We start from the raw sequence: 137,249 nt of genomic DNA, 5'->3' as shown, positions 1-137,249 counted from the left end.
CCAGAGAGTGGCAATCTGGTCCTGGTCTGTGTCCTTACTCATAATCCCAAAAGTTCATGGGGTTTGAGACAGAGGAATGTTTCCTGCCCACACCTCCAGCAAAACATGTCTCCTGCTCATGCATAAGCTCCTGCCCGAGCTGTGGCTGGCACAGCAGAGGCACCAGTGCCACATGCCTTCTCCTGTGCCATCCTCCCTGTCCCCACAGGATATTCCCGGTACAGGCTGTTTTCCTCACGGCTCTAGGGGAGAACAATAGGGGCCCTGGGCTGTGCAGAGATGTTGTGGGTTTTTTCTGGAAAGCTGTTAGCTGAGGCCTGTGAGGGAACATGGCGAGGTAATTGGGGAAGATGAGCCTAATCTCATTTTTTTGTTGTGAAAAGGGTGTGAAGAAGAGAAAAGGAGATGTACTGGTAAATTACTATCAGGGCTGCTATAGTAACACGGCTTTAAAGATTGCCTCGTTGGCCTCCTTGGGGCTATAGAAAGCTCTTCAGATTGTTGTTCTGTAGTTTTCCACTCTCTCCTGGTGCAGGCTGGCCAGGGCTGCCTCGTGCCTGCCAACCATACCAGCCCACGGTGCATCCACCGCCACCACCATCATCCCAGCCGTGCATGGAAGGCTTAGGGGAAGGAAAGGACTCAGTCCCAGATAAGTTGGTTAAATTTCTCCCTTCAGGCTCCCAGAGAGTTTCAGGGAAGTACCTTTACTCACTTATTACCTTTTTTTTTTTCTCTCCCATTCATTACCCTGACTCATTTCCCTGTAGGGAGACAGAGAGAGGCCCCAGACAAGGCAGCTGGTGCATCACAGGCTCCCAGACAGCACCAGACGTGGGAGGATGGAAGCAGAGTCCAAGGGGATGTGCAGCCAGAGCCTCCCTTGGCCAGCACAATGCCCTGACCTGGAACTGACCCCTGTCGTGAACCCTGACCTGAGTCCTGTCCTGAGCCCTGACCTGAGCCTTGATCTGACCCTGACAGAAGCCTGGACTTGAGCCCTGCGCTGGGCCCTGTCCTGAGCCTGTCTGCCCCCTCTGGCCCTGCACAGTCCCCATAAAGGGCTGAGCAAGCACAGAGCCATGTGAGACTTGAGTCAAGGGGAGCATCATCACTTGCCATAACTGTGCAGTTCCCTAAGAGTCACTTCCCACCCCTGAAGGGAACAGTCTCCCTCCTCTTCTTAAAGGACAGCCCCAACTGTCTGTGCAGCAGTGCAGTGGCTGCAGTCTGAAGTGCTATCAGATGCCTCAGCTGTGACCATGGGAAAGTTTTTTTCTCCAATCTCACATCCAGCTGCTGGAGTTTGCCCCTTTACACATGGAGCATTTATATTTCTGAGCAGTTCCCCAGCCCTCATCCCTGCAGAGCTGCTGCTTCCCTCTGCATCCTTGACAGCTGCCCTTGTTTCTAGCACAGTCAGGGTCTGGGTCAGATGTGTTGCTTCAGAGTATTTGCTGGACAAATAGGATTTAAAAGGACTTTTGGCTCCTGGAACTACTCATGAAGTCCTGTCCTCTCCTTCCACTCATAAATACATTTCATTTCTCTTCAACACCAGCTGAACATTTGTGGAGGCGTTTGTGTTTTATGCCTTTGTTTCTCTAGAATTCACGGGGATGAAGAAATGCTAATGGATCACTTCTGCAGGAGGGAGAATGTGTTAACAGCGAACCCCTCAAAGGACCCCAGATTAATTTAGTAAAATCAAAGAGCTGTGTGAATTCAGTGAATTCTGCCATGAGGAATGGGAACTCAATAGATGTGCTGGTCTGTTGCTTCACACATTGAAGAGTTTTCAGTAATTTCACTGCAGATTCATAGATATAATTGCTCTTATTCTTTATTAAAATAGCACCTAGGGTGAAATTTAATTTCAGATAAGATGTGTCCCTGTTCTGAAGAACTCGGGGTCTTCCAGATATGTTGCAATATATTGAAAACAAATACAAGTGAATTAAGATTTGACTCCCAGCACATGGGGCCGTACAGTCCGTCAGAAGCAGGAAGCACCAACATTTATTGTCTCCTGGGCACACAGAGGTACCCCCAGCAAGGAGAGGAAAGCTCCTGCCTTCTGCAGGTGTCAATCTCAGCTGCACGCAGCCCTGGACTGTCAGACACACGTGTTCCCCCAGGGGATAACACCACCCCTCTGGGAGGCAGCCAGTGCCCTCAGACTTGTGTGCTGCAACTGGAGAAATTCCTGTTTGCCACAGAGTCGACCTGGCCCCGGTGCAGGAGGAGGGAGCAGCTCTCCCAGGCTGCCACTCCTCAGAGTGCAGAGCATGAGCAGCCAGACTGTGGAAGGAGGACGTTCCTAGTCTTACTAAGAAAACACTATTTTTTTTTCTTCATGTTTTAATGAAAGAGTGCCCAGAAGGTTCTTCTGTTTCTGTTATGAATTTTTTCGGAGCTTACCAGGATGTGGCTGTTATTCATCTGTTTTCAGGCTTGTGAGCCGAAGGGTAAAGTTTTATTAACATCTTCTCAGAGGAAAGGACTCAGCCTTGGGGTTCCATGCATATTTACATTCAATGCTAAACATTGCAGGCATATTCCTCTTGATATTTCCCTTGGTTTATTGCTGAGAACAGGAACCTTCCCATCCTCTTGTTTAAGCATTGTGCAACAACCAGATGGAAAACAGCCCTCAGCTATGAGAGAGATCGGAAGATCTGACATGGAAGTTTCGCTCTCTAAGAAACTCTGCTGCTGATTGCTAGCAGCTGATATTGGGTGCAATTTCTCCATGATGATAAGGCAGTAAATGTAAGGAACTTTCCAGTTGGAGACGAAAGATGTGTTTAAGGCAGATGCTTTGCCTTTAGAAGTGGACATCTGGAACTGGTTCCCATTTTTGCTGTAGATCCAAACTTAACCAAAGCCTTTGCTTTTCATCTTGACATCTCCTGCTCAAGCTCTGAGCACCAGGCCAGGGACTGCAGTGCCTTGTGTCAGAAGATGATGATTTAAAAGACAGCCCTTGGATTCTGTGATAAGGTCTGGTGATGATTCATCCTAAATGGAAGCCCTCCCTGTTTGGCAGCTGGCACAGCTGCTGCCCTTTGAAATGCACCTCTCCAACCTGTGCTCTCAAGGGAGACAGGACTGACACTGAGGAAGCTTTTGTGGCACAACCCTCACTTGCAATTTGTAAAGCTTTTCAATTGGCTGGGAAAGGCTGAAGATAGCTCTCTAAAAGCTTCCCATTGCTCCTGTCTCACTCTTCCCTATTACGTAAGAGCAGGTGAATGTTTCTCACCTGCTGGGTCCCCTAAACTTCAGAGAAGTTCAGTATCAGGAGACTGTTAATCTGTGGGTCCTAACTTTTCCTGAAGTCTGGGAGAGTTGAAGACAGCTCCATCTGGGAGAGAGGAGGGATGGGGCTGCACACACACCTCTCTTCAGTATAGTCTTGTAGCAGTTCAGCCCATCCTGCTGCTCTGGAGGCTGCCTTCCTCCATGAAGCTCCAGCCTTACATCCAAATTAACCCACTTAATGTCCAATTCTTCACCCGTAGAGACAAACAGCTCTAAATGTGGAATAGAGTGTAAATAGATCCATCAGTGTCTGTCTCCAGGCTGCACAGTTAATGTGCCTCAGGGTGCCTGGCTAGGCAGAGCAAATGCAGATGCTGGGACAAGTGACTGACCCAAGTGCCCATCTGTTTATCCAAGCCTCTGCTGATCAAAGCATGGAAGGAAGGCGAGGTGTGTGAGCTGGGAATGGCTGCTTTACCCTCTCAAATGGCGCCCGAGGAAACTGGAGTTGTGTCTAAAAAATATTATAGTATAAGCCCACTGCACATCACAGGAACTGTTTGTTGTATGTTATTCGTCTTCATCTCGATGCCCACCTTGTCAGTATTTGTTTTTTATTTGTCACTTTTTCTTGACAAGAAGATGTCAAGTTGGTATTTAATGCACCCTTGAGAATGCTTATTGCATTATTGGGCCATCACTTTAATGTTCATGAAGTGCTGGGCTGCAGAGCAGTGCTATCAACCAGGGATGAGAGCGAACCCCAGCAGCAGAGGCACAAACTGCAGCTTTTTGCCAGATGTTTCTCACCACAAACTGCTTTGTGGTGGTAGCAAACTCAGGCTGGCCAGGCAGCATGGCACCCATAAGGAATCCCTCCCAAAACACAGACTATATCGAGTTCTCCAGGGAGTGCCCACGGCCCTGCCCCAGCCCAGGTCACAGGCGTTGGTGCTGGAACTGGAGTTTCCAGCTGGATGGCTCAGGTGAATGCTTTTACCGGGGTTCTAACACTTGCCTGAATTGGTGCCTACCTCTGGCAGATATTAAGCTGAAACAGCACAAATTTTTGCCCAAGATTGAATGAGAGATTCTCTAGGGGGGATCAGAGAACTGCACTGGCAGTGCTCCGGCCCCAACACAGGATGACCATGCCTCTGCTGGCAGAGGCCGTGCCCAGGGCTGTCCTCCTGCTGATGGAACTGAACAGAGAGGAGGCTCAGCCTGCCCACAGTCATGCAGAGTTCTCTTGGTACATTCCCAGGAGGAGCCTGTTAATCCCATTGACCTGGCTTGATTTCAATCAACACAGGAACACTCTGCCTACGCAGGTTGTTCTGATACTGTTACTTGGCTGCAGCAGGGGTTCCCATCTTTTTTGATATTTTATATGTGCTTTGTAAATGCAGTGTCACAGACGCCTTCTGCCTTGGCAGCCCTACACGCCTTGTTTCCAGTGTCCATCCCTGGCATTTCCCTGGCTTTTTTCTTCAATAACAGAATTTTTTAGTCTTAAAGATTTTGGGTATCTGACTCTCTCTGTAGCCTTGAAGCCCTTGATGAAGACACAACACCTTCCAGCCGGATGTCAGTAAAATGTCCCCAAGGTGACTTTGTGCAAAGAGAAATTGCTAGCCATCAGCCTTGTGGTGGTGCATGCACAGGTGCACTCAAAGGATGATGGTGGGCCCATACCTCAGCAATAAGTGTGCAGTTTTGGATACTAAAATAGAAGAAAGATATAAAGCAGTTGGAGAGCATCCAGGGCAGGGCTATGAAGATGGTGAAGGGCCTCAAGCAGAAGCCATCTGAGGACTGGCTGGGGCACTTGGTCTGTTCAGCTGGAGAAGACTGAGGGGAGACCTCCTTGCAGCCCACAACTTCCTCATGAGGGGAAGAGGAAGGGCAGGCACTCATCTCTTCTCCTTGCCAGTGACCAGTAACAGAACCTGAGGGAATGACCTGAAGTTGTGTCAAGGGAGATTTAGGTTAGGTATTAGAAAAGGGTTCCTTCCCTATAGGGTGGTTGGGCACTGAACTGGCATCCTAGGGGAACTGGTCACAACACACAGCCTGACAGAGATCAAGGAGTGTCTGCACAACACTGCATGCATTTGGCTGCCAGAAGGCAGCAGCCCTTGCCTGGGCCCTGGGGATGGCCCCTTTGGCCGTCTCTTGCAGCCCCCCAGGGATGCTCCTGCCCCTTCGCTGCTGCCCCGGGGCCTGCAAGAGACTCCTGGAGACACCTAGACACCTCCTTGGACTTTTTTGGGGGGTGATCAAATAAAAGCTTCTATGGAAGATGGAGGCAAGAGAATATTGCCCACCCTCTGACTTCCAGCTGGCCTCAATACCCTTTCAAATCCTGCTGGGACACTCAGGTTCAACCTTCCTGGGGCTCTGAAGCCCTTGTGCAAAACCACCCATCACCGTGTCCCCCCAACTCATAGGTAAGAGCAAGCAAACACAGCAATGCACAAAAAACAGGAACTTTATTGAACTAGACAACTCTTCCCAGCTTCAGATAGCGTGTGAGAACATCACTGGGAAGACTGCCTAAAAAACTTAAACTTCAAAACTTGGAAAAACTTTAACTGGAAGTGGGAAAAACTTGTGGGAATCCTACTTTCCTAATAACAAAGGGATTCTTAACACCTATGGGCGGGAACATCCCAGTGCCCGGACTCGGCCCTGGGCATACCTTCCCTGCCGTGTCTGGCAAGGCCGGACTGAGCTGGGGCCACAGAGCCAGGGAAGAGGGGCGAGAAGCGGTGTCTCCTGCTCTGCCGAGGGCCAGGCCGGCTTCCCTCTTCCGTCTGAGCACCGGCCTCCGCCGGCAGCTCTGGCGCAGGCAGCGCCTCAGCAGGGCCCAGCACCAGCTGCAGCAGCTCCTCGCAGCAGCCGTGGCCCCGGCAGCACGGCCGTGCGGAGGCCAGGGCGCTCCGGCTCTTCTCCTGCAACACAGGGCGCAGGGCGCCCCGTGGCAGGGGCACAGGGGCCTCAGGGGGCCGAGCCCTCCGCCGCTGCCTTCGGCCCCTCCTGCACGCAGAGCCCGGCCCGGCGCGGCGGCCGCGGAGGCGCAGCGCCCTCGGGGCCCGCCCGGCTCTGCTGCCCCGCGGGGCTCTCGGCCCTGGCCCCACAGCCTCCTGCCCCAAGGCCGTGGCGGCTCCCGGCCCACCTGCCCCCGGCCCTGCCTCACCTCTCCCCGGCGCCTCCTGAGCCATTTGGCCAGCAGCCTGCACAGCCGAAGGCCCCTGAGGAGCAGGGTCACGGCCGTCCAGATCCATGACAGCACCTCCAGGACCAGCATGGCCCCCCTCAGCGTCATCATCTCCTGCTCCTCCGGGGCCTCGGGAAGCGCGTCCCCGATCCCCGCGTCCACGGCAGCGGGGCTGGGAGGATCCACTGACTCCATCAGGAGCAGCAGCGTCAGGGGCAGCAGCATCCAGACCTTCTCCCACAGCATGGTGCTGCTGAAGGCCAAACTGCCGCCGCTCAACAGCCTCGGCACGTCCTTCGCAGCCGCCTTGTGCCTGGGCTCTGACCGCAACCACGGGCTGGGGACACTCAGCAGCCACCGCGCTGGCCCCAAAGGCTGTGATGTCACAGAACCATGGAATCCATTCAGCTGGAAGAGCCCTGCGAGACTACGGTGTCCAACCTGTGACCATGTCAATCAGGCCAGAGCCATGAATGCCATGCCCAGGTTTTTCTTTAACATCTCCTTTCACAGGCACTCCACTATCCACCTGGGCAGCCCATTACAATATCTGGTCACCTTTTTCTGGGAAGGAAGTTTTCCTTATGTTGAACCCAAATGCCCCTTGGCAAAGCTTAGAACCCTTTTTTGCAACTGCTCTCTTGTCCCTGTGCATCTCTGAGAAGTCTGGCATTGATTTGTCAGTCACTTCCCGGTAGGCAGGAGAAGAGGCTGTGCCAATGAGTGCTGCTCAGCCGTTAGGCCATTGAAGGATTCTGCTTTCCTTATTATTTCTATATTTACATTAAAGAAGAAAGCATCAGTTCAGGAAAGAACTACATCATGTAACAGACAACGTGTATAATAATAATGTCAATAAATATACCAGGAGAAAAATTGAGGCTAGGAAATAGAATATCATTTGTGACTGTCCTAAGTACAGGGTTCTGGAAGAGCTTTTCAGTAAGCAGACTCAAGTTTTAAGATGGATTTGGAGTAGCACATTCAAGGCAGTTCTGTGATGTTATTAAATCTGTTCTCTTCACCCCATGAAGGCATCCTAAGGCTCTGTTAGTCTTCTTCCACACAGGTCCTGCAATCTTCCAACACGCTGCTTAGCACTATCCCAACCTCTGTCCTAATTCTATGCATTCAAATGATCTTTCCTATCAGTTGTGAGCTCTGGAAATACAAGTTTGCTCTGCAATCAAAACAGTTCTTCTTTTCTACTGGGTTTGCATGGCAATAAGGGAGAAAATTTGGAGAGAAGTTGAGCCCAGGAAGAAGGTGGGGGGTGGGAGGCAGGGAAAGGTTTTAAGATTTAGTTTTATTTCTCATTATCCATTATTTGATTTGTAATAAATTAAACTAATTTGAAAAGTTGAGTCTGTTTTGCCTGTGACAATAATTGCTGGGTGATCTCTCCCTGCCCTTATCTCAACCCACCAGCCTGTCGTTATATTTCCTCTCCCCTGTCCATCTGAGGAGGGGACTGATGGCTTTGTAGGCACCTGGCTCCCAGTCAGGGCCAGCTCACCTCACCTCTGGGACTGCACGATTTGAGCAAAGCAAGTGCTGAAGTGCAAGACAGCAGCAACATCATTGAGCCTGTCTGAGGTCAGATAAGGCAGAAGGAAAGCAGGTGCCTGCTGCCTTCTGGAACAGCTGTGCTGTGCATCTAAAGGTGCAGAGTGGTATAGAGCGCCTGGAAATACCAAAATCTGATGGTTCTCCTCATGCAAACACACACACAAACACGTTGTGCTCTGATGCAGAGAGGAGCTGTAGAAATCCAAGGAGTTGTTGCTCATGCTAAACATGTTCCTGGAAAGGAGGAGATAAAATCTGTTATGCACAAATGCAGGAGCGGACAATCTTCTTGACACTGGATAAAAAATTGGTACTCAAAAGAATTCTAATTAAAGCAATTACTATCTTCTCTGCATACACACGCCCTGCATGTTTCATAAAAGCTAATGGTGTGCAGTGCTGGGCCTTGGTGGATAATCACAAGGGACTGGATAACTTCCTCACCCAATCTTCATCTAATGACTTGAACACATTTTTTGAACTCAGTTTGTACTGGCTGTGGTTATGGAGAGACTATTCAGTGAAGGAAAGCTGGTTCACAAAGTTACTGCTCCCTGTGAGTACTCAAACCAGACTCTGAAGCACTGGATGAGATTTGGTTGTTTGGGTCTGTGTCATGCTCAAGGGAAGGCTCATGGGACACTGATGACTTCTGGGTCCTCTCACGGCCTGCGGTGGGGTCACTTGTGGCTCCCCAGCACAGCCCAGAGCACTGAAAGAGGCCATAGCTTCTTCACCCAACTTGTCCACTGGCAAACCAAAGTTTCCAGAAATTTATTCTCTGGTTTTTCCTCCAAGCCTAGACCTAAGACTGCCCTGAAAAGCCATATTTAGTTTGTAAGTACAGGCCAGGAGTACTACTGCCACAGCCTCACGGGGGTCCTGCCAGTCCAGTGCTCACTCCAGAGCATTTGAAGCTTTTCTTCTTAACTTTTTATTCTTCCACTGTTTCTCTTTTTTTCCCCTGCAATTTTCTTCTTGAAAATGGCTTCAGGTGGACATCTTGAAACCCTATCAGGAAAGCTTTATCCCTTGGAAACCTTCTCTGAGATCACCTGGATTCCTGGCAACTTTGCTCTTATCTCACTTTGGAAAAGTCCAAGTCAAGCTAACTAACCATCATCAGAATTGAAGAGCAGAAAATCAAGCCATCAATCATCCACAAAGAGCATACAGCAGCATGAAGAAGCCCATTAGAGGCAAAGTGGACCTGTCAGAGACTCAGCGTGACGTGCCTCTTTGGCAGGAGAAACTCCCACGCTTTAATGCTGCCTCTTTAGAGACAACTTAGTGTCATTTTCTACAGGCAACTCATAAAACAATTAAAATAAATGTCTTCAGAATACAGTTTTCTTTTCTCTCTGGGAATGTTCCAGCTCACTCAGTTACAGCATCACCACAAAGAAAATGAAATTTTGTAATTATTGAGGACAGATACCAGCAGAGGGAAATAGTTTAGGACCTGCTGGAGTGTTGGGGCAATGCCAGGAAGGCACATTCAGAGGTCTTGGCCTGACTCTTCACCTTCCTGGTGCCACCAGGAAAGATTCAGGATCACAGAGATGTGCTGCTGTGCCAGCTGGGAGCAGTACAAAGCTCTCCTAGTGTGCCACATCCAGGGTGGGCTGATGCTTGTAGGCCTCGGCACAGTGGTACGTACCCCGGTCCACAATGACTAGTATTAAAAATTGAGTTTGAGCTTATTTTCCTTCCCGTTGTCTATTCCTGTCTCCTCTTGCTGCCCTGCAGGCTGCCTCTTCTCCATCCTGTGCCCTCTTGTCCAGTCACTCCCTGTTTTCCAGTCTTTCACCAACCTTTTTGCTTCTGCAACTGTGTTTATTGCTCTTCTTTTCCTTCCTGTGCAGACACACTCCTCTTCCTCCTTGCTGATGTCCCAGATCCGAGGTTGCCGGTGTTGGGTTGCAGATTCCTGGGACAGAGCCTGGCCCTTGCACCATGCTTGGTGTATTCCTGGCCAGCTGTCAGTGACATTATGCAGGCTGAGCCCACAGCAGCTCTTTGAACACATTCCCATGCTGGTCTCTTCCGATCTGCTTGTTCAAGCTTCTTCTGTTACATACACCCTTAGCCCACTTACAGAAATCACCGGTAATTTTGTAGCTCATAAAGCCAGAAATGCAATTACAAGCATATCAGTAACTTCCTTTTCTCACACCAAGGCTCCCTTGCAAATGTTTTATTTCACAGGATGTTAAAAAATGTCTTGAATTATAGCAGAAACTGGAAAATGTCATCTTCAAACTTGGTGTCTGTGACTACCTGGACACAATTTTTTTTCATTTATCACATTGCCATGCAGTGCCAAGCGAGCACACACTTCTGGCAGGAACCAATTCACAGTGCTTGTGCAGAGCCTGAAACATGAGAGGCTTCACACACAGCAACAACCACTCAGGATTACTGTAATGCCAAAAACAGAAATACAGCAGGGGTGTGATATTGCAGGAGCAAAAATTTAACTTAAATTTAACTTACACCAGAGCAAGAGGAAAGGCAGTTCCACAGCTGAATTACCAGCCTTTGGTTGCCTGCTGCAGATCTTATGTCCAACAGCAAGGATGTCCCTTTTGCCTGAATTCACCCCACCTTATGCATTTTGAGCCTAAACAATAGGGTCTGTCTTGGTGATACACCCACACAGTGTGTGATCCACATGCCATAGAAGCCCTGGCTCTGGCCCTTCACTGCTGGCTCCACCAGGACCAGTGGGCACCAAGACTCAGGTGATTTAATTAAGGTCTGAATGTAGGCTGGATGAGTGTTAGCTCTTCATTCTCATCACTGTCATCATAGAACAAAGTGAAAATTTCACTCACCTATTCAGTGGGGATTTGGGAGGTGGAAATTTGCCTCCTTTTGAGCCTTTGTGGCAAACAACAGGTGAGACTTGGCATGGCTTGATCTGCTGGAGGGAGAATGAGGATCAGTCAGGTAGGTTCCTCAGTGTGATGGGACAGATGCACAGAAGATACACCCAAAGCCTACTTTCCTGAGTACAAACAAACAGGATGACAGATTTCTTGCTTAGAAATCCACATCTTGCAGTGGAAGTACCTGACCCATAGGCAGTCTCCTGCAGGGCTCAGGCAATCTATGCAGTCAGTGCCCACCTTCCCCCTTGCTGTGCCCCTTCCCCAGCTTTGTGGGGCTGTGCAGGGAAAAATGCACCTTTACAATGCACTTTTTTTGGTTTTCAAAACCAAAAAACCAGGGAGTTTGGGGACTTCTGCTCAGCCCTCTGTTCACTGTGTGTGCCTTCTGTGGTGCTTAGTTTGTGGCAGAAAGGAGATGCAATGGCTCCTGCCATTTAACTTGAGCATCTTTACCCCCTCATGGGATTTTGTCAGGTTTGTGAGTGACGCCTCAGCTGCACAGCTGAGTGGCTCAGGTACTACACCACCAGAACCATGAGCCAATCCCGTGACCAAGAATGGGCTGGAAAACTCAAAGCTGACCTGGGTGACTGACAAGCATCAATCCGTTCTGCTGGCTGTGTTTTCCTTCACAGATGAGTGTTCATCCACTCCTAAAGATCACAGTTGTTGGAGAAAGAATTGCTAAGAAGTTTTTCCTCCTTGGAGCTCTGCCTTTCTACCTGTCCATGCTGGGAGTGAAAAAGGCTGGTTCTCCAAGAGGTGTCACTGGAAGCCAGAGCTCATGGAAGCCCCCAGCACACCTCCACCAGCCCAGCGGCTACTCATGTTTCAGAGAGGATGTGCCAGGCAGGAGGTCCCACATGGTCTCTGCTCCTGGCTAAGGTATGCTCTGCTGCATCTATTCAGGCAGGGCAAATCCAGAGCTTCCTCTGATGGAATGTAGGAGATGTCATTACAGCATGCAGGTCAGCTGTTTAAAAGCTAAAAAGCCTCAAAGGCAGAAGAACATCACCCTGCACCCATCCCCTCACTTCGTGGGGTTCCCCATCCTCACCAAAAGCTCCCTAGGTGTACACACCTTGTGTTTTGAATCTACGTGTGGGAAGCTCTACACTGATCCATTAGAGAAGACTAAGAAATATCCATTGAATACAGAACCAATTCTTCTGTTCTATCCTAGATTCCAGCCACAGCTAAAGCCAGTGCAGAGTCAGTTGTGCCTCTCAATGCAGGACACAGACATTTCGCTTGTACCTACTCATAGACAATTTAGAAGAAGCAAACTGGAAAAAAAAAAGGCAATTGGGATGAAGAGAGAAATGTTTTGAATTAATTCCAGCTTTTTATGTTGTAATTAACCAAAAGCAAAGGAACTGACAGTGTCCCACAGTGGCACAGACTTTTTCCTGCCTTATGGAATACAGGGGGAGTTGCAATTTCTCCCCCTGCTTACAGCTGTGTCTGAAAATTATTATATTCAAAAGAACAAACCAGATAATTGTCCCAAATTGAAAAAAAGACGAACAAAACAAAACCCAAGCAATCGAAGATAATTTTGTCAGAGCTTGCCCAATTAGATTTTGCTTCGCAATCGTTAACTTTCCATTGCAAAAGAATTCATATGGGAAACTTTTTCCAGCCTAATTCTTGAACCTTGCCCTTCTAATTAATCAGATGATGGTCTTACAGCTTAATTCTGTTTTCTGTTCTAGTTAAACTGTTTAGAAATGTGCTAATGATTCATTCTCATGCAATTAGATTCAGCAGCCAGAGTCTTTACTACAGTTCTGCAAAGTTGGCTGTGTAGAGGAGCACAGTACAAAGAAACCAGTCATGGATCCATAAAGAAAATCGATGGCATTTGGGAAAATACATTTGAGGATCTGGACCTGTATTTAATGCATGTCATTAGCTATTTGCAAGAGACAAATGACATGAGGGAAAGCAGCTTCTTTCAGTCTGCAGAGAGCTTAAAAGATATTCTTCAGCCTTTCATATTCCATTTCTCTTTCGTAGTAAGAATCCAGGTCTCTAAAGATCTACCTCGTAAAATTGCCACTGAACTGTAACAGGAGACACCGTGAAATTCTGGCACTGCAAAACTCAGGGAAATGAATTTCCATCGTGGCTCTGCATAAATTTGTTCTTTGCTGAAGCTGAGCCTGGGAAGTGACTGACGTTTTCGTGCCATGTGTGCACAGGGCTTTGAGGCTTAGATTTCACAAGAAGTGCAGATGCACCACTGGGAGCTCCTTGGAAGCTGCCTTGTTTACAGGGCTCAGCCTGGCGGGGCTGTATTTAATCCAAATCAGGTCACAGGAGATTGTGCTCCAGCCTTCTCATCACGGTCCAGACTCCATGTTGATATATGCTACTGCAGAGAAAACCTTGCGTGTTGGGGAAAGGAGAGCACAGCATCTCTTCTTGCAGTAGGACTTGGCCCAAGGTCAAGCCAAGATGTCCATCAGAGGCCAGGGACCAAACCAGAGAGACACACTGGTGTGTGGCCATGGCTGAGATGTGGCTCATGCAGTGGCCCTGAGGACAGGAGCCTGAGCTTAAAGGCAGCTCTGGAGACCCCACAAGGCTTCTCACTGCCCTGTTCTCACAGCACCCCAATCCCAGATTTGGCATATGCACACCCACTCCCGAGCTGGCCTTGGATCCAGGCAGGTAAGCCCTGAGGAAGGGAGGCAGCTCTGTTCGGAGACCCACACCCTGGAAAATGATCCATGTGTTATGAAAGCCATGGGTGCAGGCCAGGAGGGAAGGCACCATGGGCTCCAGAGATCTGTGCACTTCAGGCATAGGCCGCTCAGGCTTGGAGGGCCATGGGGGTCACTGAGGGGTCATGGGGTCCCCAGGGCTGGGAGTCTGCTGGCTGGAAATGCCACATTTCCTAATGTGTGGTATTTGGTCTTTATTAAATGGTTGTTCTACGACAACAAAGCTTTTCTGTGACTGCAGCCAGCTAGTGTTTGTAGGGCAGACCCGGGAGTTTCTGTCACCCATTTGTTGCCTGTCCTTTGATGAGGGGCCTGTTGGTAGCCAGGAGGAAGGAAACACTCAAGAACATTTGCAGCTCTGGGTCTAAGGCTGGCAGAGATGGGTTTGTTGTGATAAATGAATACCAGTTCTGCTACTGAGCAGTCTGTGCTGGGACACAGGCAAGAAGAGAAACCTCTGGTGTAAGGGTAGCCACAGGCAGGGCTTTAAAGGGATTTTGTGCGTTGCAGGAAAGAGATTTAATGTTGCGGGAGCAAGCAGTAACCCCAAACAATTTCTCCTTCAGAGGCCTTGTTTCAGGTTGAGTGGAGGGAGGCTCACGCAGATATTACAACACCGAGTCATGGCTGGAGAGGCTGGAATAGTAATGCTCCAACAGCTCATTCTTTTCCTCTGTTTTCAAACAGGAGCTTAGTTCTGTGGGAGGTCAGAGATGACAAGAGAGGGAACACTGACAAAGTTGCCCAGTACTTCTACTACCCCACAGTTCATCTCACATCCTTCACATGCTGAATGCGTGTTTCCAAAGGCTTACTCCTTGCAGCGCCTTGTAAGCTCTGCTTCTACCTAAGCAACAACACACTTGCCAAGCGTCTTCATCATTGCAGCCTCCTTCCCACCTGAAACCTCTCAGGCCCCAGCTCTTGTGTCTGGCTTTTGCAGAGACACAACCTCATGATGCTCAGCCCCACATAAATGCTTTTTCCATTCCAGATTAAGGACTTCACCTGCATGGATTCCACCTGTGTCTCCCCCACCTGCACCTCCTTTCACTTCCCAAGCCCTTGAGATGCCTCTAACTTCACAAAATCTGCAAAATGTTTTACAGCTTTCTTCACTCAGCGTTAGCCCTCCAGAATTGCCAACATTTACCTCACTGCATCATCAACTCTCCACCCATTTCAAATTCAATTGAAAGCACATTTTTCCCTTGCCTGTGGTTCCTAAATTATATACCCAGCTCGTTTCAAAATATCAATTCTGAAACTTGGAAAGGTAATTATTAATAACACCTCTGTTCTTCTCTGGGGGAGAAATAATACTAGAAACATGTGAAATGTGTACACAATTGTCATTCTCACTCTCCTCTTTTGCCAAACATTCTGTTCTTAACAGGAAATAAAAACAACTCTACTCCCAGTATTAAGTAGCTGAGGCAGTGTAATTAGCATGGAACCATGGAATTAGGACAGTATTCCTTGACATGTCTCCCAAGACTTGGCATGACAGAGATGCCACTGTCTGCCATGAATTAGTGTTTGGCTGTAAAGGGTCAGCAGCACAGGGGGACTGAGCTTGAGGAGAGGTGCACAGCGAGAGCTGGACCTCAGTGGTTCCTAAAATCACTTGTGTGGAGCTCATCATGGTAAACTGCTTCAGCTGTAATGATGTTGTTCATTATTTGATTCCAAGATTTCACATGGGCTTCCCAAGGATCCAGAGCTGTTGTGAAGCACTGAGCTGTGGTGTTTTCTGCAAGCACCAGGCATAGAATCATGGAATGGTTTGGGTTGGAAGGGACCTTAAAGTTCATCCCATCCCACCCCCTTGCAATGGACAGAAATACATTCCACTATCCCAGGTTAGTCCAAGCCCCATCCAACCTGGCCTTGGACACTTCCAGGGATCCAAGGGATGCCACAGCTTCTCTAGGCAACCTGTGCCAGGGCCTCAGCACCCTCACAGCCAGGAATTCTTTCCCAATATCCCATCTAACCTTGCCCTCTGGCAGTGGGAAGCCATTTCCCCTTGTCCTGTCCATTCATGCCCTCATCAAAAGTCCCTCTCCAGCTCTCTTGTAAGCCCCCTGTGCATACTGGAGTTAAGTATGTGGGTTTTTTCTTTCTAAGTTTTCATTTTCTACCTGTACCTATAAAACACACAGTAATGTCCTGAAGACTTTTTCATTGCCCATAGTGCCACAGGATGTGCAGTGAAGAAGCTCCAGGGTCTCTCCTGAAGCAAACCTAGTATAGGGGTGCAGTGTACTTTGGGAACTGAGCTCAGTGACCCAGGTGTCCCCCTTATCTCACGTTCCCACACCATCCTAGCAGGAACCAGGGTTGTGCTTCCCTAACTCTGGGGAAAGAAGACAGAAAGAAAAGAAGTCCCTTGGAGGATGAGGGGAAAATAGAAAGATGGGGTGCCTCTAACTCCTGTGGTGAAGGGACAAAGTGAGGGGTTCCCAAGGAAGGGAGACAGTAAGAAGTCCTAAAGGGATGGGTTTATGCAAGAAGGGAAGGTGTGCTTTCAGCCTTACAAGATAAGGAAGACCCAGCTCACAATCACTTTGTTTTGAGAGGAGGATAGCATTCAAAAATGCTACAGAGGTATCAAGGGGCTGTTAATTCTGGAGACTTGTCCTCAAGTCGTGAGGTGGATCCTCTTTAGTGGCATTTAAGGACCTGTAGGAAAGAATTTCTCACACGGACAAGAGCCAACTAACTGCTCACCTCACCCAGTAGTGTCAGTGGCTTTGGCTATCATGGGCCAAGCAGCTCCTTCCTGGCACCTCAGTCTCTAGGGTGCTGAGGATCTGCCTCAAGTAAACATGGCACAAAAAGATAAATAAATTTTTTAAAAAAAGTTATAAATTGAATGTCTCGTATCAGCAACAGCTTGGGAGGAGAAAGTCTGGTGATAGTGAGAGCCTTTGGCTCTGTGCTATGACAGCCAGTGCTTGTCTGGCAGATATATCCCTGCTTCCTTTCTCTGCCTCCTGGAATCTTGTCTCCCAATTACAGCTCCCTGACTCTGCTCCAGGCACCTCACTCCCATAGAAGTGTGGGTTATTTAAGAAGTAGTACTTGTCAAGTGTTTAAAATGAAAGGGTTTAAAGATAATGAGATATTGTTTAGAAATTGGCCAAATTTCATGTTCTCTAGCTGGGGGGGGAGCGGGGATAAGCTTCCACTTGAATGGAATGCAAGTAAAAGCTGCCCTGCTGAGAAACCCCCAAAGTGAAGACATGGAACCAGCTAAGGGATGGGAAAGGCCTGGGCTGACAGTGAAATCACTGAATCTCCAGAACCTCCTTCAAAACCTTTGGAATTCACCTCAGAATCTCTGGAATTCAGTCACTGCTCCGCAGCCTTTCCTGGGGCTGCCCAAGCTGTGTCTGGCCATCACAGCTGGTGTGGGTTGGCACTGGACCTCAGCTGAGCCAAGGCACTGGTTTCACCCACACCACCACAGCCACAAAGCTGTCAGGTCCTACGGGCCATTAGCATTACTCCTTATGCTCCCTTTTCCATGGGTTTCCTGCAGCACCACTGCACTTTTCCCACCCCCAGTCCCCCCTTGCTGCTCATGGCTGAGTGTGCATTGTGCAGTGTGACCCTGGGTCCTGCAGTATCCCCAGGAGTCCTCCTGGGTGATCCATCACCTCCCACAAGGCTAGGGCTCAACCCCGTCAAACGCCCTGCCAGGACAAGGACTTCACACGGGTCAGGCACATTTCTGTGAGCTGGCTGCGAGCTCAGGGTGCCACGTGCTGATTTCACCTTCTGGGCTGAGCCTTCAGAGGCAGGTGGCAGAGAGCACCAGCAGAACTCACAGCCCTCTTTTTGGGAAAAAAGAAACTTGCTGCATGAGACTTCTGCTAAATCATTTGTTCCTAAAATCCATGTTCAGCCTGCCTCTTCCTTGGGTGGGGCCAGCCCTGGATTTTGGAAAGCACTGCATAAACCTACTTCATGCAGCTTGCCTGATCCCTGTTCGTGTACCACCATGGAGTACTACTGGTTGAAGGCAGTCAAATTACACACAGCAGCAGTAAGCATGAAGAAGACTCGTGAAACTAGAGCTTTTCTAAAATATCACTGCAGCCCTTTTGGATTAGGAGTCCTGCCCTGAGATGTCCCACAACTTGAAAAATGCCACGAAACTGAAAGTTCAGTGTCACAACACATGGGTTTGATGCCACCTCGTGGTAGTTCTTTGTCCTCATTTGCAAGGCAGATCTCACTCTGGATGTTTCCCAAGCAGGTTCCTTCTGAGAAAGTTTGGAAAAAGGATGAAGATAGACAGAATTCTAGCTCTTCACTGCTGATTTGCAGCTCCACAGCACTGTTAATAAATGTTAGTATGAGTGTAAAACAGGGATTGCACATTATTCTGTAAGGTAATGTGGAAATACCTTCAAGATATGGATGTGGCCATCACAGAATATGCTGAGATGTCCTGACATTTAGCCATACTTGCCTCATCATCCTGGGACCAAACAGTTCTACTGAATTCACTGTTAGATTTTCAAATTTGGAGAATTCTTTCCTCCTTTGAAGAGCAACTTCCCTCTCCAGCCCAGTTGTCATTATATTGTGCTAAGGGTGTAATAAAGAGCTGAATTATCTCACCCTTTAAAAAGGGGAACAGAAAATACTAGGACTGGTGCAAATATTTCAACTGAGAATTGGCTCTTTCAAAAGAAAATTGTTCCTCCTCCCCTTTCACCACTGTAGCAGAGAGCGATTTGCCAGGTGCATTCATGGAGCTTTTGAGCCTTTCATGCAGCAAATGCTCTTGTTTGCCCTCTGAACTGCAGGAAGGACACCACTTTACAACTGCCAGAATGCATTCTTGGGCTATTTTAATACAAAACTCTCATGTTCATTGATTGAATAATCACAGACCCTGTATAAATCGCAGTGAAATGACTCCATGTTCCTGCTTTTTCCCTGAGCCTCAGGCACTGTCATATCCATGACAGCATCATGTCAGGCCCTGCAGAAGTGCTGGGTCCTGAAGGCAGCAGAGCTGGGTCGGTGCTGCAGTTGAGCTAATTACTCTTAGGTTTCAGCTTGGCTGATTAACTTTTATGTAGCCCTGTAATATCACAGGCATTCTGTTTTCAATTCTGGAACTATCTGGGACAGTGTTAATCTGGGGGAAAAACCTCTGCAAATCAAGCAGCTCTGCTGTGCAATGAGACAGATGTCATTTCACTGTTTGTATAAATGAAATTACTTTTGCAATGGTGTGTAATGCAATCTCCAGTGTTCAGATGCTTGTTTGCAACTTTTTCGCCAGACTGAACACTCCAAATGTCTAAATACAGCTGTTTATTAAGCTGTTCACTATCTGAGAGTTTAGAGGGAGTGTTACATTAATCTTTCTTTATATCACTCTCAGAAACCTATTTGACTGATAAGAAATTCTTCATCTTTGCTCTTTCCTTAAAATCTGCACATTTGAATCTGATCACAATATACAAATAGAGTGGAAAAAATAGGAGCGATTTTCACACATGCCCATCTGAAGAAGCTTTAAAGGCTGAAGTGGTGGAGGCAGTAAGTGAGCAGCAATCTGTGTAGCAATGAACCTCTTTCTCTTTCTCTCACACATGGACTTGTGAAAGTGGGAGCTGATATTTCCTGGCTAAGAGATATTTTCAGCGAATTTTCAGTTTTCCTAGGAGAATGTTGCTGTTGGATGTCTTGCTTAGATGCCATGGTCTCAGGCCCTCGGATCTCTTCAGAAGAGGGATCAACACCTTGAGTGAAACCGGAGATGGTAAAAACAACTCTTGCCCGAAGAGAATCTCAGGTTTGGCATAACAGTAAGTGTTACACCTGTGTTGAGTTTTGCTTAAATCACAGCAATCAAGGCAAACAAAATGCCTTTGTTGTATTTACCTTCATTTTCAGAGTCAGCAGAAGAGAAGAAAACAAGGAGCCATTTGGATTGAGGAGAAACACAACCCTCTGCGGGCTCTTTAGTGGAGGTAAAGGCATATAAGGGAAATCACAGAATCCCAGAATGGATTGGGTTGAAAGGACCTTAAAGCTCGTCCCATTCCATGGGCAGGAACACCTTCCACTATCCCAGGTGCCTCCAAGCTCTCTCCAACATGGCTTTGGATGGAATGGGCACCCACAGCTGCTCTGGGCAACCTGTGCCAGGGCCTGAGCACCCTCACAGGGAACGATGTGATAGGACAGTGCTATCACACAGGGATAAGGCTTAAGAATGGCTTAAGGCCATTCCCTGTTGTGAAAAGTGCCTCTCTAAACTGATCTGAAATCCAGCTCAAGACTTGGCAATACAGATTAAAACATGCACAAATCTGGCTTCTCCTCTGTAGTGACTGACTCTTCGCTGTGTAACGGCTTCCCGGTTGGTGCAGGTGTGTTTAGGATGGCGTATCCCACTCAGCATCTGGCTGCCTCTTGGTGAAGGTGCAGGTCCCACTCCTGTCCTGCCTGCCACCTCTGGGTAGGGGTTACGAACCCCAGGCTTAGCAAAGTCAGATGGATGTGTTTGGGTAACACAAGTCCCACGTCACACAGGTCAGCCTCTGCTCTGGTTTATCTATCAGTGATAAAACCATCTGGATGTCCTGCCATCCTATTTTGGAGAGAACAAACCAGGCCTTCTGGAGACAACAAACTAGGCCAAGGTGTACTGCTGCTGAGAATCTCACCTCCCATCTCCCAGTGCCCACCCAGGTTTTGGTTATACCTGTCCCTCAAATATAACCCTCTCCTGCTCTGCTGTTGCCATGTTTGGCAAGAATGGGATCTACCTGAGGGAACTCTGCACTGCAGATCACCCAAGGAGCATCTCTTGCTGGGATCTGAGCTCTCTGTAGGCAGCTGATTATTCATGTTTTGTTTGCTGCTTCAATTTATTTTTAGTTGATAGAAACAGCTGTGAGGGGGAGAAGAAATGAGGAACAGAAGCTGACAGCATGATTAACTTTTTAACTCAAATTGCTTCTCAATTAAAAGAAGCTAAATACTCCCTGTGCTCCTGGTGCCACTTTTCCATGTTGGCAGCTGCCGTGCTCTCAGGAGTATAACACAGTTTTGCAGATGGAGGCGGAGGTGGCGGAGAAAGGCTGTCCACAGCTGCTCCTCTCTCTGGGGTCACCTCACGGGACTGGGGGACAATGCACAAGGTGCCAGGCCCAGCACGGCCAGCGCTGTGGGGTGGGCTCAGAGAAGCCAGCAGGCTACCCGAGTTCAGCCTCTCCAACCATAAAATGAGATCTCTAGTGAGATTTCAAAGCTATTCCAACCCCTTGCGGGGAGGAAGGGTGTGGGTGCAAAGAAGCATCCAGAAGTTCATGTTCTAACAATGAAAAGCACTTGTAAAATCCTCAGACAAATCTCATACATGCTACCAGGAAGAAACCTCAGCTCTGCTGGGATGGATGATGTTTATTCAAGGCACAACACTGGGAAAGTTTCCAGCCACCACTAACTGGGGTGCAGTCATTTCATGTCCTACAAAACAAGAGCTCCTCTTCTCACTGCTTTTAACTGAGTCTTAAGACTCACAAAAGTCTTCAGCTGGGCAAACTAAGTATCTGCTTTTCCCTACATTGCTTTGTTTGCCTGCCAGCCTTTTCAATGCACCTCCTTATTCCGCTCTGCCCTTTGCCTTGTGAGGATCAGGGCTTTCCTCTAAATCCTGTACTCAGGTTCAAACTTTGACTCCCAATTGTCTGCCTAATTCCCCCTCTCCCCCACACAAGGGCAGGAAGGGGCAGGAACAGGGGTGTGCTGGGGAGGGATGGCGCAAGGTTGCAACTCAGGACATCAGAAACTCTGTCCAGGCAGCCCCTGCCTCCTTTGCCAAGCAAGAATCACAGAATGGTTCAGGCCAGAAAAGCCCACAGTGGATCAAATGGTCCCACCTTCCTGCTCTAGCAGGGTCACATGACACAGGATTTTTCCAGGTGGGTTTTGAATATCTCCACTGAGGGAGAGTCCATGCCCTCTCTGGGCAGCCTCCTTAGTGCTCAGTCACGTGCACAGGAAAGTTCTTCCTCGTGTTCAGATGGAATATCCTCTGTTTTACTTTTTGCCCATTGCCTCTTGTGCTGAGCCCCATAGAGCAGATCCTAGTCTTATGCTCTGACCTCTCCCTGCAGACACTGACAGATATGGAGGAGGGCCATTCTCAGCTGTGTCCTCTTGAGACTGAATAGCCCCATCTCCCTCAGCTTTTCCTCATCAGGGAGATGCTCCAGTCCCTTCATCACCTTCCCTCTGTGGACCTGCTCCAGCAGGTCCAGAGGAAGCAATGGAGATGCTGCAAAAGCAGGAACCCCTTGCTCTGGAGCCAGGCTGGGGGTGTTCAGCCTCGAGAAGAGAAGGCTCCAGGGAGATCTGAAGAGCCCTTTACAGTGCTTAAAGAGCCTTCAAGAGAACTGGAGAGGGGCTTGGGACATGGGCCTTGAGAGAGAGGACAAGAAGGGATGGCTTCACACTGATAGGGTTAGCTTATTAGGAAGGAATTCTTGGCTGTCAGGGAGGTGAGCCCTGGCACAGGTTGCCCAGAGAAGCTGTGGCCACTCCATCTCTGAAATGTTCAAGGCCAGGTTGGTCAGGGGTTGGAACAACCTGAGATAGTGGAAGGTATCCCTGCCCATGGCAGGGAGTGGAAGCAGATGGTCCTTCAAGTCCCTTTCATTCTATGATTCTATACCCACTCCAGGAGCTTCATGTCCCTCCTGTCCTGAGGAGCCCAGAACTGGACACAGCATTCCAGATGTGCCTCACCAGAACTGAATAGAGGGGCAGGACCCCCTCCTTGACGTGCTGGCAATGCCCTTGCCACCCCAGGATCCTCACCTTGGCCCCAGGACACAGGGCTGGTCCAGGACAGTTGTGATCCCTGGGCCTTCTCTGCAGAGCTGTTGTCCGGCAGGTCACCCCTAGCCCAGGCTGGGACACGCAAGGACTTCCCTAATGCTTGAGCTCCAGCACGGACACCCTTAGGCGCTGGACGTTCAAGGCAGAAATCATCAGGCAGCAATAACTCCCACCACTCCCCTCAACAGCTCCCTTAGCCAGGCAGCCTCGGCTGAGCATATATGACTGTGAGCGACACAGCACCGGCAGGGACGGCTGGGGCTGAGAGAGAAGGGACTCCTGGCCCCCGGAGGAGCCGGGCCCGGCCCTGTGCCCAAAACCCGCCGCCGGCCCGGGGTAACGGGAACATGGCGGCCGCACCGTGAGGCAAAGCCCTGCGCCCGCACTTCACTGTACCGCCCCGCACGGCAGGGGGCGCCCTACAGCCCACGCATGCGCCGCTGCACCAGAGGCTCGAACCGCCAACCGCCCCAATTCGAATTCGCATCCTCGTCGACCAATCACAGCGCGCGGGGCGGTACGGCCCCGCCCCGTCAGCCTCCTGGCCAATGACAGAGTCTGCTGTGTTTAAAACGAGTGCGCGCGGGCGGTGGGCGGGGCGGGGGCGCGGCGGGCGGAGCTGGCGGGCGGGGCTCCCGCCGCTCCCGGCGCCCACTGGGCGCGCCCGCGCCGCGAGCGGGGCGTGTCTGCCCCGCCGTCCCCGCCCGCCCCCGGCGCTCCGGACCCTCCTCCGACCGTGCCGCTCTTTTGGAGCCGGGCAGGGCGCTGTGTCCGGCCGCTCGGTCCCCGCGGACGTACCGCGATGAAGGCGGGCGGTGAGTGCGGATCTGCCCGCGGGCGCTGCTGTTTCCCGGGTCCTCCTGGGCTGAGGGGCGGCTCCAGCGCGGCTTCTGCCCGCTGGGCGCTCTCTGAGGAGGTCTGGGGGCGGGGGCTAACGGGACACACCGAGCCCGGCTGAGGGACCGCCGGGACCGGCAGCGGGTGGGGGGCCGGGCCGGCGGCTGCGCGCCCAAATTCAAACACACGGGGGAGGGAGAAGGGGCGGCCCGGTCCGGCGGGGGCGCGGGACCGGGACCGGGACCGGGACCGGCTGTGGCCGTGCAGTGCGCCCCGCCGGGGCCGTGCCTCGGCCCTTCCGTGACCACGGGGGCCGTGGCTGTGGCTGGCGGCTGTGCCTGAGTGCTCCTGGCCTCAAAGCCAAGGGGTCGAGATGTGTATTGTGAGTGGGATAACATCTCGGGCGTTTGTGAGTTTGCAGGGTGCACAGGAATGTGCAGGAAACCCTCCGTTCAAAAGTAAGAGAAAGTGTTTTTTACTGTAAGGGTGGCTGAACGATGGTACTTGATTCCCCAAAGTGGTTGTGGGATCCACATCCTTGGAGATGTTCAAACCCACCTGGATGTGGTCCTGCCCCACTTGGCAGGACGGTTGAACTAGGTGACCCCCGGAGTTCTCTTCCAGCGTAAACCACTCTGGTTTCATGAAGCAACACATTGGAAATGAACCTGTGCCACTTCCTGTCTGTAGAAATGGAGTTTTCACTGAGTTGCTCTTGTAACCCCTGGTCCCTATTTGGGTGCTCTTATAGGCTGAAATGGCATCCCAGTTTGGGTGTCCATTTCATGTTCATGGCAATAATACTGCTGAGAATAATATCTTTTTTGTATATATATCTGTGGGTGTGTGTACATATATAAAATATGGCATTGAAATAATACTCCAGAAGATATAATCGATGGATCTTCCATTAGCACCCCTGGCAGCAACTGTTTGGAAAGATAGGCTTGAATAGGTTTGGTGGTCTTCCTAATAGCTCTGGTTGTGGTCCAGGGACTGCTGTCACTTGAGAAGGAAAAGTTGGGGCATGGGGAGGTAAATGAAGTGAAAGCAGTGACTGCTAAACTATCTGTTACTGCTGAACAGGGACAGCTGAACGGTTTGTCACTAGTAAACGTGATCACAGGAGTCAGGGCTCAGAGGGGCTCTGGGTGAAGAGCATTTGAGCCACCCCTTCTGAGTCTCTTGGCTTCATTAACCAATTTGAACAAGCCCTTTCTGCTCTGTGGCTTTCTTGTGGCATTATGAGGCATGAGCTATATTTCCCTGGTTAATGTGTTTGCAGTGTCCTGGGCTGCAAGAGGAAGAGATACTCAAGTGAACACCCGTGTGCATGTGTAATACTATGTAGTACCTTTTTTCCTTGTGCTGTTCTATCACTAACTGAGGTGTCCTGTGTTTTTGTTTTCCAGTGGTTCACTGTAGATGTTCCAGGTGTTTTTCTTTCCCCTCAAAGCGAAGGATAATAAAACGGCCTCGAGTCCTGACATTCTTGAACCTCCCCGAAGATGTTCTGCTTCACATTCTGAAGGGCCTCCCTGCTGCAGACATCCTCTCAGTCAGAGCTGTAAGTGCTGCAGCTTCCCCTCTGCCAGGCACCGGTGCTCAGCTCTGCCTTCAGGAGTCTGGACTGCGCACAGAACAGGCTTCTCATGTCACAGAGCCTGAAGAAACCCAAAGAGTGCCTGCAGGGTTGAGATTTTTGCTATCCCAGGGACAGTTTTGTTTCTCACTGTTCAAGTTAAGAGTACCAGCAGTATTTGACTGCTTTTTGTACCTTTTCTGTGGCAATTGTCTTGCCAGATTACTGTGGCTGAACAAATTGGTTTGGTTTGGCATCTCTTGCCTTACTAGTTATCAGGCAGGCAACAAATTAAACATACCTTGTGATTAATTATTACGTCCCTAAAATAAGATTGCAAAGACCTGTTTTCTGTTGGTCCTCTTATTTTGGTAATCGTTATTTTGTGTTCTCTCTGTGCAGGTGCACTCACATCTTAAATACCTTGTGGATAATCATTCCAGTGTTTGGGCACATGCAAGTTTCCAAGACCTGTGGCCATCTCCAAACTATCTGAGTATGTTTGAAAGGTAAGTTTTAAACATCAGATTTCTCTGGCCTTTTAGAAGAGGATGTTTGAAGGAAGATTAACTGTTCTAATCAGTCCTCAGTGTAATTGGGGGATCTGAGTTGTACAAAGAGGAGAAAAGGTTGCTTTGGAAATGAAAAAATGGTTAATTTCAGGTCTAAGCTGCAGCTGGTCGCTGCTGTCTCTTTAACCAGAGCAGGGCCTATTGCATATACCAAAGTTATTTCTCTTCACAGGCATTAATATTCCAGATTGGAACGTAACATACTCCCTAAAACCTCTTTCTGGTGCTCCCATGTGAATGAACAAGTGAGGTCAGGGGCTCCAGAGAACAATCCTGTTTCTGAGTTGGCTTGGTCACTTCTTGTGCAAACCAGTGTGTTGAAAAACAGGTGAATTTCAGTACAAAGTTTGAAAGGATAATAATAAATCTGCTTTAAAAAGATAGAGGACATCTTTTTATCCATCTGGTTTGTAGGGGTTCCATTGGTGTCAGCGATTTCTGTAACAGGTTTAAATGCCACAATAATAGTTTTGCTTCTGACTGTCTCTTCTTTCTGAGGCAAACCACTATGTGCACATCAGTTTGGGAGGGAGGAACACAAGTGCTTGATGTTTTGATGCATGTCCTTGCGGGCACAAGGTCCAAACTATGGATTCTGGTGCTAGGAAGGATTTCAACCTCAAGTGCCTTCTCTGTTTTGCCCTTCAGGGCTGCTGAAAGTGGTAACTTCGAAGCTGCTGTGAAGCTGAGCTTGGCGTACCTGTACAACGAAGGCTGTGAGTGTGGGAGCTTGTCCTGGGGCTTTGGTGAACGTGGCATAGCACAAGGAAGTTTTACATTGCTCTGCTTAGACACTGGCCACGAAGCTGCCAGGTGTTCAGTGATGGGGCAGGATAGAGCCTTGGAGTTCAGGGTTAGGAGTTTCCCTCTGCAAACTTGTGATCAAACTCAGCTACTTTGGGAGTGGGTTAAATGTATCAAAAGGGCCCCACAAGTGACAGGAGGAGCCTCCTCACACAGGGTCCTGGCAAGGCAGTTGGCATTTGCAGAATGAACCCTGCAACTTAGGTTATGTGTTCCTAAAGCCTAACTGTAGTAAGATTTTTTTCTTCTTTAGCAATCTCCACGATTTCTAAGGCTCTAAGTAACAGAGATAGTTCAACCTTTTCCTGATGGTTTCCTCTTCCTTGGCCTGACTGAATGCCAAGCAGGCACTGTGAACAAACACTACTTGATTCCTGGCTTTCTCTCCGGTTCAGTGTCCATCACGGGTCACGGGCGTGCAGAAGTGAACGGAATAAAGGCATCTCACTTCTTCAGCTTGGCAGAGCACCTGAATGTGTGTGCTGTCCCCTTTATCTGGCTGTTCATCCGTCCTCCCTGGTCCTTCTCTGGAAGCTGCTGTAAAGCTGTGGTCTATGAGAGTCTCAAGGCAGAGTGTCAGCTTGACAAGGTCAGGTTTCTTTCTGCCCTTGGCTTTGCCCTATGTCAGTAACTGCGTCTCGTTTTTTTGGAAAAATACTTTTGTTTCCCCAAGGAGCCTCCTGTGCTCTTGTTGCTTCAATGACTGTGGCTCAGTCATTTTATTGAATTTATTGCCAAACTGCACATGATGGATCATGAGTGCTGGAGGCCTGTACTGTCTCTTCAAAGAGGTTCAGTGCCATCTCAGGGATAACAAAACATAAAGAAAAGGAATGACTGAAAGATAAATCAAAACTGTAGTCTGAAATTACTTGCAAGAATTGCTGTGGTTTAACAATGCTTTATTTTGATGCTTTCTTCAGGCTCAGAAAGGATCTATTCTCCACAGCTTGGCTAAGGTTTTGAATTTCTTTGAGGTGAGCAGCATTTCTGATGTGCTGTGTTTGGATTTGGGTATTTTTCTGGTGGTGCTAATGCTGTTTACCTTGATTAAAAACATAAATCAGCCAGATGTTCTTTTACTCCCCAAGTGGCCCAGGAGTTTCTGTCCTCATGAGTTTAATTTACTGGTTGTTTAAAGGAACATTATCAACTTACTTCATTGAATTGAACAAACAGTGAAATTAATTTTGGCTTAATCATGGGCTTGCAGTAGGTCCAGGTCTCAAAGGAAGACTTCCAGTTGTAATGCCTAGCAAAACAAAAAATAAAATAAAAAGCCTTCAGTGGGAAACAAGCCAAAAATAATTTGTCTGGCTGAGGAAAAGCACTAACTAAAGCCTGCGTCTGCAAATGGCAGAACTGAGTGGATGTGGGGGCATTCCTCAGAGGGTGAAGGGCATTCCCAAGGGATGGATTCTGCTCTGTAGCTTTAGTATAGTGTTCTCTAGCTTCTGAAGTGTTGAGGCATCCACTTGTCTGGACAGAAATAATACCGATATATGCCTTTTGTTTTTAGGATGAAGGAAAAAAGAAGGAATCCCTTGAAATGCTTGAAGAATCATCAAAACAGGGTTGTTTAATCAGCTCCTACCTCCTTTGGGAAAACAACAGAAAAGCTGCTGTAAGTAGTCATTTTTTTATCTCCAAACAACTTTTACACTAACTTCTGGATCTCTGTTATGTGCAAGGAATGTCCTCAAAAAGGAATTGCTGTTCCTCAGAGCTTACCTTCTTCATAAACAAGGAGGGTGGTAAGAAGTCTCTGAAATGAGCTCTGGTGTCTGCCTGGGTGTTTGAAGTGTGGCTACAAGCAGTTGTAGCCAAGGTGCCACAGAGGTTGCTTTACTCCAACTCTGCTGAAGGCCTGGGCACTGCTGGCCAGTGATCCCAGGGCTCTGGGGAACAGGAGGGGGAGGCTCCTGCCTTGTCATTAATAAATCTGCCAAAGCTGTCTCCTTGGAATCCTGAGTGACTGCTCTCATTTCCTGTGAGACCTTGGGCAAGAACTGAAAAAAGGTTCTTTAAAACAGTGGTGTCAAGATGAAAAACAGATTTGTTGCTGAAATAATAGATGTACCTCCAGGCAGTGTTTTTTCTCTGGATGTTGGCGCTACAGTTCTTCTGTTTGTTGTGTAAAGGCCATGAGTTTTTACATCTGTTTGTGTTCCTCTCTGTAGATGTCAGATCCTGGCAGATACCTCCAAAGTCTCAGGAAGCTACGAGACTATGCAGCCAAGGGCTGCTGGGAAGCACAGGTAAGACTGAGATTTCCTAGAAAAACAGTCTTTCTGTGCTGCCATTATAGGTTTAGATTTCTCTTCTTAGAAGCAGGACCAGCATTGCTGAGTAATGTCTTTACAAGCACATCTGTATCTACTCTGCAGATTCGCTCCTTTGGAAATTACTGCACACCTCTGGCAGAATGGAGTAAAGATGCATCTTTTGATGTACTTAAAAGACTGGCCCCAAATAATCTTTGTGCTCAATATTTAAACCAAACTTAGAGCTACTGGTTCAAGTAGTTTGCCGTGTTCCCTGTTTTCAGGAAGAAAAATAGAGGACCATCCTCTACTGCCTTAGTTTACATTTCGTAAAATAAGCATACTTTATTTTGTGTTCTCTCTACTACAGATAGCTTTAGCCAAAGCTTGTGGAAATGGAAACCAGCTAGGAATAGAAGCAAAGTCTTCCAGGGAAATGGTTTCTCAAATCTTTCAAGCTTCCCTTCCTATCAGCAAGCAAAGCATCTTCACTGTGCAGAAAGGAATGAATGAAATAATGAGGTAGGAACTTTGATCCAGGAGTGAGACCCCACAGCAGAAACCATTCCCTATTTCCCTCTGCATCTCTACAGTCCCTCTACAATTTCTCTGGGCAACCTGTGCCAAGGCCTCACAGCCCTCACAGGGAAGAATTTCTTCCCAATATCCCATCTAGTCCTGCCATCTGTCAGTGTGAATCCATTCTCCCTTGTCATGTCACTTCAGGCCTTGTCCAAAGTCCCTATTGACTCCCCTTTTCTGAATAAACACCCCCAGCAGTGTCACCTGTGTTAGTCTGCCCCTTAATCCATATAGATAAGTTCCTCATCCTTCCCTAGGCAGACCTTGATACATTCCAGTTGCAGTTGCTCTCTCATGTGTAGGGCAGCTCCACTACTTCCTCTTGCCGGTGTTGCTTTCCTGAAAAAGTACATTACCATCCATGGCAGCATTCCAGCCACATGGGTGTCCCACCATGGCTCTGTAATGGCAGTGGATCATACATTGCCCTGTGACCACACACCTATCTCCAACTCCTCCTGTTTATTCCCCACACAGTGTGTGTTGGTGCGCAGGGAGGGGATGGAGCAGGTAAGTCTTCCAGGAGGACTGCCAGAGGATCCACCGCAGCCACAACCCCAATTGAGGGGGTTGGTTCTTCTCTTGGGAGGCATCTCAGGAACACTAGTCACTGCTCTGCTTGGCCTGGTTCATTCCCCAGTTCGATGTCATGGTGTGGGACACCACTTCCCAAGTTCTTCCTTAAGTCTCTCTTCCTTTTCTAGGTATATCCTGGTGGATTGGCTGGTGGAAGTGGCTACCATGAAGGACTTTTCTAGCCTCTGCCTTCACATGACAGTGGGATGTGTGGACCGTTACTTGAAGCTGAGACCTGTACCTCGTGCTCGGCTCCAGCTTTTGGGAATAGCCTGCATGGTCATTTGCACACGGTGAGGGTTCTGCTGGTGAGCAGAGGTGGTCATTGTGATCATCCAAATTCTTTCCTACAGCTCAAACTTCTCCCCTAACCCCATCCCTTGCTTGTAACACTGGAAAGGCTCTTTGACTTCCCCCTACGTCGATTGCAATTTAATTGTGTTTACATGCAAACACAGACTCTGTAAATGAGGCAAAAAAAGTTCCTTGCAGCTTTTTCTCTTATTTAAACACATGGTCATAGTTGTGGATTGCTCTAAATGCATTCCATCAGCAACTGGAGTCTTTGACACCATATTGGCTTGAGAAATCTGGAAAAGAGTAACAGCAGCAGTGTTCCATAGTTGAGCCTGTTTACACTCAGATGAACTGCACGGTGTGGTGGAAGATTATCCTTCTGTGTTAATTTCTTCAATATCTTGTATCTTAACCTAGGAGAGGCTTCACAGATGAAGAATTAGGATCAGAGAATCAGACTGGATTAGGTTAGAAGGGACCTTAAAGATCATGTCATTTTCCCCCCCTGTCATGGGCAGGGACACCTTCCACTATCCCAGGCTGCTCCAAGCCCTGTCGAGTCTGGCCTTGGACACTTCCAGGGATTTAGGGACAACCACAGCTTCTCTGGGCACCCTGTGCCAGGGCCTCCCCACCCTCACAGCCAAGAATTTCTTCTGTATTAGGAAGAACATTCCAAATTAGGATTCTTTCTTTGCTGGTCTGCCTGGGAAAAGTTCTTTGTGAAGTTGTTTAACTCTGGTCATTGTGGGTGCAGTCAGCTGCCCTAAGTGCATAAATCCCCTTTCTGCTGGGGCTGACTCATTATTTAACATTACAGTTTCATCAGCAAAGAGATGCTGACGATTCGGGAAGCTGTGTGGCTGACAGACAACTCCTACAAATATGAAGAGTTGGTCAGAATGATGGGCGAGATCATTTCTGCCTTAGAAGGAAAGATAAGGGTGAGTTTGGAAAGTGGATGGAATATTTTCTCCCTTTGGGCTGCTGTTCAAGTCAGGCTGTAGCAGTTCTTATCTAACAAGTTGGGGGTTGAGGTCAGTGTACTCAATCAACTGTGGAGCCTGTGCATGTCTCAGAGCATGCAGATACAAAACCCTCTGCCTTCTGTAGAGATAATATCAATGTAGTAGTTAAACAAAAAAGCCCCAAACAAGCAAAACCCAGCACCTGGAAACAGCTGTTCTAAATACTGTGCTGGTATTGTATTTCCAACCTCTGTTCTCCTTTTTGCACTAGATACCCACCATTTTGGACTACAAAGAAGTTCTGTCAAGCATCATCTCGCTGGAGAGAAGAACTCTCCACCTTTACAGCTTCATCTGTGAGCTGTCCCTCCTGAACACGAGCCTCAGTGTGTATTCCCCAGCCCGGCTGGCTGCTGCTGCACTGCTGCTGGCCAAGATCCTGCATGGGCAAGGTAACCAATCTTCCCTCAAGTAGAGCTGCGGCACAGAGTGCCAGTCTGCCTTCTCTTTCTAGGGAGATTTTCTGAGGGTTTTTGGGTGTTAGTTTTTCTTTAGGCAAGATGTCCCAGTCCCTTGGCTGGGGGAGGTGAGAGAAGGGGGGAGAAGAGGGGGACAGGTATAAGAATTCAGAATGAAGAGCTGAGTTCAGCCTGTTTGGCTATATTGGGCAACCCAGATGATTAGAGGGCTGCAACAGCTCTGCTATGGGGAAAGGCTGGGAGAATTTGGATTGTTCAGCCTGGAGAAGAAAAGCTTCAGGGTGACCTAATTGTGGCCTTCCAGTACCTGAATGGAGCTGACAGGAGACATGGGCAGAGTCTATTTACAATGGCCTAGAGGGACAGGACAAGGGGGAATGGGCTTCCCACTGCCAGAGTGCAGGGTTAGATGGGATATTGGGAAGGAATTGTTCCCTGGGAGGGAGGGGAGGCCCTGGCACAGGGTGCCCAGAGAAGCTGTGGCTGCCCCTGGATCCCTGGAAGTGTCCAAGGCCAGGCTGGACGGGGCTTGGAGCAACCTGGGATGGTGGGAGGTGTTCCTGCCTATGGCAGGGAGTGGAATGAGATGGGCTTTGAGGTCCCTTCCAACCCAAACCATTCCATGATTCTCTGATTCTATTTTACCTCTTAATAGCAGTGATGAACTAGAGCATTAGCATCAGACTGTGCAAGCTTTGTGTTTAATTGAGAGTGAAGATTTCTGTCGTTAGGTTTATCTGCTAAACCGATGTTATACCCATTCCTGAAGACCGTTGTGAACTTGAATAAACTATGGACAAATATATGCTTGCAAATATCATGATCCTTATCCTATTAAAAAAAAAAGCTGACTCACTACAGAGCCACTATACTTTATGAATATTTAATCAATACATGAACATGTACTCTCTTCTCCAGCACACCCCTGGACCAGCCAGCTGTCTGAGTGCACTGGTTTCTCTCAAGAAGACCTCTTGCCCTGTGTGCTGAGCCTCCACCAAAAGTGGTAATGGTTTTGGGACTCTTTGCGGGGGGGCACATGAGTACTTGGATTGCAGCTCTTGCAAATGTGCTGCACCTGTACAGTCAGCCCTTCCCAGTGAAGGAGGGCCCTTTGGTTACCTGCCTTGCTCCCCGGCCACAAGGCACTAAGGTCCACTTCAGGGACCTTAGTTCTATTTCTGCCAGCTGGTCTGGCCCTGGGTCACATAAAACAGGGACAGATAATGGAATTAGATGTTCACATACTCAGAAGCCAGCAGGTATCCTGATGAAGCTGCTGAAACACCAGCTCCCTTAGCACAGCACTGAGGGACAGAGGGAAATTCCCTAACTTGGCAGGTTTTCTTAATATTGTTTCATAGAATTCATTCTAAAATAGGGGGTTTGATCTTTCTTTCCAGCTTCCATGATGATGTCCCAAAGGATTATAGGCAGGTGTCCCTAATGGCAGTGAAACAGCGATTTGAAGATGAGCGCTATGAAGAAATAGGCAAAGAACAGGTGAGCGAGCTACGGCTGTATCTGCTGCTGACTGACACCCAGAGCAGAGCTGCTGCCCCGGGGCAGGCTGTGTGAATAAAGTGGGAGTTAAAAACTGAGTTGCAGGGACTCAACTGATGTCTGAGTGCCTGTGGGAAGAACTCGCTGGGATAGATTTCTCCTAGAAAATAAATAGTGTCCTTGTGGCTATTTAGTTCTTGTAAGAATCTCATGGTCTAATTCTTACAGGTGCTTTTTTAAAATCTACTTATTTAATATTTTAGGTTATGAGTTACAGCCAGCTCTGCTCATTGTTGGGTGTGAAACAGGAGGACCCAGAGCCCAGTCCCTTGCACAGGAACGTAGTGGAAATTCAGACTTTTCTCAGCTCTCCCTCTGGAAAGAGAGCTAAAAGGTGAGTATAGTTTATAGCTGTCTGCAGCTCTAAAGATCAGCCAGAGCCTTTCCTCCTCTCTGGTACCCCAGGGTTTCATTCCTAAATACAATCAATTTTCCTGTCACCATCTTGACATACCTATTATAAGAGCTGGAAAAGACTTGGCTTTTAACATGTGATTTCTGGGGTGTTTTGCTACAGGAGGAGGGAAGACAGCATTCAGGATGACAGAGGCAGCTTTGTGACTACACCCACAGCAGAGCTGTCCTCCCAGGAGGAAAGTCTGCTGGACAACTTCCTTGACTGGAGTTTAGATTCCTGCTCTGGTTATGAAGGTGATCAGGAAAGTGAAGGCGAGCGAGAAGGAGATGGTGAGCAGTTTATTCTTATAAAAAGTAGCCAAGAGGATTAAACCTGTCTTTTCATTTTTGCTTGAAACTGTTTCTCAGCTGCACTTTCAGCTGAAGACCAGTTGGAGAAACTCTTTCCCTTCCCCTGTGGTTATAATTGTTAAACTCTTTGAGGCATTCATCTGTTTTTTCTCTGCACTACTGCAGAACATGATGAGGGGTTTTGTATTTGCTTTGCATTTCTAAGTCAGGCTGTTTGTAGTGCACCAAATGTGATGAATGAGCCACTGTCTTAGAAACACTAATTAGCTGTTGGGCCTGGCTGCTCATTTTCTAACAGCTTAGAACCTGTTCAGATAGTCTGAGGGAAGAAAAGATGCTGTGTGAATACAGGGTGAACTTAGTTCTGCCCTTCAGGTGTGAGCAGACAGAAGGTTGACTCTTTCTTGGCTTTTTTCTCCTTAACTGTGTGCTGAGTGCCTGCTTGGTTCTGGATTGGGACAAACAAAGGTTTCTCTTCTCTCATCCTGCAGTGACCAGCCCCAGTGGGATCCTGGATGTGACAGTGCTGTACCTGGACCCTGCAGAGCACTGTGCCCAGGACTCCAGTGATGAGGACAGCCTGCCTGGGGAGTGGGCTGGCTCCGGGGCCCCCCACAGGCTCCCAGGGGCATATCTCACGCCAAGGAATCCCAACCCAGAGGGGAGCTCGGGCTACTCTTCTGTCAACACTGCCAGTCCTACATCTTCCGTTGAAGGCAGCCCTGGAGCTCCTCCCAAACCTACCTCAGCACTGCCCCATGGCAATTCCATGAAAAGGGAGCCGTGCCAGTCCCATTACCTGCACAGGAGGCAAGTAAAGAGAAAAAACATGGCAGAACACACTGAAGAAAAGCTGAACTTGGGCTTCTTAAGCCTCTGATTTCTTCATGCTTTTAACTTTTCCAGGATTCCTGGAAACTTGGATTCTGTTGCAGCCATACAGGGATGATAGTGAAAAATTGTAAATACCTCCAGAATACTTTCCCTTCAGCCTTGTCTATCTTGTACATCTGGGCTATTTCCTCCGCTTACAGCTGCCTTTTTACATATCCCCTATTGTCTGATCCTCTGCTAAGGTTCTGCTCTCTCTATGAAATTCATAGCCCAGTTTTATCATCCCTCTTTAGTGATAGAACTGTCCTGTCCCTTGCTTCCTCTGAGGCCTGGCACTATGAATGGAATGAATTGACATTGGTTCTCAAGTTTCTGAATGTAACACTATGCTTGAATTCTTCCACTTGAAAGACCTATTTTGAGGTTGTGCTGCCTTTTTACTCTGTCCAGGTCTCCCTCAGCCCCCCCTCTTCTTGTCTATGGCATTTGCTGCACTGATACAAGGTTTTTATTGAAAAACCCCAGAGGTAAATGAAGGCTCACTGCAGGTCTGAGCTGCTCTCTCACCTACCTCTCACATGGTTTAAATTCCATTTGCCTCTTCTCTTGTTGCCATGTTTTCCTCACCTGAAAAATCCTTCAGTGCCTTAACACATAGGAATTGGAATACCAAGGTACAAGACTTCAAAAAGATGTCACTGAAGTTAACACTGGAACTGGACTCCAGGACTCTTTAGAAGTTACTGTGGCATTGGCAACAGTTCAGATACACACAGTGTAGTGAGTGTTTATTGACTGTTTTTTTTTATAAAATTGTTTTATTAGTAGAGATGGGTCGCGGTCTTTCTTCCCCTCATTCCTTGACCTGAGGCTTGGATAACTGCTGGGATGAGGTCAAGTTTTAGCTCTGAGCTGAGTTCTGATGGTTAAGTTGCAGTGGCACTGCCTGAAGGCTATTTACACAAATCTCACAAGGAGCACAGGGCTCAAATCACACTCACAACTCTACAGCAGTTCCAGAAAGGCCTTGAATTTGCCAAATAACCAACAGCAGCCTTGGGTACTTGTCCACAAAGTTTATTACAAAACCATGTACTGCCACTCTTGTTCAGAAGAGAAAATCCCTGATTTAGTTTCCTGGCTCACAGTGGCTCCACTGCAGTTCTCCAGCTACTGCTTCCCCTGACCTGCCATGCAGCAAGGTCTTCACATTAACTTGGTACAGCAGCTGCTCAAACTTCAGCATTGGATCACAGTAACATGGGAAGAAAACCCTTATAAAAAACCTCTCTCATTCTAAAACTGGTAAAAGTGAAAATATATCACTTTTAGTAAAAGTGAAATGTATCACAGGGCAAGGCGGCCTCACTGTAGAAAGCTCTGAACTCTTCCTTGATCTGGAAAAATAAAAGCAGAGAAGGGGAAGATTAATCAGTTTAATTCCTTCACAGGAAGAGGAAATTAGGTGAAGAGCTGGCTCTGTTCCTGCTGCTGGATGCAGAGTCTTGGCTGATGCAGCACTGCACTAAAACTAGATCTGGCTCTGTATCAAGCCTCACTCTTGGAGGTACCTCATGGCTAAAATAGCACCTGGACTTGAGAGCCAGTGCCTCAGCACTGAGGCACTAAAACCAGAACTACAGGCTGCTTTCTGAGAGAGAAAAGCAAAAAGTACAGTCCCAAGCTTCAGATTTAAAAAAAGAAAAAATTACCAGATGGCCTGAGTCTGCATTTTGTTATCACCTCCACAGCCCTGCAGCCCCTTCAGCCTTTGCTTTATTAAACCTTGTTGTATTCCTTCATGGGTAAGTATTTTGAGAAAAATTTTGAGGAACCGCAGGCTAAGCCTGGCTTTGTGTAGCACTGGACTGGTTTCAATGACATGGAATGACATGTCAAGAGGAGCAGGTTGGTCTCACCTGGAGAGATGCCACAGCCCAGCCTGCTCTGTCCTCACCTGCCTGTGGCAGCACAGGGCACATGCAGCAGGTACCAGCACTTACCTCAGGGCACCACGCGGACATCCACGGAGTCATAAGCTGAAGCTTTCATCTTTTCCAGTGGCTTCCCAAAGAGCTGCCGCAGGGCCACGTAGTCAGGCTTCTCCTCGTACTCCAGTGCCATCACCTGCTCGAGGTAGCTCTCCAGGGCATCTGCAAAGAAAGGGACTCACACTGAAGCAGCACAGAAACTCCAGCTGCCAAATGGCCATTTCAGGCTGCTTGTCCTGCAGCCAGGTCACCCATCCCCCAGGCAGCTGCATGGAGGAAAATCAAACCAAGGCTAATACAAAGCTCAAAGAATCACAGAATTTATACAATAAAATAGAATCCCCAATTGGTTTGGGTTGGAAGGGACCTTGAAGCCCATCTCCTTCCACCCCCTGCCATGGGCAGGGACACCTTCCACTATCCTAGGTTGCTCCAAGCCTACCCAACCTGACCTTGAAAACTTTTCAGGCACGGGACAGCCACAGCTTCTCTGAGCAAAAAAATGGGATGGGGAAGTGACTTCTAGCCCCAGATATTTCATTTCTAAAGCCACCAGCACAGCTGACCCTTCTGCAAGGTTCATGAGAGCAGATCATGGAAAGCAGCCCTTGTTCTTCTGTACAGAAAACAAGGGATTTGTTCCTAGCCTGCCAGACAGTTCATGCAATGCTTGGTCACCATCACCATTGGAAGCCATTCTGGACCAGCAGAGAGAAAGTTCTGGCTTCAGGTACTTCAGACAATCCTCCATCCCTGAGTCCCATTGCCATTGAGAGCAAGCCCATACCTGGAATGGACCTCTGCCTGAAGCACAGTTGGAGAAGGCATCTCACATCCTTTCTGTACCTGGAATAGTCAGCACAGAGTCCTGTCAGGTGAGAAGCAATGGGGCAGGAACCTGGCTTTGACAACAGGAACAAAAAAATCCCCAAAAGGCTGAATTCAGCTGGCCATGTTCTGGATGAAGCAGAACTTGGGATTCACCAAACACCCTGGGGCCAGGCTCAGCCTTGGCTGTGGGATTTACCACATCCCAACAGTGTATTGTGACCTGGGGACTTCAGTCACAAACCCCCCTCACTGCTTTCTCCTGAGCATTTCCCAGAAGAATAGATGATTTCTCCTACCTTTCTTTCTGTTCCATCACAGCTTTTACTTTGGCCAGCTCATCAGACCATGGCAAAATGCCACAGAGCCATTTCAGAAGACAGTAGCCCAGAGATTCCAAGTCACTCCGTCGAGATGGTCCTAACGGGAAGTGTGAGACATTCACATGTCACTCATGAAGAGGCAGAAGTAAAGAAATTCAAGAGGTTCATGAGGATGTGCTCTGGGATATCAATACTCCTGGGAGCCTACTAACTCATAGTTCAGGAATCACCACCCAGTCTCTGGAGGAAGATTTCCTAAACACTGCCAAAGAGCAGTCACATCCCAACCAGGAGAAGAACGGGATTTGGCACAGGCTGCCCAGGACAGCATGAACTCCCCAGACCCGGAAACTTGGGTTAGCGGTGACTTTGGCAGTGCTGGGTTTACAGCTGGACTCAATGATCATAAAGGTCTTTTCCAACCAAAGTGATTCTAATGATTTAAATGCCTTTCCAGCTCTCATTGCTTCAAGGTCAGAGCAGAGCCTGCTGCAAATCTGTTTTGGGCAGGGATCCAGTATGGCTTGAAACAGATCCCTGCTAAGCCAGCACGAAAGGACCTGTTTTCTATTCCCCACAAGCCTGCAGCAGCCAAGGCTCCAGATGGAGCAGGAACATCCCTGCTGCACTGAATGACCTGGGAAGTCCCAACACAGCAGCCATCAAGAGGCAGGACTGAACAGCCCAAATAGGAACCTGGTTCCTGGTGCATGTGAATGCCTGGAAAGCACCAGTGCCAGCAATGCCAGGAGGGAGCCCCAGCTCCAGGGAGCACCACCACAGGAGCAGCTTCAGCATGTGTCACAAACGCAGACCCACCTGTGCCCTTGTGGCTGTCCAGGCTGATGAACTCCACCGTGCCCTCGTGAGGGGTCCTGCTGCCCTCGCGCCAAGCCACGTGCTTCCCCCCAGGGCAGTACCGGAATGCGAAGCCATAGCCAGCAAGGGTCACCTGCAGGGCAGCACAGAGCACCCACCTGAGTGCAGAGCAGCCTCCAGTGCTGCCCCACAGCCTCTGCTTGAGCACTGCCCAGCCTGCTCCGCTGCCCTGCCCAAGCCAGGGACCTGGAGGCTGCCTTATCCCATGTCACAATCCCACTTCCAGTGCCCCTTCCTGGCAGCACTGCTCCTGCTCCCTACCTGTGTGAGGTCGGCTGGGTTCAAATAGATGTTCTCAGCAGTGATGTCCCCATGCACATACTCATTCTCATGAATGTACTCCAGACAGTCTAGCTGGGAATAAACGGGGGAACATATCAGATCCATGCAGGCTCCTGCAGGACCCTGGCTATCACTGAGCTGGACCTTCCCCAGCTCCCTGCAGCCATGTGGAGGAGCACTAAAAACACCACGTCTCACAGCCTTCAAGTTTCCTCATTTTTCTTATCCCAAATTTCTTCCAGATGACAGTGTTCAAAAGATGCTACTGAAGTTTACAGTAGGCTTGAAAGATGCTACTCAAGAGACCCCACCCAAGCCCCTGGAGCAGCTTTAGAAAACCTCTGGGAGATCCAGAAGGAAGTTAGAAGTCTTTTCTGAAAAAGTCCCTTGGGAAGGATTGGTGCTCCACATACCACACGAATTGCAATCTGAAAAGCCGCCTTCTCCCTCAACAGGTGCAGGCCATCGCTCAGGACCAACTGAAGAGATCGCCCCAAGTCAGAGAACACCAAAAACCTACAGGAGAAAAAGGCTTTGCACATGGCAGTACCTACCTGGTTTGGAGACCCTGCAACAGACACTTGTCAAGTGATCCACTGGACCCCACTTCAACTCCAAGCTGACCTGGGCAAACACTTCCTTGACTTTTGATAAGAGACAACTTCTTATAAAGGAGACAGGTGTGGTTGTCATGTGTTGCAGACACACAGCCCGAGTCTCCCCTTTGTGTTAAGTATCAAGGACCAAAATAAGGTGTCCCCTGGCCTGAAGGGCAGCAGCAGCAAAAGCAGTTAACTTCACCAGAAACATAAGGACTGAAGGAAACAAAGTCATGAGAGGCAAAGCATTCAATAAATGATAGCTGTAGTGTATAAGGTCAGAAGCCCAGGGGACAATGACAAAAGGACTAGCAAACAGCAAGTGGAGGAGAGGGAAAGCCAGAGATGCTCGGACAGCCCAAGAGCTCAGTCACCTCACCTGTAGCTGTCTGCATGCAGTCCAAAGCCAACGCAGTTGGGGATGCCCAGCAGCGGCACGGAATGCCACTTCTTCCACTTCTCCACTACAAGAGAAGAGGACAGTGCAGCAGATGAGCTCCAGGAGGAAGGAGTTAGGGATGCTCCTCCTCTGAAGGTCTTCTCTGCCCTGGACAGCTGACAGTGGCCTCTCATCCTGACTCTGTCCCCAGAATTCCAGTCTGATGTATGCATTGGCATGTCAATGCATATAGCACTGCAGAGCAAGAACGGAACAGGGAAGATTCTGGGAATACCAGAGCAGGCTGTGACATGGGATTGCTTACAGGGCTGGGGAAAACAAGGAGAGGGGGGAGAGTGCGAGGGAGGGGGAAGGACAAACAGATTTTTACACTTCTCCCAGAAGTGTAGATTTTACATAAATTCCTTTATCCCCCCTGCCTACGTTTTCTGGGCAGCTTTGTTCTTGCTCAAGTTTTGGGATCAATGGAGTTGATACCAGAGAGCAGCTGACAGAACCACCCATGGGAGAGGGACAGGAGAGCGAGCCAAGGTGAGTCAGGCTTCAGGGCTGGACAGCTCCCAGACACATCAAGACAGAGTGAGGAGCCCAAGAAAGCTGTGCTCATACTGCACTGTCCTACAGCACAAAGACTGCTGGGAGAACTGGCACTGACTGAACTCCTCAACACTCTGGCACTAACCAAGCAGGGGATTAATTTATCCTAGCCTGGTCTTCCAAGAGATTCACATAACTGATGAGAGAGGAATGCCAGTTATCCTCAGTCCTTGCCCTCCCAAAAAGCACCAACCTGTGCCTGCCTTTGCAGCTCGCTGAAAGAAATTCTGTTCATTGTAGATCCTCCCATCTTTGGCATCCTAAAGGGAACAGGAAGGAGCGTTATTTCAGCCACACACATCCTGCTGGAAAGGGAAACTCGGGAAAGATTGCTATAAGACCTTCACTGCTCATTTTAAAGAAAGATCAACTAACAGAGCTGAGAGCAGAGCTCAGGTGTCTTGGTTCCCTATTTAATGCTGCCCCTAACAACCACATAAACTCTAAGCATCAGCACAGAACAGGAGAGGGGTCATCTTAGGTTGGGCCTTTCCAGCAGTCCATTTACAGCTGCCTAAGGGTTAACAACAGCCAGGCAGTGCAGCCCAGGCACAGCATGGAGAGAGCTCTGGCCCCACAGCTGTTACATTAAAGGGAGCCAGAGGTGACCTTGTTAGCCACAGCAGAGATGAGGGCATTTCTACAAACACACAAGTCTCAACAGAGAGCTGTAACACTTATTCAAGCTGTCAGAAAATGAGACAAGAAAGTCTGTATTAGTAACATTTGAGGTACTGCTGTCATCGAGTGACCTCAACTGCACATAGTTCACACTCAGTATGTCTGTGTTTGCCTACACACACTTATCTATTCAACACTAACTCAGGACAGCTGCTATCATGTGTGGGAGAAAGCAGCAGCGTTATATTCTACCTGGTTTGATACAAAACTGGCATCAAAGATAGCTGGAGGAACAGCAGGCTGCAGGCAACACAGACCATGTCCCTCACTCTGCATCTTGCCTGTGAGCCCACCTGGGCCATCAAACTCCAAAACCAAAATGTTCTCATGTGCCATATCACACTCCATAGTGCTCAGCAGATCACCAGGCAGCCAAAATGTGCAAAACAGAGAAGTTGGGAGTGCTGCCTACAGAAGCGATTACAGTTTCCCACCTACTGGTTCTAGTTTTGTGGCACTTGGCAGATTTTTGTCATCCACACTGTATTCCTTCTCCATCCTCTTACTGGTCTCCTCTGACAAAAGGCAGAGGGATTATCCAAGTGCCTGCAAGAGCTCCAAAGAGCCATCAGTCAGCACTGGCCCTCCTACAGACCAGCAAACCCCAAGAGCCACAGTAGACATGAAAACAGTCTTTCAGCTCTGGTTTGTGAGCTACTGAAAATCAATAGACTGAATTTCCACCACAGGAACAGCTGTTACTGGAAATAACACATTTCTGGAGAACCCAAGGTTCTGACAAGTACCTCGAAAGCTGGCTTGGAACTCCAACTATAATTCCTATTTGATTTCAAAGTATGCTCTGGCTTTACACAGTGTCTCCATGCTGGCTCTCACAGTCTCAGCACAGCACCAAATTCCAACCTCTCCAGTTTCCCCAGACTTCAGCAGGGGGTGCGCATTCCTGAATCAAGATCTCCACGTCACACCACCAAGTTCAGTTCTGCAGGTTTCTGAGCCTGGTCAATCAAAACAGCAGCCTTCTGTGATTATGGCTTCAGGGTTTTTTTAAACCTCATATGCATTTGCTTCACACTTTTAGCAGAAAAGCCATCCAAAATTCCAGCACCACACCCTCAGGAGGTTAGATCCATCTCCTTAGCAGGGGCCTCTCTGACCACTCTCTCCAAATTCCTCAGATACTCTCAGCCAAACAGGTCAGGACACAGTACTCTATGCACTATTCCTTACCCAAACAGATCAAAACTCACAAGTTTGAGGGAGTAGCTTTGCTTTTGAGGACAGGTTCCAGATGCTGACTGTGCTGTGGAAGGATGGAACAGATGTGGTTACAGGAACACGGAAAAGAGGTTGCGCATCATTAAATGCAGCCTGCGCGGCTCGATTAACTCATCCTCTGCTTCTTTCCCTTGAGCTTTGCAAAGCAACCTCTGTGACAGCACCTTCCCAGATCACTACAAAATAATTCTTACCTTGCTCCAGGAACTCAGCCCCCTGACATGCTGCAAGTGCAGTTCCATTTAAGGCACAGAAGCATCTGGGCATGGCTACACTGGGGGGGGGGGAGCTTTGAGGGGTATGTAAAGAATAGATCATTAGCAGAATCTCAAAGGCATCCTCAAATTCATTTGCTGAGCACTCCCTCCAGCTCACTCCATGGTTTGACAAGTCTTTAAGGGATGCCAAGTTCCTCTGCTCTGTATGGATGTTAGAGTTGTATGTGGCTTTCATTCTCCAAAAGGATTTGCACCCGTGACTTAGCCTCAGTGCAGTTCCTCTTCTCTTGCTCTTAGACCAAGTGCTATCCACAGATAACCTGCTGCTCATCACCTAAACCTATTTCTATAAAAGCACCCTCTGCTATTGATTTTCCTTTTTATCACATTTTTTAAAAAATATAGATGGATGCTCAGACTTTGTTATGCAACAGCTTGAATAATGAACAAGAAAGTAAAGCCAAGTATCAGGCAAAACTTGATAATGGGAAAATTCCTCCTGGACAGTTTCCAAATTAAAAAGAGAGAAGATCAAGAACTCCCCTTTGGAAGTTTACAACTAGACTGAAAAGATCGGCTCTTACTAAATGGCTGAGATGCAGCCTATGTGGTGTAGTTGTTTTCTCTGGCCCCAAAACAGGATGAGAACTGACATTTAGTGGGTACTAACACCACTTACAGCACAGGAACTCCTGTACAGTGCCAGCAAATAGTTTTTGGACCTGAAAGGACAGAAAGAGGAAGTGTGGCCCCAACAACGGACACTTCATAATAACAGAGCAGCCTGGCCTCGGCTTGATATTATTCTGGTGGCAGAGTGGCTGACAGGCAGAGGCCCAGTGAGGAACGGCTGAAGCTGTGCCAGGGGAGGTTTAGGTTGGATATTAGGAAAAGGTTCTTCCTCCAGAGGGTGCAGGCACTGCCCAGGCTCCCCAGGGAATGGGCACGGCCCCGAGGCTGCCAGAGCTCCAGGAGCGTTTGGACAGCGCTGCCAGGGATGCCCAGGGTGGGATTGTTGGTGTGTCTGCGCAGGGCCAGGGGTTGGACTCCAGGGTACTTGTGGGTCCCTTCCAGCTCAGAATATTTTACGTATGATCCTGCAAGCCTGTGGGTCGCTGCCAGCCCGGCGGACACGGCAGTGTCACCCACTCCACGGCCTCTGGGGGTTTCGGGATGTCCCGACGGCTGTCGCCGAACCCGGAGCCGAGGACCCCCCGCCCCTCGCCTCCCGGGCCCCCTCCGCCGGCCCCGGGCCCCGCAGCACCTTCGTACACCAGCCCGCAGCCGCCCTGTTCCAGCAGCCGCACCAGCCTCCACCGCCGCCCTGCCTGGTCCGTCAGCACCGCGTCCGCCGGGAGCGGCGCGGCCGGGCCCGGCCGGTGCTTGCGGGGCGAGCAGGGCCCCTGCCGGGCCGCGGCCGTCCGCGGGGAGGGGGCGGCGGCGGGGCCGGGGGCCGGCGGCGGGCTCGGGGCCGGCGCCGCGGGCTCGGTGTGCTCCTCGGGCGGCGCGGGCAGCCTCTCGCCGCAGGCCGGGCAGAAGCGGAACGCGGGCTCCACGGCGAGCCCGCACTGCGGGCAGAACCGGCCGGGCCTGCGGGACACGGACAGCGTCAGAGCCCGTCCGCCGCCCCGCTCCCGCCGCCCCGCTCCCGCCGCCCCCAGCACCTTGGGGCGCCGCCGGACACCTCCGCCCGCCGCCGCTCCGGGGTCGGTGTCCCGGCCCTCGCCCCGCGCCGCCCGCGCGCCCGCCGGCCCGACATGGCCCGGCCCCAGCGGCGCGGACCGCCCGCCGCGCCGCCACCGCGCATGCGCCCGCCCGCCCGCGCCTCGTCCTGGCGGGACAGCGGAATTGCCGATTGGGGTCTGGGGCCTGGGGCGGTGCGGGGGCGGCGAGGGGACAGCGGCCCCTGAGGGGACACGGGGGCTTCTGGGCGAGCACCGCGCCTCCGACCGAGTCCCGGGGTTGTGAGGGGTCACCGCGGCTGACGACGGTCCCGCGGCCCGTGGGCTCCCCGTGGCCTGGCCGGGCAGGGACACGGGTGTCAGACCTCCCCGGTGGGGGCCGGCGGAGCCTCGGGATCCCCTCAGGCTGTGCTTCCAGCGCTGGCTTCTGGGGCCGAGTGTTCTCACATTACTTCATAAAAGACACCAGAATACTACTCAGAACGGACTCTGGGTGTGGGACTGCGGAACAGGTGCTCGCAGGTTAATGAGTGCAGGAGTTAATGTGTGGCACAGGGCTGTGTGTTCAGCATATGGCGCCTATGTATCCCATCCCTTGTGTACATTCTACACCCCAAGCAGGCACCGTTTCCATAAGGTGGACTTAAACCTTTCCCATCGGTTGGGCTGAGGCCAGGGTTTGCCTGGGGAAAGTGCCTGGCCCCTGAGCCCCCACAGCAACGGGTGTCAGAGGCAGGCGAGGTGGGGACAGTAGGGACCTGGTTCTTGTCCCACAGAACATGTAAAGATGTTTTTCAAAGTCCACCCCAGTGAGCCATGGAACACTCACTGGGCGCAAGCAGGAGCAAAGCAGATCTGGAAGGCGACTGTCCGTTGCATGAAGAACTGAGTGGAGCAGCTGCTCCCACCAAAGCTTAATGTGAAGCAGGAGTCAGCTCCGTGTTCCCATGGTGGAAGATGGAGCAGTGGTGGAAGGCAGCATGAAATAACATCCAGGGTATGAACCCCCTGACTGAGCCCACCGTGGGGCTGCAGGGCTAGGAAGAAGCATTTCCAGACACGGTGTGCTGCACAGACCTCGTCCTGCAACGGGCTGGTCGCTACTTCTCAATCACTCCAAACACCAGAGTGTGTTCCTAACATTCACTAAGCACACAAAAAGTCCCAGCAAAGCCAGAACTCTGCCAAATGACTCTGGGAAGCTTGGCATATGTTTGAATCGGTTTCTGCAGCCTGTTGCTGTGATTTTTTTCAAACCACCTGGACACTGTCAGGAGCGACAGGGCAGGCTGGAGGGAGTCTTCCATTCCTGCTCACCTCGGCCATCAGGACACTGCACTCCACAATCACTCTGTTATTTCCCCTGGCATTGCAGGCAGGCATTGAATTGCTTCACCTCCACTGCCAGCCCCTGCACAACCACTTCAGTTCCAGCTTTTCCCACATCCCATACAGGTACAGCCTCAATTCCTTTGTTAACCGAAGCATCCCCTCAGAATTTTGACAGAAAAGAAGCAGCCCTTTATCAGTTTTGTTTGAATTTACCTTAACAGGCTGGTGGGTGGTATTTTGTTTCCCCTAGTTCCTGAATCAAGATCATTGTCCCCAAGCCCTCCTCAGTGACCAGTGACTTAGCTGGGAATGCCTTAGTTCAGCAGATTTATGAAGTCTTCCAATTACAATTTTAACTTTTAAACTTCCTTAAGCTGTTAATTCTTGATCATAGCTCTAGAATTTCGTTGGTGATTGCCTAGTGAACAGTGACCATGACCTGATTACACCTAATTTGGGGAGAGAAGAATCCATGCCGTAAACGGAAATACGGAGTCCTTTAAAAAGTCAGACCCCATAAACACAAGAAAAACTGAAAAAACAGAGTGATAGGGGAAGGCAGACAGAAAATAGTGGGTAAAGGTGATTTTTTAAGATTTGTTTGTTTAAGAAATATTAAGACCTACCAAGCCAGCATCAGAGAAGAGAAACATCCATCCATACTTAGTGCAGTATTGAAAGTAATATTTAGCAATAAAAAAGAAACCCATAATACATAGATGAAAAGGGGAATAATTAACAAAATTCTCAATTTCATAACTGGTAATTTGCATCAGCAGGCCAATGTGGGTGCCTACAGTTACTCCACTAGGGATTGTGTCTGCAGCACTGCACCTTTTGCCTGGTCTCAGTAGGAATTTGCTCCCTCTTTCCTACCTCGAGCATTGAAAACCAGTCTGGATTTTGGGCTGCAGAGGGCTCTGGCTCCTGGAGAGCCTCTGGAGAGCATGACAGAGAAGATCTCAAGGTCAAGCTTTGGTTCTTTGAACCTTTCAGCTCTCGAGTCCTCGGGTGAGGTACCAGGGCTTCATCACTCTCCCAGGGAAGGATTTACCCCTGGATAATTCCCTGTTGCACTGCTCACCCATCTCACCCATTAGCCATCATTTAAAACCCCTCACAGGGTTTCATTTCAAGGGTTTGCACCCCAGTTTTGTTTTCCTTTAGGCAGAGCTCATCTCTCCTGGAGATGTTCCCTCTGTCCCCCAAGTTTCTCTGGTTTATCTGTAAGCTGAAATTCCACCCCCATAGGCAGCAACCTGCAGCACTGCCTGCCCTGTTCCAGCCTCCTCTAAAGCAGTGGGTTAGGTGAATTTTTAACTCTCCCTTGCTCTCAGAAGAGGGAAAAGTATCAATTTTTAGGACAAGACCTGTCTTCCTGTGGCCTTTGCATGTTGAGGATGGTCTGACAGAGTCACAGAATATCCTGAGTTGGAAGGGACCCACAAGGATCCTTGAATCCACCTCCAAGTCTGTGCTGCTGTGCCCTCTGGGAAAGTGCAGACAGCTGGGGTGGCAACAGAAAGATCCATGTCTCCCCCCCGCAGGAGTTTCCTTGGTGCTATCTCAGTTATGTCTCCCTTATCTCACCCCTGGCTTCCCAGCACATTGCCAGCAGCCCAAACACGTGACTTATCGGATTTAGGTGCTGGCAGAGATCTTTGAGCTTGACAGAATGCCCAAAGCTGCCAGTTCTTCAACCTCTTAATGAAATGAGGCTGTTCCTTTTTATTTACACACCTCTTGGATCCTGAAGTGATGCCTCTTGAGAAGCCATGCTAGAGTCCTGGGAGAGGCCTTGGAACCCTTTCAGCTCCAGATTGCCAGCTCCAGTCCAGCAGCCATAAGAGATACTGGCTATTGGCACGCCCGTGGGAAGTGGCCCTGGGGACACCAGCTGCCTCTCTGGGCTGAAGGGACAACCAGGCTGCCTGCGGGCAGTGCCGGCAGAGCCTGCCCATGTGTCCCAGGCCATGCTGCAGGAGGCTCACCCAGGCACAGAGGAGCAATGGTAGCTGAAATTCCCAGCCGCATCTCCTCCATGCTGGTGATGCACCAGGGTCTGTCAAGGGCCTGGAGCACTGTAATCCCCAGGAGGGACACAGGGACAGAGCAGGGACACCCTGGGGACACTTTGCTGAAGGCTGGTGTGGGCAGAAACTGTGCCAGCTCCCTGCAGAGCACTGCCAGGGAAATGACACTTGAGGAGAGCAGGGATTAGGAAGAGCAGCAGGTATTCTGGAAAGCTTCCTCCCATGTCATCCTTCGCAGCCCATGGAGATTTTCCTGTGTCTGAGCACTCCAAGGGGAGTCTGTTTCACTGTGCATCTTCCCAGCACTTAAAGGGCAAAGTGATACACCAGGAGACTGCAACCTGGCAGCCAAGACTGGAGGGCTGCAGGCTGGGATGCCTTGGGGTAAAAGGGAATAGGGAATCCACCCTGGGGAAAAGAAGCCCAAGAGATCTGGTCCTTGACAAGTCTCGGGGAGCAAGAGAAGGTGTTGGATCCACTCACCCATATTAGTCCTGGAATTTTACTCCTGGACAATGGCACTTCAGGGTAAAAATTGCCAGTCCCAGGGCTGCACCGCAGCACTGCAGCAAAGTTAAGGATGGGAAGAAATGAAGACAAGATGGAAAATGCTCTCAACAGAAGTTGGTGTGTCTGTCCCGGCACCACAGCTCCCAGGATGTGTCCAAGGAAGCCCTCGCTGCATGGCCCTGAGCCACCAGCTGCTCTGGAGGAAGGTGCCACTGGGCATCATGGGGTGTATGCCCTGCTCATGTTCCTTCCTCCCTTGCAGGGAGCATCAGGAGGCTGGGATGGAGGACAAGGAGCAATGCAGATGTGGTCACACAAGGACAGTGGTAGTGAATCCCAGCCAAAATCCTTGCCTGGATACTGCCCAGGGTGGCAGGGCCGTGGGGAGAACAGAGGAACTGAAGGAAGAATTACTTAACCAAGTTCCTCTTCCCAATGCCTGCATTTGGCTGCTGACTGAGAGATGAGGGGCCAGAGCACCCTGTGCCAGGCCCACACTGGCATAGCTGGCCTGGGGACTTGGCCTGGGGACTCACTGGCACACCCCTCCCGCCCAGCACCCCTGCCAACCTCTCCTGTGTTTTGGATGTTGTTTGGATGGGGAAGGCGAGGTCCTTGATGTCCTTGATGGACAGAGATAAGATGGTTTCATGAGCCAGCCAGCACCTTTAACAAAGGTTAAACCCTGAAACCACGTATGGGGTGAGCAGGGCTGGGGTCTCTGAACCCAGATGGTCTGAAGCAGCAGGATGGTTGACCCCACTGCCGCTGACAGGTTGGCCCCTGTTGCTGCCCCTTGGGAATAACCCCATGGGAGACGGGGGTGACAACAACCAACAAGTAAAGGTGGTGGAGAACAGCTTGAGCCATGATCTCAGGGACACAGATGCCAGCAGCAGGCAGAAGGAGCAGGGTTGACAAGTTTGGCACAGGGGGTGATGTGAGAGGTTAGAGAGGGACATCCCCAGGCAACTGCTTCCTCACTACCTAATCCCTGATGTCCCTCCTGCCTCCTCTTTGCCTGATCCCCACTGCTTGATTCCTCACTGCCTGATCCTGCCTTTTTCTGGATTTCTCCCGTGTTCCTGCTGAGTCTCCTGCACAATCCCAGCCTTGGGTGTGAGCTGAGTCACTGCAATGCCACTGCACCTCATTGCAACATCTCCTGTCTTCTGTTCTAGGCACCATGAAGAGCCTGTAAATACTTTCTTTGGCAAGATTTTTGTTTTGATCTAATGGCTAAGCTTCCTTCAAAGGCAGGCATGGAGAGGCGCTGTGTGAGGCAACAGGGAAGGTCACAGGGAGAACTGAGGCAGCTGTAATTGGGGAGGATTAAACCCAGGCTTGAGCAGGGGTGTGGACAGGTGGCTCAGCCTGGGCTGGCATGAGCTGCCAGCGTGTCACCACAGGCAATGACTGTCCCAGATACTCCCGAGGCCCACAGTTACCTGTGACTACTCAGCTGGCTGCTGGCATCACCTGAGACAGGGCCAGGGGCCCTGTGATGATGCAGACGCTGAGCAAGACCACACCATTCCCGAGGTGGCCACAGCAGGACGCCATGCAGAAGGGTGACACATGATGGGGGAAGGCAGACAGGGAGAGGATGAGCCCTCAGCCAGGCCATGCTTGGAGGGAAGGCACGTGCCATCCCCACGCCTGGCCAACCTGCATCATCTGCATCTCAAAACGCTCATGTGGCTCTGCTGAGGGATAACACCTCTGAGCCAGGCAGCTCTTTCCTGCCTCTGAGCACTGTAATGAGCTGTGCTGTGTGCTGCTAAGGACATGAGTGTGAGAAGGGAAGCTTTGCTGTGGTCTGGGGCTGCTCAGTCACCCATGGGAGACAGCTTCAGTTCCTCTGGTGTCTGTGGAACCAGCCAGGGGAGGACACGAACAGGGCTCCCCGCTGCAGCTCTGGGTCCAGGCCTCTCCCAGTGCAGCCCAGTGGGAGATGGGATCTGGGCAGAGACCAGACAGTCAGAACTTCAACTGCAAGCACCCCATCCTGGGCCAGACCCACAGCTGTGACTTGCTCCAGGTGCTCCAGGGAGCCAAAATTTAGCTTTGGCCATCACCAGGATCAAAGGCACCAAGGTGGAGAGTGGGGTCCTGGCAGTGCAGTCACGAGTGTCACTCTCTGTTTGTCCAGGCCTCATCTTAACACCAATGCTGCTGATTCCTGCTCCCATACCCAGACACCTTTATCCTTGCCCTGGTTCTCAGCTTATTTCCTCCTCTCCCAGGGCCAGCCAGGGTCCAGCAAGCAGCTACAAAAATCCCCAAGATCAGAGAGGAGCACAGTTTCCAAAGCAATCATACTCAAAGCCATCACTGTGGCATTCAGCTACACGGAGACCCCAAAAATTATAGAATCGTAGGATTATAGAATCATTTAGGTTGAAAAAGCTCTCTAAGATCAAGTCCAGCTGTTCCTCCAGCACTACCAAAGCCACCACTAAAACATGTCCCCAGGTGCCACATCTACATGATTTTTGAACACTTCCAGGGACTCCACACTTCTCTCAGCAGCCTGTTCTGATGCCTGAATTCCTTCTCTTTATCATGTGGAAGAAGGCAGTGGCTGTGGCTGGGAGCTGCCCTGCTTCCTGCCTGTCATGGCCTGGGGCAGGCTGGGATCACTGGGGCACCCCACATCCCCCCAGCACCAGACAGCTGTCCAAGGGTTACCCCATGTCCCTTGTTCAGTAGAGCTGCCTCGAGCCATGGCTGTCCTTGTCCCCATTGCAGTCCCCTTTCCTCACCCTTCTCTTCCTCCTCCCTCTCCCCACACTGTGCAAACTTTCTCCACTTTGGTGTTCTCAGCACCAGCAGCACTTCCCCTGCCAGCTTGGCAGCCAGCAGGCAGGGCAGGCAGGGCAGCCAGACTGTGCACAGTCTCACAGCAACTGTGGCCCCAATTCCACCGCCAGCACTTTCATCCTTATCTGGAAATTCCACCTGACCCCTGGAGTGGCCCGGGAGTGCTGCATTCCAACACACAGGGGCTGGTACCTGCTTCTAAAAACCAGGGCACCAGGGCAGGGCCCGGTGTGGAGTGCTGCTGTTCGGGAGTGGGGTGGACGGACAAACGGACATGGCAGCACTGACTTTGCACCGGGAATCACCAGGGCTGCTCATAGCCAGTGCCCCCAACAGTGCGTGTGAGCTCCTGTCACATACACACGCCACAGCCCCTACACACACGCACAGAGCCCTACACACCCTCGGGTGTCCAAGTGGGCACGTGTGAATGTGTGTGTCCCACACCTGGCACACGTGCAATGCCCAGTGCATGCGCACACAGCTGTGCAACACCCAGGTGTGCACTCACACAGTGGCACGGGTGCACATTTACACCTGGCACGCGCAATGCCTGAGGCACACACAGGTGCACAGTGCCCTATGCACACACACACCGGTGCATGCAATGCCCAGGGGGGTGCGTGCACACACTGAGAATTCACACCCAGAGGGATGTGTACACACACACACACACCTCACAGACAGGTTCACAGTAAAACACACATGTCATGCACACACGGGCACGCACACACTGACACACATATATATGAACGCCCACAGCGGCACAGAGGCGTGCACACGTGTGTACGTACAGACACACACGCAGATGCACACACGCATTCTCTCACCCTCCCACGGTCCCGCCCCGGTCCCGCCCCCTCCGGGCGCGTGCGCGGTGCCGCGCTCCCGCGGCGGGCGCGGGCGGGGCCGGACGGAGCCGGAGCCGGAGCCGCAGCCGGAGCCGCCCGGCCCGGTGAGTGAGCGGGGGGCGGTGGGCGCCGGAACCGGCTCCAGCGCCAGCACCAGCACGGGGGGGTGATGGGCGCTGGGGGGTGATGAGCGCCGGGGGATGACGGCAGCAGGAGCGGGGGCGTCGGGCGGGGCAGGGGATGCGCGGGGCCGCGGCCTCTCGGCCGGTCGGCGGGGCGGCCCCGCCCGCAGCTGCGGCAGCGCCGCGGCCCTTGGCCGGCTCCTTCAGCTGCCGCCTCCGCGCTCCGGCGCGGCTCGGGCTCGCTGCCGGCGGTGGCTCCCGCGCGGGCCCGCGCGGGTCGCGTCCCCCGCAGGCTGCGGCGGATGGAGGCGCGGGATGGAGGCGGCGCCGCGCGGGCTCCGCCGGGGATGCTCGGCCGCGTTCCGGCAGTCGCGGGGGGCTGCGCCCGGCTGGGACCTGCCGGCGTCCCGGGGGACCTCGGGCCACCCCTCCCTGCCGGGAAAGGGACACGGGGCTGCGGGGACCGAGGGGGCATCTGCCGACCCCTCTGCCTCCGGTGCCCTGGCTCGGTATGAGAAAGTCTCTTATGCCAAGACAGACCTTGATGGGCTGGAGCGTGTCCAGGGAAGGGAACGGAGCTGGGGAAGGGTCTGGAGCACAACTCTAATGAGGAGCAGCTGAGGGAGCTGGGGAAGCTCAGCCTGGAGGAAAGGAGGCTCAGGAGGGACCTTCTCAGTCCACAACTCCCTGACAGGAGGGTGTAGCCAGGTGGGGCTCGGACTCTGCTCCGTGGGAACAAGTAGTGGAACAAGAGAAAAAGAGCTTCACGTTGTTCCAGGGCAGGTTTAGGTTGGATATTGGGAAAATTTGTTCATGGAAAGGGTGATCAGACACTGGAACAGGCTGCCCAGGACAGTGGTGGAGTCCCCATCCCTAGAAGTGTTCCAGCAGAAGCAGAAGGGATATCCCTGTCCTCTGCTTACAGCTGCCCGGGTGGCCTGTCCTGCCCAGTCACTGAGCAACTGCAGGGCAGGAGCAGGGTTGTACAAGGGTTAATGAAAAATCCGCGTGTTGAGCTCCTGACCTTTTTCTTGCTAGATTCATGAGACCAGTGAATTTGCAGAGCCTCCCGTTTTATGGGCAACTGCAAACTCGCTGGGCAAACCAGTGATGTTGTTTTCAAGGCAAAGGCGTTGGCCAGCTCTTGCAGCAGCTTTGTTCCTCCTCTCCTGCTGCTGCCCCAGCACAAAGGCAGTTACAGACACACCCATGGAGCCCACCAGGCTTCCTATGCCCACGAACTCCTGCCACTGCAGAGCAGCAGCTGGGCACAAGCCAACCCCTCATTCTGCAAACAGGATCCAGCCCCAGCTCTCTTCTCTATGTCAAGGCCTGAAGTTCCTGTCTGGGTCAAACCCAGACTCACGGATCTGTCAGGCACTGGGTGTTGGGTTTGTAGAGGGCTGCAAGGTCACTGGTCCCTGCAGCACCCAGCACCCCATCAGCCTTACAGCCTCTTAGAAAGTTTTATTACTGTTTGCACAACCAAGGTGAAGTTTTTATGATCTGGCTGTATCATGACTCCCAGATCTCTCTGAACACTGAGAAGGTGAAAACACCCTAGCAGTGGGAGCTGTGTGTCACTGAATACTCATGGCTGGTCTGGTGGCTGCTGGCCCTGGTTGCTCTTTGCAGGACCTGGTACTTTCTGGACACACTTGCCTTGGAAATCACTCGCTCTTCCTGAAAACAGTGGCCATCAAAAGTCCTTGCCCTGCTATGGCTGTTTAATTTCCAACACAGACACTGTGAGGAGCAGAGAGGAATTTCCTGCTTCAGTGAGAGTGTGGAAAGTACCCAGGGACTGACCTCACCAGATGTATGGTGCCACCACCCCAGGCACCATGTGCTCCTCGGCATGGCTGTGGAGGTGCAGGCACCTGGCAGCTCATCTTGTAGGGGTGACACGGTGTCTCTGTCAACCAGCAGGAGAAAACGCCGGGTTTATATTAAAAAGGCAACGTCTGCCGTTTCCAGGGCTGGTTTCTATGGGAACGGGACATCAGAAGAGCAGAAATGCGGGGTGTGCTCTAAAATAACTGCCAGCTCCCGGGAGCATGTGGCCTTTGCTCGGCCCTTTCTGCTGAGGCGGCAGCCGGGCACAGCCACTTCTCGGCGATGAGGCGGTGTGGAAGTGGGTCAGGAGGTGGGATGCTGTGGCCTCGATCCCTGCCCATCCTCAGCCTGTCCTCATCTAAATCCACTGGCGGAACAGCTCTGGTCCAGGCTGGCAGCTGGTGCCACCACGTTATCCGGCGCAGCTTGGTACTGTGACAGAGTCTGGTGAGGACCAGGTGGGGAGGATAACTCTCGTATCCACTCATGCAGGCTGTGGGTAGGCAAGAGTGTCTCCTTCCTCACTGACCTCCCTGGGGGTGGCCAGGATGTGTCCACATATTCAGGAGACCCTTCCTCCTTCTGTGGTCACATGCAGAGAGCGAGGAGAAGGAACTGGGTTGTTCTCCCAGAAGCTGGTAGTAGTTGCCTCTCTCTTCTCCCAGATCTTTGGCCCTGCCTCTTGGTGGGAAGTTCAGTTTTGTCTTGTAGTGCTTGAGGTCAGGCAGAAGCATCTCCGGCGGGGATAATCCAATGTGCTGCCCCCCCGTCCTCCTGTGAGGCACCTTGGTGCCTCCGAGGTCATCATCAGCCTGTGGTACTCAGTCCTCCCTTCCTGCCAAAGATGGGCCCAGACATGGACCCTGGGCCCTGCCTGAGCTGCCTCTGGTCATGGACATCTCAGGGCTGATCAAGGCAGCACCTCCCAAAACAAGTTTTCTCTTTTGGGTTGGACAAAAAAAATCATGTTTTGGATGCCAGAGCCTGGAGAACCATTTTTGCTCTCCAATCTAGTAAGAACTTTTGTAACTTAGCTTCTTCTTTCTCTCATCCTCCAGCAAGTGAAAGGTCCAGAACGAGTTTTCTTGGAACACTTAAAAACTTGCAAAATATTTATTGGCAATAATGGAGTTTTCAGCCTTTGCATAGTGTTTGTGTTACCCAAGAGCTGCTTGACATTTTCCCAGCAGCAACCGTAAGACCCGTGGGGGTGGTCAGGGGGACAGTTTGAGTTTGAGGGTGTGGCGGGGCGAGCAGGATTTGGGATCTCTGCAAGGGCTACAGCCTGCTCCTGCCTGACCTGCAGCATTTGTACTCCTTAAAGTGAGCCACAACTTTGATTCCCGTGGTTTGCTCTGGATTTTTTCAAGGGGGTGCATGACAAAGGTTTCTGCTTGGGGGTGGGGGGGCTTATTTGGGGGGCATTTCAGATGCTGCCATGTGGGGTATGTGTGTGTGGGCCTGTGGGACCTGCTAAGGGATCTTGTGGCACAGCATGGAGTGTTGTGCTTGGCCACATGTGGAGCAGAGGTCAGCTGGAGACATGGCACTTTGTGAGGTGGCTGAAGTCCCCATTGCTGCTATTCCTTTGCTGCTTGCTCTGGGTGGGGATTGTGATGGACTTTTTGGGGCTGAAGCATAAGATCTCTTCTGCTTTTTCCTGACTGGAGAAAGATCCTCGAACACAGATGTCCCTGCTGTCGTGGAATCTGTCTTCTGTGCACGGAGTGGCAGAGACAGTGGGGTTTTTGTGCTCTGAGAACACATCTCGGTTTAGCATTGGGGCTGGGAAGGTGCTTGGAAAGCCAGGAGAAGGCTCCTGGCCTTAGGGCTGAGCCTGGGAATGTGTGTGCCTGGGCAGAAGGCAGCTCCTGGGTTTAGGGTTGGGGCTGGAAGGTGTGTGCCAAGGCTGGAGAAGGCTCCTGGACAGCTCAAGGAGCTGGTGGCAGAGAGCAGGTGAGGCAGGTGGGCGTTGCTGTGCCTGCAGCTCACCTGTGTGAGTCTCAGGTTGCTCTTGCTGCAGCTCTGTCGCCACCGGAGCTGTGCTCGCTGTGTGCGTTCACCAGCACCGGCCCGGGAGTCAGGGTTGGCAGGCTGGGTCAGCAACCTCCCCTCCTCTTGCTGTGGCACCCTGAAACCCCTGCTGGGGTTGCTGGGTGCCAGCTGCATCCAAGGAGCTGCTGCCATCCCAGGCAGGGCTGGAGAACGTGCTGTGGAGCATCTGCCAGGGCGTTGTTCGTGGATTATGTGCTTGTCCCCGTCCCTGTGGCAGCTTTCAGTGCTGCCAGGCTTTGGAGCACCGGCTCGGAGCTGACCCCGGCAGCTGCCCGCTGTGATCCCGTCGGGATTTGCCGTGCTCAGAGGCTGGCAGTGCTCGGTGGGGGCTGCCGAGAGTCTGGCAGCGTGGCCAGGAGGCTCTGCTTGTGTCAGGGCTGCCCTTCGTTCTCCATGCCGCTCTGCAAGCTCAAAATCCCAGCCAGTCTTCTGGTGGGACAGCAGTGCTCTATCAGGAAATGCCACTGCAAACGGAGACACAAACAACTTGAAGGGATGGCGGATACTTCCTGAGAGGGGGAGGAGGTGGCGGGGGATCGTCGTCAAGCACCGACCTTCCCTTGCGCTTCCCTGCCCTTTTCTCATCCTTGCCTCTCCGAGCAGAGTTTCTGCTGGGAAAGCACCGGCAGTGGTGCAGAACCAGCCCTTCACACGGCAGGAGGTGGAGGCACAACTTGGAATCTCCACCCATCCCGAAATAATGGGCTGCCAGAGGTTTGACGGCCTTCCTGGGGGTGGTGTTTGCGCTTCTGTAACCCTGTGCTCCTGCAGCTCGAGGAAAGCTGTTCCTGTCTGCTGCTGGGAGGGACCCAGGTTGGGTATTCAAGCAGCAGCTTCCGTCTCTGGGAACAGCCATGCCAGCAACCAGGGGCTCTTACTCTTAGGAGAGGGAACACAATGGTTATTTTGCCCTGTTTGGGGTTAAGCCAGCTGCTGTGGCACCAGGCTGGAAGCAGAGCTGCCCTGGGCTGGATGTGGGTGGGATCTTGCTGCCCTCCTACTGCCCAGCTCCGCCAGCACCTGGCACTCACAGCTCTGTCCTCTCCTCCAGGGTCCTGTGGAGCAGTGGTGGCAGCGCTGGACCCCTTCTGATGGGAGGATGGTTGTGCTCAGGCAGTTCAGGCTGCTGCTCTGGAAGAACTACATCCTACAGGTAGGCTAGCACTCTGGCCAGGGGCTGCTTCTGACACTGCTAGATGGGGGTGTATATCAGAGCTTGCCCAGCCTCTGGCTCCTCCAAGAAACCTCCCTCGTGGACACAGGGCTGGAGAGGAGGAAAGGAGGAAAGCTGGGTTATTTGTGCACGTGGTGTCTTCCGTGCTGGGCTGTGTGACCTTATGGGCTGTGCTATGTACTCAGTTTCCTTGTCCCCAGCATCCCCCGCCTGCCCTCTGGCAATGAGCTCAGCTCCCGTTCTCCTGGGACAGGGTGACCCACTCCCCACCCACGTGACAGTGGGGTTTTTTGAGCTTCTCATTGCACAGCTTCCTCTGAAAGTGCTGGTGCCTCCAAAACCCACTGGGGTTTTTTTCCTCTATTGCTTTCTTTCAGGAGCAGCTTTTAGGGGTCTTAAAGATATTAAACTACTGGCACCCACTACCACCCACCGTGGCAGCTGGGTGGTGCTAAGGGATTTGGGGACCTCAGGGCCAGCAGGTCCCAGCTGGTGCTGGCCAAGGCTGCAGCCCCTTTAAGCAGCGTGTGGGTGTTCCTGGGCGGATGCTGTGGCTCCTCTGGGACCCAGAGCCAGTCTTGGCAGAGTGCGGGGGAAGAGGAGGGAGCAGGGGTGGCTGCAGCCTGGCTTTATGCTTTCAATTACCCGTCTGTCGTTCAGCACAGCGTTGCTGTAAAAATAAACCAAAGGAAGAGGGAAGTGCCGGCTGCACCCGGCCTTCCGGCAGGCGCAGAACAGGGAGCAGGGCCCACAGGGGATGAAAGGGACTGGCAGCAGGGCTCATTTGCAGCCAGGAGCATCCCCCATCCCCTCTGCAGGGGGAAAGCATTGTTTTCTGGGTGTGCTCCAGGGTGGGGGCACATCTCAGCGTGTTTTCCAAGGCCACGAGCTGACTCTGGTCTAGTGTGCGGGAATGCAGCTAAAAGTCCTGTTCCTGATAAAGACACAGAGCTCCCACGTCACCCCCACCCCACTGTGAGGATGGATGCTGGCACACGTGGCTCTCCAGAGCTGCTCCGGCCTGGCGACGGTGGTGATTCTGGATGAGTATCCCTGTCACCTCTGGAATACAGCGCTTGAATGATTTCTGCCTCAAGGCTGGTGAATGTGTGTGAGTCTGCAAGTTGAGGGAGGCAGAGAGCTGTTCTGGAGGCAGCCCAGGAGACAGGGAGAGCTTAGGTGCAATAGTAAATCAGCGGGAGGCAGCTGGGCTGCCAGGGCTGCATTATAAACCCATCAGACATCTGCAGCGTTCGCTTTTATGAATGTGGCTTTGGGAAAGCTCCTTTTTCTCTGCCTGACCAAAGCTGCTGCCTCCTACCTATGCTGCCAGGGCTGGCTATGGCTAGAGCAAACTGTTCCTCCCAAGGGAAGCCCCAAGAGGTGTTTTGGGCTTTGGCTGTGGGTGCTGAGAGCCAGGGTAATGGTAGGCCCTGTATCATCTCCTGACAAACTGTCCAAGATGCCATTCAACCTGGCTCCTGCAGGGCTGTCTCCCTTCCCAGGACATCCAGGCTGTGTTCAGGGCTCCCTACCTGCCCCACTGGAGACTCTGCCCACCTGAGCCTGCCCACTGGCTGCTGGATAAAATCCAGTTGCTGAGACGGCAAAGTTTTGAGACTAAAGCTCTTGGTGCTCCTCCTTCCCAGTGGTGCGTCTCTTCTCAGCTTTGCAAAGGAGAGATGGCAAATCCCCATGTCTTGTGAAGGCCGCATTAGCCAGAGGCCTTAGAAAAGGTTAATAATGCTGCTGCTGCTCCAGGCACGTGCTCTGACTGAGCAGCCATGAACCCCTGTGGCCAGGGATATCTCTGAGCTGTCACTGCTGTGGCTGAGGCTGAGTGTGCTGTGCTGCTCTTGAGCCTGGCCTGGGGTGAAGACAGCTCGGTTTGCAGGAGGAAATCACAGAATCCCAGAATGGTTTGGATTGGAAGGGACTATCCATCCACTGCCCTGCCGTGGGTGGGACACTTTCCACTAGACCAGGTTGCTCAGATGACCACAGCTCCCCTGGGACACCAGTTTGAAATGCTAATTGACCTGGGTTGGATGCTAATAAACCTGTGTTGGTGGGGGGTGTTACTAGGTAGGGGGCTTGTGCAGGAGAGGTAGAGTGCAGGGCTTGTATTCATTCTCCAATTGTTTGATCCTCAATTAAAAATATGAGCCACTGTGTGATGTGCAACGGTGGCTTGGGTATGCCCGTGGATGTGCTTGCTGTGCTGTAGCCATCCTGTAGCCAGAGGCTCTGCTGGGCCCCATCCTGGGATACAGATCCCATGTCCAGCTGCCTGGAGCAACTCAGCTCCAGCAGGAAAAGTTGCACTGTTTCCAGCAGTGTTGCTGCACGTGGCAGAGCCCCAGGGCACAGGGAAGAAGCAAAGGACCAGCCTTGGTCATTCAACCCAGCAGCGTGGTGAGGAAGGCTGTGATGGAGGCTGGTTTGAGCTGGAGTAATGCTTAGGGTAGGGGACACCTGGGCTGGAGAGTCCTCAAGGATGTGGGAACCAGCACAGTGTCATTCCTGGCCTCTGGAAAAACCCAGGTTGTGAAATCTTGTGGAATGTAAGAATGCTATTGCTTCTTGGTGTTCTCATGCCCTGAACCTCGTGACTGTGCTCATCTACATTGCGTTTGCATCTTCTTTTTTATCTCTTGAGACAGAGAGTGTGCTGTATATGGATAGGTGTCTGTGTATAGATACATACCTATGGTAGATATCTAGATGTCTGTGTATATATAGATACATAATATATTTTATATCCTTACGCCCGTATTTGTATCTTTCCCCTGCCCTGCAGAAGCGGCAGATCCTGGTGACGGTGATCGAGGTGTGCCTGCCGCTGCTCTTCGCTGCCATCCTGATTGCGCTGCGGCACCGCGTGCACTCCGTCAGCCACCCCAACGCCACCCTCTATCCCACCGAGTCTGTGGATGACCTGCCCAGCTTCTTCTCCTCCCAGCATGCCAGCAACCCCTGGGAGCTGGCCTATGTCCCCTCCAACAGCAGCGCCGTCCGGAGCATCGCCGAGGCGGTGGAGAGAGCTCTGCCCATCAACATCAGAGGTGAGCAGGGCTGGGACTGCCCCTTCCACCCTAGAAATTGGTGTGAATCTTTACTCTGGGCAGCCTGGCCCAGTGGAAGGTGTCCCTGCCCATGGCAGGGTCTTAGAGCTGGATGGTCTTCCATGTCCCTTCCAGCCCAAACCATTCTGTGACTGATTCTAAATCCTCATGCTCCTGGAACACCATTTTTTTTCTGAATTTCAAGGCTACAGTTCGATTTTTTTTTTTTCCCACTAAAATGACCAGATTTTGGGTTGCTTTTTAGTCTCATTTTATTGCAGTTTCCATCTAGAAAAATATCACCCTAAAACAGTTAAAGAAGGTGGCACTGCTTCCCTGTGAAAGAGTATTTTTGGAAATCTTTTGGCACAGAAAATTTTAGCGCTTGGTGTTCCAAACTGTTAGGATTTTCTGTGGGAAAGCTGACTCCTACTCTCAAGGAGGAAGAATGTCTGCATGCATACACAGGGCAGGATCCTGTGCAACTCCCCCGTGTCTGACAGCAGGCACGGCACATCCCTCCTCTCATGGACCCAACGATGCTCCTGGTGATGGCTGAGCACCAATGCATGCTGCATTGCTGTGCTCCATCCCTTCATCTTCCTGTTTTCCCCTCCACAGCTCAGGGCTTCCCCTCGGAGCGGGACTTCGAGGAGTACGTCAGGCTGGACAACCGCTCGGGCAGCGTCCTGGCTGCCGTCGTGTTCCGGCACCACTTCCCGCACAGCTCGGCCCCGCTGCCCCTCCAGGTGAGCGAGGGGAAGGTGGGGACAGCATCCCCCACCCAGCTGTCATCCAGGTGTCACTGCTGTCTGTCCCACCCACCCCCGACCCTCCGTGTGCTCCTTGCAGGTGGAGTATGAGCTGCGCTTCAAGTACAGCCCGAGGAATGCCCCGCGGAGCGAGCAGACGGGGCTGAACCCCAACCTGGACCGGGACTGGCACACCAGTTACCTCTTCCCGCTCTTCCAGCTGCCCGGGCCCCGCGAGGCCAAGTTTGCTGATGGGGGGACACCAGGTGAGCACGGTGGAGGACATGGGGTCACCTTCCTACAGCACTTGGCAGGCTCCAAGCTTTTAAATAAATAGGTTCATTTAAAAGAAATAATTAAATTCAGTTAATTGTCATGAAGCATTGATTTATATTTACACCAGCATTAAATTTATATCTGTAGAAAGGCAAACAATTAAATATTTGTTTGTTATAAGCGTATATTTATTTTATATAAATACAGGCAAGTGATTAAATATTTATATAGATATTAAAAATTGTAAATTTACATATAAATCTTTATGAAGACAGAAATAGTTAAATGGTTATGTGTTGGTATATATGTTTATACTCAGTTCTATGCATATATAAACAATTTATCAAATAATAGCACAATTTTAATTTTATATTGAAATATTAATTGATTATTAGCTATAGACCTTAATATTTATGTATATATTAAATCATATGTCTTTATTTTGTTGAACTATTATTTATTCCTGAGATATAACTGGACCATATTTACAATTTTGTTATATTCCTTATAGCTATCCTTTATTTAAATTTTATCCTGTGACTTCATGGGCACTCCTTGGCCTCTGGGCACCTCTGCTGAGCAGAGTTGGATAAGAATAAATTTTAATGTGCATGAATAATTTTAAAATTTAATTTTTTTCCCATTTCAATTTTTAATGGAAATTTTATTTCACTATCCAAACTGCCCAGTGTTTAGTGTACTGCTTAAGTACTTAAAAAGTAAATAGAGCAGTTCTGTGGTTTGAGGTATTTAAGGGCAGCCAAACCACTGGCAGAGCAGGAGCCAGCAGGGACATTGTTGGAGCTGGTGCTGGCTTAGGACTGGATTTTTGGGAACTTCTGTGGTGGCAAAGGGAATATTTCCTTCCGTGGGATTTCTCCCTCTGTGTTCGATTGCAGTGTCCAGGGAGAATGAGGGCGAGGAAGTTGGTGAACGGGTTTTGCTCACAGTGTGCAAATAAAGCAGAGCCCCAGAGTGTTTGCTCAGTACTTGAGTTAATATCAAACAAAGTTCCCAATCTCATAATTCCACTTTTATCTTCTCTCTCTGTGGGTCATTTTAGCCCACTGACGTTCAAAATGTTCGTTTGGGGTTTTGTAAGAGAACTTAAGTTCCTGTTCAGGTAACACTTGGCACAATTCCACTTAAAAACAAACTATTTTAAGTTTATTTTGTTATCTAAAGTTGTGTCAAGAGAGGTTTAGATTGGATATATGGAGAAGTCCTTCCCCAGAGGGTGCTGGGGCACTGCCCAGGCTCCCCAGGGAATGGGCACAGCCCCAAGGCTGCCAGAGCTTCAAAAGCTTTTGGACAACACTCTCGGGGATGCACAGGGTGGAATTGTTGGGGTGTCTGTGCAGGGCCAGGGGTTGGACTCATGATCCTTGTGGGTCCCTTCCCACGTGGGAGATGCTGTTGGGAAATTAAAATATTTTCAGTGTTTTCTAATGCACAAAAATTTAAGCAACGTGTGTGAGTCACAGGATATACCTTTTCTCACTGCAACCAGTATGGTATTATTTATTCATTTGGTTTACAAAGAAAAAGGGGTGAAACACAAGCCCAGTGACTTGGGTGGTTTATGGTGGCAGAGAATCTCCCCATTACGAAGTCACAGCCATGCTGCAGGACAGCAACCATGAACAGTTTTGCTGGCAGCTCCTTCTAAGTCGTGGTTATGCAAGATACTGGTTTGGTCTAGTGGAAGGTGGCCCTGCCCATGGCAGGATGTGGAACAAGGTAAACTTTAGGTCCCTTCCAACCCAAACCAGCGATTCCGTGAATTTGCTGTGGTTATCAATCCTTCCCTAGTCCCCTGTGTCACAGTGATGCTTATATTGCTTTTCCTCTGCACTCCAGTTTTAGTCCCTGTTCTTCTTCCCATGCAATCCTTCCCACAAAGACTGTTTGTCCCTCCAAAGCCCAGACCTGTCTCTATTCCCAGTGGTTCTTGCCATGCAGGTTATCTCCGGGAGGGATTCCTGGCAGTGCAGCACGCAGTGGACAGGGCCATCATGCAATACCACGCCAGTGCCAGCTCTGCCAGCCTGCTGGAGAACATCACTGTGGTGGTGCAGCGCTTCCCCTTCCCAGCCTATGTCAATGACCTCTTCCTGCTGGCCATCCAGAACCAGCTGCCGCTGCTGCTCATGCTCAGCTTCACCTACACCTCGCTCAACATCGTCCGTGCCGTCGTCCACGAGAAGGAGAAGAAGCTGAAGGTGAGCGCTGGGATGTGCTCCTCTCCCTCTGCTGCCTTTCCCAATGGATGATGTCTTTAGATTAGGAACAAAATCCTTGCTGGATGTGTGAGCAGGGGCCCGTGAGCATGAGGTAAGGATGGCAGTGGATTAGTGAGCCCCAGGGAAGAATCTTGCTAATCCTGCTGCCGTGAGGAGGCTGGGCTCTCCTGGCAGTCCAACCTGGAGGTGCGGGACCACAGGGATGGTGTTTCTCCTGGGCTGGGAGAGAGGGCAACATGTGTGGGTTCCTGAGTTCGTGGATTCAAGAGTTCAGCCTGTTGGAAGGAAGATTTTTGCCTGTGCGTTGTGCATGTGCTGTGGGAGCGCCTGGAGCTCGGCTGCATGGTTGCCACAGCTTGTTTTGTCTTTCCCCAGATGTTGGGTGTCTTGCCCTGTGCTGGGTGGCCCCGGTGGCACCACTGGCACTCTCTGGGTTTGGGTTCAGCTCAGCTCTCTGGGGATTCCTGCAGTGGTGGCAGCCCTTGTCTGGGGAGGTGGGGGACACCATGCCATGCTCGTGGCTGTGCAGGATCACTCTGGTGGTCCCTGAGGCTGCCACCTCTTTGCTTGTGCCACAAGGCAAAGCCACCTCTGCCTTGCCCCAGTCGTGCCTGGGGAGTGTAGGTGCAGCCCTAGTTGACACTGTGACCTCCCACAGGAGTACATGCACATGATGGGCCTCAGCAACTGGTTGCACTGGAGTGCCTGGTTCCTCATGTTCTTCCTCTTCCTCCTGGTGTCCGTGTTCTTCGTCACTGTGCTCTTCTGTGTCAAGGTGAGCGTCTGTCCCAAGGTGAGCGTCTGTCCCCAGGCCATGAGCTGTGGGGCAAGGCACAGGGATGACAGGGCCACTCTACCATGGGACTGTCCTGGTGTCCCAGGGCTCCTCCAGAGACTGGAGTTTGGGTTTCCCAGACTGAGATGGGCAGTGCTGCCCCACAGTTGCATTCATGGCAGGGGTGACTCCCCAGGGAAGGAGGTGGGGATTGGAGCCCCAGGGACTCTGCATGCAGAGCAGGACCACCCCGCTCCCACAGCCTCTGGAGGGCCTCGAGCTCTCCCCTCTGGATGTGCCCACACCAGGGGAAGCAGGAGGGGGCTGTCTGGGTGCTGGCTGGGGTGTTCCCTGCTCCTTAGACCCTGCATCACACAAGGGCAATCCTCCCTCTGAAGTGGTCTGGGAGTTTCTGGGTGTTCTCACCCATCTCAATTTGTCTCCAGCACTTGGAGAACATCAGGTCTGTGCTGCTAAAGCCACAGATGGCTCCAGCAGCTCTGGGCTTCACAAGATTTTCTTGGCAGGTGAGCGAACAGGGAGCGGTGCTCACCAACAGTGACCCCACCCTGGTGTTCACCTTTCTTGCCATCTTCTCCATCTCCTCCATCTCCTTCAACTTCATGGTGAGCACCTTCTTCTCACGAGGTGAGTCCCCCCCCACTGCCTTCTTTTGTTATTGACCACTTAGACTTGGGCATTTCTTCCCAGTTTTGGCTGCATTTTCTGCAGAGTGTGTAGAAAGGAATGTGGATGCTGTTGCTTCCCAAACCAGAGCAGGTCCAAGGGCTGGAACTCCTCTACTCTGGATTTAGGCTGGGAGAGCTGGGGGTGTTCACCTGGAGAAGAGGAGGCTCCAGGGACACCTCAGAGCCCCTTCCAAGGCCTAAAGGGGCTCCAGGAGAGCTGGAGAAGGACTTGAGACGAAGGCTGTGTAGGGGTTTCAGGTTCGACAATTTCTATATCTGAGTCACGGCACCAATTAATGTAGTGGTTTGAGTGCCCACTAGAATTATTTACTCTTTTCCTGCTGTGAGATAGAATTAGGAGAAAAAGCAAAGCAGGCTCAAACTTTAAAGGGTGTGAAGAAAGGGCCTGGAGGACAGGACAAGGGGAAATGGCTTTCCACTACCAGAGGGCAAGGCAGGGATAGGTGGGATATGGGAAGGAATTCTTGGCTGTTAGGGTGGTGGGGCCCTGGCACAGGGTGCCCAGAGAAGCTGTGACTGCCTCATCCCTGGCAATGCTCAAGACCAGGCTGGATGGGGTATGGAGCAGTGTGGTCTAGTGGAAAGTGTCCTTCCCATGGCGGGGTGGGGACAGGGTGGTCTTTAGTGTCCCTTCCAACCCAGACCATTCCCTGGTACTATGACCCGCTCCTGTCTTAGGGCCTCATCCGGCTGGCTTGGCCCCAGACTCTGCTCTGGGATGCGCAGGGGGCTCCTGCAGCTGCCCACCATGGGGTTGGGGTTGGTGTCAGGCTCCTGCCTTGCTGTGGGATGTTGGTGTGTCCTGCCCCCACATAACCATGCTTTGTGCACAAATCTAGAATGTCCCTGGATGGGAAGCTGGTGAGGAGTGCTGGGTGCCATCACCCTGACATTTTCCCTTCTGCTTTTCCCCTTGCTGGCAGCAAACGTTGCAGCTGCAGCTGGTGGCTTCCTCTACTTCTTCTCCTACATCCCCTACTTCTTCATCTCGCCCCGCTACGACCTGATGTCCCACAGCCAGAAGCTGGCATCCTGCCTCATCTCCAACGTGGCCATGGCCATGGGGGCACAGCTCATCGGCATGTTTGAAGGGAAAGGTGAGCAGGGCCCTCTGTTCCTGGGAGAGGAGTATCCCCTTCCTGTCAGCCTGATTTTGTGGTGGGGTGGGACTGTCTTGGTGGAAAGACATCGGGGAGAAGAAGCACTTTCCTTCTTCTTACTAGAGCTGACTGCTCCCATACCAGGGCTCTCCCAGCTTGTGCCTGTGCCCCTGGTCTGTGCAAAATGCCATCCTCCCTTTCATTACCAAAGGAATTCTGTTCTAATGGATGGGAACCGTTGCATTTCCTCCTTCACAATATATATCTTTAATTTAAAAGAGTCTGCTGTTGGTTCCAGCAGAGCCACGCATTTACTAAGTGTGGCAGTAGCTCGGTGGCTGTAGTGATGGAGGGATGGTGCTGGAGAAGGGATCATTTCTTCCCAGGCAGTGGCAGAGAATGGCATGGAAGGAGCATGGTGAGGTGGGGAGCCTCGAGGTGTCAATGCCTCTTTTCCCTCCATCTGCAGAGGATCATAGAACTGTGCAGGTGCTCCTGGTTATGGAGCAGTGAACTGGCAGAGGGGCTGCTCTCTGCCAGTCCTGGAGAAGATGGATCCCTCCTGGGGATGCAGAGGTAGCAGTGTTCCGTGTGCCTCGCAGGGACTGGCATCCAGTGGAGGGACCTCATGAAGCCTGTCAGCGTGGATGACAACTTCACCTTGGCCCAGGTGCTGGGGATGCTACTCCTGGACTCAGTGCTCTATGGCGTGGTGGCCTGGTATGTGGAGGCCGTGTTCCCTGGGGAGTACGGTGTGCCACAGCCCTGGTATTTCTTCCTCACGGTGAGCACTGTTCACACCCCTTCCCTGAGATTGAGGGGAGTCACCTGGGACAGTCACCATTTCTGTGCTGTGCAGCAGGCCAGTTTGATGGGCTAGGGTGGCACCATCTGGCCACCAAAATCACAGAGTCTGCAGCATGTCCTCACTAAAGGCGGATGCAGCTGTAGGTTTATACTGTGGATGAAGGTCGTCTTGGATTTAAATCTCTCTCCAGCACTTCCTGGCATGCAGGGTGTTCTTAAATGTCTCCGGGCCCAAACAAAGGCATTGGAGAGAAACCTCAGGTGGGAGCAACCAGATCCAGCTATTTGACACCCCCGAGTGCTGCCGTGCAGGCGGGCATGGTGACCTGTGTCCCACTGCCAGCCGCCACATGCCAGGGGTGGGTGACAACTGTCACCCCATCAGCTGAGCTGCCCTCGCTCTGCCAAGCCAAGCACTTGGCATCACCCTCAGCAGCTGCAGCTGCAGTGGGCACTGTGGCTCCATGGCTGCAGAGAGGATATGTTCTGCTTGGATAGCGGAGATGGATCCTTTGTTATTTGATAGAGAGGCTTTTCCAAATTCTCATCCCAGAGTGGCTTCACTTCAGCATCTCACTCCCTCTTGCAGTCAGACCAGGGAAACAGAGATGCAGCCATTGACAAAAGCTGATTTTGCGTCCAGGAGTTACTGAATTGTTATTCCCACTGGTATTTAAGGTCCCAAACATTTAGTGTCATTCCTAGAGAGCCAGGTCAAAAAAAGGGGCTGTAACTGCAGCAGTTGGACCCCAGGCTGTATTAAGAGTTTCTCAGGGGTTTTGGAGGGGGTGGTCATCCACAGGCTCTCCTGGGCGGGATGATTCTGCCTGAATGATTTTGCTTCTCAGTGGAGTTTTTTCCACGGAGATGAAGATGGGGATAAGCTGCTGTGTAATCACAGGCTGTCCTGCTGTAAGGGAGAGGTGGGGGAAGGCCGGAGGGCAGGAAGAGGTGTTCCATCATGTCAGCCCTGCCTGCTGAAGATGTTCTGGTTGGTAATTCCCAGGCCAAGGAGAGCAGGCTGGGTGATACTTGGGAGGTGTCTGTGGGAGGAGGAGGGTGGCCTAGGCTGGGAAGAAGAGATGGGCTCTGCCTGTGCCTCATTTCTGCCTCTCCCCTCCTCCATCAGCCCTCATACTGGTGTGGGCGGCCCAGGACTGTTGTGGGGAAAGAGAAAGAAGAGGAGGAGGACCCCGAGAAAGCCCTGAAGAGTCAGTACATTGAGGAGGAACCAGCTGACCTCGTGTCAGGCATCAAAATAAAGCACCTGTCCAAGGTACTGACTGCCCAGCAGGGCACAAACATGCCATAATGTTGGTTTTGTAAAATCTGTTGCCTGCAGACAGCTTCTGTATCCTTGTGCTGCCCTAGGGCTGGGCATGGCTCTTCCCCAGAGCTGGCTGCATTTTGTGGTGGGATGAAGTGCCGGGTACTTAGTGGTGCAGTGACATTTGTATTTAATTTGTTGACATCTGATTTTAACCTGCATTAGAGCCATTGTCTTACTGCCAACACCCTGTGAGCATCCCGGGCTTTGCCTGCTGGGTGGAGCTGAGGCACTTGCCTGAAGTGCAGCACCAACTCATGGATGTGATCTCCACAGGTCTTTAAAGTGGGAAACAAGACGAAAGAGGCAGTGAAGGACCTGACGGTGAACATGTACGAAGGGCAGATCACCGTGCTGTTGGGACACAATGGTGCTGGGAAGACCACCACTCTGTCCATGCTCACAGGTAGGAGCATCCTGCTGCAGGAATTGATGGCTTGACCCTCAAAGGAGAGCCAGACCCTGTCTCTGAGGGCATGGAGGGGTTTTTGATCTCCCTCGGAGCACCTTCAGTTTGCTGAGCTAGTGGCCAGGAGTGCCAGGGTGGTGAGAGGGAGATGGAAGGAGCATGGGGGGATCCCTGCTCAGCCCTCCACAAGAGTGGGGTCAGCCAGTGGGTGAAATGACAGCCACGGTTTGTGCTGGAGAGCCGTAAGAAAAGACTGGACCTGCTGTAGGATTGCCCTCTGTAGGCTTTGCCATGATAAGGCAGATAAGGTGGAACTGGTGTTTGTCATTCTTGAGCTGCTAGGCTCCAGGATACCTTTTTTGGCACGATGGACACAGTGACCTTTGATGGTCCTTTTCTGTTCTCTATTGCTCTGAGCTGCCCTTGGCAACTCAGGGGGCTCATGGGACCTTCCTGGAGCTCTGCCCTGGCCTTGCCTGGCTCTCTGCATGGCTCAGAACCATGTTTGATCTGCCTGTTCCTCTCCTTTCTGCACTGGCGGGCTCAGTTCTGACTTGTGGGTGCCCTGCAGGCAGGAGGAAGCTGTTGTACTCCAGCCTGAGCACAAGACAGACTTGCTCTGTTTTATGGCAGAAAGCTGGTGGCAGGGGGGGATGCTCATCAGGACCCTCCACATTTCCACTGGCTCTTTGCCACTGGAGTCACCCTGAGCTGCTGTGTCCTGCTCCCCACAGGTCTGCACTCCCCGACGAGCGGGCAGGCCTACATCAATGGCTATGAGATCTCCCAGGACATGGTCCTGATCCGCCGGAGCCTGGGGCTGTGTCCCCAGCACGACGTCCTCTTCGACAACATGACAGTGGAAGAGCACCTACACTTCTATGCAGGGGTGAGCTTGGCACTGAGCAGGGGGGCAGCCCCGGGGGAGGCACCTGGAGGTGAGGAAGTGTGGTGAGATCTATCAAGTCGGTCCAAAAATGATCAGAGGGTGGAACATCTCTGCTCTGGAGCCAGGCTGGGAGAGCAGGGGATGTTCACCTGGAGAATAGGAGGCTCCAGGGTGACCTTGAAGCCCCTTGCAATGACCACAGGGGTTCCAAGAGAGGGATTTTGGACAAGGGCCTGGAATGACTAGACAAGGGGGAATGGTTTCACACTGAGAGAGGGCAGGGTTAAATGGGATATACAGAAGAAATTCTTCCCTGTGAGGGTGATGAGGCCCTGGCACAGGGTGCCCAGACAAGCTGTAGCTGCCTCATCCCTGGAGGTGTTCAAGGCTAGGTTGGATGGGGTTTGGAGCAACCTGGTCTAGTGGAAGGTGTCCCTGCCCACGACAGAGCAATTGGCCTAGATGATCTTAAAGGACCCTTCCAACCCAAGCCATTCTGTGATTCCATGGAACAGCCCTTCCATCCTCTTCCCACCTCATCTGCAGACGGGTGAAGGAGTGGAGGGTCTCAGACAGCACAACTCCATGAAACCACCCCTGCCAGCTGTGCCAGCTCCTGCAGGGGTGGGCAGGAGTTCACCTTTGCTTTCCTGCCTGTGTGTGAAGGAGGGAGTGTGGTGGGGTTTGGCAGCCCTGCAGGTGGGCTCATCCCTCCCTTCCCCTGTCTGGCAGCTGAAGGGATACCCACCCTCCAAGTGTCCTGAGGAGATCAGCCACATCCTGAGGATCCTCAATCTGGAGGACAAGCGCCGCTCCCTGACCAAGGCTCTCTCCGGGGGCATGAAGCGCAAGCTGTCCATCGGCATCGCCCTCATCGGGGACTCCAAGGCAGGTGGCTTTGGTGGGCTCCCCTCGCACCTGGGGCCAGTGCAGGTCCTTGGGGTGGCTCTGAGGCTGTTCCTCATCTATGGTGAGCTAGTGGGAGAGGCAAGGACAGTGGGAAATGGACAGGAGCACCCGCACTCTGAGGGCCATACCCTGAGGCTCTGCTGTCTGGTAGCTGCTCCCCAAGATCAACGCCAAGGCTCCTCCTGGGACCTGAGGTTGTCCCCTCCTGTGCTGCTGGGCCTCTCCTAGCCCTTTCTGACCTGCACCCGTCTTCTGTGTGCAGGTGGTGATGCTGGATGAGCCGACATCGGGGATGGACCCAGCCTCTCGCAGAGCCACGTGGGATCTCCTGCAGCAGCAGAGGAGCAACAGAACCATCCTGCTGACCACTCACTTCATGGACGAGGCAGACCTGCTGGGGGACCGCATAGCCATCATGGCCAAGGGCGAGCTGCAGTGCTGCGGCTCCTCGCTCTTCCTCAAGCGCAAATACGGTACGGCAGCAGCAGCAGGCAGTGCTCTGTGTCTTCTGCTGGCCAGGGAGGAGCAGCAGGGGGATAGAGGACACGGAGGGGATCCACTGCTCCTTGCTTGATGGCTGGCTGCTCCCCATCCCCATGTTCAGCCTCTCCTGAGACCTATCTCCACATTTGCTCTTGCATCGTGTTTGTGTCCGGTGCAAAGTGGTGCCTGTGCATCCCTCTCTCTTCCAGCCCCCAGGCCGGGCTGGGCTGGGATTGACTCTCCTCTCCCTTCTCTCGTGGCTCCCCCCAGGGGCAGGATATCACATGGTGATGGTGAAGGAGCCTTACTGCAACCTAGGGGAGATCTCCCGCCTCATCTGCCAGTACGTGCCCAATGCCACCATGGAGAGTAATGCTGGGGCAGAGCTGTCCTTCATCCTGCCCAAGGAGAGCACACACAGGTAATGGCATTGTCCTCTGCTGCTCCTCCCTGAGGGGATCCCCTTGTCTTCACACACTGTCTCATGGGCTTGCTGGACAGGGGAGCTGCTTCCTGCATCAGTGCTGATCATGGAAAATGGGATTCAGTTGCTCCAGTAGTGCTGAGAGTGGCCAAGATGAGGCAGGATGTTCTGGCTCTGAAATCAGATCTATGGACTCAGGAGGTCGGGGGAGCTGATTGTCTCCATCTGCTCTGTTCTCATCAGACCCTGCCTGGGGTGCTCCCTCCTGGTCTGGAGGCACCGGCAGGAGGACGTGGAGCTCCTGGAACAAGTCCAGGGAGAGCACAGAGATGCTCCAAGGACTGGAGCCTCTCTCTTCTGGAGCCAGGCTGGGAGAGCTGGGGATGTTCACCTGGAGAAGGCTCCAGGGAGAGCTCAGAGCCCCTTCCAGGGCCTAAAGGGGCTCCAGGAGAGCTGGAGAGGGACTGGGGACAAGGACCTGGAGTGACAGGATGAGGGGGAATGACCTCCCATGGCCAGAGGGCAGGGTTAGATGGGATATTGGGAAGGAATTGTGCCCTGTCAGGGAGGGGAGGGGGCACAGGGTGCCCAGAGAAGCTGTGGCTACCCCTGGATCCCTGGAAGTGTTCAAGGCCAGGTTGGACGCTGGGGCTTGGAGCAGTCTGGTCTAGTGGAAGGCATCTCTTCCCGTGGCAGGGAGTGGGATGAGATGGTCAGTGAGGTCCATTTCAACTCAAGCCATTTTGTGTTACCATGATTCTGTGATAGCTGAGGCAAGAACAAACAGCCAGTGGGGCCCAAAATATGCCCTTGGGGACAGGGGTGTGCTCAATGCCACAGGTTGTCCTGGGGTTGGATGCAGGACTCCAGTGAGCTGCAGGACAGATGCCCAGAGGGTCTTTACCCCTGAGTGCCCCCTCCCATGAGCATTGGTGTCTGACATCTCCCTTCTCTGCCCAGGTTTGAAGCCTTGTTCACGGAGCTGGAGCAGAGGCGGGAGGAGCTGGGCATTGCCAGCTACGGCGCCTCAGTCACCACCATGGAGGAGGTGTTCCTCAGGTAGGTGGAGGATTGACCAGTGCCTGTGTGCTTTGGTGATGTCCAGCACAGCTCTCTGAGGCACTTGTTGGCTTTGGTCTCTTGGCTTTGGCTTCCCCAGCTCAGAACAGCTGTATTCTGCCTGGAGCTCTGTTTCATCACCCGCTTTCCCTCCTGGCACAGGGTGGGGAAGCTCGTGGACTCCAGCATGGATATCCAGGCCATCCAGCTGCCTGCTCTGCAGTACCAGCATGAGCGACGCTCCAACGACTGGGCCATGGATGACTCCAGCAGCCTGAGTGGCATGACAGACATGACGGATGACAGCGGGGCGCTCATAACTGAGGACTGCTCCAGCATCAAGCTCAACACCGGGGTGAGTGCTTGCAGCACAAACAGGGAGGGGATGTGTGAAGGGGGAGGTTTGAAGTAGGGTTACCAGGTGGAGCCTCCCCCACAGCTGCTCTTGTTGCTTGTGGTTTGAAGCGTCCAATTCAAAGATCAAGTTGGAATCTGCAAATGATTTTTAGGGTTGGTAGGGTTGATCACTTATACCCTCTTCATGTTAATCTTGAGGTCTGAGTTGCTCTTGAGGGTGATCTAATGTGGTTTTCCACCTGCTGTTGTTCCATCATTGGGGTTTTTCAGAAGGAAAATGAGAAAATCCATCTTCCTTCCCTCGCTGGCTCGTGTTCCGGTTCCCTGGCAGCCCTTCATGGCTCGCTGCCTCAGCACCTGTGATCAATAACCCTTGTCTTCTCAAGGGCATGTCTCAAAGGCAGAGGGGGAGAAGGATGTTGCTGGGTTTGAAAAGCACAGAAGGTGTTTGCAGGGGCTGGGCTGGGCTGTGCACCCGCAAGTGTCTCACCCAGTCGCTCTGGCCGACAGCTGCCCCTCCCTCCTGTTTGGGAGCCTCAGCTGCTGGGAGGTGGAGGAAGCTAAAGGTCATGGCTAAAGCTGCTTTTAACACCTGAGGTCTCAAAGTGACTGTGACTCGTTCAGAAGCCATGGAGCTGGATGTGCTGGAGCTGGGCGGCTGCCCTGCTAATCCCTTTATAGGCTTAGCTGGAGAGCAGACTCTGCTGTGGGCTGGCAGACGCACACAGGGTGGGGGTGGTTTGGGGCCATCTTCCCCATCAGCTGCATGGGGTGGTGTGTCCACAGCTGGCAGGGCTCACCATGACCCGGCCTCTCCCCTTGCAGTTCTGCCTGTGCTGCCAGCAGTTCTATGCCATGTTCATGAAGCGGGCCATGTACAGCTGGCGCAACTGGAAGATGGTGGCGGCGCAGTTCCTCGTGCCTCTGATCTTCACTGCCTTTGCCCTCATCGTGGCCAAGACCTTCCCGGGCCCACGGGACTCATCCCTGCTGCGGCTGACCCTGGAGCCCTACGGCCAGACCATCGTGCCTTTCTCGGTGTCGGGCACCGCGGGGCTGCCACAGAGGCTGGCAGAGCAGTATGTGGAGCTGCTGGATGCTCAGCGTCAGTCACCACTGGAGGTGCTGGGTGAGGGCTCAGGGAACACCCCTGGAGCCTGGTGGGGTGTCCAGGGGCCACTGGTGTGGGTGGTTTAGGTCCCAGCTGCAGCATATCTGATGCTTTTCTTCCCTGTGTGGGAGTGTCGCATCACTGGCAGGACCTCTCCTCACCTGAGCAGAGCTGTCTTCTCCGTAACCCCATGTTTGTGGCCACTGGAACAGACTCCCCAGGGAATGGTCACAGCCCCAATGCTCCCAGAGCTCAAAGAGCTTTGGGCAGTGCTCTCAGGCACAGGGTGGGATTGTTGGGGTGTCCTCTGCAGGGCCAGGAGTTGGACTTGTGCGTCCTTTCCAACTCAAGAGATTCTATGGATCTGTGTTTCTGTGATCAGGACTAGGGTGGGCCACCAGGGCTGAGTCCACTTGGCCACTTTTCCAGTTGTCCTCAGTTAGCTCTGGTGTGATGGAGCCTGCCCGTAACCGTGGTGGTGTTTGGCAGGTGGGCTGGAGGAGTACCTCATCTCCCGAGCCTCTGAGGAAGGAGGAGCCTTCAACGAGCACTACATTGCAGCTGCCTCCTTTGAGGGCGCGGGGAACCGCACGCTGGTCACGGCACTCTTCAACAACCAGGCCTACCACTCCCCGGCCACCGCCCTCATGCTGGCTGACAGCGCCATCCTCAGGGTGCTGGCGGGCCCCAACGCCTCCATCACCGTCACCAACTACCCCCAGCCCCGCAACATCACCGAGAAGGCCAAGGACCAGCTCATGGAGTATGTGTGATGATGGCACAGGGCTCGCTTTCCTGCTAGGGCTCAGGGCTCCCATGGGTGCAGGTTGCCTTGGTTGTACTGGGGTCAGTGGAGAAGCCAGGCTGGAGTTTCTCGGACCCAAATGTAGCTGGGATTGCACTCAGGAGGTCAGGGGAGCAAAGCTGTGGAGATAACTTCCCTGCTGAGCCTGGCAGCCACATCACCCCATGAACATCTCAGAGGTTGGCTGTTCCCCTCAAGATAATGGCTGGGATTAGTTTTTCCTGGGTGCTTATAGCAGGGAAGGCCATGTGGCTGTGCTCTTCACAGAACCCCACATCCAGGGCCTCTGAACCTCACCTAGGTGAGAGGGGCCATGTCTGGGACCTCACCAAGACAGGGTGGAGGTTTGTGGTGTGCAGGATGGGCTGTGCCTGGAGGATTATTGTCTCACTTGAGTGTTTCTTCAGCATGTTGGCAGAGTGCAGCCTCTTCAAGTAACCCCGTGTGGGTGTGCTGGCCACAGCTTCCTCAAGAGGGGCAGCAGAGGGGCATGTGCTGATCTCTGCTCTCTGTGACCAGGGACAGGACCTGAAGGAACAGCTGAAGCTGTGTCAGGGGAGGTTTAGGCTGAAAATCAAGAAAAGGTTCTTCCCCCAGAGGGTGCTGGGCACTGCCCAGGCTCCCCAGGGAATGGGCACAGTCTCAAGGCTGCCAGAGCTCCAGGAGTGTTTGCACAACATTCTCAGGGATGCACAGGGTGGGATTGTTGGGGTGTCTGTACAGGGACAGGGCTTGGACTCGATGATCCCTGTGGGTCCCATCTAACTGGGACTATTCTAGGATTCTGTGCTGTCCATGTGTAGCCGCAGCATTGGTTTGCTGAGGTGTCCCTGCCCTAAGGTGTCCCTCTGTCCCTACAGAGGCCAGACTGGGTTTGCCATTGCCATCAACCTGCTGTATGGGATGGCCTCACTCGCCAGCACCTTCGCGCTGCTGCTGGTCAGCGAACGCGCCATCAAGGCCAAGCACGTCCAGTTCGTCAGCGGTGTTTACGTGGTCAACTTCTGGGTTTCTGCCCTGCTGTGGGACATCATCAACTTCCTCATCCCTTGTGCTCTGATGTTGGTGAGTCACCCGTGGCACCCCAATGCCCTCCCTGTTGGTGGGAGCGCTGGGTGCTGCTCCTCTGGGATGAAGAAGGACAAGGCCGCTGGCATTGTCTCTGTAGAAAGGACCAGCAAGAAAGCTGTCCCTTGGTCCTGCTGGGAGCTGGACCATGGCCATCTAGTTGAGACAGTTACGTCTGGCAGCTGAACACTTTGCTGTTGGGACTAGAAAATGTTAAATCCATGGGATCTTGGAGAGAAATTCCCCAGATCTGCCCTTCTGCATCCCAGTCTGCAGAAAGGGCCTCCCGTGGGGACAGCCATGGGAGGGAATGGACTGTGGGACATGGACCATGGGTAGGACCCATGCATGAGGGGTTGTCTGGGTCAGTGCAGTGCTGATATTACTCTGGGCCACTGGGACAAGGAGACATAGCCTGAGGTCAAGCCAAATGTGCCTTCTCCCCACATTGCTGTGCCCCAGGTGATATTCCAAGCCTTCAACGTGCAAGCCTTCACCCAAGACAGCCACCTTGTTGATGTGATGCTGATCTTCCTCCTTTATGGCTGGGCCATCATCCCCCTCATGTACCTCCTCAGCTTCTTCTTCTCAGTGGCAGCCACAGCTTACACCCGTCTCACCATCTTCAACATCCTCTCCGGCACTGCCACCTTCCTCGCCGTCACCATCATGAGCATCCCAGGTGGGTCACTGCCCTCTGTACCTGCCCAGCCATCACCAACAAGGTCCAGCCCCCAAGGGGGCTCTCTCACCCAGGGCTGTTCCCACAATAGCCATAAAATCCTACCACGGTCCATTCCCACCCATCAAATGTGACAAAATATGTTTGGGTTTCCCTCTAAACTTGGCTGCATTAGGGTTTTTTCTCCCAAACCAGCCGTCTCTAATCCACTGATCCACCTGTTCTCTTTCAGAGCTGGGCTTGGTGGACCTCTCCAAAACCCTAGATAAAGTTTTTCTTGTCCTACCCAATTACTGCTTGGGCCAGTGCATCAGTGACTTCTACCAGAACTATGAGTTCATTCAGTTCTGCACCTCCTCTGTTGAAGCCATCTTCATCTGCAAGGCCTTCAGTGAGTCTCTACGTCCTTACCTGGCCAAGCCCCACAGCATCACTGGGGGATTGTTGTGGGGTGGATGGTGGAACTGGGCAGTGTCATGGGGCCTCTGCCTGGGCAGTAGCTGCAGGTACCATTTTAGAGCAAAACCTGGGCAGCATATTATGACATACATAGTGAAAACATTCCTCAACTGGATCACCTTACTCATGATTTGGAGGAAAATGTGGGCATGGGGAAGTTTCACAGATGAGTAAAGAAATCCTAATACCAAGATTGGTGTCCTCTGCCTGCTTCCACTGGGCATCTTCTGCCAGATCCCCTCCAGACCCAAATCCTCTTGTGGGAAGCATTGGAAAGAGCTGTGGGCAGGGAGCCTGTTATGGGATGGAGATGAACCTGGCAAAGCTTTGGGCTCACAGCTTCCTCTGGAGTTTATCTTCCCCTCCCCAGAATGTGGATTGATCCAGGAGTTGATTTTGTTCCATCTTCCCTCAGATATCAGTTATCAGATGAACTACTTTTCCTGGGAGACCCCTGGGATCGGGCGGTACCTGACCTCCTTGGCCGTCCAAGGTTTCTCCTTCCTCTTCCTCCTCTTCCTCATTGAGACAAACCTTCTCTGGAGACTGAGAACTCTGGTCTGTGGCATCTGCAGGCGGCGGAAATGGGTGAGTGAAGCACGTGGGAGGGAGCTGTGCTCTTTAAGCCCAGCCCAGGAGTCCCTGTGAGCTGGAGACAGGCCCTCATCACCTAAATCAACTTCCCAGGGAGCATCCCCAGAGCTCGGGGGAGCCAGTCCTGTTAAGTGTATGGATTGGCAATGGGAGTGAGGCTTCCCCAAAGGTGGCTGATGGAAGGGATGGGTCCTGCCAGGGTTGGGGACAATGGAGGAACCCATTCATCCCCCAGCAGCCAGATGACACAGAGTGTATCTTCCCCCTGTGTTCAGGTGGCCCTGCTGAACAGGGTGTCTGTGCTGCCAGAGGACAGGGACGTGGCAGATGAGAGGAAGAAGGTTTTGGAGTCACCACCAGAACTGCTGTCATCTCTCAGCAGCCCTCTGGTCATCAAGGAGCTCACCAAGGTGAGGCGAGATGACCTGAGCGTGCTGCTGCCATCTGAGCCGTGTCCTCTCGGGGCTGGCAAAGCCACTGCCTGCCTTGCTGTGCCATCAGGCAGTGACACGTGGCTCACGTGTGGTCTCCTCCAGGTCTACGACAGCCGGGAGTCTCTGCTGGCAGTGGACAGGATCTCACTGGCCGTCAGCAAAGGGGAATGCTTTGGTCTCCTTGGCTTCAATGGAGCAGGCAAAACCACCACCTTCAAGATGCTGACGGGTGACGAGAGCATCACATCGGGGGACGCCTTTGTGGATGGCCACAGCATTCTGGCCAACATCAAGAAGGTACCCAAGGCTGTAGGGGTCGGGGTGGTGTTGCAGACTGTCCTGTGTTTGGCTGGGCTGGGCACCTTGCGTGTGCCTCCAGAAGGACGTGGTTGCAGTTCCACAGGCGGAGACAATATCATGGGGACATTGTGTCCTTGGCTGGCTCAGCTCTCCATTATCTGGCCATGTGGAAGCAGTCTCCTCTCCACTGGGATCACAGATGTGATACAAATGAAGGCCAAACCTGGTGAGGGCAGCAAACCCTTCATCAAAGGGTTTACCTCCATAGTTGGAAATACAGAGAATATTGGAGGATGGTCTCTGAAATGAGTGTGTCAAACCTGTCCAGACCTCTGCTGGGGGTCTCCTTGCTGGGAATTGCCCACTCCCTTTGGAAGAGGAAGAGATGAGCAGGGGTTAGGCTTTCAGTCCAGTCCCTCCGCTACCACTGTCCCAGATTTCACAGAATATTCTAATTTGGAAGGGACCCACAAGGACCATCAAGTCCAACTCTTAAGTGAATGGGGATCCCAGACAAGGTAAGACATGAAGAACATTCCTTGAGAGCATGCCCCAGATTGCTTCCTTCCCTTAAATTGCCTTCTCTCACGCTCTTGTTCCTGGAAGTGACCAGGACAGGGGGGAGGTCCCAGCCCTCCAGCACTTTCCTTCACCTAGGAGCCTGGGCACCCCAAAATGGTCCCTCACAGTGAGGAACCAGCTTGGCAGAGGCATTGTAAGCCTACCCAGTTGCTGTCCAGAAACAAATCTGTCCATCCCTGTCAGCCCAGCTGCTCCAGGGGGCATTTCCTTCTTGTTCCACCCACGGTTTCAGAGCTGCGGCTCAGTTCCATCACTCTGAGCAAAGCCTCAGAGAGGAGCAGCAAAGTCTGTGGGTGCCCAGGCACCTCCAGCTTGGAGACCAGCCCATGAGCTGATTGCCGTGTGCTCCTCTCGGCCCAAGGTGCAGCAGCGGATCGGGTACTGCCCGCAGTTCGACGCGCTCCTGGAGCACATGACGGGCCGCGAGACGCTGAGCATGTACGCGCGGCTGCGCGGCATCCCCGAGCGCTACATCGGCAGCTGCGTGGAGAACATGCTGCGGGGGCTGCTCCTGGAGCCGCACGCCGACAAGCTTGTCAGGACCTACAGGTGAGAGCAGGCGAGGACTAACTGCTGTCCCTCCTCTAGCGTGACGCTCCCTGTGCCCATATTGGGTGCCTGTCCCCATTCCTGGCTGCCGTTTTCAGTTGAAGGTTGGGCTTGATGATCTCAGTGGTCGTTTCCAACCTTAATGGTTCTGTGATTCCTCTGCAGCGGTGGGAACAAGCGGAAGCTGAGTACTGGCATTGCCCTCATTGGTGGCCCTCCCGTGATCTTCCTGGATGAACCCTCCACTGGCATGGACCCCGTGGCCCGGCGCTTGCTCTGGGATGCAGTGACACGGACACGGGAGTGTGGCAAATCCATCATCTTCACCTCCCACAGGTGATACTTGGCTGAGCGGGGTTTGGCATGAGAGATCAGGGAGAGTGGTGGGATCCAAGGGATGGGACACACCTCCAGGGCCTGGTGGGTGGGCATACACTGCCTGCAGCCAGTGCCTGGCTTTACCAAATCCCCCTCCTCGAAGAGTCCAGAGAGAAGGGATTACACCTCCAGCCCCTTCTCAGAAGCTTCTGCTTGTGTCCTGGTGCTTCCATGTGCAGAGAAGCTGTGCCTGCCCCATCCCTGGAAACATTCAAGGGCGTGCTTGACTGGGCTTGGAGCAGCCTGTTCTAGTGGAAGGTGTCCCTGCCCAGGAGGTGGAACAAGATGATCTTTAGAGGTTCCTTCCAACCCAAACCATCCTGGGATTCTCTGAACAATTCCTTTTCTTCCTGCAGCATGGAGGAGTGCGAGGCGCTGTGTACACGACTGGCCATCATGGTGAACGGGCAGTTCAAGTGCCTGGGTAGCCCCCAGCACCTCAAAAGCAAGTTTGGTAGTGGATACACCTTGCTGGCCAAAACCCAGGGTGAGGAGGAGGGTGAGCTGCAGGCCTTCAAGGCCTTCGTGGAGAAGGCTTTCCCAGGTACCGTGAGCTGCTGGAGCGGCTGCTGCCGGGGCAGGGTGCTGGGTGTGAACTTCAGCACATTCCCTAACACAGAGCCTCTCCTTGCTCAATTCCCCAGGCAGTGTCCTGAAGCATGAGCACCAGGGCATGGTGCATTACCACTTGACCAACAAGAACCTCAGCTGGGCACAGGTAAGGGGGCACTGGGCACCTTTCTCCTGCCCCTTCCCGCGTTCTTGGTGCCTTGCTTTCGGTGCTGCATCCTCCTCACGCTGCATTCCGCTGCGGGAACGTGGCACAGGTGGGCATGGCTCCCCTGTGCTGGCACCTCCCTGCTCCTACCCGTCGGCCCCAGGAACCCCCTGGCAGTGGCTTCAGATGGTCCCACCGGGGCTGTGGGCAGTGGCTTTCCCCAGCCACTGATCCTAAGTGGTCCCAGCCCAGGGACACTGATAAAACCCCACAGTACAGATACGGTATGTAACCCTCTGCATACAGTATACAGAGTTATATATAGAGTATACATAGTATATCTCTGTATATACTGTTGACATGTACATTATCTATATATAAATACATGTATATTATACAGAGATATTCATAGTGTACAGATAGTTTTCATATGCAGTATCTAAGTGTACATGTATATATTTATATATCTGTGTATTATATACACTGAATGTAGTGTATATAATACACTGTATATTGTATATATACAACATATACTCTATAGGGTATATGGTAATACTCTATACAGATTATGTACTCTGGAGTACATATTCTATATCAAGTATGTAGTATAGAATATATATAGTGAGAGTCCACAGTATACAGATTATATAAAAACTAGAAAGAGTGAGTTTATAAATATGTATATTATATACATATTCTGTATATAATGTGTCAGCAGAAACTTTGGGCAGGGATTTAAACCCCGATATGTGTGTGTATATATATAAAAATACATATATACCCACATATATATGTATGGTTTTGTATATATGTAATATGTATGCATTTATCACATATAAATGTGTAAAACAATCATACCCACAGCATATATTTTTAAATTATGTCAGATACTGCTGGCTTCCCCCTACGCTCCTGCCAGGGAAGGTGTCATTTTCCTGGGTCTTCCTGGAGAAAAAAAGCTTTCTCTGCTTTCCCTGCCACAGCCTGGAGGCTCCCTATCATAGTGTGGTGTTCCCTATCACAGCCTGGGGGTTCCTCTGTCACAGCTTGGGGTTCCCCCTGGGGTCCTGGAAGTCCCCGCACACCAAGTCATGCTGCCCTCCCGTGCAGGTCTTTGGGGCCCTGGAGAAAGCCAAAGAGAAGTATCGCTTGGAAGACTACTCGGTGAGCCAGATCTCCCTGGAGCAGGTCTTCATGAGCTTCACTCGCTTCCAGCACTACACAGAGGACAGAGGGAAATGAGTCCTCCCAGTGCCCTTCGTCACGGACTGGCCCTCAGCCTATACATAGTATATATAGAGACAGTAATTTATATATCGGCGTGTCTTAAATACTGTATAAATGTAAAACTTTTCACCGGGGAGGGGTGAGAGGACGGCAACGCTCCTGCTGCTGTCAACGGCTCTGGGCGAGCGTGGGTGTGCATGTGTGATCACATGTGACATTGCCACTCTCCAGTCTTCATCCATCCATCCAGCAAAAAAAATCTGCCCAAAAAGCCAGGAGGAGCCTGGATGGGTGGAGTGGGGTGTTGGACTTGGGCTGGTAGAGGAGGAGTGGGATCCCCTCTGCTCCCCTCTTCCCTGCCTGTCGCTCACACCCAGCGTGACACTGCCCCGTGGTCCTCACCCCCATGTCCACGTGTTGTTAGGTAGTTGCTCATGGTTTAGCAGGAGGCTGTCACAGAGCTCACATCCAAACCGTCCCTGGGGTCAGCAGGATGCGCTGGGATTGCCCCTGGGAGCACTTTGTGTCCAGCTGGAGAGGATGGCCCAGCTCCTGTTTGGCAGCTGTCTGGCATGGGAAAGAGGAGGCTCTGTCTCCTTTAAGTGCTTGGGAAAACTCTCTCCTCCTGCCTGCTTGCCAAGCCTGGCCCGAGGAGCTGGCACTGGGCCCCAGCCGTGCAGGGGGAGCTGTGTGGTGCTAGCACTGGGTGAGAGGTAGCGTGGTGCTGGAGCAATGCCCGGAGCTTGGCTCCAGGAGCAGCACGTGATGGGCACGGCTGGGGAGCCAGAGCTGGAGGCAGCAGGGGGTGCCCAGGGACGCTGCTGGGATGGGTGAGGGGTGCCACAAGGTCCCTTGGGCTGCTGCGGGGTTGAGTGAGAGGTGCTGCAGGGTCTTGGCTGTGCTCTGTAGGACGGGTGTGAAGTGTCACAGGATGCCCAGGGATGCTGCTGGCCTCAGAGTTGTGCCCATGCAGGGGTTCTGCCAGCAACACTGCCCCACACTGTGCGGTGCAGCCACGGGACCCAGTTTGAAGCCAGTGATGCCCTTGCTGTGCCCAAGTCCTGCTGAGCTCACCCCTTACACCCCACACAGCTCCAACCAAACCGTATCTGTCCTGCATCCCCCTCCTCATCCCCATCCCTTCTGCCCCTCACCAGGCTGTGCTGGCAGCAGGCAGGGAGCAAAGGCCCTGTCCTGCCCCTGCCTGGCTCCAGGATGCTGCTGGGCACCAGCATTGCCCAGTCCTGCCTGGGCCCAGTTGGAGGGGGCAACTTCTTTTTGGAGTTTCCCAGTGACTGGGTTGGGGTTTTTTTGTTTGTTTGTTGGAAACTATGTTGATTCTTGTCTGTCCTTAACTAGTCCCTGTGTCACCTGGGGCAGCCCTTTGGGTGCTGCCCCATGATCAATGCAGAGCTATTTGCACTATAGTACTACACACAATTGCACATAACTAATTAATATTTATGGCAAGGGGGGGGGCTGATTCCCTCCCAGTGATTGCATTGTCAGGGGTTGGGTCATATTTTTGGGTTGGGTTTTCATTTTTTCCCTTGTGACTGACTCATTTTTCCTGTTCCATTTCTTCCCTTTGCCTAATGTTGTTGTTCAGAATGATGGTGCATCATGTTACTAAGAATTTCCCCGGATCTTAAAGATGTGTGTTTTTATTAGTCAGCAGCCACAAGGTGAATGGCCTCCCTAGACACCTTGGAGCCCTGTGGAGCTGCTGGCCAGGAGGGATTGCACCCCGGGAGCATCCTGGTGGACAGCAGAGCCAGCCACTGCCAAGGCACCATGCAGGGGGGAATCCCAGCACCAGTGACTTTCCCAGGGAGGGAAGAAAAAGGGGGGGGATGCTTTTTGCTGGGAGGGTGGCTGAAGTACTGAAACTCCCAGTAACTGTTTTCTGGAAAGGGAAGTACAGCAGGATGGAGTACAGCCTCCCAGGCTTTGCCTGGGATGGGAAATAGTGGGAATGTGGAGGTTTCAGGGGGTGAGATGCAAAATTGCCACAGGCTGGCTGTGCCCTGAGCACAGCAGCAATAGTCCATGTCCTGTTGGCTCTGGTGCCCCCTGCAAGGCTTGGTGCTGGGGTGGGGACAGAGAGGCAGCGTAACCCCCACACTGCCCGTGGTGCCATGGCAGAGCTGGTGGGAGAGTCCATGGCAAGGATGACATCCCCTGGCCCAGCCCTCCATCGCTCTGGGACCACCCTGGCCTAAATGAAGCAAGTGTTGTGGAAGCAGCACTTCCCTGTCCTGGGGGGCTGTAACACCGTGCCTGTCAGCGAGGCAGGCACTGCAGGCTGTGCATGGTGCTGCTCCTGATTTCAGTCACAGCCACAGTGCCAGGCGTGCCAGCCCAGGGCAGGGAGCAGCAGCAGGAGTGCTCCATGGGCAGGTGCTGCCAGGGGCACAGCTGCTGCTGGACCTGCTCTGGCCTGCCAGGTGGGTGAAGCAACACAGCTCCTGGGCAGCTTCTGCTCCCCACTGGCTGCAGTGTGGTTGTTATTCCCATCATAGGAATAATAAAGGTAATTTTTTTTTTCCAGTGGGTGTTTCCTGGCCTCCTTTGGAATGAGACTCTATTCAGGCTGTGCTGGCCTCCTGCTCTCTGCTTGAGGAGAAGGACACAGGGGTCGAGGGGTTTCCTATAAAACCAAAACTGGAAAGGCTCGATCTGGCTTGGAAAAGCCCAGCAGCTGAGGAGATTTTTTGTAGAAGCAGAAGTTGGGGTCCCCATCCTTTCTACCTCAGGTAGCCACAGCTATCCTCTCTCAGCTCCCCCAGCCAACCACAGGTGAGGGGCGTACCTCAAGCCTGGTGCTCAAAATGCCTTTTGGCCTCCATGGCAGTGGGCAGCTGGCCCTGGCACTCCCATTTCTGCAGCTTTGCCCAGCTACATTCTGCAGCCCAGCTCTGGAGCACACCCAGGGTGCTCAGCCCCCCTGCAGATGCCCATATGCCACCCCCCTCAATCCCAAACATCACCTAAGACAGCACCAGCCCCTGGCCGAGCCCCGGAAGATGAGGCAGCATTGGGGCAAGGATGAGGAGCTCTAACCCCTTGAATGCACAGAAGCCAGATTCCCACTGAGCCACAGGTCAGCTGGAAGCATCCTCTCTCCAGGGCATGATGCTGCAGCCCTGCTTCCCCCTCCTCCCCACCCCACAAGCATGTCTCTACAGGCAGTTTCAGCGCTTTATTGTCTGGCGGTCCTGCTACAGCACCCCACTGTGCTCCCCGTGGCTACGGCTGCAGGGGGGAGCCGCTCCCTCATCCCCAGCATGGCACTGCAGTGTCCCTGGGAGCTGGAGGCTGCAGGAGCTGCAGCAGTCCGAGAACTGGCACTTAAGGAATCCTGGCTGGGGCCACACGCTGCTCCTCTGCCAGACACGGAGAGGGCGCGTGGCCGGGCATGGCTGTGGTCCGGTCCTGCTGGGCTGGGTCACTCCACCTCGGGCATCTTTTAAAACGTGGTTCAAAAACGCCACCAATTCTGGGTTGTGACCAGGTGCTCGCAGCTTCGTTTCTCTTACGAAGAAACCAAACGCAACCTTTTCTTCCCTTTTATGAGCAGTTCTCAATTTTGGCCAGAAATTGCTGTGCCCACCACTCCTCCAGGTCGATGGGAACAAAGTCTGAAAAAGAGGGGAGGGAGAGAGGGGAGCAGCTGGAGCAGGAGCAGAGCTCTGGGTGCTCCCTTCCAAACCCCAGAAAAAACCGCCATGGAATCACAGAATATCCTGAGCTGGAAAGGCCCCACAGGGATCATCGAGCTCCTGGCTCTGTACGGACACGGCAGAATCCCACCCTGGGCCTGACAGCTTTGTCCAAAGGCCCCTGGAGCTCTGGCAGCCTCGGGGCCGTGCCCATTCCCTGGGGTGCCTGTTCAGTGCCCAGCACCCTCTGGGGAAAGAGCCGTTCCCTGATATCCAATCTAATGACACCCCCAGGTCTCCTCCACCCCAAAAGGCCTGACTGGGTTCACAGGGACATTCTCTTCCTTGGGGAGCTCTCAGACACTGTGAGAGGCGGCAGGCTGCTGTCACTGCCCTGACTCCAGGTGCCACCAGACAAGCGTTGCACCCACACCCAACTGGTCCTGCTGGCCCCAGGAGAAGCAGGTCCCCACAGGGGGCTCCTCTCTCTCTCCAGCATGATGCTGAAGCCCTTGGTGGCAGGAGAAGGCCTGAATCCCAGAAGAGTCAGCAACACAGGGGAACATCCAAGGGACACAGTGGGACATCCCTACCACAGTGCCTGGGGTCAACTGTCTCCCCTCAGCACCCCCAGAGTGACCTCAGCACCAGCAGGACAGACCCAACCGGCCCCTCTGTCCCATCCAGCATTGGAATCCTCCCCCTCTTTCCACCACAGCCCTGTTCAGGTGCGGGCTGAGCCCACAGCCACTCACTGCACCCTGAGCCTGATGCACCCCGAAGTGCCACAACCACTGCCCACTTACTTTTGAGTCCAGGGTTGGGGGTTTTCTCCACGTACTGCACGGGGCCGCAGGCACTCTCCCCGCTCCGGCTGCCGTCCAGCTGCTGCTCTACCTGCTGCCAGGCTGGGGAGGGGAAACAAGCACTGGGTGGGTTTGTGCCAGGGGTTCCCAGTGTGGGGGGCTGCAGGACAGGAGAAGGACGCAAAGCAAAGGAGGGCAAGTCCCCAGGCTGGGGATTCCATCCCTGCCACCGATGTCCCCAGCACAGGGACATCTGCTCCAGCTCCCCTGGGTGCTGCCCCAGGGACCCTCTGCCCTCACCTTCATAGACAAAGCGGACGTTCTCCTCGTGGGCCAGGGTGTAACATTCTTCAGGGGCCGAGATCTGCTGCAGCAGCAGTGGGGGCCTCTTGCCATTCACTCTGTTGAAGACGAGTTTCTGCACTGGGCTGTGGAAGGAGGGAAGCAAGGGGGGGTGAGGGCACAGGCAGCTCTGCCCACCCCAGCAAGAACTGGGGCAGTTCAGGTGTCCTGGGGTGCCCCACGGTGCACACAGTCACCCACAGCTGCAGTCACCCTGCCCTGTCCCCAAGAACTGGGATGGAAAGGGATCCAGCCGCCAGGGATAGGGGATTCTAACACAGGAGGGGTGCAAGGGGAGCTCCCTGGGGAAAAGCACCCCCCACCCTCCAACCTAGCATCAAGTGTAGCCCCTAAGATAAAGAATTTGCCACCAAAACTGCAGGAATATCAGGAAATGGAAGTGAAATCCAGTTTAGTACTGGACAGGGGATGTGTCATCCTCCGCAGATCGAGCACCCAGGTTTCCTGGAACAGGTCTGGCTCCAGCATGACCCCAATGTGCTCCAGGACTGGGATTTAACACTCTGCAAAGTGGGAGCAGGTCAGGCTTCCTCTGAGCTGGGACCCCCTCTGGTGAGGGGCACTTCAACCATCCCCTGGCCTGGATACAGCAACACCCAACAGAGCCAAAGAAAAAACTTGGGATGAGACCTAGCAGCATGTTCAATGCAAAACGCCAGTATTTTGGCTTTTCTGCCCAGCTCTAGGGCAGGACATGTCTGCAACAGCCACGTTCCTCATGGGACAAAGTCTAAGGGGCCCTAGGAGTGAGTTTGGAGGGCAGGAGAGACTGGGAGCAGGCAGCTCCTGCAGATCTGCACGCAGAGGCTGAGGAGGGCAGTGACCCTCAAGTCCCCACAGCCAGGGGCACTGGGCAGGCAGGAGGGCAAGTGCGGCAGATGCCACTCAGGTGAATTCCAGGGATCCTGGGAAGGAGAGGAACTGGGGGGGTGGGCGAGGGGGGTTCATCCATTTTCCTGGAGCTGGAGAGAATGTGCAGAACTAGGGGGGTCCCATCGCCCTGTTTGAGGGTGCTTTGACTCCGGACGGGAAAGGGTCTCATTAGGGGTCCCATCACCACCTCCCAGCCACTGGAATACCCTACAGCACCCAGCCAACAAACAGCTCCAGGTATTGCTGGACACTGGAATCCACCCAGAAAGCGTCGCCCCGGCTTTCGGCGCAGAGGGGATCGCCAGCTCCGCGCGGGCTCCGCGGCCCCCGGGGGGTCGCACGGCGGGAGCGGCGCTGGCCCCGCCGCCGGTTTGTGCAATCGGGGCCGTCCGCGGGGGGGGTCGGACAAAGCCAGCCCCGGCTCTGCCCCGCACCGGGACCCCCCGCGCCGCCTCCTTGGCGTGACCCCCCCGGTCCCACTCCCCGCGATTTGGGCACAGCCCGTGGGAAGCAGGAGCGGCAGCGACTCCGCTGTGTCCCCGGCGCGGGGCGGCCCACGCCGCGCGCGTACAGAGCTCCGCGGGACGCGTGCGGGCACAGACACGGCTGAGACCCCCGGGGCGAGCGGCACCGAGCGGAGACCCCGGGTGCCCGTCCCGCGTCCCGCCGGGCGGCCCGGCCGTCCCGCCTCCCCTTCCCAAGGTCACGGCCCGGCCGCCCCAGCGCCGGTCCCCTTCCCAAGGTCACGGCGGCGCGGGGCTCACCTGGCGGGGGGCCACGGGCCGGGCTGCGGCCGCCCCCGCAGCTCGCCCAGTTTGCTGCTCTCCACCGCCTGCTGCGTGGGACCTGCGGGGGGTGCGGGGCGTCAGGGGAGCAGCGAGGGCGGCACGGAGCCCCCGCGCCCCCAGCCCCGCGCCCCCCGCTACCTGTGCGGCGCTGCGTGGCCAGCTTGCTGGGGCCGCGCGTTAGCGTGTACATCGTGCGGCCGCGGCCCACGGCCCCGCCGCCCCCGGCCGAGTGCCGACCGCCCCCTCACCGGGGCCTTTAACGGGCCGGGCCGGGCCGGGCCGGGCGGCCCCGACACGCCCCCCGCGCTTAAAGGGACCGCGCGGCACGCGGGGGACGCGGCGACAGCGCAGGGCCGCGCGGGGGGCGCGCGGAACAGGTCAGGGGGACACGTGAGAGGCGTGCGGGGACACATGTGACACATGCGCGCTGTGTAAGGGACATGTCTGGGCTGTGGGGACACTTAGGGGACGCGCACGGGACGCGTCGGGGGCACGCGTGGGATGTGCGGCACACAAGGGACACGCGTGCGACGTGGGGACGCTCACCGCACACACGGGGGATGTGGGGACACACCGTGGACACTCGTGGGATACGCTGGGGGCATGTGCGGGATGTGGGAACACGCTGGAGACACGCAGGACGCGTCAGGGGTGCACGTGAAGGGGTTAATGGGGACACACAGGATGCGGGGACACACGCTGGAGACAAGCAGGGTCCATGCTGGGAGAACATGCGGGAACTTGCATGGGACACAGAGGGGACATGTGGGACGTGGGAGTCACAGGACACGCACAGGACACACGAGGGACATTAGAACATGCAGGGCACAAGTGGGGGAGAGGGCACAGCAGGCACGTGGCACACAAGATGGCACAGGCGCGCAGGGGACACGGGAGTCACGAGAAACTCGGAGGGGACACTGAGGAGACAGGACACTGGAGCTACGGCACGCACAGGGGACAGATAGGGGTCATTCCTGGGACACAAAGGACCCAGGCAGGGAAAAGTGAAGGCGTGCAGAGGTAGGGGCTGATGTGCCTTCCCCCGCGGGGACAGCGCTGTGAATAGTCCTGAGCTGCACATCCCATGACCAGCGCAGGAAGCCGGAGTGGGTCCCGGCCAGCACGGTGTGACCTTTGGAGCGGGGAGGTCCCGCCAAGGTGTCCCCTCACGTGGCAGGAGATGGACACCCAGGACACGACCCCGAGCTGGTCCCCGGCCACCCCGCAGCGTCCACCGGCCACCCCTGTTTTGAGGAGAGATCGTGTGACGCACATTGGGGTCTCTGGGAGGCTCCAGCCCAGCTCCAGGGGCTGCAAAGCCACCCCACCAAGGCGACCTTTGCCTTTCCGCCACGTTGCCGCGGCAGTGGCCAGGGAGGGGAGGGGTGCAGGAGGACACCTCCCATAAAACCACGGCAGCGCCTGACCCTGGTGGGTGCGAGGCACGTGTGGACCCTTCGCGGGTGTGCATCCACTGCTGTCACCCCCAGCCCTGTTCCTGTGCCGAAATACAACCTTGACCCACGGGATGTCACCGCTGGCTGTCACCCGCCCTCTCACGTGCCTCAGTTTCCCCCGCGACCTGCCCGGAGTTTCTAACTGCCTGTTGGCGCATCCCTGAGCTTTTCCATGCTTGGAAGGCCTGAACCCCTAATCCTTGGGCTCTAGATGGATCCCTCCATCACCAGTGACAGCTGTCGCAGAAAGGGTGGGTGGGGGTCCCCGTCACCTCCATTTTCCCGGGGTGTCCGCGCAAAGCCGCAGTTTGCCCCTTTTAGGGGCTGCCGGAGCGTGGCGGAGGAGCGGCAGCGCCGGGGCCGCGGGCTGCGAGGGGCGGCGGGGCGGGAGCGCTCCCGGCCGCGCCGCTGGTGTAGTGGTATCATGCAAGATTCCCATTCTTGCGACCCGGGTTCGATTCCCGGGCGGCGCAATTCTGTTTGTTTTTTTTTTTTTCCTCCTTCCTTCTGCCTTTTCCCCTCCCCGCCGTGGGAAGCTCCGCCCGCGGCGCGGGGCGCTCCCGGGGCTGCCGGGAGCTGTAGTTCTCCGGCCCGGCCCGGCCATGCAGGTCCCGGCGGCCGCGGAGCGCAACAAGGGCCCGATCCTGGAGGTGCTGCGGGGCTGCGCGGGGGGCGGCGCGGGCGCGCTGCGCGTGCTGGAGGTGGGCGCGGGCGCGGGGCTCCACGCCGCGCACTTCGCGCGGGCGCTGCCGCGGGCGCTCTGGCAGCCCTCGGACATCGACCCCCGGGCGCTGTGCAGGTGAGCGGGGCCGGGGGACGGGGGGCACTGCCTGCAGCCCCCTCCCACGGACCCGGTTCCCTGCTCCCTATTTTTTTTTTTTTTTATTTATTTCATTTGGCATGGGGATTTTGGGAAACCCCGGTTTCCAATTCTCCTGCGGCCCGGGGTCTCCTGCTTAGTGCTTTGTTTCCTCCGGGAAAACCAAAACCCCAGTATCCAACTCTTGGATGAGCCAGATGCGTGTTTTTTCCCAGAAAAGACCCACGTAACAGTAGGCCCAGGCTCCATAATTTTTTGTCTTTTTTCAGGAAAAACCCAGTGGCCAGCTCTCCAGCAGCCCAGGCTCCCCCACTCAGTGCTGTATTCTTTGCAGGAAAACCCCAATATCCTGCCCTCAGATGAGCTTAAGGTGTATTTTTTCCCAGCAAATACCCTCTTGGACAGCCCAGGCTCTCTGGCTTGACGCTTTATTTTTTCCAGGCAAACCACAACATTCAACCCTTGCCCAGCCTAGGCTCCCCAGATCAATACTCACTTTATTTTTTTCAATAAATCCCCAATATCCAACTCCCAAACAACCCATGCTCCCCAGCTCAGGACTTTATTCTTCCCAGAAAACTCCCAAAATCCAGCTTTCCACCGTAGAAACAAAAAGAAAATAAGCCTGGTGGGGAGGTGCTGGAACCAGTACCTGTCCAGGGGGAGTTCTCTGCTGCTCTGCTGCCCACCCAGCAGCACCCAGCACGCTGGGTAATAAAAATCCCCATGCTGGGACGCTGCAGGAGCTGAGACCTGGGTGGTGAATGGGCCAAAAAGGGTGTAAATAACACCAAAATCAGGAGGTGCTGGTGCAGTGGTGCCAAGTGGGATGCTCCCACCTGGGGTGGTGTAGGCCCTGGGGCCTCTCCATCCACATGCTGCTGGTTGTCCAGCTGCTTCCAGTTCTCCATCTGCCAGCTGGAAGCAGAGGGCTGGGCAAAGAGCCCCCAGGCTGTGCTGCACCCACATCCTTGTTATTCCACATGTGGGAGTCCATCCAGGGATTTGTCCCTGCCTGCAGCGGGTGCTGGGGGCTGCACAGGGAGGACGCGGCTGGGCTTGAGGTGGGGTTTGGTGCCCACAGCATCGCTGCCTACGTGGAGGCCACGGGGTTGCCCAACCTGCTGCCCCCCATCCTGCTGGACGTGTCACAGGGCTGGGAGACCTGGGGGGGCACTCAGCCCGCCACCCTCGACCTCCTCGTCAGCATCAACATGATGCACATCGCAGAGCTGCGGTGCACCGAGGTGAGCAGCCCTGGGCAGCCCGTCCCCTGCCAGGGCCCAGGGGGGCTCCAGGGGAGTGTCCCCGGCCCCCTGACCTGGTCCCCACCTCTCTTGTTCCCCAGGGCCTGTTCAAAGGTGCCGGGGTGCTGCTGAAGCCTGGAGGTGTGCTCTTCACCTATGGGGTGGGTGCTGTCCTGCTGCAGGAGCATCCTGGGGGTGCAGGGTGTCAGAGCAGATACTGGGACAGCAGGTGGGAGGGCAGCTGCAGTCATGGCTTAGGGAGGGAACTGGGAAATGCAGGGGCTTGGGTTTGGGGGGGGGTGTGTCTCTGCCTTTTGGGGCACATGCTGAGCGCTGAAAGGGGCAGTTTGGGATGAGGGAGATCCTGTCCTCCCTCACCTTATCCAAGGCAGGGTCTGGGGGGGCCTGCAGAGGGTGACAGGACTCAGAGTGGGTAATGGGACTCCTGGGGGGTCGTGTCTCTTCCTGCTTGGCTTCTGTGCCTGGTGGGGACAGCAGCCCATGGAAGGGGGGCTGGGGGGACACAGGGCAGCTCATGCCTGCAGCTCCAGCTATGTCCCACCAGCCCTACGCCGTGGACGGCCAGATCACCCCCCAGAGCAACGTGGACTTTGACCGCAGCCTGAGGCAGAGGTAGGAGGAGGTTCCCGGGGCCCATCCTGTCCTCTCCATCCTCCCCCCGGCCCTGCGGCTGCAGGAAGCTTCCTCCCAGCGTGGTCCTTCAAGATAAGCCACGCTTGAGGACAGCCCCCAGCCGGGGGTGCCCCTGGGCGATGGGGCCGCTTTGGGGTGCGGTGTCCCCGTGTGTGACCCAGGCCTCCCCCCCGCAGCAATCCCGCCTGGGGGCTGCGGGACACGGCGCTGCTGCGGGAGCTGGCCGAGGCCAACGGGCTGTGCCTGGAGAGGATGGTAGGTGTCGGGCCCGGGGCTGCTGCTCCCCGTGCCGGCGTGCACCGCTGAGCCCCGGCTCTGTGTTTCCAGGTGGACATGCCGGCCAACAACAAGAGCCTGATCTTCCGCAAGCTGTAAGCTGCCCTGACGGCGCTCCCGGCGCGTCATTGTCCTCCATGGCTGCCAGCGGGGCTGGGGGCAGCAGTGGTGGGACAGAGCCCCACTCACCCCAGCTGGGGCTGACTTGGCTGGGGGGGTCCATCTCCCCTGGTGCCTTTGGGGCTCCCTTTGCAGTGGGGCGCCCCAGCCTGAAGCAAGGAGCCACGGGGGGCACAGGTGTGGGGGAGGGGACACAACACCCCTGGCCACGGGGGAGACTCCTTGCTCCGTTTCCTCGGAGGATGCTGTGCTGACAGTGTCCCCCTTCCCCCCGTTCCCAGGATTGTGCTGCTGCCCCCACAATAAACCGTGGCTTTGCCTTTCACACACCAGCAGCTCCCTGATGTTTTCAGCACAAACGCTGCGGGTGGGGGTGCCCCCAGTTCCACCTCCAGCACCAATGAAAGGGTTAGGTCCAGCGCCAGGGGTGTTACACTGGGCCCAGAGGCTTTGGTGAGGTGGGAAGATTTTATGAGTGGGGTGGTCCTAGCAGATCTCCCACCCCCCTGCAACCCAACCCAGTTCTCTATTGCCCCTGGACAGGCTGGGGGATGTCACACAGTGGGGGGAACATGCGGCAGTTAAATTACAGTGGAAGTGGGAGCTGGTCTGGGGCTCAGCACGAGGTTGGGGGGATCTACATGACAGTGAAAACCTCCAGACACAGGCCCTGGTGCAGGGGCTCCCTCAGGCTGCCCCCTCAGTGGTGTGTCTGCAGCTCCCCCCGCCGGCACATCCTGGCTCTCCCCTAGTCCTGGAAGCGGTTCAGGAGGTCGCAGGTTTTCTTCTCCATCAGCTCGTAGATCTTCTTCACCCGTTTGTCGTTGGCCGCCCGGACGTAGCTGCTGGGGTCCAGTGTGGCCATTCCGTCGTGCACCTCGCCCATGATGATCAGGGGCCCGTCCTCTGCCGTCATGTTGGGGCAGGGGCAGCTCCAGTCCATGTCGGTCAAGGTCACCTCCAGGTACTTGATGTTGAAGAACTTGAGGCCCATCTTCTCGTCCTTGAGGACGTCCTCGAGGGCAAAGCGGGCTATGCCGGAGTCCTGGTCCTCCACGATCTCCATGAGCCGCCCCACGATGGCAAAGTCGCTGCGGCAGAGGCTCAGCACCATCTTGCTCTTCAGGCGGCAGGCTTTGCACTGCAGGCTCTTGGGGAAGGGGCACACGTCCTCGCAGGTCTCCTTGCTCTCGAAGTTGTTGGTGTTGCCCTCGCAGCCGCCATAGACGAAGGAGTGGCACTGCTTCAGCAGGTGGTTGTACGCCCAGCGCGGCTCCCAGTTCTGGCAGGGCCCCTGCACCATGGGCAGGAGGCAGGTGGGGCGGGCGCTGCCCAGGCAGGCGGCTTGGCACTCCTCGTACGTCTCAAAGTGGTTCCTGTTGGCCCCGCAGCCGCCGTAGCGGAAGGTGAGGCAGGAGCCCTGTTTGGCATCAAAATGCCAGCGCACCTCCGTGGCCTCGCACCGCCGCCGGTCCGGCTCCTTCAAGCACTCGGCGCTGGGGAAGGGCTGGGGGCTGCCGGTCCGCGGGGTTCCCCCCGGCTCCCGCCTGACCACTGAGAGCGGGAAGTCGGCGCGGAGCAGCCCGGCGGCGTTCCGGGCCGTGCAGGTGTAAATGCCGGCGTCCTCGTGGCGGGCGTTGTAGATGACCAGCTGGCCGATGTTGGTGACCACCACGTTGCCGTACATCTGGTCCGGCCGCATGATGAAGTTCTCCTCCCGCTCGCTCTGCTTCTCCCAGGTGATGTCGGGCTGCGGGCGCCCGCTCACGTCGCAGCGGAAGCTGACGGTGCCGCCGGCGCGCACGGACTGGTGGAAGGGGTTGGTGTAGAGGGCGGGGGGCACCGGCACCTCGGGGCCGGAGCCCGGCGTGGGTCGCGCCGTGGTTTCCTGCGGCACGGGGCTGGTGTCGGGCCAGGTGAAGATGTGCTTGCAGGGCACGGTGGTGAGGCGGGTGCCGCGCAGACACGCCTCTGCGTCCATGTAGCACTTGTTGTAGTAGGTGAGGCCGTCGGAGGCGCAAGTGAAGTTGGGCTCCTTCTCGCAGCGGTCCTTGCACTTGCAGACGGGCTGCCCGTCCCAGATGTCGCAGTCGGAGCCTTGCTGCGCGCACACGAAGCTCTCGCAGGAGGCGGGCGCCAGCGCCAGAGCCGGGACGCTGCCGTCGGCAAAGCGCGCGGCCACGCAGCTCCGCAGCCCACACACGTTGGTGCAGCATTTCTCAAAATCTTCGCAGTCCTGCTCGGGGAGGGAGGAGAGATTGCGGGGGAGGGACGGGGACGGGACGTGGAGGTCACCGCGGTGCTGGGGCTGTGGGTGCGGTTCCCACCCCTTTGGGACTTTCGGGTGGGCAAGTGTCCCCAGCACAGCCCTGTGCACCTTCAGCATCGCTGGGCTCCGGGTACGAGCCAGACGTCCCCGGCACAGCTGCACCAGCCCCAGCTCACCCTCAGCACCCCCAGGACGTTTGGTGGTGCACCGCAGTGATGACGGTCCCTTCTCCCCCGCAGCAGAGAACAGCTTGCCCTTGTCAGCCTTTGCTGGCCGAGGGCAGACAGAACTCACACAGGTGAACTGTGAAGGAGTCTCCCCTCTGGGTTCACACACCCCTAAGCGGGGTGGGGTTGCCCCTGCTCAGCCTGGTGGAGCTCAGAGCCAGGGCTCTCTGGGATGGACAGCCCGGCCCGTGGGTGGGCTCCGGCCCTCAGGGAAAAGCCGGGAGAGGATTCAGTCCACGGCTTGATAGGGTCCGCGTCCCAGCACACCCGTTCCCTTCATCCCAGCCAGCCCTTTGACAGAGTGGGAGCATCCTGGGGCTGCACGAGGAGGGTGTTCTGACCATGGGACACGGTCTGAGGGGGTGACACGAGGGGGCAACAAGCAGTTTCTCTGTCTGTGGGGGACTGGGGAGCCCAGCAGACAGGAGGGGCTTAGGGGGCAAAGCTACAGCAGGGCTGAGCCCGTTGCACTGAAACGACTGAACCAGTTGTGCCACCCGGCACAGGACCCGCAGCCCAAAGCATCTCCTTCGGGGATCTGGGGATGCCCCCAAACCCCGTTACCGCCCGCCGCCCCCGCAGCCCCCTCGCTCACCTGATCGGCCTGGCACTCCCGCTCGCAGGTGCTCTGCGCGTCCACCCACAAGTTGGGGTTCAGCTGGTTGGGGCAGACGCCCAGGTGCCGCATCCTGCCCGGCTGCAGGCTCAGCCCGGCCGCCGCCGCCAGCACGGGCAGGAGCAGCGCGACGCCCACGGGGACCCGCTGCCGCCCACCCGCAACACGCTGGCCCCGGGCCCCGCGCCCGCCTCTCCCACGAGGAGCCATCGGGCCACCCCGCGCCGCCGGCTTGGCTCGCTGGCGAGGGCTCGGAATAAATCACATTCAGGACGGACGGGATGAGAGAGAAGGCGGGCGGGCGGGGGGACAAAGAGGAGGAGGAGGAGGAGAGGTCCAAACCTCTGTCCTTCAGCACACCCGGCGCCCGCCGGACCACCGGCGATGCCGCCCGCCGCCTCCATCCATCGCCGCCGCTCGGCTCTCGGGGCGCCGGGGACACGGCGGCAGTGGCGGATGTCTCTCGGGGCTCAGTCCATCCCCGGCACGGCCAGCGGGGCGAGTGGGGTGGAAGGGGAGGACGGGAAGGTTGTAATCTGAATCCCCTCCCTTCCCACTGATGTTTCTGGGTGTTTGGAATGGGAAAGGCGCTGACCTCAGCCTCTAACCCCGGCGAGCCCGGCGATCCCTGGGCAAACACGGGGGGAGATCAAAGGCAGAATGCAGAAAGTCTCCAAAGAGGGAGAGTGAAAGGGGGGGTGGGGGGGGACACAAAAACCCGCCCGGCCCACGGAGCCGAATTCCTGCAGGATGAGAAAACAGCCGGAGCCTGCGGTCCCCTCGGACGGGGCGGCCGGCGGGAGGGACGCGGAGCCCATGGAGCCCACGCTGCGGGCGGCCGGGACCCGGCTGGTGCGGGAGTCCCGCACCCCGCACCGCATCTCTGGGCACCCACCGGCACCACAGCCGAAGGTGCCCGGGAGAGGGACACCGGCACGGATCCATCCCCGCTTCCCAGCCCGCATCCCACGAGTGCCGTGCTGCTGGCACAGGACCGTGTCTCGCCTGGCGGGGGGGGTGCCCACCCAGGCCCCCTGGAGGGGCTGCCCCAGGCCCCTGGGACTCCCAGCCCTCCCTCCTGATGATTTACAGCCAGGACGTCGCCTGAGCCTCACCAGATCCCGGCACATTGCGCTTGGGCCCAACCAGCACCTCCCGCACCAGCCCCGAGCTGGCAGGAGCCGGCCCCGGCTCCCCGGCCAGATCCCTCTAATCCCCGATGGAGACTGACCTGCAGCAGGAACATTTCATGGCATTTTGGGAGCATTAACTCTTCCGGCTCTGGTGAGAGCCTCAGCCCTGCGGGAGGTCTGCAGCCCCTATGAAACAGCAAACCCGAGGGTGCTTTTCCCCGGGGAGCAGCTCAGCACCTCCAGTCTTCCCTCTTGGGGTCTACGTGGTGAAGGGGACAAAAAACAAAACCAAACAAAAAAGCGGTGGGAGCCCATTCCTTATTTTGTTGTGGGTTTTTTTTGGGGGAGGGGGAATTACCCCCACCCCAGAGCTGCTTTTGCATGTAATGGTTTGGTGCTCCCCCAGTCTGTGGCTCCTCGGGGAAGCCCTTTTGCACCAGACCAGGTGATTTGGGGGACCCTCAACACCCACACGCTGGTGTGAGCAGGGTGAGGCCACAATGCTCTGGCACGGTGACCTCCAGCCAGTCCCACCGACACAGCGCTGTGACTGGCCACCCTGGCCACCCCTGTCAGGGCCAGCACACGGCTGCATCTGCTGCTGCCTCTGGGCTGCCCATGGCGATTCTGGGGCTCCCCGGGGCCCAACACCCCACAGCACAGTCAGGTCTGTCACCAGCTGGCCATGACCATGCACGGAAGGCTGGAGCACGTCCCATGGCTGTGCCCTGAATCCCATTCCACAGCCAAGCAGCCACCCAAGGGTCCAATCCAGCTGCGGATGCCGAGGGAGGGTTATGCTGCCCTGGGACAACTCATGGGGAGGCTGATGTTTCACAAAGGGAATTGCATCAGGACAGCCCAGCCAGGAGCTGCCAGGGCCTGTATCCTGCATGCCCTGGCAGCTTGAAACCCCCAGAACCACCCACCCAGCCCCAGGCACTTGCTGTCTGGAGATCCCCGATGTATGCGAACTCCAGCTGGGAAGCAACGTGGCAGATGCATGATGCCTTGGTCCCCAGGGATGCAGCCCAGAGGCACAGGGCCACTTTGGGGTGTCCCAGGGTCCTTCCAGGGGCTGGTGCAGGAGGGAAGGGGGAACAAGACCTGGAGCCCAACTTCTGCCCACACCCGTGGCTGGGCTCCGTGTGGTCACAGCACAATGCCAGGGTCTGGGTTGGTTCTTGCCCCTTTCCAGAGCCAGAGAAGCGGCCCCAGAGGGTGATGTGTCTCACATCAGAGCCCGAGGTGCCTCATGCCTGCAAGGACAAGCCAGGAACCTTCACCTCAGTGGTGCAAGGCTAGATGGAGGACTGGCAGCTGCTGTGTGGCTAGAAAAGCAGCTCCCAACAACTGGAAATCCTCACCCACACCTTGGGACCCCCACTCAGCCTCTTCTAGTGCTTCTTCAACTGAACGTGAACGACAAAGCATCTCTTCCCAGCCTGACCAAGCCCACAGTAATTCCACCATCTCAACAGTTCCAAACTGTTCATCTCCATCTGTCCAAGCACCAACTGCACCCTAGAACAGGGATTTTTGGGGTCACTTTCAAAGATCCCAGACATAGATGAGGGTTCATCTTCCCCCCAAGACAAGGAATCAGCTCAGCACCATGTCCTGGAGGGAAGGATGCCGTGCCACGCGCCCCTGCTCCCAGACCCTGCTGCACCCAGTGGGCTCCTGCCCTGCCCATGCACTCACGGGCAGCTGTACCCTCATTTTCAAGCATCTTGTAGTTGCACGAAGGTCACCACCACTTCCCAGCCTGCGTGGGACAATGGGACCAACCCAAGAAACCTCATATCATAAAGGCGGGTGCGGAGAAAACACACTCAGTGACCAAAGACCAAAAACATCCAGGAGCAACCTGCTCCCTCCTTTCTCCAAGGAGTAGAGAGCCTTGAAGCTCTCCCAGCCTTCCCACCCGGCTCAGGCTGTGCAGTGTTTTCCTGCCCTGCTCTTCCCAAGCAGACAGCTGCAGCCCTGCAGCCCCCGCTGCTCCGCCGTAATGGGCTCCGGCTGTCCCGACCCCACCTGAAACCACACACAGCCTTTGTTTCGGCCCTGGGAGAGGGAACAGACACTTCCAGAACCCCCTGAAGAAAAAGGGTGAAAAAAAGGGCTCTGTGCCTCTTCCCTGACCAGGCTTTCACCTTAGCTCCAGGGTTTTCCAGGCTGCAGACACGATCTCATTTCCCCCTGCCCCCTCCCAGCCCCAGCAATTACTACTTAAGCTGTTAAAACAAGCATGGCCAGTCTGGTACGAAGTGGAAAATCTGATCCTAGGGAAGTGAGAAGGCAGGGGAAAAGGGAGGTCAAGGGGAGGTGGGCTGGGAGAAGGGGATCAGACAAGAAGTCTCCCTCCACTCCAGGATCAAATCCCCCTTTCTCTGGGGCTCCTGGTGCCTCCAAAGGCCACCCTGGTGTGACACTGGTGCTCCGAGCTCCCTCCAGCATCCTCTCCCTTTCAGTCCCATTTGTCCCAGGATTGCTCCAGTCTGGGCGGGATGGGTGACTGCTGCCACAGCACTCGCTGCTCCCCCGGGATCACTCACACCCAAAGAAGGGATTTAGGGTTTGACTGTACTCGTCCTGTCCCCGTGGAGCAGGGACTGGGCACAATTCCTGGCAAACTGCTGGAGAGCCTGGCTTCCTCCAGCCACCTACGGGACCAACCCTGCTGGAGATGAGTTTGTGTTTTCTTAGGGCTCCACTACCCTGAATCAGTGGTTCTCTTCTGAGAATCAAGAACAGATTTACCTTCTGCATCTACAGAAAAGGAATCATGGCTCCCCAGAAAATGTAATTCACGTTATTTTGTGGATGACCTGGAAATGGGAATACATACCTGTACCACAAACAGTCCCACATCCCCAGGCATGGGCAAAACCACCACCTTTTTCCCCTTCAACCTCTTCTCAGCCCCCACAAAAATGGATACAACCTCTCCTCTTTTCAGTTGGTAGTTCAAAACAAACAAAAAGACTTTAATTTATACAAAACAAAACCATGTTGAATCAGTTAAACAACACTGACTGTACAAAGGAATAAAAAAATAAAAGGATAGTCCAAAAAACCCAACTCAGGAATGGTACAAGTGTTGGAGAGCAGCTACAGACTAGTGTTGACATCAGATACAAGAATCTTTTCCTTTTAAATTAAAAAATAAAAAAGAAGTTTGTTGCTGGGCAATCACTCCAGGGAAATCTTCCATCCCCACTCCAGACAGGATCCATGAGACTTCACAGGTTGACAAAACCTAAACCAACCACAGGGAAACAGCATGGGGAGGTGGCACACGTGGCACAGCCAAACCAAAGCAGAGGTACAGCGAGTTTTGAGACATGCAGCAGCTTGGTGATTTCAGGAAGGATCCCTTTATCCCTCTTAGTCCCACACACCGGCGCCGGGGCCGTGGTGCCCGGGGTGATTCCCGGGAGGAGCCACCGTTGGCGGTGCCGGTCACCTGTTGGCTGTATATCCCTGTGCTGCTGAGCCAGCGATTGTCTTCTGCTGCGTGTTAAGTGATGGGAAACAGGTGCCAGCCATCCCAGACAGGTTCTCCAAATCCCTCGGCCTTCGTGCCACCAGGACGGCCCGGCTGCGGCTTTGCTCTTGAGCCAAAGCACCCCTTCAAAGGATTCCTCTCCCCCTCCACCTGCCTGGGGTTTAATTCTGTCCTCGCTCACTTGAGCTGGGTGATAAAGCACGAGAGAGCCGAGCCAAGAGACCTGCCCGTGCTGTGCTCTGCAGGGAGGGGAGGGGGAAGCCTCCAGCACCTCCCAGGTTGGCCTGGGAGCAAGGGAAGCGATGTCCCCACAGGGGGATGTGTCCCTCCCGTCCCTGCTGCCTGGACACAGCGGGTCCATCGGCCACGCAGGAGCTGCAGCGGCTTCATTCTGCCCATGCAGTGCCCCAGGCTGCCTGGAAAGGGGGAGCAGAGCAAGCTGATCCCAGGACGAGATGGCAGCACTGTACACTTCACTTGCTACCATGCTACTCACAATCTACACACCCTGGTCACCTATGAGAACCTGCTACCATAGCCCAGCCCCACTGTCAGGCTCCCATAGCTTTTGGGATACGGGCTGGGTGCTATTTCTCAGTTTCCAGGTGAATTTCCAGCACAGGTCAGCTGTGGAACAAAGCCAGAGAGGCAGGTGCACTTGCTTGACAGAAGATCCATCCCAAGCTCTTGCCCCTCCAAGATCCAGGAGCCATCCCACTTTGCTCTCCCAATCTTCTGGGACTGCCCCAAGAGGCAATTGATTTTGCCGCTGCGGGACCTGGAGACTGCTGTTTCCCCACCCCAATCTTCCACCTTCCCAGTCCCTGCTCCTTCATGCTCCAGTGGGAAAAGCTGCTTCTGCCTTTTCCCACTTTCATCCAGGAGGAGCCACAGCAGCGTGAGCTCAGGCAACATCTATGGGAAAACAAAGCTGGAAGCAGCCAGTATCCAGGGGCTATCGCATGGCGTGCTGTCATGGATGGAGGGCACTAGAAGCAACGGCTGAGGCTTTGCAGCAATAAGGGACAAAATTCAGCATTTTTCCTCTGCTTTAGGCACAATGCTTCCTCCTCCTGCTCCCAAATCCCCGACAAGAAAGCACAAAGAGAGCAAGGGCATCAGTCTGACCCCAGAGCTGCCTCTTCCTCCTGCCTGCCAAAACAGTCCAACCCCCCAGGACCCTGGCCTTGCTGCTCTGCTTCTCCATGCACTGCCACCCCACCCTGCCTTCGGCACTCGCAAGTTCTAGGGAACGACAGCAATAGAGCAGCTTGGGGCACGTTCCACACCAATCGTCCTTTCCTTCTGCACATGTAGTATTTAAAAACGCCAGCACGAGCCCAGAGGTGAGGGAAAAGTCTCTTAAAGCATTTATGTGTTTTCATTGGAAAATCCTCCACTTGTCCGCTTTGCTGACACTGGGAAAGTCAATCCAGTGCTTGTATTTACATGGCTGCATAAAATTTTCCCTGACTGCTTTTTAAAAAAACCCTTAAAAAACAAGTGGTATTTATATATATGTATAATATTTACATAAATAAGTGAAGGCAGCGAACGGAGCGTTGCCTTCCCCTTTCCAATTGGCCAACTCTTGCCTTGCTTTCTGTTTTTTTTGGCAACAGCAGGTTAACATCCCAGTGAAAACTGTCATTAGTCCCCCGTCCCTGTTTCTTTTTGTCTACATCCAATGATCACTATTGCACCAGCAATCTGTTCAGGAGGCCAAGAGTTAAAGTTGCAGCACAGACTCTCCTTGCCTACTCCCTTAAGCCTCTCAATCTTCCATTAAATCCATTGCTCCATTGAGACTGGATGAGCTTTTTTTCCCCTTCCCCCCTCCCCAACCCGGCAGCTGCTGAATTTTCCACCCCAGGCCAAGAGGCAAAGCCCAAAGCATTCTTGGAGGGTCACTTGGCAGATCCTCTCCCCGCCAGCGCTGTGGGATCCAGCCGGCACCATGCTTCTTCCTATGCCAAGCCAAAACGTGAGCACATTCCTAACGCTTGTGCGTGCCATTGGAAAAGCAACCGTGGCCCATCCGAAAGGATCCAGTGGAGAAGGGTTCGGTGTGCAAACAGCTGTACATCGGTGGGTGGGTGTGGATCCGACAGAAGCTCAGGGTGCCCATCGTGCTAAGAGATCTTGCAGTTGTTGCGTGAGCAGTTCTGTGGGGGGCTCTGGGGCGGCCGGATGGATTTGGATCTCTTCAAGCTGTTCCCTTTGCTGCTGCTCCCGCCCCCGCTGCTGGCCAGGGAATAGGAGCGGCCGTGCATCATCACTGCGTTCATCCCGTTGGCCATGGAGAAGGATTTCAGGTGGCTCTTGATGGTGACGGGCAAGGGGAGCTTGTCAATGAGGTGCACTGGGGTGCAGGACACGATGGCTCGGCAGCACAGGTCCTGTAAGCTGAACACTGCGGGGACAAAGAAGCACACAGTCAAGGGCCAGGAGATCTCCTGGGCTGCCATTCCCCCACAAGTATTCCTTATGCTGCACAGCTCCTGCTCCTCAGGGAAATACGTCAGTATTGATTGCACAGGAGCCAGGAGTAGGGAGCAGGATATTTAGGACAGAAGCTTGGGAAATCAAGGTGACCTCTGCTGTTGGAGGTTTGTGCTTCACCAGATGCCAGCTTTGGTGTGAACACAGGGCTAGGCACTGCCATCCCCGCTCTGCTCAGCACTTGGGGCTGGCAGGGCCTGGTTCACATTCCTGACAGACACCTGGCTTCTGAGCCCATCCTCTGGCAACCAGGGTGTGCCTGGGAAAGAGGCAACAGGGTCAGCAAGTCCTGAAACAGGACAGTGTCACCTGGGACCTGCTCAGGGGGCAGCTCTCTGCAGAACCCCCAGGCCGCAGAGAACACAACAAGCCAGAACACCACTCTGCCCTTTCCAGCTTCCCAGCATCCTCCCAGCTCAGCGGTGCACCATGTGAGCCTGTCTTGGGAAGCCCTCTCCCTGCCGGGGAATTCCCAGCCAGGGGCCACACGAGGGCACTCCTTACCCTGCTGCCAAAGCCACACTGCCACTCCCGAGCAGGCAAGTCCCCATTCCCGGCTAGGGAGCTCCTCGCTCATGGAATCATAGAATCACTTAGGTTAGAAAGGCCTTCAAAGACTATCGAGTCCAACCATTCCCCCAGCACTGCCAATGCCTCCACGAAACTATGTCCCCAAGTGCCACATGTGCATCTTTCTGAACACTTCCAGGGATGGTAACCCCACCGCTGCCCTGGGCAGCCTGTTTAAGTGCCTGACCACCCTTTTTGTGAGGCAATTTCTCCATGTGTCTAATCTAAGCCTCCTGTGGCACAATTTGTGGCTGTTTCCTTTTGCTCTTTTCATTCTCGAGCAGGTAGCCTGTAGTTACAAATCCTCTGGAAAAGACTCAGGAAAGGTCTGTGCATTCAGCCCAGTCTCTGCCCACCATCCTTCTGTGACCTGCAGACCATGGCACAGCAGCCAGGTTGGGGACAGGAGCCCAGGCAGAAAATTTGGTGACTGGGGCTGGCAAACAGGATTTTCTCACCCTGGTGAGCAGGAGCTGAAAGTCCATATGAGAGCAGGTAACCCCAGGAACACAGATCTGCTGCTGCTCAGACTGCAGTGGGATACAATGCTACCTCCAGCCAGGAATAATGTGGGAACTGAGATGATTCTGCTTCAAACTCAACAGGCTGAGACGTAACATGGAATCTGTTTGTGGTTTCCCTCCCTGTGGCACACATGCCTGGATCCATGGAATAACCCAGCCCACTGCTGCAGGCTGACAGCAGGGATTTAGTCCCTTTCAGCTCCTTGGGAACACTCTGCTTCCCTCCAAAACGAGGAAGACAGGCTCAGGCAAGGGCAAGGAGTAGGGTGCTTACACTTGGATTTATCCCACACAGCTGTTTGATTGAAGTACTTTCAAGCTGGGAGCTTAATTGCCCTCAGCCTATCCAGAGTAAGTGGAAAGGTGGAGGATGCCCCAGAGCACTTCAGGTCCCAGACATGCTGAACTGCCCTCTGGAGCCGCCCATCCCTATGCCAGCACAGGCTGCTTCTGGCTCAGCTTCTGCTTGTCTGGCCCGAGGCATTTCTCCACATCAGGTGGATGCAGCTCCCACAGTTCCACACCTCCCACCTGGGCAGTCAGAGCCCCACGGCTCCATGTGAGCCCAAACATTCCCCCTGGAGCACCCTCCTGCCCACTGACCTCGGTTGGGTCTCCAGATCTTCTCCATGCCGTGCCGCATGAGGACGATGCGGGACAGCTCCGTGAAGGACTCGATGACGTTGAAGTTGCACAGGGGGCTCACCTCGAAGAAGGTCATGCAGTTCTTCTCGGCGTAGGCGCGCGCCTGCTCCGTCGGCACCTGCCGCTTGAAGGCCAGGTGCAGCCTGTTTCCCACCAGGATTCGAGGGACACCTGGGGCGTGCTGGAACACGGGAAGAAGTGGGGAAATCATGGCTACACCCAGCATTCTGCTTAGTTGCAACAGCAGTGAAGGGAAAAGAAGCAGAAGCTGCTCTGTGGCCGAGGGACTGCCCAGCAGCACCTCTTTGTGGTGGTGACAACTAATTTGTAACCTCCGAGTCCATTCATTTCTGAAGGAACCTTTCTGTCTTTCTTGACCATTCCTGAGCCCTTTCCTACTACTCCAGATTTACACAGAGGTGGAGGGCAGACACTTATTGTTTTGCTTCACTTATGACTGCACTGCCATCAGACACTTATTGCTTCCCTTCACTTATGACAGCACTGCCATCAGGTCCCCTCCACAGCAGAGCCATTCCTGTCCCCATATCAGGTAACACCTTGGGTGATACCTCCCCATGTCTCTGCTATAGATCACTGCCTATGCTCTTCCATTCACTTACCTCGTCTATTTCCTTTATCCATCGGTCTATCCCATCAAAGGACCAGCGATTAGTGATGTCGTACACCAAGAGAATTCCCTGGTGGAAGACAATCAGAAGCAATCAGGAAGTTTCACAGTAGGCAACACAAAAGGGGCAGGATACCCCGGAAGATCCCCACATACAGAAACCAAGAAGCAAAGGCACAGGACATTGCTCCAGCTGCACCATTTGTGTGCTGATAGGGCAAAAATTGAGACAACCGGGTTGTGCAAATGCAGTCCCAGGTCATTAAGAAAGGTTTTAATCCTGTTTGGGCTCTGGTATCCCCCAAATAATTTCCAAAGCTGTAGTCTCTACACAGGAGGAGGAACTGCCTTGGTGGCTGTATCTGGAGGAGCAAAACACACCCTTCTCCTGTCACAAATCTGCTACAAACTCGCTGAGGCAGAAACACACCTTTTTTCTATCCCCTTACACAGAACAGCTGCAATCACTGTTGAGGTGGCAGCAGGACAGGAAGGAATTCTCTAGCACACCTCTCCTCTCCAAAACCTGTGTCACTGTGAGCCCTTTGCTGACAAGGAAGAAGATGAATAATGCCAATAAGCACCACAGTATCTCCCAGACTGAGCTCTCAGGACTAGGATGCATCCAGACTTTGCTGAAGGTGCTTCCCACTGTCACTGCCACACTGGCAGAGAACGCTTTCTTTAGGCTTTCTTCAGTACCTACAGCATCCTCAGGTTCACTCCCATTGTCCCTGAACACCACCTGCATCCATGACTCCCCTCCCAGTCACCTCCTGAGGTGCAGCACATCGTGCTGGCAGCAACACAGGCGTGACTCAAGGCAGGAAAGACACGGAGCAGCTCTGAGGAGTCCCCACCCCACCCCAAGCCACGCTGGCAGGACCCAGGAGCATGGCCAGACTGTTGGCCACCACTCAGGTCCACAGCATCTCCCAGCAAGTGAGCTTTTCTTGAATCTGAGTATTCCTGAGGACAGACACAAGGAAGGGAGGCTGTGCCTGGCCCTGCAGGCCGCTCGGCACCGCTTGGGCACAGACAGCATTTATGGAATTGTCCTCAGCAGAGCCTTTCTGCAACCCTCCCGTTATTTTTCTGACTTCTTGCCACTCTTCTTTGCAATCAAGGACATTCCAAGTGACAACAGGCACTCCAAGCTGACTCGGCAGAAACACCGTACGAGATGTCTGGAATGGGAACTAGGGAGGAGGAGGTGATCCAGTGCCGAGAGAGGAGGAATCCAGCTGGAAGGCAGCGCTGGACGAAAGGGAACCCAGCAGCAGCAAGACCAAGGGCAAACCAAACCAGATCACTGAGCACCAGGTTCTGCACAATCAGCCTTCCCTGAATCAGGACTATGCTCCAGGAGCAGCCATCCCCTATTGCAAAGCCTCAGCACAAGCAGAGATCTTAAACTGGCAAAGGAAAGTCTCAGCTTTCAGCCCAGTCCTCCCTAAGAGAGGCCTGGATTGAGCACAGGGAAGGAGAGAGCTGAGACACTCCCAGCATCTGTCCTGGTCCAAGTCAGGGACCATGGAGCACCCTCATGTACCTGTGGAATTGCTCCTTTACCCTCTGAAATGCAAGATGTGCTACACAGATAGGAAACACAAGCTACCCAGTCCTCCCGAACCCCAGCTTTACAATCCTTGCAGCTGCCAACCCCTGTGGTGAACTGAGAGGGGCCTGTGCAGAAGCTTTGTGTATGATATACCTCAAATTTACAAAAAAAAAGACCACTAACATGAAATGTGGAGCACAAAGGAATGATAAACTGCCATCTGGGCCACAAAGGCATCTGAACCCTCATAATAAAGTCACATCTGGAGCTGGCACTAGCACTGCTCCCCCCTCATGGAACAGAAGCCCTTCCTGGAATGCACTGGGTGTGCCTCGACCTTGTCTGCCTTTCTCTCAGCTCTTCTGGAATAAGCAGCTCTCAAAGCCTGACCAATTTTATAATTTTATAACAATTCAGATTCTCCCTTGCAGAACAATTCTGATTCTTGAGCTGTACCCCCAGTCTCAGAGCCCACTGATTCCATCCCAGGCAGTCACTCTCCAGGTGAAGTTTGTTTTTCCTGTTCTTGCTGGCCCTCCAACATCTCCACATCTGCATTTGTACCCGCACAGAAAGGTTCAAATGCACAAAAATACAAGGGCAGAGGGCACAGAAGGCAAGTCAGGTGGGTTGTCTTCATGTTTGACAGCCCAACACAAAGAGCAAGCCCTTCAAAGGCTGGGTTTGAGGCTGTTCTGTAGGACCTGAAGGTGAGTTTACATAATGGCAGAAGCATCTGTGGGGTGAGGGAAGCATCTGCAGTTTCCTTCAATGAAAGTCTGCAGCTCCTACCTGGAGTCAGTAATTTTTTGGAGTCTCATTTCTAGGACAATCCAAAAACTTCATAATCAAAAGAAATGGAGGTATTTTTGTTTTGGAGGAGAAAAGGATCAGTTTCTCATAGATTTAGATGGAAAACATAAGAAGGGAGTAATGATTTTCCGTAATTAAAAAATCCTATAAACCCAAAGATACTGCTTGTCAAGGACCCAATCTAGAAATACCTACTAGCAGGATACATTACATTTTAATTGCATTTTGAAAAAAAAAAAAAAAGACTTTGAGCTTTCATTTAATTTTTCCTCTATTTGTTTTGATTTCCAGCTTCCAAGGCTGCGTGTGAGAATTAATGACAGTCAGGAAATAACGAAGCAAAGGGTTTGATGAGCCCCTTCCAACACAAATGGCCAGCAAGATAAATAAAGTCTACTTGCTTCATTTCTGGATTTGACAAGTTCCTTCAGCCAAGAGAAAACAGACCCAAGACCTAGTTTGTGACGATTATTTCTGCCAGGAATATGCTTTACAAGGAGAGAGTTTTTAAGCCTGCTGGCAGCTTCTGCCTGGATCTTCTTTGAATAGGAATAAGGGTAAAAAACTTCGGCAAAAACACACCCCTACATCCTCAGCAGGGTGGAAGGTCAAGACCACGATTTTTAAATGCAAAACATGACACTTTGTCTGCCAGCTGAGCCTCCAAACCACACCATGGCTCCAGCACACACGTTTAGAGTGAAGTTTGTCCAGGAAAGCTTCACAAAGGTGCGAAGACACTGAGGCCAAGTTGCCCCTGCCTTGCTCTATTCCCCCTCCGGCCCAGCTGGGTATGGAGCCCAGCTGTGCTGCAGCTCAGCAGGGGGAGGAAGAAGGCTGCTGAACCCCTGGCCAGCTCTGGTGCTGCCAGATAACCTCACACTGTTTCCAAGTAGCACTGGCATGCTGCAGACACCACGTTTCCAGAGCACGTATCCCAAATCCACTCTGTCACTGCCATTTCTGCCCCAGAGAGAACAGCACTCAGCCATGCACAGAGAGGGAGCTGGCTCCATCTCTGCAGACAGTTCCAAGTAAGATCTGTCAGGCTTTCTTAAAGTCTCCTTTGGAATAATGTGCACAGAATTTTAATTTCCTCAACTCAACAAATGAACAGCTTCCCATTCGCAGCCTAATTTGTTCTCTAAATGCTTAGATGGTTGTCAACACCCTATTATCTTCACAACTTTCAATTTTTAGTTTCACAAAGCCCTTTTGTACCATTATGTACCCCAGGTTCCCACAGTATGGAGTGAAAAGCTCCACGCTCAGCTTCTCAGACCAAGGAGACCTGGACCCCTCACAACCCTCCAACAGCCTTCCTTCTTTTCCTCCTCAGTCTGCCTACAGCTTCTGGGTAGGAAGAAGATGACCAGACTCATCCCCAGATCCATCTGGGGTCTTTCACAGTTGGATTTTCAGACTTCATTCCCACTCTGGTTTTGGTCCACACTACTGGGATTGGCACAACCCTCAGCAACCAGTGACAGAAATTTCCACCAGTGCCTTGCATAATGAACAAGGAACACAGACAGACCACCAGTTATTGTATCCAGCAGCACATGTGGACACTTACTCTGCCAAAACCAACATTTGCTTCCAGCAGGAGCTTACACAAAGAGCTGTCCACATAACTGAGGTGGTGGTGGGGAAGTATCTCTGCCTGCTTGCAGCAGGTTTGGACCAGATTTGTAAGCAAAAAGCTTTTAAAGGTAAGAGAAAATCAGCTTGCACACTGTCAATACAAAGCAGATTTGTATATACAGGCTTCCCAGATACTTTAGGGGCTTCAAGCACACAAGAAGCTGCTAGGAACACTTGCACAATTGCCAAGGACAGCCCAAGGCAGGCAGGTGACAGAGTGGCCAGGAAAGTGTCATTTGCTGATATTCTCCACTGATGGAAAAAAGCTGTTACTGAAGAAGGCTGAAGAGCCCCTCAGAGTGAATTTTCTGTCCCATAGGATGAAATAAACCTTAAACAGAAGATCCAGTGCTGACAGGAACCAGAACACTGTCTTCTGCCTGCTCTCTCACAGCTCTATTTGATCGTGGCTTTCCAGCTGGCACCTTGGACCTTGGCTCATGGGCAGTGACATCCTGCTGCCAAACCTCTTCCCAACAGCACAGCACATCAGGGGAGTATTTATTACTGAGCTTTTCATAAGTATTTTGGCATGCAGGGCAGGCTCCTCCAGCAGCTGGACAATCCCATCCAAATGACCCAAGGCAGGTGAGGTATTTGCAGCAACCAGAAAAGCCATAAGGGAGGGCTGAATCTACACTGAGTCTGCTGAGCTGCCAAAATTCCACCACCTTCCTGCATACTAAGAAGCCCCGAACAGGACAAACATCAGCTCTTCAAACCACCTGCCTAAGCAGAACTCTACAATATTCATCATTTCTTTATGGCTGCAGCTTTGCTGCAAGATGGGAGCATTTTATCACACTGTCTGGGAAGAGTTTGGCAAGCCACGTTTTCAGAAACAGTTTAAATCACTGGCATATGAAGACATTAGGAACAATCCTATCACTGCTTCTTCCTGGCTAGATCAGGAAGTACCACCACAACTCTTTCTCCCCTCTGCGATCACTCTTGGAATAGTTTGCATTTGCTCACAGACCCAGAACAGTCACAGCTGTTCGCAACAGCCGAGATCAGCGAGCCAGCTCTGCTGCAATGACTGAGACCTTGAAGCCAAGCAGACAAGGAACGCAAATCCAAGAGCAAAAAAGATTTCTGCAGCACCTTTAAGCACACTAAATACTTTTCACTGTACCCCACACTGTGACAAGTAACATAAAAATCCTTCTGCAACACAGAAGGCTGCAGACTGCCAGTTGGCTCTGCAGGGTGCAACACTGCTTGGTTTCCATCTCTCCCTCCTCCCTGGCCCTGCAGTCACCACGACTGGCTGCACACTCCCCCTGCCCCATCAGAGCTGGAGGCCAGTGCTCTGCTATCCCAGACACAAATGCTCTTCTTTTGCCCCAAAAGGAGACCCTGAAGTGATGTGCTCAGGACCTGTTGGCCCAGCAGACCCCAACAGACAAGGGGATGAAGTGGAAACTCAACACCTAGGGAAGTAAGAGAAAAGGAGAGGGTTGTCAGGCACATCAGCACCATAAAGCCTCCACCTGGAGCCCAAGGGCTCAATGTGCCCCTGATGAGATCAGATCTGCTAAGGCAGGGCAGGGAGGAAGGCAAGAGACCTGTGATCCTCACAGCAAACCCTGAGGCAATCATGCTGGAAGAAGGGGCTGGATCCTGCTCAGAGCCAGCTCATCAGGAGCAGCAAGGATGTTTTACTGCAGGTAATTTCAAGAGGAAGAAGTTCCTGCTGAACATGAAAGTCACATGGCTTGGGACCAAGGCCACTGGTATGGAGCTGAAACTGGGGAAGGCATCAAGGTACTCGAGTCCTTTCCCTGGGGAGGGACCAGCCAGAAGTTCAGCCCGAGCACTGCACCAGGCTGTGCCATGGGGGAAAAAAGAACTCCCAAGAAAGCCTTTCTACTGACTGGAGACTGTTTTTCCATGTTGCAACCTCTGCAGGGTCTACTTCAGAAAATGCAATTCTTATCACTACACTTGGGAAACAATAACGAGTGTGTGGGAAAGTCAGGCATGCTTCTCTGGCTTGGAGGCACTTTTCATACCAAGTATTCTCTTGAACACTGGCTATTCAGACCTGGGTAAGGGCTGCCAGGTTGCTGAGCCAGCCTCCTGCTCTCACAGCCAACCTGTACAAGTCCTCTCCGGAACCTCATTCTTCAAGCTCCCCTTGTGCTCTTTAGTCCTTTACTCAGTGAGAACCTTCCACTCATTCTCAGCGTGGAGGTGCTCAGGGCCAGTTTACACCAATCTGTTCTTGTACAAATATCACACTGAACTTCAAACAGAGCTTTTGCCACGCTGGCACCTCTCTTCTCTGCTGGATTTGTTCTTCCTGAGCTTTTGGCTTTTGGTTTAAATAAGCTGTTTCACTTGCCTCCAAGGGGATTTGCGTCAGCCTTCCTAGAGCAGAAGTCTTGAAGTCTGATGATTCCAAGACAGTAGGAAGGAAAGCAAACAGCTGCAGCTAAAGAAGCCAGTACAGCACACAGCCTTGAATACATCCAGGAGACCACACCTGGAGTAGTGCACGCAGCTCTGGGGCCTCCAACATGAGAGGGATGTGGACATCTTGTAACAGTCCAGAGGAGGCCATGAAGATGCTCCAGGGGCTGGACCCCTCTGCTCTGGAGCCTGGCTGGGAGAGCTGGGGCTGTTCACCTAGAGAAGATCCAGGGAGAGCTCAGAACCCCTTCCAGTGCCTAAAGGGCCTTCAGGAAAGCTGGAGAGGGACTGGGGATTAGGGACAGGGCAAGGGAGAATGGCTTCCCACGGCCAGAGGACAGAATTAGATGGGATATTGGGAAGGAATTGTTCCCGGGGAAGGTGGGCAGGCCCTGGCACAGGGTGCCCAGAGAAGCTGTGGCTGCCCCTGATTCCTGGAAGTGTCCAAGGCCAGGCTGGATGGGGCTTGGAGCAGTTTGGGAGGGTGGAAGGTGTCCCTGCCCATGGCAGGGGCTGGAATGGGATGGGCTTTAAGGTCCCTTCCAACTCAAGCCATTCCATAATTCTAAATGAGAGAACTCAGAAGCAGTTCTGTATTTCTCTGCCAAGAACACACAGGTTATGCTGTTTTTATGCTAAGGCCATGCCAGAAGAAGTCAGCTTCTGCATACTGAAAATAACTGGAGGTATTGGAAGTCCATCCTTGCTGTCACACAGGCATCTGTTACTCAAAACAAACAGTCCTCTTGCTTTAGTTAACCATTCGGAGAATTTAGATACTTTCTTCTCCCATTGAAAGTAGTGGTGATTTATTTAAGAGACACAATATCTGTATTCCTGTTAATACAGGAATAACACTGGAACATCATATGGGAGCCAACCACTTGTTGCTGAAAACAATCTGAGTTTTACTCCAAGCCACCTGGAGAAGACTGTACAAGGCCTCCAGTCATTTTCAAGAGGCACTTTCCCTGTGCTCATCTCCTGGGCACTTTCAGAATGCATGGAGAGACTTCCCTTGGGAATTACCTCTCCTCCTCCTATGCAGGTTTGCTCCTTAGGGCTGGTTGGCTGCTTTTTAGCATTGATTGTTTAGGCAGACTAGGATTAAGGCATCACAACAGCACTTCAGAAAAGGCACTTGTTGCATGAGCAGAGGGCAGGTTTGAGGCAAGGGTGTGAGCTACACCTTGCTGTGCAAGTGAGCTCCATTCCCCAGCACCCAGCAGTGAATTGCTCTCCACAACTTCCTGAAAGGAGGTGAGAGTCAGGTGGGGACTGGTCTCTTCTCCCAGGTAACAAGTGACAGGGTGAGAAGAAACAACCTCAAGTTGTGCTAGGGGAGGTTTAGATTGCATTGTGCGGTAATTTCTTCTCTAAAGGGTGGTCAGGCATTGGCACAGGCTGGCCAGTGCACTGGTGGAGTCACTCTCCCTGGAGATGTTTAAAAAAAATCCACGTAGAATGTGGTGCTGAGAGACACGGTTTAGCTGTGGCCTTGGCAGTGCTGGGTTAATGGTTTGACTCAATCTGAGAGGGCTTTTTCAACCTTAGTGATTCTGTGATTATATAAAGCATTCCCATTAGAGGTCTATGAGGCTCACTGTCTCTCAGACTCACTCCTTGGGAGGGGCAGGCAATGAGATGGACTAGGCAAACCTTGCTGATGTTCAGGTGAAGCTCCTCCAGCAATACTGATAAATACAGCTGAAGAAGGTTCACTTTGAGGAAGGAAGAGAAAATCAATCCCCTTCAAGCCTGTGGGCAGCCAGGTACATGACACCTTGTGGCACTCAATGCAGTGTCCAGGGAGAACAGGCTGTAGAAATCCCATGGAGGGGCTGTGCCAGTGCCTCACAGCTCCATGCAGGTTCCACACAGGCACGTGTCTCTCCCCCCATCCAAATCGAGTATCCTCATCACTGCTCATTTCAGTGTTGCCCTGTGCCCCAGTCTGCCCTGTGGCAGCAGCAGGTACATGTTCTGGCATGTGGGCTCAGGTCTGAGGGTGCGGCCTTGCCAAGACACAGCACCTGTTCTGAGGGGCTCCCAGGTCACACGGGGCTGCACACAGGGCTAAAAACTCCCAGGTGGCATTCCAGGACACAGTAGCTCCTGCTTTCTATTCCCAGTTTGATCTGAGCATCTGACATAGCAAGGTCCTAGAAAGAGCTTGACCAAAGCTGAGTTCTGTGGTCACCTGAAAACCACACTGACCAGTTCTGTCCACTTCTAATTGGTGAGGGAAGCAATGTGGCCTCAAGCCCACAGGTTCCACGAGGAGGAAGTGGATTCCTGATCCCTGGAAGTGTTCAAGGCCAGGCTGGATAGGGCTTGGAGCACACTGGTCTAGTGGAGGGTGTCCCTGCACATGGGATGGGGCTTGGAATGAGATGAGCCTTAAGCTCCCTTCCAATGCAAACTGATTATGTGATTGGAGTTTCAGATTTTTCTGAAATGTAGCAAAGGCTAAAAGAAAATGAAATGTAGAAGCTGAAAGAAACTCAGACACGGGACTGAGCATGTGAATGGGAGATCCTGCACTCTCCCACTGCAGAACTCCAACTCTCCTTCCCTTGCACTTTTCTGCAAGCACCAGGAAATTGGCTTCTGCTTCAAAGGAGCTGCCTCAAAGCATCCAGACCACCAGACATGTGCACTAACATGAATAAACAGGACATAGGGAGATCTCAGCAGCACACCCGAGATGAGGTGCACCTATGTCTGTGGCAGAGTGCATTTGCAGGAAGTCACAGGAAAAGAACAACATGGATCTGCTGGTTAGCAAAGCAAAGGTTTACAGATACAAGGAGCAAAAAGCCAAGAGTGGTAAGAGTTTAAGTAGAAGGACAACATTTCCAAAGGCTGGGAATCTCCCAGGATACTGGCATGCTCAGGAGGCTGATACACGGCTTCTGACTCCTAGTGTCTAACAGAAGAGGAATTTTCTCAAAAGTTTTCCAACTTGAAAACAGTAAGGAAAGCAAAGTAACTCATTTAACCTGGGTAAACTTTATCCTGGAAGGACCCTGATGTGTTACTAAAAGGCTAACAGCAGAATGTGAGAAAACACTATTAAACAGCAATTTTCCAGAGGACCACAAGATTTTTGCGCTGTTGAGGATCTTGATGCTATTCTGGAGCAGGGCCCAAAGGAGAAAATCAAAATGTAACACTGTGCCTCATGTTTTGAGGAACACACATACTTTACGTTCCAATTGAGCTGCTCTAGTTTCAAGTCTGCCTCAAGTAGGAGCCACCCCTATTTTTGGAACTGACTCAAAAGCAACACAGACTGGAAAAACTCCACTGGGAAAGCCAGTGCCATCTTTAAACAAATTTTAAAAACCTCAGAAAGTAGGAGGTCCCACATTAAAGCTAAGGCAGATCTAGAGTGAGAATTGCCTCATCCTTTCTAACCCAGACCTTTCAGCCCTCCTCTAGAAATTAGAATATTGTCTGCTCAGAACTTCTCTGTAGGAGTTTAGCAAAGTCTGCCATTCACTCCCTTCTCTCCCACTACTTCATAAGAACAGAATCCCAGGCTATAAGACAACATTCAGTGTCTCTTGTCGTCTACAGAGATTCTTTTGGTGATCAGTGCATTCCTCTTTAGAGCTCTTTACTATGGCAGGAAAGACTTACACAGCCTAAAGGAAAAGCAAATGTGTCCCATCAAAGCCCTGAGAGCAGCACTTACCTGGGCTCCCCTGGAGTAGGATCTGAAAATGGTGCAAAATCTTCCTTGGCCTGAAGTGTCCCTAAAACACAGAAGAGTTACAGCTATGAGATGTGGAGAATTGACTCCCATACAGCATATCTCCTACTGGCCATAAAAAATAAAACAAAAATCAGTGTTGATCTTGTCAGATCTTTAGGATGTGCTTGGCACCCAAAGTGCTCTGCATGGCGGGTTCTTCTGGGGAAGAACTAGTAGGTACATCTCCACCTTTGGGTACAGGTTGTCACCGTCATCATACTTGCCATGGAACAGGTACAAGCCCAAACCACTCAGCTGCAGCACTACCTGATGATGTGTGAGGGTATAAGACATTTTACTCCCCTGGGCAAAGGATTATGTGCCTAGTTCCCTTCAGTTCACAGGAGTTCAAAGTCAGTGTGAGTCTGCAGAGGTCTCCCAGCCACAGAGGACAGCCAACCTGAATGTGACGACTCACAGGATGAAAATTGTCTTGCACTAGGATTTGCTTATTTTTCGAACAGATTTTAACCAAAAACTAAGGGAATTCTCTTTATACCCAGATCCCTGACAGACCTGGTCTATATACCCTACAGAAAGCTGAGGAACGGGAGTGGGGTACAGTGTTTCTAGACCACTGTGGCAATAAGAGGCTTTTCAGTCACACCAGTCTGGACAAGGCACAATTCGATTTGACATTACCAGCACCACTCAGTGCCCTTCTGGAACACCACTGTGATTTAACCAGGATATACTGAAATGTGTCAGGCTAATCAGAGACACATTATGGTCTTTCTCAAATCTGTTCCCAGGGCCAGGATAAAAGATGCTTTAATGACCACTAAGAAGGCTGAGGAATCCCTCAGCCCCAGATTTGAAGCTCTAGGAAAAAAGATACTGACTTCACATGCAGGATGGTAATTTTTTTCAGATCTAAAGCTTTGTGGGATCCTAGACATCAATCTAACAGCCTGTGCCTGCATGTCCTTCTCCCTCAACAATCAAATACTGGCTAAGTAATGGTAAAAAATTACACTAAGGCATCATCAATCAGTGTGATCAGCCTTCCAGTTCCTCTGCTGTTTTTCAGCTCAAGAATTACAGCATAAAAAGATGGTTTCAAGAGGGAAGCACTAAGTTACTACACACTTGGGGCTGAAATGTTAAAATAGGAATCTTACAAGAGCGACAAGAATCCAAGTGGCACATAAAACCATGGAGGCTAGAAGAGATAAATTAGCTGCTTCTGTTCTTTTTTGTAAGAAAAATGAGGACATTCAGCTTCAGAGAGCAGGGGTGTAATTAAACCACCAAACTACACACTGCTAGAGTCAGTCACTGAGGCTGAGAACATGGAGTTCATTCCTATTTAACAATTCACACATGTTACTAATATTCCTGTTGCTTGACCCAAGCATTTGTAAGGGGATATTTAACTCCATGTTTTAGGAGCTCTGTCATTCCCTACCGGATCTGTGTGAAAACCAGGGTAGGGAGAGACTACCTGTCCTTACCTATCCTGTCCTGTACTTCCCTTCCTCTTTCATCTACGCAGACTGCTGTGTCAGCTCCTCAGCAAGTTAGACCTCAGACAAAGCTCAGCCAGAAGGACTCCAGCTGTCCCTCGGTGCTGACAGATAAAGCAGGGGTTACTCCTCCCATGCAGAGTGTTCTCCCATCTCTGTCCCAGTGTCTGGTCACCCCAGTCAATCCTGCTCTCCAGGGGTTCATCCCACCCTGATGCTGTGACGTCTGTTCACAGCTCCTTTTAATTTTCTGCTCAAGGCATTGAGAAATATCCAGCTGCTGAGGGACTAAGGGCTTCACCTGTTTTATTCTTCTACTTTCCTTCTCTTGTCTCTGTTTCTCATCTTTGGATTTCAGGAAAATCCAGTATTGCTTCCAAAACAATACTAGTCCCTCACTGACCAAGAACTGTATGGGAACACAGAATGATTTTATAGTTTGGCTGGAAGGAACACCAACCAGTTCCAAACCCCTGTCATGGGCAGGGACACCTTCCACTAGACCAGACTGCTCCAAGCAACATCCAACCTGGCCTTGGACACTCCCAGGGATCCAGGGGCAGCCACAGCTTCTCTGGGCACCCTGTGCCAGGGACTCCCCACCCTCCCAGGGAACAATTCCTTTCCAATATCCCATCTAGCCCTGCCCTCTGGCCATGGGAAGTCATTCCTTCTTGTCCTGTCACTCCAGGTCCTTGTCCCCACTCCCTCTCCAGCTCTCCTGGAGCCCCTTTAGGCCCTGGAAGGGGCTTTGTGGTCTCCCTGGAGCCTTCCCTTCTTCAGATGAACAGCCCCAGCTCTCCCAGCGTGGTTCCAGAACAGAGGGGCTCCAGTCCTTGGAGTATCTTCATGGCCTCCTCTGAACCTCTTCTATCATATCCATGTCTGTCTTGTGCCAGGAGCTCTGGACAACAGAACTACAGGTAGGGTCTCAAGTGCACAGTAACAGTGAAAATCCTCAGTTATGACAGACAATGACTGAATTCAAACTATTTCAGCAAAGAGCAGCATGGTGTTTGTGCCACTTGACTGACAGAAGGGAATCTTGCTTGTCAGAGTAACTTTCTGGTAAGAACAGCCAGGAAGTCTCACCACACAGCCGGGGATGGTCCACACTCTGTCTGCACAGCCTGGTACAGCATCCCCCCAGCCTCATGTCCCTGCTCACCTGGCCTGAGCCCCCAGGGTTTGGATCAGAAAGGCTCAGAAACACTCACCAGAGTTCCAGCTTGACCCTTCTGCCATCCAACAAGATAGTAGTGGTCTTGTAGTCAATTCCTGAAAGAAAAGCAATGAAAAGCTGAGCAAACTCGGAGAACATCTTCAGAGACGCACGAGAACCTTGCTCTGCCCACATGGAACTCTCATTTCATGTTTCCTGAAAGGATGTTTTCTCCTCCTTGCTCTGCTGCCTCTTTGAGGAGAGCTACAGAGACCTGACAGGAACAGACTTCTTCTCCATGACAAAAACTGCTCTCATGGAGCTCTCTCCCTTCTCCCTGAAAACACCATGAACCTCTACATTGCTTCTGACTTCTTCATTGTGGTTTTGAACCTCTTAGAACTTGAGCTGTAGGAGAGGTTGGATGGGGTTTGGAGCAACCCAGGAAGGTGTGCCTGACCATGGCCCAGGGGATGGAACAAGGTGAGCTTCAGGGTTCCTTCTAACCCAAGTCACTCCACGATTCTCTGAGATTCAGTGATTTGTAGCATTATCCCATATGGATATAATATAAATCAGACTTCTGGGGAGTGAGCCACAGACAGAAACAATTTAGGTACATCTCTGCTACATCAGCATGCAGTCCCAGCATCGCCCAAACACCACTGCCTGCAGCCACAGGACATTTTGGGAGATGTTACAGGAAGGCTGCCCAAAGATTGCTGCCTCTTCTGAGCAGCTCTGGGGTGTGGATCACAGAGGGCCAGGTAAGGCAGGACACACTCCCCCTTGTGAAGGGCTGAGAAGCAGCACAGAGACATCTGCTTTTGCTTTCCATGGAGCCACAGCAGCACTGGAGCAGCAGAAACCCCCAAACCACAACACCCAGCTGTGCTGGCACACAAGTCACCCACACAAGGGGTGTCCACTACCTTCAGATACGCAAGAAATTTGTTAAAACTGGGAGCCTGTCTCACAGTCAGACTGAGAAGTTTAAAAAAAAAACCAACTCCCCTTGCAAGCAACAGACCCAAAGGACACCGAACACAGCATTCCCTGCAGCCCCAGGCAGAGGGCAAGAGGCACAGCTGCACCCCCCACCTCCTCCCCAAAGCCAAGGGGCACCAGGTGCCCAGGAAAAGCAGCTTCTTGGCAAGCTCTTGTTAATAAGCTTCAAGTGTTGTGAAATTGCATAAACAAAGCACAGAGCACCATTACTGCACACCCACTGAAGCATCAACTAATTTACAACCTTTTAATAAAGCAGAGTCACTTCACTCTAATTACATCAACTTTAGCTTTTCCTCCTGCCAACAGATATCAAACTTTGAATCTCCATTAAAACCCCACACTGTTGTGTTATGACCTGCATTTCCCTTTTCCTGCAAGGAGAACACTGCCCTGACAACCAGACAAGTTTGTCAATAAAGCAAATGGATTTTTCTGAGTCATCCACAGGAGTTCCCTGTTAGTGAAAAACAAATTAGATTCCAGCCTTCGTAGGGTGCTATAAAAAGCAATAAAGATAATTATCTTAAATTCTAACTATTTCCAGTGCTGTATCACAGAAAATAGGCAGTTTACATTTTATCTTCCTCCAGAGACAAGTGAATGATCTGTATTTATTTTCAAGCAGACATAAATCTCCCTCATCCCCAGGGGTGGTGAGGAGTAGTGGGAGTAAGGCTGCTCTGCTAACAGAAGGGAGCATCCAGACATCTCCCCCTACCAGTTCCTGAACCCGGATCTGATGGGCTGGTAGGGAAGGGACAAATTAAGCCCGTTGCTCTGTTTCAGATGCAAAATTCTCAGATTCTGCCTGCTCCTTACACACAAGAGCTCTCTGTCAGCAGTGAGTCCCTATCACCCTCAGTGCCAGCAGTGCACTGGTGGAGCAGTTGCATGAAAGCACCATGGAGGGGGGACAGGGACAATTTCCAGGGCATGGAGGCCACATACTTCCAAAAATGCCAGTACTGAGCTGAAACAAATTGCTTGATTATAGCTTTTAAAAGTGAGAGAGGTTCAGCTTAACTCGGAAGAGAAGGAAACTTGTTAATGGAAATGTCAAATACACAGATGTCTTCATTATGCTCCTTGCCCACTAACTGCTCAGCCTACAGCCCCAGAAGAACATGGGTTCCCTGTCCTCAAAACTCATGACTTGGTCACCAGAGAAATGTTTTAAATAATCTCTGTTCATCTGAAACTACACCACATACTTTAATCCAGAGGGACACCAGTCTTTGGGCGTTACATACACGAGCCCATGGAGGTCAGACACACTCCAGTTAAAAGCAAGCTGGTATCTGGTAACAGGCTGAGGAAAGTGCTGCACTTTTTAACTTGCAAACACCCCAATTGAGACTAGGACTGAATTTACAAAAGGTTTTGGAGTAAGCTCTGCCTACAAGTTCATTAATGAAGGACAAAAACCTGCACAACTGCAATGTTTTGGAGAAAATTTCTCCAAAAGAAAAGCTTCCCTTTTCCATAAATACTCAGTGCATAAGGACAGCTCAAAGGCACTCCCTGGTTTTGGTCTGTTATTCTGGCTGGTTAGCACTGAGTAGGCTGCAGTTCACAAGTAGAGCTCTCCCATGGCTCACTGGTGCCACAAAATCTGCATCAATTAGAGGTGCCCTCAAAATCATGGGACTCAGCACGGTGGTAAACAGCAGTACTGGCCCCTTATATTTCAGTCCCAGTAACACACAGCCATATCCCAAGCTGTAGCCCAAGGCACTCCCACATTTACAGCTCAGAGGGAAGCTGAGCATCGAGCTCTCTTTCCCAGGCCCATGCTCAGCCTTGGCTCCCCTCTTGTCCCAGGGATCTGGGGAGAGAGGGTGACAGCAGCCACTAGATGCCACCTCAGCACTGAGGCTGCTGGCAGCGTGGCAGTGTACGGCCATGGTCAAACCAGGGCTGTCCCTCTGCTTTTACATTTCAGGCAGCTCAGACACAAGAGAAGTTTTTAGAACTTTCTTTCTGCAGGTGACAGGGTTTCCCCGACCTGAGCATCACCTCTGCTTACAGCCGAGCGCGGCTTATTTTGGAGCAGACACGGCTCCGCCGGAGTGGCTCAGATCCCACTCCCCTGACAGGGAGGGGCCAACCCCACCACTGGGCTGCTCCTGCAGCACACACAGCCCAGAGAACCGGCCCTGCCCGGCCCCGCGCAGCGGAGCTGGGGGGGGAAAGCAAACACTCTTCTTTAAAGCCTATTTTATATCAAGCGATCTCTTTCTGCACCGATATTAGCATGATGCAACAAAGCGAATGAGGCTCAGAGAACAAGTCTGGGCTGTTCTCTCGGATTTAGCATTCAGACCGACTCCTGTGTTATTCTTCCAGCCCTGCTTTAGACTCCTGCTTAGGCTGATGCCATCCCAGCCCCATTCCTGGAGCAGAGAGCCGATCTGGCACCGGGCACTGTGCAGAGGGATCTGTTGTACCAAGCCTGATGTTGGACACCCGATTCTCCTTCACGGAGCTGGGTTTCATGCCCCTGGGCAAGGCTCCAGGGAATCCCAAACCTTTCTTTCTTTCTTTTGCCAGTTGCTATAAGGAAAAGCTAAGAAAGCAAGTCATTTTCCCATGGGAATCCACAGGATGTGTTATAGGAAACTCTGATCTCTTCCAAACTACTCGTGCCAAGCACAACACGCTGCGCATCAGTACCACCTGAAAACTCCACACCCAACCTGAGCTTACTTATAGCTTCCATCCAGAAGATGACACTTGATGTGAATAGGAAAAGGAAAACCCCTCCAAGAGAAATGGTAACTTTTTCATACCACTTTTTATCAGGCTGTTCCCTTTACCCCTGGGAATTCATGTCTTGAACACAGGTGTATGTCCACTCTGCCAAGCCTCTGCCCTGCACCTGCATAAGCAGCAAAAACACGAAGGAGGAGGCAGCAGCCAAGCAGGTACATGGATCTGGAAGTCACACTGGAAAAGGGAGAAACACAGGGGAGATGTGCATTTCAGGCTCTCTCTTTAAAGAGGTTGATCTCTCAGGAAAACTGCTTTAAATAGCTCAGATGAACAAAGCTCTATAAATATTTACTATTGAAACACGGTGGCCTCTGGGTTTTGTGTGGGTCTTTGTTTCAGAGAAAGGAGACAAGTCTGCAGTTGCAGACTCACCAGGTGACTCTGCCCTAACACCTGGGTGGGGGCCAGAAGGGCACCTCCCCTTAAAAAGGCAGGTTTGAGCAAAACCTATCAGCAGCATGTGCCTCTTTCCTCCTTTAGCTTTCCAAGGTGATCCCCACTGCACACTGTGGGGAGGGTGATTCCAGCTCCCTGGGTAATGCCAGAGCCAACACCACATTTTAGGTTATTGGTCCAAATCAAGTGTCCTCCTCCAGGGATGCTCTAGTGATCCAAGACCCAGCTAACAATGCCTACACACACATCACAAAGGTATAACCAGGACTTGTCCCATGACAGGGGTGAAGGGCTCATCCCACATTAACCAAGCCACCAGCAGGTCTTCCTGAGACCTTCCCCAAAAGCTGTCAGCACCATCTGCAGTGTCTCTAAGAAGAACATAATTATTCACAAGTCTGGGACAGAAGACATTCCAGGTGATGCTCAAATATCTCTTTCCAAAGGAAAAAAAAATTTAAAAGTAGTAAAAATAAATCAATGTACTCAAGTGAAACATCGATATAGTTTTAAGACAAGCTTGCTTTCCTTCTGAAAGACTCCTTGTCACTTGCAGTCATTTCCAGCTTGCATGAGTCAGACTGGCCAAAGACGCTTTTGCCACCTCATTTCTTACATGAATGTTTCTGCTTGTGGGAGTTTGGAATCCACCTCGCTGTTGGGCCGCTCACAAAAAAAACCCCAACAGTACACATTATTTTAACTTCATTAAAACTCAGTTTCCCCAGTTTACAGACACGTTCTATGTAATGCAACCTCAGCTTTTTTCCTCCTTTTAAAAATTAAATTTGGTCTCATTTATGTATAATTCAAAGGAAGATAACCAACCTGCTTGCAAAGGTCAACAGGCAAAATTGGAGGAGTACAGTGCTGATGAACCAAGGCCAAGCCTTTACGCAGTGCATCATATAAATAAGAAATAAGATAAACTGGGTGGACTTTTGTTACCTGACTAATGCTGCAATTCAGTGGATTGTTCCTTTATCTACAGACATAATTAAGTCAGAGTGGCTGCATTCTGCAACTCTTGACAGCATCTGAGCACTCAGACGAAGGCTGAAGGTGAGCTGTGCCCGGTCTGTTGCCGCCCTACAGAAATGCTCTGCTCGACTTGGAAGTTTTAAGACTGGCTCAGAATCCACCAGAAAGACTCACCGTGTCACCACAGTGCCTCACCCAGCCAGCCTGACGATGGACTTTGATTCGTGATTGTCATTAGCGCAGCTGAAGCCACCACACCACAAATGTCTAACAGAAAATGTTGGATTTTCCCCCAAACCTGCAGCCTCCTCTGTTTGCACACAGGTCATCAGCTCTGCTGAGTGCAGAAGGTCTTAGGCTCTTGAAAGGTCTCCCTAAAGAGGTTAGTGCCACACTGACTGCTGGGAAGAGGGGAGAGAACAGGGGTGGAATGAAAACATAGAGAATACACATCAAACATTTAACTTGCTGAGATTTCACAGTGAACTTGAGTGACCAGCTGTGAAGGGCTGGTGGTGCTGTGTGGCACCAGAGAGGAGCCTTGGGAGAGAGAGATGCAGAGCTCTGAGAACAAGGAGCTGACAGATTCAGAGACATGCCATGACTATAAAACAGGCCAACACCAAGAGTATCCAGCCAGGAATTTGTAACCTGGGTTGTGACAATCCTTCCTTACTACACAGGGAAGGATCAAAGCCGCAAAGCTGCAATCACCCACTGTGCAACTGGGCTTAAACGCATGTTCTCACTGCTACCAAGGTGGATAAGCACCTAGGAACACTTTGGAGTGGGTCAATGGACTGCAAATCCTGTACTGTGTGTTTGCAAAAGGAAAACATTAAGGATGAATCTCTGGTGAAGCTTCTCAGTGGCAAGGACCCGTGACTAAGCAGAGATGGGTAAATTTGGTTTTAAACCTTATCAACAGTTTAGACAACACCATGGATGCCAAGAACACAACAGCAATTGGGAATTCTTTTGAGAACATAAATTAGGCATCCTGTCCCTTCCAGCCAGGTTCTCCATGAGGGGTCCAGTCAGGGTGTCCCCTCCTCTGCACCCTCTTGCAGGGCTGGCAGAGCCTGGCTGGGTGTCACTCGGGCTCCCCCTGCCACAGTCCCCTGGCACATCTTTGGGGACATACCAGCATGTTTTCTGTCACATAAACTAGCTGTCATCTTATTGGTGTGTATGCAAGACACGAGCTGCTGAAAGGTCCCTCCCTTTCCCTCCCAAGGGCCTGTGCCAACCTTCCTGCTGGATTAAAAAACAATCTGTGCTGCACAGAGTGCAAAGGCTGCCCCTCTGCCTGCGTTGCAACTGGAGTCCTTCTGTGCTCTGCAAAGTCCAGCCTAAGGCCATTAGTGCAGAAATTCATTTCTCCCAAATGCCAGCAATACCCGAGCAGTGTCCAAAGGCAACCTGTTTATTCTACCAAGTGCCTGGATGTCACAGATGTTACCAGACCTTTCCAGGATGTTATCAGTCCTTTCCCAAGATGATCCATGCCTTTCCAAGTCATGACTGATGCGGCTGGGGCACAGAAAGCCTTGCCCCTGTGCGTGCAGGCACCGCCTGAAGCTGCCCAGATCCTCCTGAAAGCTGGAATCACTGTGGGGGGGGGGAGCAGCCAGTGGCCAGACACCCCCAGCCCTGCTGAGTATGACAAAAAGGCAGAAGCAGCAACATGCAGCTATGTCCCATCTTCAACAAGCCCAAGAGAATAAAGGAGGGAGGAGAAGTGCTGGGAGGTCACAAAATTGAGGCCAAAAGGTGAGAATAACAGCTCCAGATCTGCTGGCAGATCAGCTGTGGAATAGGAACATCACTCCCACTTCTAGTCCTAAGCATGCAAAAACCTCACCCCAAAACCAAGGCAAAGATCCCAGATCACCTCCACAAGCAAACCACATTCACACATGGGGCTCACAGCAGGAATCTGGACAGCATGGACATCGGCAGAGCAGCCCCAAACCAACACCCTCCTGGTGAGGTCATTTCAGGGTGAAACAGCCCCCCAGCCACAGGGGATACCCACAGGCAGACTTCCAGCAGAATCTCTCCAGTGCCCAGCCTGGGGGTGTACTGAGAGCATTACACAAGGTGAGGCCACTCCAGAGCAGCTCCACAGCACGTTCCTGCCACACAGCCAGGGCCGTACAAACTCACCAGCTTCTCAACAGGCTCTCCCTCACACCAAAGTGGGCACTGACCACCCGGGACTCATTTTCTGGCAGAACCATATTCCACAAGACAACAGAGACTACACCCCCAACACCACCTTCACTGCTCCCTCTCACAACATCCCACATCCTGCACCTTTTTGTTTAAGAACTGCTTATGGTGGAGATGGTCATGAAATGTCACCTACAGCGAGTGAGGCCAGTGACCAAGTTGCTCCAAGAGCAGAATACGAAGACAGGACACATTATAAATGTGGTTTAAAATGACCTGTTTTGGGGTTTTGTTGTTTTGGTTTTTTTTAACAAGCCTTCAGCAGCCTGTGAGCATCAGGGCAGAATTCAGCTATCAGAATTGGTTGTCTGTGGGCAAAAGCTGATACAGGAAGACTTGTTGCTTCACTTCTAGTCAAACGAGGCAGACAGGCATGGAAATCACAGGTTGCCAGGAGCTGCTGAAAGCATGTTCAAAGCAAACAGGTTTAACCAAATGTACTAATCCAACACCAAACCCACTCCCAGGCAGAAGGCAGCTGCTGGGGCCAGCACCCACAGATGCAGGTTTGAGATCCTCTCATTTCATAAGCACTTTAAAAAGAGGCAGCAACATCTACAAGAAGATACTACAGGTGCATTATCTTCCACCCCAGCTCCTACTATGAACTTAGAGTAGCTACTGCCTCTGTCATCTCTAAGTGATACTAAATTGTTCAGAAAAAATGTGGTATGAGGGCATCAACATAACAGATGAAAAAAAAGAGAACTGAAGCCATTCAAATAACAACTGATGAAGTCACCCAGCCTTAAAAAGTGTGTACAGCAGCACATTAACAATAGCAATTTAACTAGTCAGCTCAGAGCTGTGAGCCATGGGAAAAATCCCTTCCAAACAACACATGAGCTCATCCCTTTGAGTCACGCATTCAATTACCTACTCTTCAGAGAGAGAAACAAATTGTCATCACCAACAACAGGGGTCAACCGAACACAGGTAGACTCATCCCAGGTCTGTGCCTTTCAGTGCCACAGTTTACCCCACAGTATCACTACTCTGTTCTGAGCAGGATGATAGAAGTTGCCCAAAAGCACCACTGTAAAACGTCCCAGTTCCTGCCTGCAGAGCTGGGACTGAAGGTCAGCAAGCACGTGATTTTACCTCTGTGATCCTGTCCTGCCCTGCAGCTGAGCTTTGGGAACAGGATCAAGAGGTCTCGGCTGCCACTGGACACGCAGGAGACCAGCCCCGCTCCCGCCCCCTGCTCCTGCCTTCATCGCCTTTTGCTCAGGGCAGCTCGCACACAACCCACCCTCGCTTCACCGCTCGCTGGGAGGCAACAAGAGCTTCCCATTATTTCGGTGTGCAGCAGATGAGCAGGAGCTGCTTTGGGCAGGAGGGGAGCCCCATGTAGAGCCCACGGCTCCGTGAGCTCTGCCAGCCCCGGGGAGCTGCTGCGAGGCTTGGCAGCTCAGTAAGAAATCCAACGAGCTGCCAAGCACCTCGTACTGACACACATGTTGAAACAGAGAGGGAACAAACGCCTTTCAATTATCTGTAGTTACCCAGATTTGTAGATTTTCTCCTGAAAAACAAACTCCATCTTCCATTCATAGACAACTCATTTCAGCTGAGAGGGATTTCCATTTAGCCTGGAAGCCTTTCATAGGAAGCCTGTTCACATAGTTCCCAGGCATCTTCATCACCAGCTGAAAGGGCTTGTAGGTGGGGATCTCCGGCAAATAATTGCTTGTTTGGTTTTGCAACCAGCCAAAAGGAAAACGCTGTTTTGGAGACCTCTAGGAAGCCCGGATTTGCAGATTTCACTTGTCCACTGCCTGCTCCAAGCCCAACAGCGTTTCAGCAGCTATATGGTCCTCACACAGAGGAACTCTGTTCTAGGCGCACTTGAGGGTGACAATTGCATCAGAAAACGGCATTTGAAGCCAGGAGCAAATCTGTTCCTAAAGCTCCAACAATTTCAGCGGACACCCGGGAAATCCCAGAAACAGTCCAAAGTCAGTCCAGAATCAGTGATGTGAAGTGGATTTGTGCTTTAGAAGAAAATCAAGAACGATTTTATGCACAGAAGCGACAACAAACAGAGGAGTTTCTTCATGCCTTGCAGTTCAGATCTCCATAAAAACTACACAGCTGCACGCAGAAACAAAGGCAGCCTGTGAGGGAAATCAGAGGGCACCATAACAGTCTGCATTGTTGCTGGATGACCGTACAAACATCAAGATATGCTTGGAGACAAAAAAAAAATATCCCCAACACTGAAAAAAATCCAAGTCGTTTGTCCAAAATACTTTGAATATCCTATCCCTCCACAGTTACATTTCTGTGGACACTGTGCAGGGAAATGCTGCTCTGCAGCATCAGACCCTCGTGGCAACCCCCACACCATGCCTGGGCAGCCTGCAGGGTGCATGCCAGCCTCAGGTGCACATCTGCTCAGGGATCCTGCAGAGGCTGGCTCTGATCCCCGGGATCCCCATCCACACCCCAGCTGGCATCTCCAGGTTTTGCCAGCAACAAAACAGCATCTCCAGACCTATGCTCCACACCCGAACACCCAGAGAGAGCAGCAGCTCTCCAGCTGGGTGTAGACAGGTTAAGCAGACACTTGCAGAGTTCCCGGAACAGCTGCAGAGATTCCACTCCCCAGGAATTTCTCTGGCTCCCAAGTTTGGTCTTGCTGCACCAACCACAAGCCCAGTGCCAGGAAAGGGCTGGTCCATGCTGGAAGCACCAGGATGGCTGCTAACATTGGTTTCACCTTTCCATGTGCTGTTTCCAATGACAACAAATCTCCAGGGACCTGACTTACAGTGCATGGCAGGTGTGCTGAGTTCTCCCTCCTTGTCCTCGAAGGATGGACTGGCCCTGTTGGCACAGCAAGCACCTCACTACACACCTGTACAAACTCTGCTGCCTCACAGCAGCTCTCACTAAACTGAAACCAGGTTTTCAAAGCCCAAATTGGAGCCTCCCAGGTCCCTTCCTGACCTACAGGACAAAGATCTCACTCCAGGTACCCTGGCAGCCTCTCTGGAGCACTTTCGCTGCCACCACGGAAAAGCCAGCATTTGACATTTTTAAAATAGAAGAAAGGATTGAATTTCAGCCTTTTAATACAGATGAACCCTACACAAACCCAAGTGTGTCTGAACCCACAGAGGTGTTCCACAGCAAACACGTTTGTTGTCAGGGTGAGCAGCACAGGTAAGGCACAGGTAAGATCCACCCTGCAGAGATTCATCTCCTTGTGCCATAGCACAGGGCTGCAGTTTCCTGCACAGATTTTACCACCAAGTTACTCAGGCAGCTTGACAGTGCAAGAAAAATAACAACTCTTGGGACACGGGAGGATTTAAGACTAAATAAACAACGGGCAAAATGGGGTGAGAGGGTGGGTTGTTTCATTTTCTTTGTTCATTGTTTGGTTGGGTTTTTTTTTTTTCCATCTAGTTCTGACTCCAGTTCACTCGGCCTCCACTCCAGAACCGCGGGCAAAAGGCCTGTTACAGGTGCTGTTACAGCTGGTACCAAAGGAAACAAGACAGGGTAATAAACAGGGAGCAGGGACAATTACCTGCAGAGAGGCAAACGGTACAGTAACACCTCCAAATGGGCCCAGGAACGCAGTAGCTGTGCTGGAAACAAGTTAAAAATCCCCCAGAAAAAGATTTCTTTTAAAACTCTGCGTTTTATTTTTAAGGTTACCACAAAGATGCTCAGAACCTTCTGTTAAACTGCCATTTAAGTACAGCCTTTCAGTGTACCCTTTCTGCTTGTCTCCCCCTTAACCGCTGATAGTTTAAGCAGCAAATATTATGTTTGGATTGCACGAGGACTTTTGTCCCAGTTCAATGCCCGATACTGCACAGAACATACAGGACATCAAGAATTTCAGGTGTTATATTTATAAAAGAACACGTGTCAAAGTTTTAAAGTTATCTAACAATGTCTAGAATGGTCTGATGGAAATGAAACAAACATGAAGTAGAAAAGAGGAAGAAAATCTAAAAAGCTGTGGCTACGTAAAAATACTTTCAGCAAATAGAAGCTCTGTAGGAACAAACAATCTCTGAGGAACAAACAATCTCCGAGCTATGTTGCAACCTTACTATTTACTACAACTTTTGCAGAAGCAAAGAGACTCTGATGGAGGATTCTTGCCTTAAGCCACCACCCTCTGTGCCCCAGGGTAATTTTCTTTCAGGTGAGTCTCACCTTACAGCAAAGCCTTTAGCAAAACAAAGCTGAAGGTTTTCACACTGGAGCTTCCTTCCTCCTCCAGTGCCTGCAATCACACAGGAGTTGATATGACATAATGCCCCTGCAGAGCTCAAGCTGGAGTGCCAGGGGACAGCAAGGGGCAAAGGGAAAGAAAACTGGATTTTAACCAGCAAGGTTATAGAACCACAGCTCAAAGCCTCAGCTCAGAGCAAAGCTATTCTCAAGTGCAATGGAAAGATGCTCTGCTGTTCTGAGAGTGAGCCTGCAGAGGAAAACATGCCAGGGAACAGCTGGAAACAAAAGCTGAAGGAGGAGGAGGAGACTAATTTCCATGGTTTTTCCTATGCAGCTTAAATACTGAATCAACCAAAAACCCCCACACCAGGAGAGGAGCGGACAGTGTTGGCATGGAATCTGGAGAGACCAAAACCTGCCTGCTTTTTACAAACAAAAAACACAGAGAAACTTTTAATCCCAGTTATTAGAAGAACATTCCACCCATTTCAGCTTTGTTCTGCTCGGCTCACATCACCTTTGTGCACTCAGGGCTCGGGAACACGTTCACAGCCATAAAAGCACAGCTTTTACAGAGGGATTAGAGGTGGTGAGAACTCTGCAGCGCAATCCAGAATTTTGCAGAGTTGGTCCCCAGCTTTACAAAACTCCAACAAAAACACAACCTTCCTCAAAAATTCTACACACAAAACAACCCACACTGCTGAGCACCTCTGCTCCTGACTAGAGAGACACCAAACCTGCAAGGCACTCGGTTTGGGGGTTGGGTTTTGGCTTGATGGGGATTTTTTTGTTAGTTGGCTTTGTTTTGGGATTTAAGTTTAAACCTCAGTTGGTTAGTCCCACAACAAGTAGAGCTGGAGGTTCAGCACTGTATCTTTGGAACTATTTTTCACACAAAGGTTATGTAGTAAATAATGGAGAAATAAGAGATGCTGGAGCTGTTTCTGAGTTGTCTGCTCTGATGAGATCAGCTTTGCATCTCTGATGACAGGGAAGTGAACATCTCTGAAGGACATTGATGTAAGTGCTGGCAGACAGAAGGAATTGCTGCAACAACCACTGCAAGCCATCCAAAGAGGTTTCCAGCAGCACGACTAGCACAGTCCAGCTCAAACATTTCCTGCGCATCAGTTGTGCAGCCACTACAAGAACGTGATGGCTGAGCTACACTTGGAACACTTTGCCTCAATCCTCCTTGCATCAGAGTGCTAAAGCCTCAAACTGAAACATTATTCCAAACATTATTCCAAAGAACATAGTCCTGCCAGAAAACAAAGAGCAGTTTCCATTGGTGTGCAGCAGCTGAAGCAGTGGGGCAGCCTGACCAGCCCGTGTCTACCATCCACAGGGACAGTGCTGCTCCAGCAGAGCAGGACACGCTGGGTGGGACTGGGCCAGGTGAGGAGGAGGAGACAGCAAAGCAGCACCAGAACCAAGTCTTCCCTCCCTGCTGATGCCAAAGAGAGCCCTGACAGTGCGGCAGCACCAGGATGAGGACCCAGCTGCCATGTGAAACCTGGGCTCAACACCTGTAGCTCTCATGTCTATGCCCAGAAGATGCCGCTACATCAGTGCTGGCCCTGTCTGAGGTTTTACCGCACATGGGATCACCCAGCAATTCTTGTCTGCTCAGGAGGGTGAGCAGTATCAAGGGAGGTCCTGTGCTTACACGAGCTCAAGTTTAAAGCAGAGCTGCTCACTACACACTTTTTAATGCTGTGAAAAGTCAACCAGTACAGCAGGACCTCCAGACAAACACGGCAGCACCATGGAGGCTGCAGATCAGAAGCAAGAGACCATCTCCATGGTCAGTCTTGGAAACTCAGCAGGCAGGGAGCAGAAGCAGTGGGAAACACCCCCTCACATGCCCTCCAGGGCAGCAAGGAGGATGACAGGATGGCTCTTCACTGCCTGCCTGTGCACACTGCTGGGGGACAGGTTATCCCCCGGCTGGCATGGAACTACCAGGGGAGTTTCTGGTTGCACACTGGTGCCTGAGGGGTCATAGGGACATACCAGGAGAGGAACTGCTGTAAAGGAAGACGTGAAAGAGACATCTTAGGGATCTCCAGATTCAGACAGCTGCGCAGAAACAACCAGAGGGAAAGACATCCAAAGCTGTGGACCACTCAAATAAACAACCTGGTAATTAAGAAAGAGCAGTCCCCTTGCTCCTGTCACGGAATCCCAGCTCTGCTGGGCTTGCTGCTGCTGCCGCCCTGGAGCTGAATTCCTGCACTTGTGCTATAGGGGAAAAGCTCTTGGGAAAGATCCAGTTTTCACCTGAACCATAAAATCTGCCAGCAGCTACTGCACTGAGCACTTCAGGTGCCTTTTCCCTGACATTGCCTTGGGTCTGGACAGCAGTGGGATACAGAGAACCTAAGGATGGTGCTTGAATCAAGGTACTAAAACCCAGCCAAGAGACATACTTGAAAGGAGGTGCTGGAGCTCAGTGCATTAGGGCTGGTGTCAGCAACAACTCTGTGCAGGGCAGGGCTCTCATTTTAGCTTCTGTGTGCACATTGCAAGATCAGAGTGAGGACACTGGCTGCATCCTCATCACTTTCTTAATACAAGCTGAGGACAGGGAAAATAAAAATAAAAATCCACCCCCTTTCCAGTCAAAGCCATCTGCTCCAAAACATGCTCTACTCTCTCCCTAACACACATTTCTGCTTTCCTGTGGGAACAGCAGCAGGTGAGGGGGAAAAAGCCCTCCACCATGTGAGAAGGGAGCACATCACCCTGACGACTGCATGGTGAGCCCAGCCCTGGCCCTGTTCCTGGGGCACCAACCCTGCATCATATGGCAGCGCCGGCCCTCGTGCCTGCCAAGCTCAGAGCTGCCCTGACTCAGCCAGGGCTCAGGGCTGGCTGCTCCAGGAAGCCAACAAACCTGCTAGGTGAGCTCATTTCAGCACATGAATAACCAGCTATTCGAGAGTGGATGTGTGACACGGTGGTGACAAAGCCACGGGTCCCTCAGGTGAGGAGCTGCCCCGTGCCCCTAATGCACGCCATGCACACTGCCCCTACTTTCACGTGCAGTTCCACCACATCTCATGTCCCAAACCACCCTGTGACCACAGACGTTTCTGTCCTCCTTCAGTATGTGGGGATGGGTAAGGACAGAGCCCAGGAGAGCTGTTTAAAGACCAAAGTGATCTGTGTAGGGGACTCATATCCACAAGTAAAGCATAGTTTCATTCTGTGGCTCATGGCACAGGGGGCAGAGCAGCCCCTCCCTGCACCTGGGGAGAAGGAGCCAGCACTGACAGCAGAGGGCATTCACGGAAAATGCAGGATTTTTGGTTCCCAGGTGAGATCCTCCAGCTGTCCAGAGCAGCAGTGAGGCTCTAAGAACAGCATCCTGCCTCCACAACTACAGATTTGGGAAATGGAGGGTGAAGGCTGGGAAGAAAGACAACACTGAAATCCCAGAAGAACATTAATGTTCTACCTGTCCAAACAACAGTAGGAAGGCTTAATTCAGGGTCTTCTGTGGAACGCCAAGGAAAAGCAAAAGTTAAGTCCCAATCAGTTACAATATCCAGCCACAGGACAAAAACAACTCTCCCTGTTCTTCAGAGGGAGTGCGCTTGGCTGATGCTCCTGGAGATTGATACGCTCCACAGTTACAGCATGAACCTAGGAAGGAACACACAAGTGACAACTGGACCTCAAATTCCTCCTCAAAATGCCACCTTTATGTCACTAAAAGTTCCATACTCAGTGCCCTCACAGCTTGGTGCAGCAATGGTCAGGGCATTGCTCACATCTTCTCCTGTACCAGGAGTAACAATCACCTCTGCTCCCACAGAGCAGGTTCATTTTGCCAGCAATTTAAAGAAAGGACATTGCTGAGGCCTTGCTATGCACCACAGGAAATGCAGGGGCTAATTTAAGATGTGCCTGATTTAGAACAAGGTGCCAAGCTCCAAGGCTGCGCTGAGAAGTGACACTTCTGTTCAGGGATCCTGAAAAAGGATGGACAGAAGCACCTGTGGTGCTGTATGACAGACACAGCTCCCACTGCAACCAAGGCTCTCGGATACTGGACACAGGCAGGCAGAGGCTGCTTACAGCACCTGAAAGCCAAGAGAAAAAGGGCTTTTCATCTCTCAGCTGTGTGCTGATCCAACACTCAGATGCCCATGGAGTAGAGAGGAATCCCTCAATCCCTTTTTTAACAGGCTGGATAAGAGCAGCTAGAACACAGAGCTGCATTTACAGAGCTTCGCTTCTAAGGGTGTGCCTTCTCTGAGCTGGAAAGACGATCCATTCCACGCTGCACCACAAAACGTGGCTGCTTACAAATGTTTCCACGCAACAAAGCAAAAGCAGCAGACCCCAACCAGAAAGAGAAGGCAAATGCTCTCTCCCCTCCCTGCCAAGGTCAGGGACCTGAGCTCCACACGAGATGTCCCTACCACAAGCGCAGCCCAAAGCACACATCAGCACAGCCAAGTTGTGCTTTCTGCACTGACCAAAATAGCGGTAAGATGATACAACACTCATTTTAAAATTGGGATGTGGGATCTGGGAGGGGATGAGGACAAGGACAACGCGCTTACAAGCAGACTTACAAACACAGCCTCCACATAACATTCTGTCATTGCTGTTTTGGGATGGCATTAGGTACGTGTCAAAGAGGATGCCAGGCTCGAGCTGTTCCCAAAATCCAAGAGCTCAGGGGATGGTCTCTGTCAGGACAGGGGAGCAGCACTGCCCTGTCAGCACGTCTCAGCTGTGCCAGAGGCACAGGGAGTTCCACTGCCAAGGCTGTCAGCAGCATCAGCAGGATCAAATTCACTTGGATATCAAAGCCACTCCAGCTGATTATCCTAAAGGTGCGTCGCTTCCCCGAATCAACAGAAGCAGAGACTATCAGAGCATATATTACTGTGAAACAACAGTATGTGACCTAATTCTCTAATTAGGAACGAGCTCAATTGCCCACAGAGGACAAGGGAAGATTCTGAAACTATTCATTGAGATTTCTTTTACCAACAAAAAGATGCTAGTGTTTAGTTGCTGCAGAAGAGTGGGTTCTGAGACAAAAGGTCTATAGCCATAGCCAAAATCCCTATTCTTTACATTTCATGCTTATTCCAAAGACCCCACTCAAGTCCTCCTTATTCCTACCCAGTCTGCTTCAAACCCACTTCAGTCAGGAGACAGTATTAACTGTAACACTTCACTTAAAACAGCCACCCCGTTACAACTCCGCACAGTAAACACCAACCCCACGGAGCAGTTCCCCGGTTCCAATGAGAGGCAGGTTCTCCAGAAACACAAACTCCCTTCACGGAAGCTCTTAAGTGCCCAGCCCTCCTCGAAGGCAAACCACACCAGCCCAGCCAGCCACCCGAGGAGATGAACGATACCAAAGCCTTCTCCTTCCTGAAGCGCTGCTCCCATTTCACAGGCAGCTCCACTTCTGAGTCACCACCTCCCCGTAAATCTCCGTGGAGCAGGTGTTGCACTTCCATCAGCTCCTGGGGAGCTGCTGGTGGCTCCAAGGACCGAGTGTGGTCGTGCACACCACTCTGCACGCTCCGAATTTGGCCAGTGCAGAACACCAAGGAGCTCCCGATTCCCTCGGGTTCCTGATACACGCAAAACTCGGCACCACCCGCTCCTGCCCTGGGCTGCAGTGATGATGCAGGGTCTGAGCCCTTGGGGATGTTCCCGTGCACGGAGGAGGGGGAAGGAGGACAGATTGAAACCCACAGCAGGACCCGCACCCCGCCAGGCCGTGCTACACTGTGACTGCAGGAAATGCACAGCGACGCTCCCTGGCTCTTAATTACGGTCTTGTGATACCGTAGTTAATGGTCTGCCATGGGCTCCATCAGTAATCTCGACGCTGGCAGGAGGTGCATCAGCCAACCCGGCCGCTCCCGGCACAGCCATAGAGCCAGAGCGACTCCGGGCTGGGAATCAGGCTCCAGCTCTTTTGTTACAGCCCCTGCTTCCTCTGGGGACGGCTAAGTCCTTGTGGCAGCCGGGGAGAGGCAGGGCAGCCCTGCCCCGCGAGTGGGACCGCTTGGGAAGGGTCGGGCTGCGCATCCAGAGATTACATCAGACACCAGCCCCTCTACCCACATCCTCCTCCAGATCTGAGGCATTTCAAGGAGCTGAGGAGGCCTCGGAGCTGCCTGCCACGCGCTGCGCTCCCAGTTAATGAAAAAAAAAAAAAAAAAAAAACAACAAAGGAAAAAGCAAAACAACCCCTCCCTGCCCGGCGCTGCCTCCCAGCTCGGCGCTGGGGTACGGCCCTCGGGAGTCCCCGCGGGATGCGGGTGACAGCAATGGCGGGGGGAGGTGACAGCGAGAGGGGTGTGACAGTGATGGGGGTCCTGCGGCCCGGTTCCCCCCAGCCCCCCTTACCGTTGCTGTAGGCGTAGGGGGACTCGGAGGCGCCGTCCTGCAGGCTCTCCAGGATCTCCCCCTTCCCCACGTCGCTGTCGCCCACCAGCAGGAACTTGAGCAGGTAATCGTAGCTCTTCACCGGGCTGCCCTGGGTGCCCATCCTGCCTCTCATCGGCGGGGCGGCCCGGCCCGCATCCTCCGCCCGCCAGCCTCCGGCTGCGGCCTCTGCCCCGCCGCTGCTCACCGCCGGCCGCGCATCTTCCGCCGGGGCCGCGCTGGGACCTGCGGCGGAGGAGGAGGAGGAGAAGGAGGAGGAGGAGAAGGCGGAGGAAGGGCCCGGCCCGACCCGGCCCCGCAGCGCCCCCGCCGCTGACACGGCCCCGCTCCGCCCTCCCACTCGCACAAAGCGCCGCCGCCCCACCGGGCCCCAAGCCCGCCCCGCCCCGCCGGGCCGCAGCACCGCGCCGGGTCAGCCCCGGCTCCGGTCCCGCCACCCACCTCAGCCGGGCCGGGCCGGGCCGCCCCCGCCTCACGGACCCACCGCGTCCGCCCGAGCCCAGGCGGGCCGCTCTCGCCACTCCCATAGGCTGAGCCACGCGTCAATCAGATATGGCCCCGCCTCCTCCGCATACCCGCCGCTTCCATAGGCCTAGTCATACGTCAATCAAAAACGCCCCTCCCCGACGCGCCCCTCAGCGCTCAGGGGGCAGGGCCAGCGCACTGCTGCCCTGCTGCGGACTACAGCTCCCGGCGTGCCTTGCGGGAAGCAGGGCATGATGGGATAGAGAGTCGGGCGGGGGAGCACCCGACGCGGGGAGAGGCACCCGGGAGTGGAGAATCGGGATTGGGACACCGGGACTGGGGAACTCCTGTGTGTGCGGGGCACCCAGGTGTCATCCAGGAAGGGGGAGCATCCAGATGGGTGCTGAGCATCCAGATATGAGGGGAACCTAGATGGGGGGGCATCCAGATGCGTGGGGCATCCAAGTAGAGGCGGCAGCCAGGATTTGTGGGCATCCATGTGTAAGAGGTGTCCAGGTGTGTGGGTGCGTGGGAGAGAGGGAGGACATACAAGTGTCCTCCTCCAGATATGGGGTGGGCATCCAGAAAGAGAGGCAGCCACGATTTGGGGGCATCCAGGTGGGTGAGCATCCATTTTATGGGGTGGGAGGTGTGTGCAGCCCAT

At 52.8% G+C, this 137,249-nt stretch overlaps 7 protein-coding genes and 1 non-coding gene across 12 annotated transcripts; 4 read left to right on the top strand and 4 right to left on the bottom strand.

Moving 5' to 3' along the window:
* The first annotated feature begins 23,287 nt into the window (after window positions 1-23,287).
* CCNF (cyclin F) lies at window positions 23,288-35,449 on the top strand. 4 transcript variants are annotated; one of them, XM_066197923.1, is made up of 18 exons: window positions 23,288-23,371; window positions 24,806-24,960; window positions 25,378-25,484; window positions 26,196-26,263; window positions 26,747-26,940; window positions 27,275-27,328; window positions 27,871-27,975; window positions 28,532-28,609; window positions 28,986-29,137; window positions 29,902-30,066; window positions 30,891-31,014; window positions 31,310-31,490; window positions 32,436-32,523; window positions 32,921-33,020; window positions 33,284-33,414; window positions 33,598-33,767; window positions 34,280-34,598; window positions 34,695-35,449. In XM_066197923.1, the coding sequence occupies exons 1-18, from the start codon at window positions 23,359-23,361 to the stop codon at window positions 34,735-34,737; spliced, it is 2,247 nt and encodes a 748-aa protein (XP_066054020.1). In that variant the 5' UTR covers window positions 23,288-23,358; the 3' UTR covers window positions 34,738-35,449. The 4 variants fall into 4 exon arrangements, with proteins under 4 accessions (XP_066054020.1, XP_066054017.1, XP_066054021.1 ...); XM_066197920.1 differs by having other exon boundaries at window positions 34,280-35,449; XM_066197924.1 differs by lacking the exon at window positions 23,288-23,371 and adding an exon at window positions 23,446-23,472 and having other exon boundaries at window positions 24,850-24,960; window positions 34,280-35,449.
* A 234-nt stretch (window positions 35,450-35,683) lies between these two features.
* On the bottom strand, window positions 35,684-44,418 carry VRK3 (VRK serine/threonine kinase 3). Its single transcript, XM_066197925.1, has 12 exons — window positions 44,324-44,418; window positions 43,924-44,249; window positions 42,414-42,466; window positions 40,715-40,781; window positions 39,904-39,988; window positions 39,339-39,441; window positions 38,905-38,997; window positions 38,584-38,716; window positions 37,741-37,861; window positions 37,401-37,459; window positions 36,626-36,775; window positions 35,684-36,019 (listed from the first exon to the last, which is right to left on the bottom strand). The coding sequence occupies exons 1-11, from the start codon at window positions 44,416-44,418 to the stop codon at window positions 36,627-36,629; spliced, it is 1,284 nt and encodes a 427-aa protein (XP_066054022.1). The 3' UTR covers window positions 35,684-36,019; window position 36,626.
* Window positions 44,419-51,953: 7,535 nt separating this feature from the next.
* On the top strand, window positions 51,954-84,119 carry ABCA3 (ATP binding cassette subfamily A member 3). Its single transcript, XM_066198553.1, has 31 exons — window positions 51,954-51,994; window positions 56,955-57,056; window positions 59,878-60,142; window positions 60,764-60,891; window positions 60,995-61,160; window positions 63,133-63,392; window positions 64,072-64,188; window positions 64,716-64,836; window positions 65,822-65,995; window positions 66,601-66,782; window positions 67,935-68,081; window positions 68,409-68,538; window positions 69,276-69,430; window positions 70,163-70,318; window positions 70,602-70,812; window positions 71,093-71,243; window positions 72,207-72,305; window positions 72,468-72,660; window positions 73,488-73,791; window positions 74,263-74,536; window positions 75,439-75,643; window positions 76,109-76,328; window positions 76,561-76,719; window positions 77,203-77,375; window positions 77,657-77,791; window positions 77,918-78,112; window positions 79,059-79,246; window positions 79,412-79,582; window positions 79,981-80,168; window positions 80,269-80,342; window positions 81,453-84,119. Exons 2-31 carry the CDS (start codon window positions 57,003-57,005, stop codon window positions 81,582-81,584), a joined length of 5,127 nt encoding a protein of 1,708 aa, XP_066054650.1. The 5' UTR covers window positions 51,954-51,994; window positions 56,955-57,002; the 3' UTR covers window positions 81,585-84,119.
* Window positions 84,120-84,752: 633 nt separating this feature from the next.
* On the bottom strand, window positions 84,753-88,339 carry MCRIP2 (MAPK regulated corepressor interacting protein 2). The gene is made up of 5 exons (XM_066198554.1): window positions 88,200-88,339; window positions 88,038-88,119; window positions 86,338-86,465; window positions 86,038-86,139; window positions 84,753-85,210 (listed from the first exon to the last, which is right to left on the bottom strand). Exons 1-5 carry the CDS (start codon window positions 88,249-88,251, stop codon window positions 85,140-85,142), a joined length of 435 nt encoding a protein of 144 aa, XP_066054651.1. The 5' UTR covers window positions 88,252-88,339; the 3' UTR covers window positions 84,753-85,139.
* Window positions 88,340-89,923: 1,584 nt separating this feature from the next.
* Window positions 89,924-89,994, top strand: TRNAG-CCC (transfer RNA glycine (anticodon CCC)). Its single transcript has one exon. It is a non-coding gene; the product is annotated as a tRNA-Gly (tRNA).
* Window positions 89,995-90,104: 110 nt separating this feature from the next.
* Window positions 90,105-92,970, top strand: METTL26 (methyltransferase like 26). 2 transcript variants are annotated; one of them, XM_066197995.1, is made up of 6 exons: window positions 90,105-90,320; window positions 91,426-91,588; window positions 91,690-91,749; window positions 92,154-92,221; window positions 92,419-92,497; window positions 92,570-92,970. In XM_066197995.1, the coding sequence occupies exons 1-6, from the start codon at window positions 90,124-90,126 to the stop codon at window positions 92,615-92,617; spliced, it is 615 nt and encodes a 204-aa protein (XP_066054092.1). In that variant the 5' UTR covers window positions 90,105-90,123; the 3' UTR covers window positions 92,618-92,970. The 2 variants fall into 2 exon arrangements, with proteins under 2 accessions (XP_066054092.1, XP_066054091.1); XM_066197994.1 differs by lacking the exon at window positions 90,105-90,320 and having other exon boundaries at window positions 90,433-91,588.
* Window positions 92,971-93,386: 416 nt separating this feature from the next.
* On the bottom strand, window positions 93,387-96,154 carry WFIKKN1 (WAP, follistatin/kazal, immunoglobulin, kunitz and netrin domain containing 1). Its single transcript, XM_066198309.1, has 3 exons — window positions 96,093-96,154; window positions 95,730-96,000; window positions 93,387-94,874 (listed from the first exon to the last, which is right to left on the bottom strand). Exons 1-3 carry the CDS (start codon window positions 96,152-96,154, stop codon window positions 93,387-93,389), a joined length of 1,821 nt encoding a protein of 606 aa, XP_066054406.1.
* A 3,698-nt stretch (window positions 96,155-99,852) lies between these two features.
* On the bottom strand, window positions 99,853-136,420 carry RAB40C (RAB40C, member RAS oncogene family). The gene is made up of 6 exons (XM_066198062.1): window positions 136,082-136,420; window positions 118,143-118,203; window positions 115,400-115,460; window positions 105,259-105,336; window positions 104,594-104,816; window positions 99,853-102,807 (listed from the first exon to the last, which is right to left on the bottom strand). Exons 1-6 carry the CDS (start codon window positions 136,233-136,235, stop codon window positions 102,527-102,529), a joined length of 858 nt encoding a protein of 285 aa, XP_066054159.1. The 5' UTR covers window positions 136,236-136,420; the 3' UTR covers window positions 99,853-102,526.
* Window positions 136,421-137,249: the final 829 nt, after the last annotated feature.

Source organism: Chamaea fasciata, unplaced genomic scaffold, assembly GCF_029207755.1.
Source record: "Chamaea fasciata isolate MVZ Bird 193981 ecotype frontalis unplaced genomic scaffold, bChaFas1.0.hap1 SCAF_16, whole genome shotgun sequence".
NCBI lineage: Eukaryota > Metazoa > Chordata > Aves > Passeriformes > Sylviidae > Chamaea > Chamaea fasciata.
This window is presented reverse-complemented; position numbering and strand designations above follow the sequence as displayed.

Coding starts and splice junctions, on each gene's coding strand:
- CCNF (XM_066197920.1), top strand. Junction 25,485..26,195: donor TATCTGAGTATGTTTGAAAG/GTAAGTTTTAAA, acceptor TTTGCCCTTCAG/GGCTGCTGAAAGTGGTAACT. Junction 33,021..33,283: donor AAGAAATAGGCAAAGAACAG/GTGAGCGAGCTA, acceptor TTAATATTTTAG/GTTATGAGTTACAGCCAGCT.
- METTL26 (XM_066197994.1), top strand. CDS start 91,217: ATGCTGCTGGTTGTCCAGCTGCTTCCAGTTCTCCATCTGCCAGCTGGA. Junction 91,589..91,689: donor CAGAGCTGCGGTGCACCGAG/GTGAGCAGCCCT, acceptor CTTGTTCCCCAG/GGCCTGTTCAAAGGTGCCGG. Junction 91,750..92,153: donor GTGTGCTCTTCACCTATGGG/GTGGGTGCTGTC, acceptor ATGTCCCACCAG/CCCTACGCCGTGGACGGCCA.
- MCRIP2 (XM_066198554.1), bottom strand. CDS start 88,251: ATGTACACGCTAACGCGCGGCCCCAGCAAGCTGGCCACGCAGCGCCGC. Junction 88,120..88,199: donor GGCCACGCAGCGCCGCACAG/GTAGCGGGGGGC, acceptor CACCCCCCGCAG/GTCCCACGCAGCAGGCGGTG. Junction 85,211..86,037: donor CCCCAACCCTGGACTCAAAA/GTAAGTGGGCAG, acceptor CCTCTTTTTCAG/ACTTTGTTCCCATCGACCTG.
- ABCA3 (XM_066198553.1), top strand. CDS start 57,003: ATGGTTGTGCTCAGGCAGTTCAGGCTGCTGCTCTGGAAGAACTACATC. Junction 70,813..71,092: donor CTTCCTCAAGCGCAAATACG/GTACGGCAGCAG, acceptor GGCTCCCCCCAG/GGGCAGGATATCACATGGTG. Junction 77,792..77,917: donor TCATCAAGGAGCTCACCAAG/GTGAGGCGAGAT, acceptor GGTCTCCTCCAG/GTCTACGACAGCCGGGAGTC.
- WFIKKN1 (XM_066198309.1), bottom strand. CDS start 96,154: ATGGAGGCGGCGGGCGGCATCGCCGGTGGTCCGGCGGGCGCCGGGTGT. Junction 96,001..96,092: donor GGGTGTGCTGAAGGACAGAG/GTTTGGACCTCT, acceptor ATTTATTCCGAG/CCCTCGCCAGCGAGCCAAGC. Junction 94,875..95,729: donor GGGAGTGCCAGGCCGATCAG/GTGAGCGAGGGG, acceptor CTCCCCGAGCAG/GACTGCGAAGATTTTGAGAA.
- VRK3 (XM_066197925.1), bottom strand. CDS start 44,418: ATGTCGGGCCGGCGGGCGCGCGGGCGGCGCGGGGCGAGGGCCGGGACA. Junction 39,989..40,714: donor AGCTGCAAAGGCAGGCACAG/GTTGGTGCTTTT, acceptor CTTCTCTTGTAG/TGGAGAAGTGGAAGAAGTGG. Junction 38,998..39,338: donor TTCAGATTGCAATTCGTGTG/GTATGTGGAGCA, acceptor GTTTATTCCCAG/CTAGACTGTCTGGAGTACAT.
- RAB40C (XM_066198062.1), bottom strand. CDS start 136,235: ATGAGAGGCAGGATGGGCACCCAGGGCAGCCCGGTGAAGAGCTACGAT. Junction 115,461..118,142: donor AGGGTCAAGCTGGAACTCTG/GTGAGTGTTTCT, acceptor TCTGTGTTTTAG/GGACACTTCAGGCCAAGGAA. Junction 104,817..105,258: donor GGATAAAGGAAATAGACGAG/GTAAGTGAATGG, acceptor CCCGTGTTCCAG/CACGCCCCAGGTGTCCCTCG.